The sequence below is a fragment of the Dendrobates tinctorius genome, unplaced genomic scaffold, assembly GCF_039654945.1.
Source record: "Dendrobates tinctorius isolate UK_male_01 unplaced genomic scaffold, ASM3965494v1 ptg000231l, whole genome shotgun sequence".
NCBI lineage: Eukaryota > Metazoa > Chordata > Amphibia > Anura > Dendrobatidae > Dendrobates > Dendrobates tinctorius.
In genome coordinates this window covers 24050824-24172719 of record NW_027361898.1, presented here as the reverse complement: position 1 = coordinate 24172719, position 121896 = coordinate 24050824, and the positions used below count along the sequence as shown (strand labels likewise).

The following is a 121896-nucleotide window of genomic DNA, read 5'->3' as shown; positions in this document are numbered from 1 at the left end:
CTACACTTTTTTCTTTCTATGCACTGTGGCACCTTGTATTTGACTTTGTCATACTCACATGGCACCTACCAACATAGGTTTATCAGTTACTGAAGCACCCATGTAGGGCCTAATTATGGGTCTGTGTTTTTGTATTGTTTTGTCTTCCCTGGGCTACTCCTGATTTTATATTAAGGAATCTTTCTATGCTGTTTAGATAGTGAAGTGCAGACCTTTTATCAAATTGAGAATCTGTGGTCAGACTTGAAGATTGATGTTCACCCTAGGAAACCATCTAACTTGAAGGAGTTGGTGCAGTTTTGCTGTCACGACTCGGTTGTTGGGTGTCATGTGATGAGGGACTCCTTCCTTGTCACTAACGCTAGGGACACCCTATCTCACCCCGTTCCCCGGGTAACTTCTGATGGTGAAGATGTCGGGGCCATGTACCTTGCCTTAGCGTCTGAATCCGCCCTCGGTCTGTACCCTTTCTCCACCCAGGGAAGAGAGGAGTATTAGTGTACCGTAATACACCAACCAGACTAATAAGGTAATACGAACAGGGGTAACGAAAAATACCAAACATACCGATATATATACACATACATATACTGTATATATATATATATATATATATATATATATATATATATATATATATATATATATATATATATATATATATATATACACACACACACATACACACACAGAACAGAGGTATCTACCGGGAATTGAAGGATGGGAGTTAACCCAGATTAGGAGAAAAAAAGGAATTTTCACATGCTCAAAACCAAGCAATAGTCACAGATAAATCCACCAACTGAAATAACCAACCACCTCCAGCCATGCAGCGAAAGCTTGCTCTGACAAGGAGTCCTAGCCAGGACCCAGTTTATATAGAAGAGGGGAGTGGCTAACAGTGCACAGCTGAGAGCCTTAACTCCAGGAGCTCTCAACAGAGCAGATTAACCCCTGCACTGCCCACAGAAATTTACACTGTTTATTATTAAGGTAAAGTGCTTCTAATTGGTGCAGGAGTACGAGAAATCAGACGCTGTGGTCTTGTGGCTCCTCTCTGTAGCAGTAGACCCATGACGTTTGCCTTGAGGAATGGGCAAAAATACCAGTGGCAAGATGTGGAAAGTTCATAGAGACGTATCCAAAAACAACTTGCAGTAAGGCTATTTGTCGGACAGGCCGAATGTTACTCGTGCTACTGTGAGCAGCTTGCATGACCTAATTGTGCTACCATACTCTGCAGCATTCCTGGACTTGTTTCACAACACACACATCTGGGATATCATTGGTTGTTAAATGTAAATGGAGTAGTTAGCATCGATCTTGATGATTTGCCCAAGTGAATTCAACATGGAAGAACATTCCTCAGTCAATCATTAATACACATTATCATACGATCAATGAGGTGAAATGCGCTGAATGAATAGATATTTTGAAAATACGGTTTCCAATATTCCATCATTTCTATATCATTTACATGTCTAGAGATTTCCATTATAACACAACTTTTCAAGGTTGAGGAGTGTACATTTGTCAGATGTCTACTATTTATAATTACTAGTATACCTGGGACATGGTATATCTTTTCATAGCACAGACAAGCAACTATACTATATTGAATAGTCCTTCATATAATATCACTGACATTCCACATCTTCTTGTTCCTTTCCGTTGAGGCCTATCGCCTCACCGCACTAATCTAAATATCCTTTTGCGGCTCATTTCAAAGTTTTTTTTTACCATATCCAGGTTCCTCGCATCATGTTCTCACGTTTTATGGAATTTAATAGCCCTCTGTTTCTGTACTGTTACATATTTAGACTGTTAACTGGTTCATGCAGCAACAGGAACACCCGATTCTTACTCTATGGCTGGTCCGAACTATGAAAGCAATTGTTTCCATCCACCTTTCGTGTCTCCCGTTTCCCTTATAGTTTGTAAGCTTGCGAGCAGGGCCCTCACTCCTATTGGTATCTGTTTTGTTACCATCCACCTTTCGTGTCTCCGCTTTTTCCCTTATAGATTGTAAGCTTGCGAGCAGGGCCCTCATTCCTCTTGGTATCTGTTTTGTTTCCATCCACCTTTCTTGTCTCCCCTTTTTCCCTTATAGACTGTAAGCTTGCGAGCAGCGCCCTCACTCCTATTGGTATCTGTTTTGATCTATGTGGTTAGTGGTATGCTGTAATGACTATTGTCTGTAGAAGTCCCCTCTATAATGTAAAGTGCTGTGGAATATGTTGGCGCTATAGAAATAAATGATTTATTAAAAATCTTTTTCAAGGGTTATGTGCATACAATTTCTGTTCCACCAGCAGAGCCACCAAATTTTTTATAGGTGAAGCAGCTTCAGGAAAATGTGGGTTGTCTTTTTGTGAGGGGGCTCTGGAAGCCAACAGAAGGATTAACATCTTATTTCTTAAAGAGTTATCAAACCCTGAAGCAGTGAAAAAAAAAAAAAAAAAAACATTTTCAGGACTGGTATTGGGGCCCTTTTACAGGCTAGTTCCACCTCAAAAGGACATGCATGTGTACGAATACCATGAATTATATCTGTACGTTTGTCTTTTCTAGCGTTTCCTTCAATTAAAAAAAAAAAAAAAAAAAAAAAAAAAATCAAAAACTTATTTTTGTATTACTCAGTTATTGTAGATTTTTAATTACTGGGGTATGTGAGAAGATAAATACTAAGAACAAGTGCAGCATCGGGTGTTTACATTTCATAAAGAAAATAAATGTTTAGAGCAGATTGACAGCACCACTAACAAGTCTCTTAGGTCTTATTCATATGTCCCTGTTGCATCCATTTCTTTTTTTTTTTTTTTCATTGATACAACCCTTAATCTATGGTGCTGTTTATATGTCTGTCTTTCAAGGACCGTCTCCATGCAAAACACAAAGACACGTCCGTTTTTGGGGGGGCAGCACAGATAAAAAGAGCCAATATAAGTCTAGGGTCCATGAAAAACGCGTGTAGCACACAGATGCAAAAAGCATACAGCCGGTGTGATTGAGGTTATGTGCACACGTAGTTTTAGGTGCTGCGGCTTTGGGAAAATTCTCAGGTCAAAAGACCTGCGGTTTAGCCCTGCGGTTTCACATCTCTACAATGGAGGTGTGAAACCGCTACGGATTCCGCACAAAGAGTTGACATGCTGCGGATTTGAACTCGCAGCAAATCCGCGCGGAAAAATCTGCAGCATGTGCACAGCGTTTTTCAGTTTACCATTGAAAACAATGGTACTGTACAACGCAGCTAAATCTGCTGTGGACCCGCAGGGCCAGAAACACTGCGAATCTGCAGCAGAATCCGCACCGTGTGCACATGGCCTAAAATTGCAGAGGATAGGAGAAGCTTTGTAATTTATATCTTTAGCCATCCATCCATGAAAAAAACTGTTGGTAAAAACAAGACACACCGATAACATACGGAGGCAAAACACTGATGACACTGGAACCATTTTTTCTTGTATGTGTTTAAACATGGATGTGTGAATGAGGCCTTAAATGGATGATCAATTTCTTAATGTGATGTAAGATAGGATTCGGAAGAGAGGGGCTCTGAATATAACAGGTTACTCAGCCAAAATCATTATTGTGCTTTTTAGGACAATGAATTACAAAACAATAGAATACGGTAAATTAAAAAAACTTTTATTGAAAATTGAAGATAAAACAGATCAAAAACCATTTTCCAGACCTTACTGTTAAGGCTTGTCCAATGTACGTGTGAAATGTATTTGTAGGGTACAGCCACAGGTTTCTTTTCTCCTCTTAGATGGTGGATACAATATATTTATCTTCACATCAAACAAAAGGATATGAAAATCTGATATAACTTTTATAATGAATGACCAAAATACTGATTATTAAATGTTTCTTTTAGATCAAGATGGAGTATGTGCATCAATGTATATAAACGAAAATAAGATATTAAAGAGTGTTCACCTAAAATATCTGCTAACGAAACTTATGTTCAATGGATCAAATTGGCAAGTCTGGGTCCTAGTCACCGATATTATTCAGTTTCCATGGTACGTCCACCCGATATATAAAGTGTGGGTAAAAGATCAGCAGGCAATATCTGGATAAATTACACTTCTAACGGACTAAAGGGATTGTCCACACTTCAAAAATACATCGTAAATTAGCCCAGAGTGGTGCAAAATAAATGAAAAAAATAATGTACTCTGCATGGTCTCCACTTCTGATATCCTGGCTTTGTCCATGTAGACGTGCAGCAGACAATCGACTGCCCTGATTGATTATGGCTCGCACAGAACGTGACATTTACAGCCACTCTCTTCCGGAATGTGAAGACAGCAGCCGAAGCTTGGGTGCAGTGATCTTTTGATACTGCCTCGATGTGGCACCGATCTGGTAGGTTGGTATCGATTTTTTCCTTTGGCCCATCTACCAAGTGTTTTAAAAGGGACTGTCAGCACAGGTTGACGTTCAAACCAAGTCTTGCCGCTCCATGGCGGGGCCAATCATTTCTATACACCTCCCACCTGCTTGTTTTCCCTCATTCTTTGTCAGCTCTGGTTTCATAGGGTCAGAGAACAGTAAAGATAGATGAAAACCAAGCAGGTGTGAAGGTGATGCCCTGCTCTGAAGCACAGAGTGTCTATACAGTCATTCTGTGCCAACAGTCCCCTTAAATTAGGGTACCACCCTGTAAGGCTTCAGCTTTCACCCTAATACTATACGAGGCAAGATGTGCAGTGAATAGCCTGCAGCAATTATTGACATGCTGCTAATTTAAAACCTGCACTACAGGTTCACTTCCATGCAGATTACTTATGTAACATACAGAAGAAATTTGGTAACATGTCATTCATTTGTCTGCTACTCCAATATGGTGCAGATTTTCCACCCCAGGGAATATGAGCAGAAAATCCACTTGTGGTTGGCCCCCTGTGAAAACACTCTAAAGTGGTTCTTTAGTTGTTGCAAAGTTTGTTTCACAAGAGTGTTGAAAATGTATTAAAAGACAGTCCATACAATTGTACAGCCAGTCTATAGCAGAGCTCATACTGCGATGTATGTGCCCCCTGACCATATACTCTACACCCATCTCAACGCTGACAATATGGAGACTTAGGCCATGTTGCTAACTGGTGTGGCACATCTTTCTGTTTCCCCTGAAAGAAAGCTACATCTGCTAATAAACGATTAGAAGAAACTGAAGGCAATAACATTTTTCCAAATCAGTTTACAAGTATTGTGCAACTTCTTGAATATGTCTTAAATTTCTAAACATATTTGTATGATTAAACTTCTAAGGCATCACCCAGTAGGGCAACAGTACAGCACAAGCCCAGCAGCTACAGATGCAATTGTGTGTACAGGTCAGGCACTCCTCATTTCTGGCTCTGAGAGTATCACGGGAATGTGTCACCACGTTTTCTCCAAATAAACTAAAAGCACAATTTTTAAAGGGACTGTCAGCACAGAATGACTGTTCAAACCAAGTACGGGCACTCGGTGCTTCATGGAGGGGTCAAACATTTATATACACCTTCCTAGCTGCTTGTGTTCCCATATCTTCCACCCCCCAAAGCCCTCTTTGATTGACAGCTCTGGCCTCAGAGTCAGAGAAGGGCAGCGATTGATGGGATCCAAGCAGGTGGGAAAGTGTATATAAGTGTTTGGCCTCACCATGAAGTACCGAGAGCATGTACTTGGTTCAAACAGTCATTCTGTGCAGACCGTCTCTAAGGCTATGTGCACACGGTGCAGAATTACCTGCGGGTTTTTCCACGCGGAACCGCAGGTAAAATGACCTGCGGTTTCACACCTCTACTATGTTAAAGGTGTGAAACCGCCCAAACAATTGACATGCTGCGGTTTGTAAACCGCAGCAAAACCGCACTGTGAGCACAGCGTTTTTGAAACCCCATAGGGTTTCATTGTACTGTACTATGTCAGCGGAACTGCTGCGTTTCCGCAGGGGCAAAACCGCTGCGGAAACGCAGCAGAATCCGCACCGTGTGCACATAGCCTTAGCCATCCAAATCATCACGCCAGCAGTCAGTGTATAAGCCTCCTGGCTCCTTCATCAAAAATATCTTATACTCCCACACCATTTACAAATCAGCATGGTTCAGACTGAAGGGTGTCCCTGGGCTGTGCTTGGCACCTCCTCTCTTCCCATAATCGCCAGCCCTACTGTCTTGATGGACATCATACACTCAGTGATGCAAATCTCAAGCCTGTGCCAGCGTCTGCCTCACTTCTGGGTCAGCAGCTCCCTCAAGATAAAGCAAGCCTGCTCAGGTATATGCTCCAATGCACAAGCTCAAGATCTGCAGCGCTAGTTGGATCACGTAAGAAACGCCATCCACAGCCATCAAGAACCGGTGGGACGGCGATTGCGGGGAGAGAGGAGGTGCCGAGGACAGACCAGAGACACCTATATAAAAAGATCACATCGAGGAATGTGATAAAAGGTATTTTCATGGATCTGCTTACACACAGATTGCTGGAATGATGTGTAGAAGGGTTTAGAGCTGGTGCTTTTAGTTTATTTGGAGAAATAGGTAGAAGCGATCCATTCACCACATGTGAAGGATCCGTGCAGAAGAAACATGCGGTGCCACATGAAGAAGTGATGGAGAAAACTTACAGCGTCCAGAATCTTCATAAATTCACTATTGAAAAAGTTAGGTCACAGTTTTGGTAACCAGGAATTACAGGCCAATGCATCTCAGACTACTCTATCAATTGTTTGCAAACCATCTGAAACAAGTTTGTCTTTAATTCCCGGCTACTGAACCTGTGACCTCTAGACTTTTTCAATTTTTCAGTGATTTTACAAAGATCCAGGATGCTGGAATTTTTCTCCATCACTTTTAGTTTTTTTGCGGAAAGACTATTGACAGGTTCCCTTTATCATTAAACTACATTCAATGCACTGTGCAATAAATACACCCAATATTCACATAAATCTCAGAAAGGCGACAAAGATGCCCCATTCATCCAGCAATTCAATAGTCTGATCTTCTACCCGTATCCCACTGCTAATTGATCTCACAATATAATGATATAATGCATAACAGAAAAGCCTTAGGTACAACCGGACTGATAAAAGATGGTATGGAATAAGTAGAAGTGTACATTGACAGCTCAAAGCCATGTATTACCGGAGAGTTGGAATTTCATTAGGTGATACATTTACTGGGTATTTTGCATAAATGATCGTCATACAAGACATTGGCATCGTCTCATATTTTTGAAGGTATCTTCTGATGAGAGTTGACCCTTTTTCATTCCTTTACATAAGATCAGCTGGTTAACGGCATCACCATCTAGTAAACGCCATGGTAGGTGACGAGCAGGAGGACCCATACACCTTTCTCCAGCACCAGCATTTATCAGTCAGCATAACCCCAGACCTCACCTCATTCATAGCTTGTGCTTCTAAAGTGAATCCACTCTATTTTTATTTTAACTAAATAGTTACCGTAGGTAGCCCCCTCCACCCCGCACAAAGTCAATAATCATAGTAAGAAAAGATCACTAAAAATAGGAAAGTTCATTTTATTATGAGGGAAAAATAAGGAAATCTCCTTGTAGCGAGCTTCAGGAGAGAGCTTTAGTTTTGAATCTTGGCAAAACACAAGATGAAACTCAATTTATTTCTTATGCTCTGCATTTACAACAGGGAGGGGGTCTTCTGTACCTTGAATAGGGTTTCACGGCATTTGACTAAGGCACTGCATCAGGTCTTTGGTTCACGGTTACCAAAAGTCTTAAACCAAAATCTCATTTATAACAAGTTCTCATATCTTAGATGCACAATCCAACGTATAGAATCCTCATGGGCAGGAGTCTCTAGAAGTAGTATGAACCTTTCCTGTGTCTTACCAACATCTTCAATATGATGGAACTATGTCTATGACATTAGAAAGCTAAAAAGAAAAAAAGACAAACAAACCATGAGTTTGTGTGTAACCACAACAGAGATGCTATGTGGCAAATTGTATGTCTACCTCTTCTGTCGTGTGATAGGGAAGCCTTATCCTTGTGTGAACATATATTGCAACTAGCTTCCCCACAGACATGCTTTCTGCAAGTTCCTGAACTATGTACAGACATAAGCTGAAAGCCACTGTCATACAAGTCCAAAGAGTTGCTCCCAGTGTCTTGTTGTCTGCAGTGCAGACGTCGTACCAACAGCACTGCAGACAATCTCTGCCCCGAAAGGCTCGTGCCGTCAACCGCTGAGCTCACAGTTTGCAGTGCTGTCAACATGCCGCTGCAGGCAATAACAGGCAGCAGTGGAGACTCTGTACTGGAGCCAGGGATGGCGAGTAAAGCAGTTTGTAATTAACACACACACACACATAAACTGAAGCATGGAAACATCGATTTTCAAAAATCAGAAAGCCTTTTTAAATCCCTTCACGACATATGACGTACATTTAAGTCATATGTCGTGTTCCAGACGCATCTTTCCCAGACATGATGGCTGATTTAAACAGTCATGTGCCTTCAATCTCTCACAGCGGGATTTAACATGCGCCAACAAGGAGGAAAGTCAATCTAAGCTCTTATCAGTACTCCCAAGACGTGGATCGCAGTGCACAGATGGGTTGTCATGGTAGCAGGGGGTCTGCTGATGACCCCATGCCTCCCATTACCATTTCCCTGTGATCGCCGGCCCGTGGTTCATAGGTGATGCACTGTTATGTAAAGTACAAGTGACTGGATGATTGCAGTGATTGGATGAGCACAGCTTCAAGTCGCCTAGGTTGACTATTAAACACAGTGAAAGGTTAAAAATAAAAAAGTTTTAAAAGATATATGAAAATATATCATTGTGTTCAGAAATGTGCAAACAAAATATCAAATTATAAGTTATTGCTCTTGGAAGAAGGTGAGGAAAAAAAAAAAACTGCGTGAAGGGCTTAAGTAGAACCTGTCACTCACCTCAAAAATTCTGAGTAAGATAACTAGTAAAAAAAAAAAAAAAAAATCCCTGTGTTCTCCCAATTCTCGCAAGTAATTCACTTTTTTTTTTTTCTTTCTTTGAGGTACAGTATGTGACATCTTTGCTTTCAGGTAAACTAAGCGTTTCCTCAGAATCTTTTCTGGGGGTGTGCACTTTCACCGTCCCATATGCGGCCAATCACAGCCCAGACAAGAAAGAAAATGCACACCCCTAGTGAATATGCTGAAGAGAAGTCCAGTTGCACTACAAGCAAAGATTCCACATACTTCAAAAAAGTGTCAAATTTGAATATCATTGCACTGGAGTAACGCAGTGCAAAACTTAAAACAATGACAGAATCATGGGAGCTCAGGGATTTTAACTCAATTCTTTCGGGTGAGTGACAGGTCCACAATTATTTGCAATTATATTAAAAGGCAGTATGTTCAATAGAAAGAGAACAAAAGGTGAACAGGGAAATAGAAAAAGTTAGACTATTAGTACTGTTGAGGAGTGCCTTGAGGTTAATTAAGTATTTGATCTTAAGACATAAGAGATTGAGAGGAACTACCCATAAAGTGTATTATTTCACCTTACATGAGCTTTTACAGATCAAAGTGTGACACTAAATATTGCTGCCATTTTCTGTTTTACCACACACCATGTGCTCCATTTGCTGTTATCCAAGATGACACCCACCCTGATGACCTCATGGATCCGCCCACGATGCCCACTCTGATGACCTCATGGATCGACCCATGGACTAGCTCACTGCCCAACCCACTAACCAATTTAATACATCTGATCACTCCCATTTTAGAGCTAACCGAGCCCCCTTACAGGGGATCTAGAAATCTATGTTCAAGTTAAATAAACTCTCGGAGCTGCGCCATAGAATGACATCCGACTGTCTCTGCTATGACTTCATTAGTGCACACTTGATCAATATCCATTGGGCCAGAAGCAGGGAACTAGTGAACATTTCTTATTGTTCAACCTAACATTTTATGCCAAAAGAATAGGTAAAGGCACTGTACGCAAATATATTGAGGAAAAAGATTGAGATGTTTATCACCGACTCAAGAAAACAAAAAATTATGATTAAAAAAAATAAAATAAAAAAAAAAATTACAATTGATAAAATGTAACAATTTACCTGTATGGGTATCCATGGTACTTGGATCTGAAGACAGAAAGCAGCCAGCTGAAGAATAGCACCACCAGCCCCAAGCCTGCCACACACATCACTATGAAAAGAAGATGGTTCACATTACTATATGGCAGAATGAAACTTTCTATACCTTCTCCCCAAACCATAAATTAGTAAATTGCAAGTAAAACAGTAGACAAAAACCTTGATAAAGTAAAAAACAAAAATATAGTTCTTTACAGAGATTGGTCACTTGGTAGGATTTTCTATCACAATCTATTAAGCCATTTAAAAAGGAGTCAGTCACCATGAGAATACTGAAAGTAATGGAATGGCTGTATTGATTTTCCCCCAAATACTTTTCTTTTTGGCAATTGCCAAATGTCATCACAATCTTACTGTTAGGTAACTACGGTAATATAAACCTACAGACAAGATGGACTTCAACGCACCAAAATAATGTAAAAAAACAATTCTAATATATTAGTATAATAAAAATGCCCGAGAATTCTTCCACTGATTGTTTGACAGTAAAGTGTACGCCTCACGATCCCTCAACTGACGATGCGTCTCCCTTTCATACATAACCGATGGCCAGATGACCACATCCCCCCCCCTCCTTGTCTGCTGGGTAAATGAGACTGCATAACGCATGGACCCGAGTTCTCTCAGTGCATTACGTTGTGCCCTTGTAAGGTTGTCCCTCTTTTTGTTCTTGAGGAGTACTCTAAAGTCTTACAACACTAATTTATTAAAGAGGTCTATTTGTGGGCAAATGGAGAAGGGGGTGAATGTGATGGTTCTAGGAACAAGGGAACATCTGCTTCCTGGATGGTTAGAAGTGACACGATAGCGGCCGTGCATCCGCCATGATTACAGCGTCCATATGATACACCTGGGTAGGTCCCAATATAAGACAATCTGATGTAGCTTAGTCCACACAGCCCCCCCTCCCTTCCGTCCAGGAAGCCCACCACATGAAATGCGTGTCGGGGCCACGGCATAGAGCACCAAGTATCCCACATAGGCAAGCACCTCTTGGCAGCACTATTCACGGCACTTTATATATTTTTGATAGTCCTGGTCTTTTTAAGCTGGATACAGGCATGAGGACCACAGTACACTGGATGTTCTCCCCATATTTCCTGGGAGAATATTACACTTGGACTTATTGACGCATTATAGACATTTTACTGTCCTGCTTTTGTCATCTGACTCCTGCCACAATTTATTACCTCTGTGCCTTGGCTTCACCATGTCCATTCATCCTTATCCTAAAAATAGGTTTCCATTATCTTGGAGTTGCCCTCCTGTTGTCCTTATTTACGATGGCATTTACTCTGCTATTGTCCTATCATACCAGAAAATGGTGTTTCTGGTATGATGACATTTCTTGTTACACTGTTAGGTAACTAATGTACAATCACTTCTTGTAGTCATGATATTGAGTGCGGTCAAGTTTTGGTTAATCTTTAAAAGGAACCAGTCATGTCCCCAAATGCAGATATCCGGTCAATTTGCAGATAGATAGCGTTAAAATGACAATTCCTCCATGGAACCAGTGAGATTCAGTGATAGAGGTGCGGCTTTGGTCACTGCTTATTACACCAAGTAATGGATGGAAGCAAACCATGGCACTGACCGACAGCTCGCGCTGCACCTTAAAGGTAATTTGTCACTAGGTTTTTGCTACCAAATCTGAGAACAGCATGATGTAGGACCCAGATTCAGCAATGTATCTCTTAAAAAGCTGCTTGTTCTTGTTGCAGGTTTTAGAAAATTCTCTGCTGCAAATCTTCCAGTTCTGTAATGCAGAGCGCTGTATAACCCCGCCTACACCACTGATTGGTGCCTATGAACAGTGTACATGGAAAGCAGCCAACTGTTCATAGGCAGAAAGCTGCCTATCAGTGGTGTGGCTGGGGTTATACAGCACTCATGAATATGGAGGACTACATGGCAGCAGGTCTAATAGTTCTACAGTATTAAAATTCATGTTTTATCACCAGGTGATTATCAAAACTACAACAAGCAGCCTAGTTAGTGATACATTGCTGTAATCAGGAACTCTGGCTCTACATTATGCTGCTCTAAGATTAAGCGGCAAAAACCTGGCGACAGTATCCCTTTTATATAAATCTTGTCCTGTACAAGAAATAGCCACAAGTACTATATGTAAAGTCACATGACTAAAACAAGTCATCATTTTCCAATCTGTGTGCGCAGAGATACAAATCAGTAGAAATAACAGGCCAATGCCTGTAGCTGCACTACTGATGCCGAACAGCATGTGTCCGTACAGTCACTGCCAGGCACAGAATGGTCTAGGAGATCCTGTGTGAACGCAGCCCTTGTCCATCAACATTCTCACAAACTCAATTTGCTATTATTCAGTCCAGTTCTGACATTGATGTAGATTAATCTGAACTCATGCATGCAAGATTCCCCTAATAACACTGCACCTGACAAATCTGAAGGGAGTATGTGGCCCCAAGTAACAAACTCATGTGGCCCCTAATAGAAGGCTTTTTACTGTAGTTCTACTTGAGATTTCACTTTTAGATTACTCACTCTTTCGTTTTCCTACATCCATTTCAGAAGTAGCAGCTTCATGTAGAAGGACCATTCCCAAAGTTACTCCACCATCTAAAAGTCAGATGTAAGGGAAAAGAAGCATATTCACACTAGGCCTTATATGATCTAGTGTAATATTAGCTTGTTTGTCTACTATACTCCTTGCAACTTACTGGAAGCATAGCAAAAACACCATGGTAATTCAATCGAGTTGAGAGAAAGACTCACAGGAGCCTGGTCCAGCAGCCACAGCGGCAGCCCTGTAACCTGCTACCTGATGTGATCCCCAGCACCGCTTCTGATTAGTAGGTCGGCCATGACATAACCATTGTGGTTTGACGCACGCAAGTCAGGCCTACTTATCAGAAGAGATGCCGGGGATCCCAGCAGGTAAGAGGTCCTAGGACTCCGGGCCCAGTGACCACAGACTAACGACGTACCTGCTTGACCCAGGTCCTGCAAAATGTTTTTCTAAACTCCTCTGAATAATAGTAATTCATGCTACTTAGCCTCGGTTTTAATAAAGCTTTCTTTGGTTTCAGAGAAATATCAAAAACTGTTAATTGAATTTTTTTCTAGTTTCCCTTTAAATGATGCTGTCACAGACTGACAGTGACCTCTCACTGGTTACACCGCCACCCACCCGCACCCAACGTATGACACAAATGTACGCCTCATGTCAGGAAGGGGTTAACCCAAACAAAGGATACTGAACAGGAGAACGATGTGAGTTTCTGCCACAAACTGAGCTTGGCTGCTTCCGTGTATATAATTCTGCAAGAAACATGAGAAAAAAAAAAATTAATAGTGTTTAGCATAGATATAGTAGGAGGTAGTATAAAAAGGTCTGATATTACCATTCAGTAGGGTCAGCTACGATGCAAATAATGTATTCTCATTCTCTACAATTAGTAACGCTCTCCAGAATCTGCATTTTTCTTACTATGAAAAATGTAAACTTCTGACACTATGGCTATTATCTTAAAAGGGAACCAAACATGTAAAAAAAAAAAAAAATTGCTATTAACCTGCAGATATAGGGTTAATCTGCAGGATATTTGTGTTCTGAAGCTGTGCGACCACCACACTGAAAGCCCCGCTGTTGGAGAGAAATGCGTTTTCTTCCTCCCAGCAGTCTCCGGCTTTCAGTCATAGACTTAGTCAATGCTTAGTCCATAGTGAGCGGCGGCTGTAACCACGCATGGCACTGACTGACAACTGGCTCTGTATGGATACACTGGTGACCAGCCTGTCAGTGTTGGGGCACAGTTACAGCTGCTACTCTATCCACTGAGCAGTGATAGAAGAACACCGGCTGTGCCTCTATGACCGAAAGCCAGAGACTGCCGGGACAAATAAAGTTAATTTCCTCCAGAGCCACTTATTCAGTGCGGCATCCGCATGGCTTTAGAACGATATTAACCTGCAGATTAACAGCGTTTGGGAACATGACAAATACCCTTTAATTCCTGAGACACTACTAAAATTGAACTTCCTCCTACTAAACTCTTTCCAATCTATCCTGGATGCACAGTTTAGTTCATTTCTGTCCAGCCACTACACAGATGCTTCCACCTTTTGCCAGTCATTGCAGTGGTTGCCCATCTACATCATAATGAAACGTTATCAAATCTCCTTCCCCATCTTCCTATACCACCATACCGGTGTTCTCCATATAGCGCCAACATTTTCCATAATCCCAACCTCCCACTCCAGTCTCAAATAATTCCGTAGTTCTGCGCCACTTCTCTGGATTTAATAACTTCAGACAATAAAAGCTGTAAAGTGGTAGTCTAGGATTAGAAAAACCTGTATATATTTTTTCCAGAAACAGAGCAACCGCTGATCACAGGTTGTGAGACTGATATTGAAGCTTAGCTCTAGTCACTTCCATGGTTCTGAGTTGCCCAATAGTCAGTGGTGATACAGTTTCTGAATGAAAGCAGACAATTCTTTTTCATCCCTACACAACTATAAACATGCCCAAAAGTCAAGCCATTTTAGACAAATTTATCACATCACCTTACTAATCTAAGTCTTCTCGGTTCACCCTTCCAACATTTTTCCTGAGATACCATCCAGCTCCTGAATGGACCAGAAGAGAACAGTATGGTGGATTGTCTGTGCAAAGAGGAGTTTGAGAAGTTGGCATCCATTGAGAATTAAGACGTCTGGAAAATCAGAGGAACCATGCCAAAAAGGAGGAATTTTAACCAAGCATAATGCATTTATTGTGAGCTCGGGGGTCTCCTTAATGGCCACAGAGGAGTCTTCAGTTTGTCAACCCATTATTAATTAGTGCATCTTTAGCCACTGTTTTCTTGGCTTTGCTAGCCTGAAGAAAAGGATCAATCCTCTAAAAATAAGGGATAAGAAAAAAATAATTTACCACTTGACCGGTATGGGGGTTCTTGTGAGCATATGGGGGTCCACGGATGTGATTCCACATTTGTCCAGATGTCATTGCTAGCACAAAACACTGAGACATGAAGGAAGAGCATTAGAAGAGAGGAATGTCAAGTAAAAAGTTAAGCTATTTAAAAGCAGCTTATTCAACATCCCCCATGAGTGAATTTAATAAACCGGGAGTGTTGAGATTTCAGCTTGCGAGGACGATAGTATAAAAGCAAGAAAATGTTATAAAATAAGAAACAAGAAAAATAAAACAAACAAACAAACCTTGCAACAGTGTCAAAATCCCTCTTAGGCTATGTTCACACATGGCGATTTTTTCCGCGTGATTTTGCCACGAAAACTAAGCATCCTATGGGATTCCGCAATGCTGTTCTAATGCTGCGGTTTTTACAGCGGCGGAAACGCTTCACGGTAAAAAACGCAGCATGCTCATTAATTTAGCGGAATCCCGGCGATCCCGCACCCATAGGAATGCATTGTTCTGCTTACTTTCCGCATGTGGCTGTGCACACCATGCGAAAAGTAAGCAGAACATTTGCGGATGGTACCCACGGCCCGCAGGAGAGGAGACTGTCCTCCGGGCTTTGGGTACCATATCCCTGCAAAAAATAGAATTTAAAATAAAAAATATTGTTATTCTCACCTTCCGGCGTCCCGCGCAGCCTTCCCGCCTCTCCACGCTCCCGGTCCCAGTACACCTTTGCGAGAATGACCGCGATGACGTCCGTTCTTGCGGTCATCGCGAATGAACGCGAGACGTCGCGATCCCGCGAGAACAGATGTCATCGCTCGCAAAAGTATGACCGGGAGCGTGGAGAGAGGCAGGAAGGCTGCGCGGGACGCCGGAATTCGAAAATAATATTTTTTTTTATTATTTTTTACATCCTATCTTTTACCATTGATGCCGCATAGGCAGCTTCAATAGTAAAAAGTTTGTCACGCTCGTCAAACTATGTTTGACGAGCGTGACCAACCTGTCAATCAGTTCTCCAAGCGATGCTACAGATCGCTTGGAAAACGCTAGCATTCTGCAAGCTAATTACGCTTGCCAAATGCTAGTTTTCCTGCGGGAAAATCGCGGGAATTTAAAATGCGATTTTCCCGCGGAATGGAATTCGGAATGAGTATTTTTTTTTTATGTTTGGAGCACTATGTGGTGCCCACGACACTGCACGGAGCACTATGTGGTGCCCACGACACTGCACGGAGCACTATGTGGTGCCCACGACACTGCACGGAGCACTATACCATCCGGTTTCTGAACTATTGTAGAAATTATCTGTGGCATTGTACTACACCTACAGCAGGGATAATGTCACATGCATCATTCATGTGACCGCTGCAGATAATCACTTGTCATGTAAATTATTCATGTGACCACTGAGACATCACTGCAAAAAAAACCAAAAAAAAACAAAAACCAAAAGGATATTTGTGATAACTCACCGTAAAATCCTTTTCTTCGAGACGCTCATTGGGGGGCACAGGAACTGTGGGTGTATGCTACCGCCATCTGGAGGCTGACACTAAGTAAACACAAGGTTAGCTCCTCCCCCGCCGTATACACCCTCGCCCTGCTTGCGGGCGGAAACTAGTTTAGTGTAAAAGCAGTAGGAGAACAACGACAATCAGCCTTAATGCAAAAAAAAAAATAAGTCTGGAAAAGAACCACCCTGACACCCACAAAAAAAAAAAAAACTGCACATTAATTAAAACAAGAGCCAACTGGCTAATAGGGTGGGTGCTGTGTCCCCCAATGAGCGTCTAGGAGAAAAGGATTTTACGATGAGTTATCACAAAAATCCATGTTTCTCCTTCGTCTCATTTTGGGACACAGGAACTGTGGGACGTCCTAAAGCAGTCCCTGGGTGGGAGAATGACGCACCGATTCAAGCTACATGCACCTCTGGCTTAAAAGGTGCGCCACTGCTGCTTGGAGAAACCTTCTACCCAGGTTCGCATCTGCCGAAGCCTGAGTATGGACATTGTAATGTTTAGTAAACGTGTGCAGGCTAGACCAGGTTGCTGCTTTGCACACCTGCTCCGCCGAAGCCTGATGCCGAAGAGCCCAAAAGGCTCCAACTGCCCGAGTAGAGTGTGCCTTGATCCCTGATGGAACCGGCGCACTCCTGATGCGATAGGCCTCCTGAATAGTTAAACTGATCCATCTGGCTATGGTCGATTTTGAGGCTGCGAGTCCCTTCCTGCGCCCTTCAGGCATCATGAACAGCGTGTCCGTCTGGCGAAAAGGTGCCGTCCGCGACACGTACCTCCTGAGTGCTCTCACCAGGTCTAACGTGTGAAGAGCTTTTTCCACGCAATGTACCGGTGCAGGACAGAACGAAGGCAAGACAATATCCTCATTAATGTGGAATGAGGACACAACCTTCGGCAGAAAGGGGGGAGCTGGTCTAAGCACCACTTTATCCTTCTAGAAGGTGAGAAATGGTGCTCGGCAAGACAGAGTGGCCAACTCAGAGTCTCGCCTAACAGAGGTAATGGCTACCAAAAATACCACCTTCCAGGAAAGGAACAAAAATATCCTGTAGCAGCTCAAAAGGAGCTTCCTGCAGGACACTCAGGACCAGGTTAAGGTCCCAGGCGTCCATCGGTGCCTTATAGGGTGGTACCAAATGAGCGACTCCCAGGATAAAAGTCTTCACCTGCATATTGGTAGCAATTTTTCGCTGGAAAAGGACGGACAACGCCGATATCTGTCTCCTAAGGGAGCTCGGGGCCAGACCTGAGTCTAGGCCTGACTGGAGAAAAGCCAAGATGTTGGGAATAGAGAATGTCAGGGGAGAAAGCCCATGCTCTCGACACCAAGCGAAGAAGACCTTCCAGGTGTGATGGTAAATTCTCGCCGAGGAAGCCTTCCGGGTGTTAACCATTGTATCGACCACCTCGCGCCCAAACCCTGCTTGAGTTAGAATCCAAGATTCAACGGCCATGCCGTCAAACACGGGGCCCCTGAGTTCGGGTGGAAGATCGGTCCCTGGGACAGTAGATCTGGGCGCTCTGGCAGTCACCATGGGACGTCGGTGAGCAGTCTGGGGCCAGCAGAATTGCTGGAACCTCTTCTGTTTTGATCTTTTTGACACCCCTCGGAAGTAGTGGCAGCGGGGGAAAACAAGTATGGAAGGCAAAACTGGTTCCATGGTAGAACCAACGCATCCACGGCGACCGGACCAAGCGACGATCACGGCCACCTTGGAGTTCACTCTAGATGCCATCAGGTCCACATCCAGTGTTCCCCACCGTTGGCAAATTTCCTGGAAGACCTCGGGGTGCAGAGACCATTCCCCAGCTGTGACCTCCTGCCGTCTGAGGAAGTCTGCTGCCTAATTTTCCACGCCTGGGATGTGGACTGCTGATAATACCGACTGGTTCCTCTCGGCCTAGAGAAGCACGTGTGCCACCTCGCGCATGATAGCCCTGCTGCGCGTGCCCCCTTGAAGATTTACATAAGCAGCTGCCGCGGCGTTGTCTGACTGAATTCGAATGGGACGTCCTGCTAGGAAGTGCTGAAAATGCTGCAGCGCCCACCGGACCGCTCATATTTCCAACAAATTGATCGGGAGGCATGCCTCCTGTTGTGACTAGAGTCGTGTGGTGGCGAAAAACTGCTCCCCAGCCGAGGAGGCTGGCGTCGGTTGTGATCACTAGCCAGTGATCCGAGGGAATCGGTTTTCCCTGAAGGGAGGACCTGTTCGTCCACCACTCTAGTGACTGCTTGACCTGAGAGGACAGCCGGCACTGCTGATCGAGCGTGAACGGGTTCTTGTCCCAAGATGACAAGAGGCCGTGCTGCAAGGGGCGAAGATGAAATTGGGCAAACGGAATCGCTTCCATTGCTGCCACCATCTTCCCTAGTACCCTCATCCCAAAACGAATGGTGTGAGGGACTGGCAGCTGAAGCCTCTGGACCCCTTGCCGGAGCACTAGGGCTTTGTCTTGAGGGAGAATTACCAACCCTCGGGAGGTGTCGAAGATCATCCCTAGGAAGGAAATCCTCTGGGCTGGGACAAGGGATGATTTCTTCCTGTGACCAACCACCCTAAGCGGGAGAGGGTATCCAGCGTAATGCTGACATTCTCCTCGCATGCCCGAAACGAGGGACCTTTCACCAGGAGGTCGTCTAAGTATGGCAAGATGACTATGCCCCGAGTGTGTAAGATGGCCATCACGACTGCCATTACCTTCGTGAACACTCTGGGGGTAGTGGCTAGCCCGAAGGGCAGTGCTGCAAACTGGAAATGTTGGCCATAGATGGCGAACCGTAGAAACCTTTGATGCTGAGGAAAAATGGGGACATGCAGGAAGGCATCCTGGATGTCGACAGAGGCCAAGTACTCTCCCTGCCCCATGGCAGATATAACTGAACTGAGAGATTCCATTCTGAAATGTTTGATCCTGATGAACCTGTTCAGGAGCTTTAGATCCAAAACCAGCCTGACTGTCCCGTCCTTTTTGGGGACTGCGAACAGATTGGAATAAAACCCCTGAGCCTTCTCGTGCTCTGGTACGGGAACAATGACTCCGTTGTATTGGAGTGAATTGATGGCCCCTAGCAACGCCTTTGCCCGGGGCTCGACTTTGGGAAGTCGGGACAGAAAAAACCATCTTGGGGGGTACCTGATAAACTCTCTCTTGTACCCCAAAGACACCACTTCCGCCACCCATGCGTTGTGCGCTACCTTGACCCAGACATGGCGAAAAAAAAAGAGCAGGCGGCCACCTACCCTGCTGATGTCGCCTAAAAAGTGCTCCGAGTCATTTAGCTGAGGATCTCTGGGCCCTGGTTCCCCTTGACCTGGGCTGGCGAGCGCACATCCTCCCCATTGGCATGGCTCTATATGATACCTGTCGCTCCCTATCCTGGTTGGAGCGACTTGGTGTGGCCGAGCTGGCTGCTGCGGTCCACCCGGGGTTGCGAAAGGCCCGAAAACATGCCGGAGCCTGGCGAAACGGCTGTTTAATCTTTTGCTGCGGGAGGAAGCTGATTTTTTCCCCTGTAGCATCAGAGATGAGTTGATCCAACTTTTCCTCGAACAGGTGGCCTTCCTGATAAGGGAGGGAAGTCAAGGACTTCTTGGAAATAGAACCGGCTCGCCAAGTTCTTAACCATAGGGCTCTCCTAATGGCTACTGCGTTTGCGGCTGCAAGTGCCGCACAATTGGCCGCATCCAAGGAAGCATTGATTAAATAATCTCCAGCCATAGCAATCTTACCCGCGACCTCCGATACCTCTGCAGGCAGGTCTATCCTGCAAGGCCTTGTTCAACAACTCTGACCATGACATCATGGTCTTGGTTACACACGTTGCCACGAACGAGGGAGAGAGAGCTGAACCTGACGCCTCAAAAACTGAGCGAGCGAAACTCTATGAGCCGATCAGTGGGGTCCTTAATGGACGAGCCACTAGGTACACACAACAAGGTCTTCGAGGCCAAGCGTGACACTGGTGGATCCACCACTGGGGATTCCGCCCATTTCTTACGGAGTTCCGGGGCAAAAGGATATCTTGCCTCTATTGTCTTCTGGCCCGAGAAACGCCTATCCGGCCGTTCTCTGTGACGCTGCACTATGTCTTCAAACTCTGGATGAGTGCCAAACACACTATGCGGTCGCCTAGCCCGCTTAAAGGATACCTTATGGCTTGAGGCCAGGGTGACATCATCCTCCAGCCCCAGGGTCTGATTAACAGCATCAATGAGGCTGTCCACTGTTTCCCGACACCCCGGGGTATCTAAGTCCAGTGGCTCGTTTGACTCACAATCTGAACTCTGCCCGCTCCCGACCACTGGTGAAGGAGAGCGTGATGCTGAACTCACGAATGCCGAGGCACCGGACGGGCCGGGAGATACCAAGTGGGTTTCGCTTCCTTCGCACCTGCCTGGCATGAGAGCGGCCCCTGCAGGCCGGAGGCTCTTGTGAGGTGGAGGACCCTTCCCAGATAAGTGAGCCACCATCCCTGCCCCTATCTGGAGCGCGAAGAGACTCGATCGCCTTTGTAAGCGATGCCATAGACAGCGATAGTGAGAGCCCATTCCGGAGGATTTGGATCATTGGACTCTGTCACAGGGAAGGGCTCCTGAGCGCGTTCGGAGTCGCAGGCTTCGCACAATTTGCTGCTCTGCGCCTTTGGAAACGAAGCCCTACAGCGTAGAGGAACGTGTGCGCCTTCCCTTTCCCAGCCATATTGTCTCTGCCAGGTCTGTACTGCCCTACTGGAGACTTGCGGGGGGGGGGGGGGGGGGAGCACCCCTTGAGAGTCTATAGCGTGCTTCCTACAGACAGACCGCACTTACCCAGTCCTGCATCCCCTGCACGCACCACCGATCCCGGGTCATGCTCACTAACGCTGTGGGGCAGGCCGACCTCTCTTCCCGGTCGCGGCCTACCCCGACATGAAGCCGGGGGCTCAATTTATCCGGTGCCCGCCCAGGCTCCGGAGGGCGGGCCGCCGGAAGTGACATCGCATGGGGAGGGCGGGACTTCCGCCGCAGCCTACCCCCGGCCGAAGCCGCAGGCTAAATTTTGAGCATCTGCCCGCCAGGGGCGGTGGTCGATAGGCTGCCAGCACGCGGATGGCGCTGGGTCACTACCCCCGCCTCCACCCGTCGCTATGGGAAAAAAGGACGGGGGAGAGGAGCGCGCCTTTCCCGGAGCACACCGCTGTCCCTGCAGTCCAAGACTTCTGCTACCCCGACTGCATGCAGAGCTCCACTGGCGCTACCTCCAGAGCCCTCCCCACTGTCTGTACCTCCATCCAGGACGTCTTCTCTGACAGGTAGAGGGAAATAGGGGTGCGGGGAAATCCAGGACAGTGCAGGCCCCCTAACTCCGTCCAGCTTCCAGGGCCGAGGAGAGGGACCGTCCGCCGCCTTGCAGCACCGCCGTCTAGCGTTGGTGGAGCAGTGGGGGCCACTCGGACGATCTTGTGCCTCTGTGCAGCCCATGGTTTCAATACCTAGGGGTGGACAGGGCTAGGTCCGGCATCATGTCCCACATCGCGGGAGAGGATACGTGGAAGGCCACTCGCACGTGCTCGCCCGTTGATTGTTTGGGGAAATCGGACCCTTTCAATAGGATCCGTTGCCCCTGTCTAATCTTCATAAAAAAAAGTCAAAGAAGGTCTGTAGAAAAAAAAAAAAAAAAAAAAGCCCAGACGTGTGCCTCCATAGACACTAAGAAAAAAAAAAACAAAAAAAACTAGTTTCCGCCCGCAAACAGGGCAAGGGTGTATACGGCGGGAGAGGAGCTAACCTTGTGTTGTTTACTTTAGTGTCAGCCTCCAGATGGCAGTAGCATACACCCACAGTTCCTGTGTCCCCCAATGAGACGAAGGAGAAAAGCCGGATTACTTACCGGTAATGCTCTTTTAATGAGTCCACGACAGCACCCACTGGACTGGAGGTATCGGATCCGCCCATTTGGAACAGGAAACCCTACAGGAAAGATAAAAGGGGCGGTCTGCCTTTCCTCCTCAGTTTTACGTTTCAGAGTACCAGAAGGACCGCCAAGGATTAGGCAATGTTCTCTTATTTTAACATCTTTCTTATCCATTATTTGGTAATACTTTAACTATTGATATCTTTAGGGGGGGAAGTGAACGGGTGCTGTCGTGGACTCATTAAAAGAGCATTACCGGTAAGTAATCCGGCTTTTTACTCTTCGCCACGACAGCACCCACTGGAGAGATTCCAGAGACCATCACCTGGGTGGGACCACCGTGCCAAGGATAGTCCTGCCAAAGCTTAAGTCAGAGGTTGATGAAAGATCAAGTCTGTAGTGCTTATAGAAGGTAGAAGGGGATGACCAAACTGCCGCCTTACATATAGTTTCAATCGGAACATCTCCCTTTTCCGCCCAAGAGGTTGCCATTGCCCTGGTGGAATGCGCCCTGATGTTCCCTGGAGGATCTTCGTTTTTTGCGGAGTAGGCTAAACGAATGGCCTCTCTGATCCACCGGGAAATGGTGCTCTTCGTGACTCCATACCCCTTCTTACAGCCCTGAAATGAAACAAATAGGGCCCTGCTCTGCCTCCAACTGTTGGACCTCTCAATATATCTTAGGACAGTTCTTTTGACGTCCAGAGTATGGAACCTCTGCTCTTCCGGAGTAGAGGGATTTTTATAGAAGGTTGGGAGGAGTATCTCCTGAGATCTATGGTATTTTGTTGCCACTTTTGGCAGGTAGGCAGGGTCTGGTTTTAATACCAATCTGTCTTGGTATTCTTGGAAAAAAGGTGGATCTATTGATAAGGCCTGAATATCACCCACTCTTCTAGCTGAGGTCAGTGATACTAAGAGGGCCATTTTAAGTGCTAAGTATTTGAAGGGTATTGTGTCGATCGGCTCAAAGGAGTCTACCGTTAGGGCGTCTAAGACCAGATTTAGATCCCATGTAGGGACGTAGGGTATCTGGATTGGAGTTATTCGTTCACATGCTGTAATAAAACGAGTTATCCACTTGTTGCCTGCTATATTATGGCCATATAGTGCTCCTAATGCCGATATTTGTACTCTCAGTGTATTTACTGCTAAGCCCAAGTCTTTCCCCTTCTGCAGAAATTCCAAGATTGGGATTATCGGAACTTCTGTTGTATGAGGTACTGTATGGAATTGAAGAAATTTTTTCCATATTCTAGCGTAAATTTGGGTCGTGGACTGTTTTCTACTTTGTAGTAGTGTAGCAATTAAGGACTCCGAGAATCCTCTTGTCCTCAATAACTGCCTCTCAAATTCCACGCCGTCAAGTGCAAGCTGAGCACTTGAGGGTGGAAAAAGGGGCCTTGGGAGAGTAGATTGGCAGTCGGAAGGACCCAAGGATCTGTTATCGACATAATCTGCAGCCACGAAAACCACGGTCTTTTTGGCCAGAACGGTGCTATTAAGATTATTCTTGCTTTGTCGTCTCTGATCTTCCGAATTACTTGAGGTAGGAGGATCAATGGAGGGAACGCATACGCTAGGTTGAAATTCCATGGAACTAGAAAGGCGTCCAGTATGTTTGGGTGATCTGACGGAGATAGGGAGGCAAAGGTTTTTATCTGCCTGTTCTCCCTTGTGGCGAAAAGATCCACCTCGGGTTGTCCCCATGCGGCTACTATGTCCCTGAAGACCTTCCGATTGAGGCACCACTCTCCTTGTCGTAGAGTGTGACGGCTTAGGAAGTCTGCCTTTTGATTGCTCTCGCCTCTTATATGAAGGGCCGAGAGGGACAAAAAATAGTTTTCTGCTAGGTTTAAAATTTTTGCCGCTGAAGACATCAGAGTCTCTGATCGAGTTCCTCCTTGTCTGTTTATATATGCCACTGTGGTGGTATTGTCCGACAGGATCCTTACATGCTTCTGTTGGAGCTGCGGAAGGAAGTTGTATAGAGCATAGAACACTGCAGTCAGTTCTTTTAAATTAGATGAGTAATCACATTCCTCTTTACTCCACCTTCCCTGATAAAACCCGTTCTCCATGTGGGCTCCCCAGCCCTGGGGACTGGCATCGGTGGTTACAATACAGGATGGAACTATAACCCATGGGACTCCTGAACATAAATGGTCATCGTCTAACCACCACTCTAGGGAAGTCAAGACTTCTTGTGACAGGGTTATTTTGCTCTGTAAATGACCACTATGTCGCTTATCCTCCTGGAGGATCTGGTGTTGTAGTGTACGGACATGGTACTGGGCCCACCGGACTGCGAGAATTTAGTGATCCTAATAGTGACATTGCTCCTCTTAAGGATACACGTGGTTTATCTATAGCTGCTTGTATTTTTTGTTTTGTGAGGATGATTTTTACCTGGGGTAGTAGACATCTCTGGGTCAAGGAATCTAGTTGAAATCCTAGAAATGTCTGGAGAGATTGCGGATCGAGTCTGGACTTTTGGATATTGATGATCCAGCCAAGGCTCTGAAAAGAGGAGACTGCGTCAGTCACGCGTTCAGTACATTGTTTGACTGAATTCCCAATTACTAGGAAGTCGTCTAGATATGGTACAATTAGTGTGTCCTTTTGGCGAAGGTAGGCCATCACTTCTGCCATCACCTTGGTAAATATTCTTGGTGCCGTGGAAAGCCCGAAGGGCATTGCCGCGTATTGGAAATGATGAATCCTTCCCTCGACTTCCACTGCGACTCTTAGGTATTTCTGGAATCTGTTGTGTATAGGGAGATGATAATAAGCATCTTTTAAATCAATCCCTGCCATTACGCAATTTGGGAAAAGAAGCTTTATAGTGGATCTGATCGATTCCATTTTGAACTTATAATTTTTTATAAATGAATTTAGCTTCTTTAAATTAATAATGGTTCTAAATGTACCGTCTGGTTTAGACACCAAAAACAGGGGAGAGTAAAAGCCTCTACCCTGTTGTTCCTCAGGGACGTCAACTAAAACTTTTTTAGCTAGCAGGACTCGAATCTCGTCTTCGAGAGCCTTTTGCTGAAGTGAGGAATTAAGGAGAGTTATAACAAAGAACTCATAGGGGATTCGAAGGAATTCAATCTTTATTCCTTCCTTGATTATATTCAAAATCCATGGGTTTAACGTAATTTGTTCCCATTTGGTAAAAAAAAAATTTTAATCTGCCCCCAACTGGTGGGTCTAAACTTTTAATTTTTTTCTCTCCTATATGTTGGCCCTCTGAAGATGGTACCCTTCTGCTTTTCGTCTTTCGTGGCCCATCTCGTTCTGTCCGATTGTCTTCTTCTCCCGAATGGCCGTCTTTTAAAGGTTTTCCTATAAAACGGAATGGGAGAATCACTGAAGGCCTTTTTTCTTTCTTTTGCCTTGGCGAGAATTTCGTCTAAGGCTTTTCCGAAGAGGAACTCACCCTCGCATGGGGTTGCACCAATTTTGGATTTTGACTGTGCATCCCCTTTCCAGCTTTTTATCCAAAGCGCGCGTCTGGCGTTATTCACCAGGGCTGCCGACCTTGCTGCCAGTCTTAGGGTGTCCGCTGAAGCGTCTGCCATAAAGGCAGCTGCCCCTCTTATCAACGGGATGGCTGCACGCAGTTTCTCCCTTGACACTCTTTGCTCAATCTGCTGGTCTAATTGATCTAGCCATACCAGCATTGACCTAGCAGTACATGTGCTGGCTATTGCGGGTTTGAATACCCCGGTGGTGGACTCCCAGGACCTTTTGAGCGAAGATTCAGCCTTTCGGTCCAATGGGTCTGCTAACAATCCTGCGTCCTCGACCGGGATCGAGGTTTGTTTGGAAGTGGAGGATATGACAGCGTCCACCTTTGGTATTTTAGACCATTTTAGTAGATCTTCATCAGTGAACGGGTACTTCCGTTTTGAAGCGGATGGGAGAAAACCCCTCTGGTCGTGTTTTTCCCACTCCCTTTTGATGAGATCTTTAATTGCCGGTATTACTGGAAATGATCTCCTCTTTTTCTCTGCCAATCCCGCAAACATAATGTCCTGCGCGGTCTGGGCTCCCCTTTCCTCTTCACACCCCATAGTATTTCTAACCGCTTTTACCAGGTTATCTACGCTGTCCAGAGGAAAACATGCGCGTCCTTCCGCCTCCGAGGATGATGATGAGGACGTGGATGCGGAGCCTGAGTTTAACTCCTGTTCTTCCTCTGACTCTGAACTAACAATGACCTGTTTTCTATGACTGGACTCTGCGGGAGTGCTGGCGCGGTTGATGGCTTGTATTTCCTCCCTAATTATGGCTCGGATATCCTGAGAAGATATCGTCGACCCCTGCCTGGTCTCTTTAATGCATTGTTTGCAGAGTTTTTTGGGGTAGGAATCAGGGAGAGGCTCTGAACATAATGCGCATTCTTTATGTTTTGTTTTTCCTTTTTTCTTTGACTGAAACGGGAGGTCAAAGGTAAAGAGAGGGGGGAGGGGGGGGGGGGGAGGAGAGGAGGTTAGCTTAATAGGTAGAGCATATGCTTTGCACACTCACCCAGTGAAGCTTAATACCGGTTCAGATGGCTGAGACGGTTTGGATCGGGTTTCTGCTGCCTCGCTCCTGCGGGCAGTCTCTGTCCTGGCGCTGCGGTCCCTGGTGGAGTTGCCCCCAGCTGAATCCCCTGCTGGGGTCTGCGACTCTGCGGGGGACGACATGTTCCAATGTTGCAGCGCTGCAGCGCTGTTTTATCTGTATCCTTATCGTAGCCCCGGAAGTCGCCCTGTCACAGGGCGCATGCGCCGCGTCATCGCCATCTTACCCCGGAAGTTCAACCATTACTTCCGGGGTATAGGAGCGTCGGGCGCCGGCCTGCTCCCGCGCCACCGCTATTAACACACGCGGCTCGCGCGCACATGGCCTCACCATCCACGCTATACCCCCACCGATGGGGATGGGGGGGGGGGGGAATCTCCCGGATGCCAGACCGGCGCGCTCCCTGGTAAGACCGGGCGGCCCTCCCCGGACCCGGCCATTACCACTATGCCACCAGACGAGGGGGGAGCCGTCAAACGGAGTCTCCCCCGACGCTGCTTCCGGACCGCAGCCCCTGCCGTTCCCGAAGAGACCGCACAGGCGGATGCATGGCCCAGGTAAGATCCTGCAGGATCCTGCTCCATTTGGAACAGGAAACCAAAAAACTGAGGAGGAAAGGCGGACCGCCCCTTTTATCTTTCCTGTAGGGTTTCCTGTTCCAAATGGGCGGATCCGATACCTCCAGTCCAGTGGGTGCTGTCGTGGCGAAGAGTAAAAAAGCAGTTGTAACCACATGAGCTGCAGAGCTTAAACTGCAGCGAATTTTACCAGTTAATAGATTTTAGTTCATAACATTTCTTAGGTCACGCTCCAAAAATAGTTTAATAGATCAACATCATTTCCACGCCATTTTAAATCCACATGCAGATACAAGCAGCAGATTCAAAAGATTGTGGTTTTGAGATCGGTAGCACATTCTGATCTGCTACACCATCATCCCTGTGTGTGAATGAACCCTATAATTCCACATATTTTTCTTTAACTCCTTTATTGTGAATTAAGAAAACCCCAAATCATATAAAAACATGGCGTAAAAAGAGTTTGTTGCAAAATAAACATTCATTTACCAGGGCAGCCAGTGACCATCCCGTTTTGTTGTACAAGAAATCAAGGCTGCTTCTCCTCAAATACACCAATCCTCCGATCACAGCTATGAGCAAACCGAGCATTAAAGGGCCAGCGTAATTAGGAGGCCTCATCACTCGGATCTGTAAAGACATTAGACAACACATAATAACAGTTTCCATTACTTTGTTTCATATAGTGCAAAACAATGAAAACCCTGCCGTAAAAGCACAACACTCTTACATTGACATCGGTCCTATCTGCAATCCAGCGAGCAATTTGTTCTGCAGCAAATCCCCGCACTTGTAGCTCATACGTGTCACCTCTCCTGGGCTTCCCCTTAGGGGGGAAGTGAATGAAGGTCGGTGCAGAGTTCATATTCAGCTGGAAGAACAGGATGCAAGGTAAACAGTCTATATAAAAATATGACGGTTTTCATATGTTTTAAACGGTTATTCTCAAAATATGAAATTATACCATATCCATGCGATATGCGATAACTTACAGCTGCTGGCATCCAACCGCTGAGACCCCCACTGATCCTGAGATTGGGACTGTGAAGCCCGGTCCTGAATGAAGTGGAGGTGCACATGCGAGGCCTGCAAACATGTCAGCAGGACTGTTGGAAATATCCAAACACAGAACTAGGCAGAGCATGAACAGCTCCGCTCCATTCAAAGGGAGCTTAAGAGACTCTTTCTCTTATATATTATCCCCATCTTACAGACAGACAAAAAAAAAAAAAAAAAAGATTCTCTCACCCAAAACACAACTCCTAGCAATCCTGAGTCCCATCTTGAACATACTGGGAATGCGAATGCTTGACCTCCACTACATTCATTGCCTATAGGACTATTGGAAATAGCCAATGTATTATGCTTTTTCCATCAGTCCAAAAGGCAATGAATGGAGGAGGAGCATGTTCACTTAAGCTCCAATAAAGATGGGGCTCTGGAAAGCTCCATAAGACATCCAGAGACCAGCAAGTTCTCCCCTATCCATACAGTGGCATGTAAAAGTCTGAGCACTGCTGGTCAAAATTACTGTTATTGTGAACAGTTGAGCAAGCTGAAGATGAAATGATCTCTAAAAGTTCTTAGGTTAAAGAGATGACACATTTCCTTTGTATTTTAGGCAAAAAAAAAACCAACCTATCTATACACACATATACATACACTTCACCATTGTTAGGAAAGGTGATGCAAAATTCACATCTTTATACAATAAAAACCCAGCCTCCTTTAACCTTGTGCCAAAAAACTGTAGCCACAGGCTCTAAGAAACTGCCTAAGACTCTGAAAATGAAAATGGGGGAGGCTCAAAAGCAGGAGAAGGCTATAAGATAGCAAAGCGTTTATAGGTTGCCCTTTCCTCAGTCAGAAATGTAATTAAGAAATGGCAGTTAATAGGAACAGTGGTGGTCAAAATAAGGTCTAGAAGACAAAGCAAATTTTCAGTGAGCTATTCATAGGATTGCTAGAGAGGCAAATCAGAACCCCAGCTTGCCTACAAAAGACCTTTCAGAGTGACTTAGGCTAGTTTCACACTAGCGTATGTGTTGTGAGTTCATTTTCTCGTTCACCTTTGATGTCCGATGAACTCCCTCTACTGGTGAAAGGAGGTGGTGAAACTGATTTGGATGGGAGAGACCTGTCACCTGAACAGGTGGATTGCGATTGGACATCCGGAATCTGAATGGATATAAGGCAGCCGACGCCCTGTAGGGTTGCTGGTGATTTCTCTGCTCTGAGCTCTAGCCTCCAGTTCAGTTCCTGTCTTCTAAAGCTAAGTTTTGCTCTGTTATTGTTCCATGAGATTTTGTCTGATTTGCTTAGTTTTGTGTTCAGCCAGCCCCGGCTGGGGCTCTGCTAAATTTCCATTTTTGTCCCTGATCGGTTAAATCTCTTTTGCTCTGTCTTCAGAATATATCAGAGTGCTGATATAGGGATTTTAAAGTCTAGTGACTATAGGGCCGTTTTTCCTATCAGACGTGTTGGGACATTTTTGGTAGGGTTTTTGCGGATTGCAGCCAGCATCTTTTCTGTCCTTTCTTATCTAGTTAGTTGGGCCCCATCGTTTGCTCTGCCTGTCTTTCTGTCTGTGTTTATGTTTTCATCTGTTTTCACCGACAATACATGTTGGGGGCTGTCTATTGCTTTGGGGTCTGCTCTGGGGCAGTTTAGATTTCCCCTTTCCTTCTTTAGGCTTATGTAGTTCTCCGGCTGTGAAGAGGCGTCTAGGACCACCGTAGGAACGCTCCACGGCTACTGTTAGTTGTTGTGAATAGGATCAGGGGTCTGCAATCCGCTAGCTACCAACCTCTCCGGTTTTCTGGACTTAGCTTGCATTTTTGTTTTTTCCTCCTCCGGTGACTCATTCATAATACGTATGGCTGAGGTGCGGAGGGCTGCAGACTTCCTCTGTGAAGCTTCGCCCCCGGCCGCACCTCCTCCCGCCAGCTCCGCCTACCTCGGCATGGGACCCCTATCTTTAGCATTGGGTACGCAGGCCGTGCCGATGTATGCGGATGCCTCCGCATGCGTCGTTTTGACGGTGCGGCGACCACACCAAAATGCAACACGCTGCATTCGGCAAAGGTTGCCGCATTGTCGAAACGACGCATGCGGAGGCATTTGCATACATCAGCATGGCCTGCGTATCTAATGCTAAAGATAGGGTACGCACGCCACATGCCGATAGGTGGAGCTGATGGGAGGAGGTGCGGTCGCGGGCAGAGCTTCACAGAGGAAGTCTGCAGCCCTCCAAACCTCGGCCATACGCTAGTGTGAAACTAGCCTTAGACTCTGGAGTTGTGGTCCATTGTTCTACTATTCAGAGACACCTGCACAAATATGGTCTTCATGGAAGAGACATCAAAAGAAAACTTCTCCCGTGTCCTCACCATAACATTCAGCATCAGAAATATGCGAAAGAACATCTAAACAAGCCTGATGCATTTTGGAAGCAAGTCCTGTGGATAAAAATCCCTCAAACAAGAACTGAAAGACTCTTGACTGTCTCCAAAAAAGGCGTTTGCAAGTGTAATTTTGACAGGTGAGGCCTAAACTTTTACATGCCACTGTAGAGAGGATAAAACTTAATGCCAAAATAGTACATTAACACGTGTGAGAGATACAGCCTCAAATAAGGTAGCCTCCTAGACATTACAAGCAAGTACCAATGAAAACTTCCTTCAATCCCAACTCCCTCCGAACAAATGATGGTTGATTAATATCACTTAATGAATAAAAAAAACAAAACACCAATCACCTGAAAAGCCCTGCTGAATAACAGTGTGTGGTGTCAGTCTTTCACACGGACCGAAAATACACACAACATATATTTTTTTTAAATATACTTTTGCAAATTGGAAAGCAGAAACGTACATTTTTTTTTTTTTTTTTTAGAGCTGGTTGAATAGTAACAGTCAGCTGGTTGCTTTGATAGTTAACACCCACTGAACCATCTTTCATACTTTACCATTTGGAAGACGTCTGATCCTTCATCAAAATCCACCATAGCAAAGAAAATCCTATTGGTGAAGGCACTGGAGTAACGCCAGGAATTGGCTAGAATCTGGTATTCCTCGTCAGCTTGCCTGCACAGAAACACTGCATGAGAACAAGGCCATCTTCCAGCTTATTGTCCTTTTACAATGAGGGCTGCATGTGCATTATGTCGCATCAATAGTTATGTTCACTTACAACAAACCCAAAATAATACGAATGATGGTGAAGATTCAGAACTATACAGAACAAACCAGTCATACCATGATTAAGTCTACCGGCCATAAGGTGTATGTTTCCTACTTTACTATTTGGTGTTTTAATAGGGTGCCAATGAAGGTGAAGAAGTTTTATGCAGGCTCAGGATATACGTACCTTACTTGCTGGATCACTACCTCTGCTATGCATGGCCCTACAAGACCGATATCCGTAAATAAATGACAGAATAAGAGAGAAAAAGCTACTGACCAAAAATTGGGATCACCACAATAATTAACTAAATACACAATTTTTATTAGACAATCAGACCAAAAACACAGTTTAAGGCCGGTTTCACATTTGCGCTTTATAGCGCAGCGACGGCCTGCGCACGGCCGCCGCTAAGCCCCGCCCCCTCCCGGCTCCCTGCCCGCCCCATCCGGTCATCGCCGCCTACTAGCGCACATGGACGCTTGCGATCTGCGCACCCTATCTTTAGCATGGGTGCGCAGATTGTGCGCTGGCAGGATTATGGCGTGCGCTGCGCACTTTTGAAGGTGCGCCGTGCGCGCCGAAATGCAACATGCTGCATTTGGCGCACACGGGCGCACCTTCAAAAGTGCGCAGCGCACGCCAAAATCCTGCTAGCGCACGGCCAGCACATGATCTGCGCACCCTATGCTAAAGATAGGGTGCGCAGATCGCAAGCGTCCATGTGCGCTAGTAGGCGGCGATGACCGGATGGGGCGGGCAGGGAGCCAGGAGGGGGCGGGGCTTAGCGGTGGCAGTGCGCAGGCAGTCGCTGCGCTATAAAGCGCAAATGTGAAACAGACCTAAAAACATTAAAATGTCACTTAATGACAATTACAATGAACCCTTTGGGGTTAATACTATAACCCTGAAAGACTCCCCTGTCATCTTAGTACAATATTGATGTGAACTAACAACTGGTCCAAGTATTAAATAACAACCATGTTATGTCGTCAAGCATATCATATACACGTACAGGTATTAGAAAGCCCCAATTGGAACACTATGAAACCAGAAATTAAGCTAACTGAGAAATCCGAAAATTATTGAAAAGAGGAGAAGAAAAGGGACCGGCAAATCTACCTAGCGAGATCTCATTCAAAAGGTTTTCACTTGCCACCTGTGGGTGCAACCTTATAGAAGGGAGAACAATTGAACAGCCAACACCCTCAAACAGCGGTATGTAAAACCCTTCTGAAAAACCAAACAATAATTTGCTAATCTCCTTGTTTGAATAAATGCTTAGCCAATAGCGCATGTTTTCCACCTTCACCGGAGTCCAGGCCTTTTGTGTTAGCGTCCTTAGCAGTTGACTGCTTTTTGAAACACTTTGAGGCGGGATGGGAATTCCCACAAAAAGAGCATTCATGTTTGAATTTACAGTTGTGACTCCACTTACAAAAGGAGTCACTGAATCCAAAGCAAAATCCTTTTTTAACACCGGGGGTGGAAAATTGTCTGGAAAAATCTTGTCTTTGGGGAAGCATCAAATTAATCCACAATCCGACATCCTTAGTCCCCCAGTGAACTTCAGGGTGAACGGCCAGTTTCTGTCTAAATGCGTCATCGTAATGAAGCCAAGCTAATCCACCAAAATGTCAATATGCCTCAAGGATTATGTCCAAATGTTGAAAAAGACTACTACATAAATTTGGGTATTTCTCGCCAATGACAGCAGAATAAATGGAAAATGCTTGGATCCAATTATTGAAGGACTTGACTGAGCCCTTCCTGGAGTCGTCTGACTCAAATTTGTAGTCTTTTTTTTCCAATTTATTTGGCTGTTCTCTGCGAGGAATAAGAGAGAATGAATCGACGTACTGTCCATCCCAAATAAGTTCCTTAATAGCGGAAATTAAATGGAATCCAAGTGGTGATAATTCACAAACTAAAGCTTCTTTAAACGTATTCTTATTTGCATTACCTCTCAAAAGGAGAGGATTATTAATGAAATCAATACTAGCTGGCGGCTGAGGAATTGGAGCGATAGCTCCGCCTAAAGCCTCTGCCAGAACAGCTCTAATCATTTTTTTTTTTTTTTTTTTTTAAGTTCACTCTGACTAGAAAATAAAGACAAGTTCAAGTCCTCACCCTTTCCATGGTTTAAGGATGCTGTGGACTGTTCTGCTGTACAGCCTGCGCTTGAGCCCTCCATGTTGGGCGAGCGCAGCTGAGTGGTGCCTGCAGGTGAATCGTCCCCTTCTTCCTCAGATGATGTCGCTTGCTGCGCTGGGGGCAGTGTGGTAGCCGGCGCCGAGGCAATCTGCTTAGTGGCCGCCGCGGTGCTTTTACGACCGCAGCACCCGTCTGCCCTGCCGGCGGAATCAGCTGACATACCCGGCCTTTGAGGATGACGACCGGTGTCCCGCGTTGGGCTGCGGGATTTCGTGGTAGGACGGCGAGACTTCCTGGTTTGCTCCCTGACAGGAAGTCTGGAGCGCCGCGGTGAAGTAGTAGAATAGGCTGCCGGGGGTCTCCTACTTCTCCCTACAGATGGGGGTGCCGAGGTTAAGGCTGGAGGCTGACCCGGAGTCTGGAGCTGGGTACATGGAGCTGAGGTAGGAGAGGCAGCGTCAGGCCCTGCGGATGAAGGTCTAGTTGCCAGGCAGTATTTTAGCCATTCCAGACCTCACTCCTCGCTGGCTTTTGCTAAAAGTTGCTGAAGAAGAGCTTCCATCTTTATAAGGAATCTTCTTTCTTCAGGAAAAATGTTGTCTGAGGTAAAAACTACCAGTGCAGGGCTTTTTATAAACACAGAAAAACCGCCAAATTTCTCCAGCCAATCCTGGCCCGTTAAAACGTTGCCAAGGAAACCAGATATGCCCTTCTCCACAAACCATACTGAGGGCGCCCAGCCCACTTTTAACCCATTTTTTTTTTAATTAAAATAAATATTATTACGGCCCGTATGGCCATGGGACCCCCCCCTTTATGTATTCCTTCATTGCGGGGGCTGACAGAACAAAAGTGCAGGAACGGGGCTGGTGTTAATCAGCTCTGCGCTGTATGCTTAGCGGATCTTCAGGGCACATAGAAAAGCCACAGATATCCTGGGACAAACCTTTTTAAGTAACTGCACATTAGCGAGTCCCAACACTGTGCATTACACACTGTCAGGATCCCACTTAATTTATATAATTAATTTAGGTCGAAAAGGCAGACTGCACACTGGTGGTCACATGACAGCCTGCATAATCTGCAACTGAAGTGAATCCTGACAGTGTGAGTGATGAATACTTGGGATTCACCCATCTGCGGTCACTTTCGAAACTACAGGAATTTACACAAAACCTGGTGAAACCCTTTAACCCCTTCATGACCAAGCCTATTTTGACCTTAATGCCCAGGCCATTTTTTGCAATTCTGACCAGTGTCCCTTTATGAGGTAATAACTCAGGAACGCTTCAACGGATCCTAGCGATTCTGAGACTGTTTCTTCGTGACATATTTGGCTTCATGTTAGTGGTAAATTTAGGTCGATAATTATTGCGTTTATTTGTGAAAAAATCAGAAATTTGGCGAAAATTTAGAAAAATTTAGCAATTTTAAAATTTTGAATTTTTATTCTGTTAAACCAGAGAGTTATGTGACACAAAATAGTTACTAAATAACATTTCCCACATGTCTACTTTACATCAGCACAATTTTGGAAACAAAATATTTTTTTGTTAGGAAGTTATAAGGTTAAAAGTTGACCAGCGATTTCTCATTTTTTTCAACAAAATTTACAAAACCATTTTTTTTTTTTTTTTTTTTTAGGGACCACCTCACATTTGAAGTCACTTTGAGGGGTCTATATGGCAGAAAATACCCAAAAGTGATACCATTCTAAAAACTGCACCCCTCAAGCTACTCAAAACTACATTCAAGAAGATTATTAACCCTTCAGGTATTTCACAGGAACTAAAGCAACGTGGGAAGAAAAAATGGGCATTTTAATTTTTCCCAACCAAAATTTTCTTTTAGCATCAATTTTTTCACTTTCACATGGGCAACAGGATAAAATGGATCCTAAAATTTGTTGATCAATTTCTCCTGAGTACACAGATACCTCATATGTGGTCATAAACCACTGTTTGGGCGCACGGCAGGGCTCAGAAGGGAAGGAGCGCCATTTGACTTTTTGAATGGAAAATATGCTGGAATATTTAGCGGTTGCCATGTCGCGTTTGGAGAGCCCCTGTGTGCCTAAACATTGGAGCTCCCCCACAAGTGACCCCATTTTGGAAACTAGACCCCTTATGGAACTTATCTAGATGTGTAGTGAGCACTTTGAACCCCCAAGTGCTTCACAAAAGTTTATAACAGAGCAGTGAAAATAAAAAATTGTTTTCCTCAAAAATGATTTTTTAGCACACTATTTTTAATTTTCACAAGGCTAACAGGAGAAATTGGACCACAAAAGTTGTTGTCCAGTTTGTCCTGAGTACGCTGGTACCCCATATGTGGGGGGGAACCACTGTTTGGGCACACGGCAGGGCTCAGAAGGGAACTTTTTATCTTTTTGAAATGCAAATTACTTCTAATCGTTAGCGGACACCACGTCGTGTTTGGAGAGCTCCTGTGTACCTAAACATTGGAGCTCCCCCACAAATGACCCCATTTTGGAAACTAGACCCCCTAAGGAACTTAATAAAAAAAATAAAAAACAAATCTGAACTGAGAAAAGTAAGTTAATGTGTATGCACAATGTAAGTGCATATTAACACATGACCATTAACCAGAGAAAACAAAAAGCAAAAAACACAAATATCCTGAACTAAAAAGTAAAAAATATACTGCAAATAATGCATGAAGGTAATAATAATAATAAGGGTATTTAGTAAACATAATTTTGATTAAAATAATGTAAAAGCCATCCCACCACGTCACGGCAACCCTTGTGGGTTGCCGTGACGTGGCGGGATGGCTTGTACATTATTTTGATCAAAATTATGTTTACTAAATACTATTATTATTATTATTATTATTATTATTATTACCACCTTTATGCATTATTTGCAGTATATTTTTTACTTTTTAGTTCAGGATATTTGTGTTTTCTGTTTTTTGTTTCCCCTAAGGAGCTTATCTAGATGCATAGTGAGCACTTTGAACCCCCAATTGCTTCACAAAAGTTTATAACGCAGAGCCGTGAAAATAAATTTTTTTTTCCCCTCAAAAAATTTTTTAGTGCTTAATTTTTTATTTTCACAAGGGTACCAGGATAAATTGGACTCCAAAAGTTGTTGTCCAGTTTGTCTTGAGTACGCTGATACCCCATATGTGGGTGGGGACCACTGTATGGGTACACGTCGGGGCTCGGAAGGGAAGTAGTGACATTATGAAATGCTGACTTTGATGGAATGGTCTGCGGGCATCATGTTACATTTGCAGATCCCCTGATGTACCTAAACTGTGAAAGCCCCCACAAGTGACCCCATTTTGGAAACTAGACCCCCCAAGGAACTTATCTAGATGTGTGGTGAGCACCTTGAACCCCCAAGTGCTTCACAGAAGTTTATAACGCAGAGCCGTGAAAATAAAAAATAATTTTTTTTCCTAAAAAAATTTTTTAAGCCAGCAATTATTATTTTCCCAAGGGTACCAGGATAAATGAGACCCCCAAAGTTGTTGTACAATTTTATTGGGGGGGGGGGGGGGGGGGAGAAACCATTGCTTGGGCACACGTAAGGGCTCAGAATGGAAGTAGTGACATTTTGAAGTGTAGACTTTGATGGAATGGTCTGCGGTCGTCGTTACATTTGCAGAGCCCCTGATGTGCCTAAACAATAGAAACCCCCCACAAGTGACCCCATTTTGGAAACTAGACCCCCCAAGGAACTTATCTAGATGCCTGGTGAGCACTTTGAACCCCCATGTGTTTCACAGAAGTTTATAACGCAGAGACGTGAAAATTAAAAAAAAAAAAAAAAAAATAAAAAATTTCCACAAAAATATTTTAGCCCCCAATTTTTGATTTTCCCAAGGGTACCAGGAGAAATTAGACCCCCAAAGTTGTTGTGCAATTTTTCCTGAGTATGCTGATACCCTATATGTTGGGGTAAACCACTGTTTGAGCACACGTCGGGGCATGGAAGGGGGTGAGCACCGTTTGACTTTTTGATCGCAAAATTGGCTGGAATCAATGGTTGCACCATGTCGCGTTTGGAGACTCCCGTGATGTGCCTAAACAGTGGAAACCCCTCAATTCTAACTTCAACCCTAACCCCAACACATCCCTAACCACAGCCCTAACCCCAACACACCCCTAACCATAACCCCAACACACCCCTAACCCTAATCCCAACCCTAACCCTATACCTAATTCCAACCCTAACCCTCTTTCCAACTATGGGATGGAGGATAATTATAATTTGTTATAACTAACCACAGTTAGTTACTATGCCCGGGCACTGGGATGGACTATGGGATGGAGGATATGTATGACGGGTATATGGGCACGGGACTATGGGATGGCAAAATATGTATGATGGGTATATGGGCATGGGACTATGGGATGGAGGATGTGTGATGGGTATATGGGCATGGGACTATGGGATGGAGGATGTGTGATAGGTATATGGGCACTCGACTATGGGATGGAGGATATGTATGATGGGTATATTGGCACGGGCCTATGGGATGGAGGATGTGTGATGGGTATATGGGCACGGGACTATGGGATGGAGGATAATTATAATTTGCTATAACTAACCACAGTTAGTTACTATGCCCGGGCAGCATATGATGTCATAATGCCCCTATCTACATAATGGGGAAACAGTGTGTGCGTATCAAGCCCCGCCGCTCATTATGATGTCATAACGGTTGACTATGGGATGGAGGATGTGTGATGGGTATATGGGCACTCGACTATGGGATGGAGGATATGTATGACGGGTATATGGGCACGGGACTATGGGATGGAGGATAGGTATGATGGGTATATGGGCACTCGACTATGGGATGGAGGATATGTATGACGGGTATATGGGCACGGGACTATGGGATGGAGGATAGGTATGATGGGTATATGGGCACGGGACTATGGGATGGAGGATAATTATAATTTGTTTTAACTAACCACAGTTAGTTACTATGCCCGGGCAGCGCCGGGCTCTTTAGCTAGTTTAATATAAAGTTACTATTCTACTCTCTCAGTTCTTGGTTATATCACTTGACAAAATGAGTCATTTCAACTCAAAATTACCTATGGCTAAAACTACAGGTGTCTCTAGAGGACAAAAGCAAAATAAAGAAACCAAGTCTCCTCGTGGTTCTTCCAGGGACACGATTAATCTATTGAGTCCGCTTAAGTCCCATTGACAGACTGTTCTCAGCTTTCTACCAACAATGTGTCTCTCTCGTTGTCCACACATGGTGCTTGTTTGACAACGTTAAGTGGAGATCTTCCTTTCTCATACTGAGACAATGGATCTTTCTTCCTCTTCAAAGAGGAAGGGTCCCTCGGGTGGGGATTGTAGTTCTTCCCCCAACCCTACTCCAAAAAAAAAAATCCAGGCCGAAACCTGAGGAGTTGTCCGGGGCCTTCCCTGGTGCTACAACCCATGAGGCATATATGAACACATTAGTTGAAAAACTTCGTGCCAGGATGTGTATCAACATGGCTAACCAAACAAAGCTTTTTCAAGACACTCTTGAACACTTTACTGCTCGGTTGGATAACCATGAGTCTAGATTGGGGGAATTGGAAAAAAAAAAAAATCACAAACGGCATCTCTAAAACACCATTCGGAGTCCAGGCCTGAGATACACCAGTTGCGACTTAAATTGGCGGATCTGGAGGACCGCTCCCGCTGAAACAATATTAAAATCAGGGGTATATCGGAAGATATTTCACCCGTCAAGCTTTCTGACTATGTTAAGGGAGTTTTTAGGAGGATGATTCCCAATCTTTCGGAAACGGATCTTATCATTGATCGTATCCATCGTCTTCCTAAGCCTCCTTCCATCCTTAAAGACCTACCCAGGGATGTAATTATGAAAATTCATTTCTACCACATAAAAGAGAAAATTCAGAATATGGTCAGAATTAAGGGAGGCTTCCCGGAACCATATCACCATCTAAAGTTGTTTTCTGATCTATCTAAAGCAATTATTGAAGGTTGGAAACACTTTCGATCACTGACCTCCATGTTTATGGAGCGAGGCCTTCCTTATAAGTGGGGCTTTCCTCTACACCTCTTTTTTAATTACAAAAGGGAAGAATGCAACTTTTATTTCACCTGAAGAGGTTGTCTTGTCCTCGGTTCCTACAGTTTCTTCTGCTGGTCCAGGACATGTCACCTGAGCCTATTGTGATGTGTGTCTATGGGTTATCTGATATTATATGATTTAACATTGTGCTTAGCTTGTATATTTGTCTATTTGATATAGGTGTTAATGAGGGTTTCCTTAGCCTTGCAATGCACGGACTTTTCCCCCGGCGCAAGTAGGAGAACCATTTTCTGTGGTTTCCCTCTTAGGGTTCTAAACTGTACAATTTTAAGTTTGTACCTATTCTTTGGTCATTTAGTTTTGTAGTGGTTTTTTTTTTTTTTCACACTTTCCAGCTGGTGATTGTTTTTTAATGCCAATTTTGCTCTTTTTTTATGGCACTTACGGTACATAACGTTAAGGGGCTTAATAGTCCAAATAGGCATTTTTCCTTTCAGAAAGAAATTTAAAAAATCTGCAGCAGATGTCGTGTGCCTCCAGGAGACTAAATTTAAAATTAATAATCATCCCACGTTTTCCCTAAAAAATTACCCTCATGTTTTTGAGGCCTCGGGTCCCACTAAAAAGGCAGGTGTCATGACCCTAGTCAGGGACTCCTTGTCGTTCGAACTGCTGGAGGAATTGGTTGGTGTGAACGGTCATTTTCATGTCCTTGTCTGTTCTATAGACTCCCAAATTTATACCATTGTCAATATCTACGCTCCTACTAAAGGTCAAATTAGGTTTTTGAACAAATTACTAAAAAAACTTGAACCGCTAAAGAGAGGCACTCTTTTACTCTTAGGTGATTTTAACTTGGTACCCAATATTACACTTGATGCCTCTTCTTCCAGTAGACTTAATTTCCCTTCTTTAAATAATTGGCTTTTCAAGTTGATGACCCAAAGAAATAAACCAAAGGGTGTGCTGGGTAAGCTTTATCAAATGCTCTTGACCCACTCTACCTCAGCTAAAAGAGCGTTCATATTAAAGTGGGAAAGAGACCTAGAGGTTGAGTTGCAAGAATGGGAGGTTGACAAGATATATAAAAATTCGCATGGTCCTTCTGGCTGTGTAAAGGTCCAGGAAAACTCCTATAAAGTCCTTACTGGGTGGTATGCCACCCCTGACACAAAAAAGAAATGGCAACCTGAGGCATCCTCTAATTGTTGGAGATGCCTTGGAGAGATTGGATCGTATATGCACATTTGGCGGCAATGTGATAAAATTCAGCCATTTTGGAGACAATTGCTTAAAATTTCGACAAAACTTTGTCAACTCCCAAACCCCCCCCATCCTTGAAATTGATCTTTTTGAATTGGTCTGGTGAACTGACACAATTTAAACACAAAAAATTTCTTTTGTACTTATTAGCAGCAGCTAAAATGCTAATTCCTCTATATTGGCTATCACAGAACCGTCCTTCTCTAGCAGAACGGCTACATAAAGTCAAATATACCATATTGAAGAAATAATAGCTAGCACGACCTTTGGGACAAGTAAGTTCAACTTGATCTGGGCGCCATGGATACGCTTTAGAGAAACAGATTAGTACTTAAAACTACTAGACACTCAGTAAAATATCTTCAATTTATCTTAAGGTCAAATTAACAGAAAGTAGTATTGGTTGATCTTTCGAGCGAATAATGTAAATTCGCGGCTGACTGGACATTATTCCCCACTTATCCCCCCACCCTACCCCCAAACTTTTCCTTTCTAGAATCTGCACTTTCCCTTACTTCTATCCTGTCTGTCTGTTTAGTTAAAAGTTCATATTTTATTGCGACGGCAATAGACATATTTATTCGAAATTTGTGTCAATGATCTTGTAATGGACTTATTCACAGAAGTTTCTGAAGCATTGCAACTACTTGTTCTATCAATAGCAAATTGTAATAAGTAGTAATGAGAAAATTGCTGATAATTGTTCAACGAGATCGTACATATTAGCTATGACTCTGATGGATATGAACCTTGCTTGTCGCATGTAATGCAATTTCTTGTTTAAAATCAATAAAAAGTTAAAAACAAATAATTGGCTTGTCACTAATGAATTTTTTGACGTTTTTCGTTGTCTCAATTCCACCTCAAAGGAATATACATTTTTTTCTGACTCATTTATTTGCCTCTCATATTGACCTCATTTTGTCAGACGTACTTTCTCTCCCTAGATTTTCCTCAGTTTCAATTGGAAATAAATCTATTTCAGATCATGCTCCTGTTATTGCCAAGTTGGTTGAGGGGCACTCTGTTAATAATCAGCAGTTATGGAAGTGTAATGCTTCTATTTTTAAAAATCCTACTTACCATGAGGAAATATATAAATCTCTCAATTTTTATTATTCAGAAAATATATTTGATCCTTCCAAACCATTCCTCCAGTGGAATTCTCACAAGGCGGTTATACGAGGCACTCTTGTTCGTATTTCCTCCCGTATAAAAAATGTTAACCATGAAAAAATTAAAAAATTTGCAGGCTTTGATTAAGGAGAAAGTTGGAATTGTCCTTATCCAAGAATCCTCCCTCTAGCTCCACATCTCTAGCTGATTTATCCCGTCTTCGAAATGAATTAAGGGCCACAATTTTTTCGTTCTGTGATTCAGCAGTAAAGCAATCAAAATTTCATCATTATATGTCCCTTAATAAACCCAGCCGTTTTATGCTTAATCGAATAAAGATGCTTAGAGTACGCAACCGCATTGACAAAATTACTTCTCCTAAGGGATTATCCCTCACCCACCCACCGGAAATTGCAAATGAACTTGCGAAATATTTCAATCAACTGTATAATTTGAGGTCCGATCCCTCTCTTCCGCTCCAGATGCGGACTCTTAATTTTTTATCTTCGGTTAACCTTCCAAATCTCAACTCTGTGGAAGCAGATTTTTTTTATCTGCTCCTTTTACTGCTGAAGAGATTGGTGACACCATTAGTCAATTAAAGTCATATAAAGCCCCTGGTCCCGATGGTTATAGTAACAATTATTATAAGTCTTTCCGCGACATTCTTGTCCCCCATTTAACTAAACTTTTTAATGCCGCTGCGTCCATTGGTTCCTTCCCTAGAGAAAATTTAGATGCTACAATCGTACTAATTCCCAAACCCAATACTAATCCTGATCAAATTCTTAATTATCGTCCCATTTCATTAATACTGACCTCAAAATTTATTCTAAAGTTTTAGCTAACCGTCTTAATATTATACTGTCTAAATTAATTTCCACGGACCAAATTAGCTTTATCAAATATCAGCAATCCATTGAAGGGACCAGATGGCTGATAAATATTATAAAGTTAATCAATTCCCAAAAACTTCCTTCTGCTCTAATTTCTTTAGATGCAGAAAAAGCGTTTGATCGCTTGAATTAGACCTTTCTCCGATGCTCCCTACTAAAATTTGGATTCAGTTTAGACTTTATCACCAAAATTATGGCCTTATATTCTGACCCTCAAGCAAAAATTTACATTAATAATCACTTTTCCTCCCCATTTCCAATTTCTAATGGTACCCGGCAGGGTTGTCCCCTCTCTCCATTGCTTTTTGCCCTTACAATAGAACCGCTAGCCCAATTAATCAGAGATCATTCCTCCATAGAGGGTGTTCGAACAGATCGTCAGGAGTTTAGGATCAGTCTATATGCTGATGATGTCCTCCTGTCTCTCACTAATCCCTGCTCCTCTATTCCACATTTACAATCCCTTCTTCAAAAATTTTCCTCCCTTTCCTATTTTAAGATTAATGAGTCCAAATCCAAAATTTTCCAATTTAATCTCACCAATTCTCAAATCAGGAGTATAAAGGCTGTCTCTTCTTGGGGTTGGGCGGAGAGGGAAATTGTTTATTTAGGTCTGCGGTTTTCTAGAAACCTTGGATCTCTGATTTCCACCAACCTAGATTCCCTAATTGCCTACATTTCTAAAGGCCTTAATTTTTACGCGGACAAAGAATTATCCTGGTGGGGAAAATGTCTAGTAGCCAAATCAATATTCCTTCCCAAAATCCACTATGTTTTCAGATCCCTTCCCCTGCTTGTTTCCACTTCTTATTTAACCAGTCTGCAGACACGCCTTAGTTTATTTGGGGAAATAAAAAGGCACGTATTGCTTCGAACCAGTTATACAAACATAAGTTACGTGGAGGTATGGGACTGCCTAACATCTCAGCTTATTACTCTAATCTTATTAAGCAAAGTCTATGTTGGTGGTCAACTGGCCATATACCTTCATGGGGGGACTTGGAATTTTATTTTAATAAAAAATTCCCCTCCTTGTTCTCTTATTTTGAATCTATTGACATCTAAGCATTTATCTCAGTCTAATCATCCAATTTTTATGGCTGCTATTGTGGCTTGGAGGAAGTTTTTTTTTAAATTTAAGAGTGTTTTTTCTAGGATTCAACTCCTGTTGAGGCTTCCTCTCTCTTTTCTGGCCTCTGTTTATTCATTCGATTTGCATTCTACTTGGGCTGACTGGGGTATTTCTAAATTAAATGACATCTTTGATGGTCATAAATATGTATCTTTTTCTCATCTTAAGAATAGGTTTGTGGTTCCCTCCTCTGCTTTTCTATACTTTACTATGTTGAAAGAATTTTTGACTCCACTGGTGACACGTTGCCCTCCGCTATCGGAGCCAGCGATCAATATTTTATGCAACTCAGGCCATAATATTTTTTGGTCCACTCGTTCTATCCACCAGTGGTTCAACAACGATTCTGCATTTATAAAATCCCCATATATGAAAAAATGGGAATCGGTTTTGAATTTTTCTGTTACCCCAGATGTTTGGGAACTGACCATGTCTCTAACCTATTCTGCTACCATGTTTAGGGCTCTCCATGAGTCCTACTTTAAAATCATATCGAGATGGTACTATTCGCTATCTCGTCTAGCTTTTATCAACACTTCCACCTCCCCTCTCTGTTGGAGGGATTGCGGGCATCATGGTAGCCTTTCCCATTTATTTTGGTTTTTCCACGTCTTCGGCATTTTTGGGATGACATCTCCTCTCATTTCTCATATTTTAAATCAATCAGATTTTTCACTGACTCCTCAGTTCGCCCTGCTCTCGTTGGATGCAAGTCGTTTGAATCCTTCTGTTAGGAAATTGGTTATTCATTTACTTTTGGTTTCTAAAAATGAAATTGCGTTTTATTGGAAATCCACTCGAGTGGCCTCTTCACTCGATATTATTGCAAAGATGACTTTACATAAGTCATATGAGCAAAAATTGGCGTTGCTGAATGGCTGTCTTCCTTCCTTTATAAAGAAATGGTCTCGCTGGCTGGAAATGTTTCCATGAGTTCTTCTTATTATTATTTATAGTCTGGAAGTGTTTTTTTTATTTTTTCTTTCATGTGTCATGAATGCCTCATGATATTGCATTTACAGTGGGGAAAAAAAGTATTTAGTCAGTCAGCAATAGTGCAAGTTCCACCACTTAAAAAGATGAGAGGCGTCTGTAATTTACATCATAGGTAGACCTCAACTATGGGAGACAAACTGAGAAAAAAAAATCCAGAAAATCACATTGTCTGTTTTTTTTTCATTTTATTTGCATATTATGGTGGAAAATAAGTATTTGGTCAGAAACAAAATTTCATCTCAATACTTTGTGATATATCCTTTGTTGGCAATGACAGAGGTCAAACGTTTTCTGTAAGTCTTCACAAGGTTGCCACACACTGTTGTTGGTATGTTGGCCCATTCCTCCATGCAGATCTCCTCTAGAGCAGTGATGTTTTTGGCTTTTCGCTTGGCAACACGGACTTTCAACTCCCTCCAAAGGTTTTCTATAGGGTTGAGATCTGGAGACTGGCTAGGCCACTCCAGGACCTTGAAATGCTTCTTACGAAGCCACTCCTTCGTTGCCCTGGCGGTGTGCTTTGGATCATTGTCATGTTGAAAGACCCAGCCACGTTTCATCTTCAATGCCCTTGCTGATGGAAGGAGGTTTGCACTCAAAATCTCACGATACATGGCCCCATTCATTCTTTCATGTACCCGGATCAGTCGTCCTGGCCCCTTTGCAGAGAAACAGCCCCAAAGCATGATGTTTCCACCACCATGCTTTACAGTAGGTATGGTGTTTGATGGATGCAACTCAGTATTCTTTTTCCTCCAAACACGACAAGTTGTGTTTCTACCAAACAGTTCCAGTTTGGTTTCATCAGACCATAGGACATTCTCCCAAAACTCCTCTGGATCATCCAAATGCTCTCTAGCAAACTTCAGACGGGCCCGGACATGTACAGGCTTAAGCAGTGGGACACGTCTGGCACTGCAGGATCTGAGTCCATGGTGGCGTAGTGTGTTACTTATGGTAGGCCTTGTTACATTGGTCCCAGCTCTCTGCAGTTCATTCACTAGGTCCCCCCGCGTGGTTCTGGGATTTTTGCTCACCGTTCTTGTGATCATTCTGACCCCACGGGGTGGGATTTTGCGTGGAGCACCAGATCGAGGGAGATTATCAGTGGTCTTGTATGTCTTCCATTTTCTAATTATTGCTCCCACAGTTGATTTCTTCACTCCAAGCTGGTTGGCTATTGCAGATTCAGTCTTCCCAGCCTGGTGCAGGGCTACAATTTTGTTTCTGGTGTCCTTTGACAGCTCTTTGGTCTTCACCATAGTGGAGTTTGGAGTCAGACTGTTTGAGGGTGTGCACAGGTGTCTTTTTATACTGATAAGTTTAAACAGGTGCCATTACTACAGGTAATGAGTGGAGGAAAGAGGAGACTCTTAAAGAAGAAGTTACAGGTCTGTGAGAGCCAGAAATCTTGATTGTTTGTTTCTGACCAAATACTTATTTTCCACCATAATATGCAAATGAAATGAAAAAAAAAACAGACAATGATTTTCTGGATTTTTTTTTCTCAGTTTGTCTCCCATAGTTGAGGTCTACCTATGATGTAAATTACAGACGCCTCTCATCTTTTTAAGTGGTGGAACTTGCACTATTGCTGACTGACTAAATACTTTTTTTCCCCACTGTATGTATGCTCTGTTATAAAATGTTAATAAAATTGTTTGGAAAAGAAACCCTTTAATAATTATGTAATAGGAAGTAATATGGTGTTCATTATCTGCAGTAGAAAAAAAATTCCAATGTGGGAGGGGAAACACACTGCTGTGGCAATTCTGTATATGTAATGCATACACATACAGAAAGAGGCAGTATTTTATATTGTGCCATGGGGAAATGGTGGAATTTTGAACATCTCCATATAAATAGGAAAATAAACATTAAAATCCTGCAGCAGTCATATACTATGATAAAATAATCTGCCCATCTGTAAATACGTAAAACATTTCTATATCCTTACTTGCAGACGACGCATTGCCTGTGTGACTGCAGCGCTGTGAACATGACGATCACAGAATAGTTTCTCGGTGGAGCCTTGATTAATCGCCGGAACTTATCTCCATTCATACGAATGACGGGTCTTTTGCTGGCCCAGTCCATGAGCTGCCCCACCTTCTCCGATAACACCATCTGCACAGAAAAGAAGCAGAAATGGGGGCAGCTGAGTAACATGCAGGCTCCATGTATTAAAAGCCATTAAGGTTTTTTTGTTTCATGTCAAAATTCTGCTTCTCTATTCCCCCCCCCCCCCCACTGTTGGGATCTACCAGTAGTGGCACTTCACAGAAGTCTGCAGTCATGTAGAAAGGCTGTAGACTTGTAGCCCAAGGCCAAACAACCCCTTAAAGTCATAAAAATGTCACACGTGATTTAGGAGTATTGCACAAATTCTAAAATGCTCTGTCGTCTTCACCAATTTGAGACTCTTTAGAGCAAAAAGTCGCATATTCTGCTGTAATGAGGAAAAATTTCAGCAACATATTTTAGACAAATTCATAAAATTACGTCGGGGAGGAAACTGAAGCCCCCGAAGGTGCCAGAACAGCAGGACCCCCCATAAGTTACCCCATTTTACAAACTACATCTTCTCAATGAATTCTTCTAGGGGTGCAGTGATCATATTGACACCACAGGTGTGTCACTGACTTTTATTCCACTGGGCATTCAAGAAAAAAATTACGGTAATTTACATTTTTATTACAATATTGCGTGTTAGCCCCAAGTTTTACATTTTCATACTGGGAAATGGGTAAAAATGGCACCAAAACTTGTCCCACAATTTCTGTTGAATGTAGAGATACCCCATATGTGGCTGTACAGTACTGCTTAGCCATACGGAGAGACTCTGGAGTGACGGAGCGCTATTTGTCACCTAGAAAGCATATTTTCCTAGACTAGCTTGCGGATTCCATATACAGAGCCCCTAAGTGCTTGAACAGCAGAATCCCTCATCAAGTGACCCCATTTTTGAAAGTCTAACCTTTTGGGAACTTATCTACGTGTAGTGACGATTTTGACTCCATGGATGTTTTCCAGAAACAAGCAGAAGGATGCTGCTGAGTGAAAATTGCAAACTGCCGTTGTAGTGGCCAGTACATTATGCCCAGCTCATGCTTCTGGAGACACGCACCTGTAAATTAGGCAGGCTCTCATCACTGCAGAAATGCCAAACATGTGGGCGCTAAATGTTTTAGGCACAGTGGGGCTCAGAAGGAAGGGGGGGGGGGGGCAATAGGATTTGGGAGTACAGAATTTGCCGAATTTCTTTTGGTGGGTGAGGAGCCATTTCGCTTTTCCAGTGCCTTTGTGCTACCAGTATCATGGAAGCCCCTTATATTTCCGTTAGCAGATGACGGACCTGAGTGGGGACTTGCTTTTTTGTGGATTGAGTGGAAGCTTTTATTGGGAACATTTTACATAACATGTGGTATCACATTTATCCAGCGCTCTACGCTGAACACTTACTTTGGGGTTTCCATCTAAATCTCTGAGTGATGTGATTCAGATGCAGTGGTGTCCTTTTCAGAAGTGCATAAAACTGTGGCCGACGGCACTTTTATGCAATCCTAAAAAGACGGACACAGCCAGATCACAGGTCCTATGGCGTCCACAGTGCCTCCATCTGCCTCACAAGAGGCAGAGGCTCCGTTTGGATCACGTATTTCAAAGATTTACACAGAAACCCCGGTGTAAAAGCTCAACACAGAGCGCAAAATAAAAGTGTGACGAGTCTTACTGCGATCTTTGGGAGGCAGTATGAACAAATCCACAGCATGTGAACAACTGGTTTTATTTATTTTTTTTGCCATTCTTCGTGTGGTATAAGTGATTAGAAGACTTTATTCTTATATAGATTTATATCAAGTTTTTATGTTTTGCTGCTGTCACACACTAAAATATGCTTTTTATTGCAAAAACTAGTTTTTTCATCCACATATTTAGACAGCTATAATTTTTCCGAATTTCAGCTGACAGTCATGTGACAGCTTTTTTGCGAAACGAGTTTATGTTTTCATTGGCACCATTTTCAGGTACAAGACATTTTTTTTTGATCGCTTACTATTTCGATTTTTAGGAGGAAGAATGAACAAAAACAGCAATTCAGGAATTTTTTTTTATACTGTGCTGCAGTGTGGTAAAATGGATAAGGAACCTTTATCCTTCTCAGTACGATTACAGCAATACCACTTTATGTTTTGGCACCTTTACACAAAAACTTTTATAGAAAACATTCTGAGAAGTAACACTTACGGTATTTTTCTGCTGATGGCACTTTATATTGGCTTATTTTTTCCAGGACAAGATGATGTTTTCAGCAGTACCATTTTTATTTACATTCGTCTTTATCACATTTTATTGCACCTTTTGTTTTGTTCCTTAAAAACATAACTGTAATAATGCTCAAAAAGCATTTTATATACGGTAGTTATATCGTACTTTCTCATTTAGTCATAAGGGTGTGTTTTATTTTCTGTTCAGTCACTGGCGTTGCCGCCCACTTAATTTGATTGATTTCCCTGGTTGCGCCAACATCACCAAAATCCCATGATTGTGCAGAGTGGAGCATACAGCCGCACATCAGCCAGATCAACACAGCACAAGCACGTCCAGCTCCATGCTACACACTGCTGAAGCGCAGCTGCCCACTCGACACTGTGCAAGCGTAATTCCAAGCGCCACACTGTAAGGGTGTGTGCACACGCTGCGGATCCGCAGCGGTTTTGGCCCTGCGAGTCCGCAGCAGTTTCTGCTGCTGTGTACAGTACCTTTATATTCTATGGAAAACAAAAACCACAGTGCAGATTTTTCTGCGCGGATTTGCTGCGGTTTCAAAACCGCAGCATATCACTTCTTTGTGCGGAATCCGCAGCGGTTTCACACCTGCTCCATTGTAGAGGTGTCAAACCGCAGGTCTTTTGACCTGCGGAGTTTGCAAAATCCGCAGCAGAATCCGCAGCGTGTGCACACACCCTTAAGCGTAGGATTCCAGTGACGGCACAACCGGGGAAATCAAATTTAGTGGGCGGCGATGCAGTGACTGAACAGAAAAATTAAGCATATTGCTATGTCTATTGAGCAGGTAATATATAACTAAATAAAGTGCTTTTTGGACAATACAGCGCCATTTTTATCTTAAAAAAAACAAGTTTGTGATGCACATTGCATCACTAAACGCACTATTGACAGTTTAGATGCTTGTAACTACATGACAGGTTCCCTTTAAGGAAACATGGAAGCTTCATTCTGCCCGAACCACAGGCAGCATGAATCAGTCTGTATGTACAATTACAGTCATGTAAGGCCTCTTTCACACATCTGTCACAATCCGTCGTTTTGTGAAAAAATGGATCCAGCAACTAATGCTGCTGGATCCGTTTTTTTCTCATAGACTTGTATTAGTGATGGATGGCCGCACGTTTCATCAGTCCTTCGACGGATCCGTCGGAAACTCTTTGTCCGTTGGGCGGATACAACTGACATAGGAACGTTTGTCTACGTTAAAAAGTCGGACAGCGACGGATCCAGCGCCATCTGTCGTTGGCTATAATGGAAGCCTATGGGCGCAGGATCCGTCGCTGTCTGTCAAAAGACTGAATCCGACGACGGATTCCGTTTTTACATCTGAGCATGCCTGGAATAATTTCTTTTCTTTTAGTTTAACCCCCAGAGCTGTTTTTTTCCATTCTGGCACAGAAAAAAATCTCTCTCTCTCTCTCTCTCTCTCTCTCCAGAAGCACAAGGGACAAAGATTACCTCAAGCTAGAGCTGCTGCAACAGATCCATCAAAAAAAAAAAAAAAAAAAAAAAAAAAAAAAAAACTGATCCGTCGCATCAGTATTTCCCAATCTGCGCAGGATCCGTATTTTTTCACACTTTGACGGATTGCGAGTTGCAACTGATTGGAAAAAACTGATGTGTGAAAGAGGCCTAAGCTTGAACTGCATCACTTCAGAGACAAACAGATTGAAGAGCCTATTCGAGAACTATAAGGCTAAGTGCACACGTAGCAGAAAATTTCTGCTTAAAAACCTGACTCCCTTCCCAGAAACCGCGTGTTTTTTTTCTGCACGTTTTCTAAACGCATAGAACCAGCCAGAAACGGAAAAATCCGCAAAATTAATGAGCATGCTGTGGTTTTTACCGCGATGCGTTTTTTTTCGCGGTAAAAAACGCATCAATGTGCACAAAAAGCCGGATTACTTACCGGTAATGCTCTTTTAATGAGTCCACGACAGCACCCACTGGAGGCATCGGATCCGCCCCATTTGGAACAGGAAACCCTACAGGAAAGATAAAAGGGGCGGTCCGCCTTTCCTCCTCAGTTTTGCATTTCAGAGTACCAGGAGGACCGCCAAGGATTAGGCAATGTTTTTGTATATCTAAATTTTACTTATCCATCTTTAGCAGATATACTTTATTATCGATATCTTTAGCAGGGAGGGAAGTGAGCGGGTGCTGTCGTGGACTCATTAAAAGAGCATTACCGGTAAGTAATCCGGCTTTTTACCCTTCGCCACGACAGCACCCACTGGAGAGATTCCAGAGACCATCACCTGGGTGGGACCACCGTGCCAAGGACCGTCCTGCCAAAGCTTAGGTCAGAAGTTGATGAAAGGTCAAGTCTATAGTGATTATAGAAGGTGGAAGGGGATGACCAAATTGCCGCCTTACATATGGTTTCAATTGGAACGTCTCCCCTCTCGGCCCAGAAGGTCGCCATTGCTCTAGTGGAATGCGCTCTGATGCCTTCCGGAGGATTTTCATTTTTTGCGGAGTAGGCTAAACGAATGGCATCCCTGATCCATCGGGAAATGGTGCTCTTCGTGACTCCGTACCCTTTTTTTATAGCCCTGAAAAGAAACAAAGAGCCCTACACTGCCTCCAGCTTCTAGACCTCTCAATATACTTTAGGACAGTTCTTCTGACGACTAAAGTGTGGAATTTCTGCTCCTCTGGAGTGGAGGGATCTTCAAAGAAGGTTGGGAGGAGTATCTCTTGAGATCTATGGTATTTTGTTGATACCTTAGGCAGGTACGAGGGTCTGGCTTTAATATTAATCTATCTTGGTTTACTTGAAAAAAGGGTGGATCTATGGACAGGGCCTGGATATCACCCACTCTCCTAGCAGATGTCAGCGCTACCAAGAGGGCAGTCTTGAGTGACAAGTATTTGAGGGATATCGTGTCTATCGGCTCAAAGGGTTCCTCCGTCAGGGCGTCTAAGACCAGATTTAAGTCCCATGCGGGGATTGTAGGTATGTGGACTGGAGTTGTTCGTTCGCAGGCTGTGATGAATCGTGATATCCACTTATTTCCTGCTATATTATGGCCGTACAGTGCCCCTAACGCGGACACCTGTACTTTCAGTGTGTTTACTGCCAGGCCCAAGTCCTTCCCTCTCTGTAGAAATTCTAAGATAGGAACCATCGGAACTTCTGCTGTATGGGGTGCTATATGAAACTGTAGGAATTTTTTCCATATTCTTGTATAAATCTGGGTCGTGGACTACTTCCTGCTCTGTAGGAGTGTAGCAATCAGTGTTTCAGAAAACCCTCTTGATCTTAGTAGCTGCCTTTCAAATTCCACGCCGTCAAGTGTAAGCTGTCCACTTGGGGATGGATGAAAGGGCCTTGGGAGAGTAGGTTGGGAATCGAAGGGAGGACCCAAGGATTTGTCACTGACATAATTCGTAGCCACGAGAACCACGGCCTCTTGGGCCAGAATGGTGCTATCAGGATTACTCTCACCCTGTCCTCTCTGATCTTCCGAATCACTTGTGGCAGGAGAATCAATGGAGGGAAGGCATATGCCAGCTTGAACTTCCATGAGGCTTGGAGGGCATCCACTATGTCTGGGTGATCTGATGGAGACAGGGAAGCAAACGTTTTTATCTGTCTGCTCTCCCTCGTGGCAAAGAGGTCCACCTGATGTTGTCCCCATAAAGTTTCTATATCCTTGAAGATTCGGCGGTTGAGGCACCACTCCCCTTGCCGAAGTGTGTGTCGGCTTAAGAAGTCCGCCTCTTGGTTGTTCTCTCCCCTGATATGAAGAGCCGAGAGGGACAACAAACAGCTTTCGGCTAAGCTTAAGATTCTTGCCGCAGAAGACATCAGAGTCTCTGATCGAGTACCTCCCTGTCTGTTTATGTAGGCCACTGTAGTGGTGTTGTCCGATAGGATCCTGACATGTTTCTGTTGGAGCTGTGGAAGGAAATGGTATAGAGCATAGTATACCGCTGTCAGCTCTTTTAAATTAGACGAGTATTCCCCTTCCTCTCTATTCCACCTTCCTTGACAAAAGCTATTCCCCATATGGGCTCCCCAGCCATGGAGGCTAGCATCGGTGGTTAGGATGCAGGATGGTACTATGACCCATGGGACTCCTGAGGATAGATGGTCATCATCTAGCCACCACTTTAGAGAAGTCAAGACCTCCTGAGTTAAGGTTATCTTGCTCTCGAGGTGACCACCATGTCGCCTGTCCTCTTGGAGGATCTGATGCTGAAGTGTGCGGACATGATAATGGGCCCACCGGACTGCTGGGGCACAGGAATTTAGCGACCCCAATAGCGACATTGCCCCTCTCAGAGACATGCGTGGTCCATCTATGGCTGCCTCTACTTTCTCTTTTGTGAGTGCAATCTTTACCTGAGGAAGTAGACATCTCTGGGTTGTGGAGTCTAACTGGAACCCTAAAAACATCTGGAGGGATTGCGGAACGAGTCTGGACTTCTGTATATTGATGATCCAACCTAGATCCTGCAAAGAGGAGATTGCGTCAGCCACACGTTTGGTACATTGGGTGACCGAGTTCCCAATTATTAGGAAGTCGTCTAGGTAAGGTACGATTAGAGTGTCTTTTTGGCGAAGATAGGCCATCACCTCTGCCATTACCTTGGTGAAGATTCTTGGCGCTGTAGAGAGGCCGAAAGGCATGGCTGTATACTGAAAATGACAGATCTTGTCTTCGAACACCACTGCGACCCTTAGGTATTTTTGGCATCTATCATGGATAGGAAGATGATAGTAAGCATCCCTCAAGTCAATTCCCGCCATTACACAGTTTGGAAAGAGAAGCTTTATGGTGGATCTGATTGATTCCATCTTAAACTTATAACTTCTTATAAACGTATTAAGCTTCCTTAAATTGATAATCGTTCTAAACGTACCATCTGGTTTGGAAATTAAAAATAAAGGAGAGTAGAATCCTCTACCTTCCTGTCCCACTGGGACCTCCACTAAAACCCCCTTAGATAGTAGGCTCCGAATTTCTTCTTCGAGGGCCTTTTGTTGAACTAAAGAGTTAAGGCGGGTTATGATAAAGAAATCATAAGGTGTTTGAAGGAATTCTATTTTCATTCCCTCTTTAATTATACCTAAGATCCATGGGCTCGAAGTTATTTTTTGCCATTTTGAAAAAAAAAAATTTTTAATCTACCCCCTACTGGTGGGTCTGATTTTTTAATTTTTATTTTCCCTCCGGAATGTTGAACCCCTGAACATGCTACCCTTTTGTTTTTCTTCCTTTGCGGGCCATCTATTTGATCTATCCGTTTGCCTCCTTCTTCCAAACGGTCGTCTTTTAAAGGTTCTCCTATAGAAAGGGATAGAAGAGTCAGGGAACGCCTTCTTCCTCTCCTTTGCTTTGGCGAGTATGTCGTCTAGGGCTTTCCCGAAGAGAAACTCACCCTCACACGGGGTTGCACAAATCTTAGATTTTGATTGCGCGTCCCCCTTCCAGCTCTTCATCCACAGTGCCCGCCTGGCGTTGTTCACAAGAGCTGCCGATCTTGCTGCCAGCCGCAGTGTGTCCGCCGAAGCATCAGCCATAAAGGCAGCTGCCCCTCTGATTAATGGAATAGCGGCCCGTAGCTTTTCTCTTGACACCGTCTGCTCGATTTGTTGATCCAATTGGTCCAACCATACGAGCATAGATCTGGCGGTGCACGTGCTGGCTACTGCTGGCTTAAAAATACCCGTGGCAGATTCCCAAGACCTTTTCAATGATGACTCTGCCTTACGGTCTAGCGGGTCTGCCAATAAGCCTGCGTCCTCTACCGGAATAGTAGATTGTTTTGAGGTAGAGGCTACAACGGCATCAACCTTTGGCACCTTGGACCATTTTAATAGCTCGTCATCGCTAAAAGGATATTTCCTCTTTGAGGCCGATGGGAGAAAACTTCTTTGATCATGTTTTTCCCATTCTCTTTTTATTAGGGCCTTAACTGCCGGTATCACTGGAAACGCTCTCCTTTTCTTTTCCGCCAACATTATTTCTTGCGCGGTTTGGGCACCCCTTGGTTCCTCACACCCCATAGTGCGCCTCACAGATTTGACCAGGTTATCCACACTATCCAGGGGAAAACATGACCCTCCCTCCATGTCTGATGATGATGACGAGGATGTGAGTGAGGAATCGGAGATTAACCCCGGTTCTTCCTCTGACTCTGAGCTGAGGGTCACCTGTTTTTTGCTTCTTGTCTCTGAGGGAGTACTGGCACGGTTGATAGCCTGTATTTCCTCCCTGATTATGGCTCGAATGTCTTTTGACGACACTGCGGACCCCGCCTAGTCTCTCTGGTGCACTGCTTGCAGAGCTTTTTGGGGTAGGAGTCAGGGAGAGGTTCAGAGCATAATGCGCATTCCTTATGCTTAGATTTTTCTTTTTTCTTTGTCTGGAAAGTGGAGCCGAAAGGAGGGGGGGAGGGTAGGAAGAGGTCAGCTTAATAGGTAGAGTATATACTTTGCACACTCACCCAGTGAAGCATTATATTACCGGATCGCATGGCTGAGATCCCGTCCTAGGTCTTGACTCTCCTGTCTCGCTCCTGCGGCCGGTGTCTGTCCTAGCGTTGCGGTCCCTAGTGGAGTTGCTCCCCGCAGAGTCTCCTGCTGGAGCGTGCGCTTCCGTTGGGGACGACATGGCTCACCACCGCACAGCTGCGGCGCTGTTTAAATAGATTGCTCGTCTTTTTTTTTTTTTTCTCTGCCCCCGGAAGTCGCTCCTCCTCCCCGGGATCACTGCGCATGCGCCGTCACGCTCTCAGCCACCCTGCCCCGGAAGTTCAATCATTACTTCCGGGGGTCAGGAGCCTCTGCGCCGGCCGGCTACCGCGCCCCCGCTTCTGTATGCGGCCCGCGCTCTCCATGCCACCGCCGGTTTTCCTTTTTTTTTTTCCCTTCGCGCCACTGGCGCACTTACCGCTCCTAGCAGCAGCGGTCTGCGCATCTTGGTGCCACCCGACGCGCTCCTGGGTGAGACCGGGCGGCCCACCCCGGACCCGGCCATCACCCTCCATACACCAGACGAGGGGGGAGCCGTCTAACGGAGTCTCCCCCGACGCTGCCTCCGGCCCGCAGCCCCTGCCGTTCGCGTGGAGACCGCACAGGCGGCATGCATGGCCCAGGTATGCTTTCCTGAAGGAACGTGGCTCCATTTGGAACAGAAAACCAAAACTGAGGAGGAAAGGCCTCCTTTTATCTTTCCTGTAGGGTTTCCTGTTCCAAATGGGGCGGATCCGATACCTCCAGTGGGTGCTGTCGTGGCGAAGGGTAAAAAGTGCAAAATGCATAGAAATTAATGGGAAGCTTATTTTTAGCGGTTTTATTGGCAAAACCGCTAAAAATACCGCTAAAAATACCGCTAAAAAAACGCTGTGTGAACACAGCCTAAGGGGGAGACCCAGCTAGTCCAGCTTCTCCCTGCACCGCTCAAGATAATAAACAGTTTAACTAACTGCAATCAAACAACTAGGATCTGATTCATGTTACCTGCAGATCACGCAGCATGTATCAGGTGACTGGTTCCATGAACCCCTTCACTACCTTTGACGTACCTGCACGCCAATGGTTATGTCCCTGCCTTTGATGTGTACTCTGTGTGCGAGCCAGCATCTTTACCCGCACTTGATGGCTGATTTAATCAGCCATCAAGTGGCTCTAAGAGGGTCGGGAGGAGCAGTGCTCCGCCCGCACCCATTAATACCTTAAAACCAGATGTCAATCACTGTCAGCGGGATTTAACAGGAACTAGCCAAAAGCGCGTCACAAATCCCGCCCCTATCATGTGATAACAGTATTGATGAGATGTCATCACAGCCAGGGGTCTGCAGAAGATCCCTCGTGCCTGTCATTACGATATCCCTGTGAACACCGGATGGTGACTGGCGTTCACGGGGGATTGTGATTTCTGGCATACATAGCCCTGCTACATATAGTACAGATGATCAGACAATCGTAGCTTCAAGTCTCCTAAGGGGAATATTAAAGTAAAAAAAAAAATAAATAAAAAAAAAAAAAAACAAGTTCTAATCTCCCCCCTTTTGCCCCAATGAAAATAAAAATACACATCTGGTATTGTTGCATTCAGAACAGTCCGATCTATAAAAATATAACAAACTAATCTGATCTGTGAATGGCGTACCAAGGGGAAAAAAAAAAAAAAAAAACAACCTATAAATGTTTGGTATTCGCGTACTCACTGACCTGGGCAATCATATTGCCAGGTTAGTTTTATCATATAGTGAATATGGTAAATAGAATAAAATAAATAGTTAAAGAAAAAAAATTGGGGAATTACATTTTTTTTTTTTTGCTGCTAGTTCAATACACTTTGAATTTTTTTCCCCAGTTTTCCAGTACACACTATGGTAAAATGAATGGTGACATTCAAAATCACAAGTCATCCTGCAAAACAAAGCCCTCATATGGCCATACTGATGGAAAGGTGGTAATAAAAAAAAAAAAAAAAAGTTATAGCTCTTGGAAGAGGGGTGACCAGCCAGAAAATTGTTGGGTAGTGAAGGGGTTAAATAAGCTAGGTGACCTAAGTTAATAAAAACAAAAGACCTCCTTGATGGGAGAGGAAGAACCATGGGCAATTGTTGGCGCTCTTTTGACACCACTGTTAAAGGTTACTTTGTTGTTCATGACCCTATAGCACAATCATTTATATTACTTCATTGACTTATATCATAAAGGTTATATATAGAACGCCTTCTCTTTAGTCAAGTCAACCAATTATTACTCTATTTCCTTTGTTTGTACATGTTATGTGTTTCTGTAAGCTGAAAAATGTTAATAAAAACCATTTAACAAAAAAACCCCACACATATGCAAAACAATACATTATCAAGTTGTTTAATTGGTTCAATTAGACATGAAAAGAAGCAAGTTTGACAGCAGATGGAAAAAAGCAACTCCATTGCATTCTCCTGGAGTTTTTATCCTACATAGTGTACAGCTGGTTTCCAAGCAGCTCAGCTACTAGTGCCTGCCTAGACCCTGACCTAGTGTGCACAGTAGTGACATTCCAGGGGATGAGTGACCTCTTAACATGCCAACCTCCTCTCTCCAGCCCATTGATGTCTATACAGCAGTTATCTGCTCACTTACCTCCCTCCCATCTCCTGATGAGCTACTCTTATCAGTCCTGTAGAATCACAATCCCCAGGATTACAGCTCACACTTTCCTGAGCCAGGTGCTTCTACAAGTACCCTATAATCTATATGTAACATAGTAACCTAGTTAGCAAGGCAGAAAAAAAAGACATTTGTCCATCCAGTTCAGTCTGTAATCCATCAGAATAAATCCCCAGATCTACGTCCTTCTAAAGAACCGAACAACCGTAAGATACAATATTGTTGCGCTCCAGGAAGACATCCAGGCCTCTAACTCCTCGACTGAGTTCACCATCACCACCTCCTCAGGCAAGGAATTCCAGATTCTCACTGCCCTACCAGGAAAGAATCCTCTTCTATGTTGGTGGAAAAACCTTTTCTCCTCCAGACGCAGAGAATGCCCCCTTGTGACCATCACCTTCCTTGGTATAAACAGATCCTCGGAGAGATTTGTATTGTCCGCTTATATACTTATACATGGTTATTAGATCGCCCCCCAGTCATCTTTTTTCCCCAGACTAAATTATCCTAATTTTGCTAATCTCTCTGGATATTGTAGTTCCCCCATCCCCTTTATTAATTTTGTTGCCCTCCTTTGTACTCGCTCTAGTTCTATTATATCCTTCTTGAGCACCGGTGCCCAAAACTGGACACAGTACTCAGTGTGCGGTCTAACCAGGGATTTGTACAGAGACAGTATAATGCTCTCATCATGTGTATCCAGACCTCTGTTAATGCACCCCATGATCCTGTTTGCCTTGGCAGCTGCTGCCTGGCACTGGCTGCTCCAGGAAAGTTTATCATTAACTAGGATCCCCAAGTCCTTCTCCATGTCATATTTACCCAGTGGTTCCCCGTTCAGTGTTTAATGGTGATATTGATTCCTTCTTCCCATGTGTATAACCTTACATTTATCAATGTTAAACTGCATCTGCCACCTTTCAGCCCAAGTTTCCAACCTATCCAGATCCACCTGTAGCAGAATACTATCTTCTCTAGTATTGACTGCTTTACATAGTTTTGTATCATCTACAAATATAGATATTTTACTGTGTAAATATTCTACCAGATCAACATTTATTAACGAAGAGAATAGGTCCCAACACCGACCCCTGCAGTATCCCACTGATCACAGCGACCCAGTTAGAGAATATACCATTTATAACCACCCTCTGCTTTCTATCACGAAGCCAGTTACTTACCCATTGACACACATTTTCCCCCAAACCCAGCATGCTTAAATATAATGATCGCCGTCACTGCAGGACAAACCACAGCAGAACTTGTGCTGAGTTTATAGTTCTACTAAAGCCACGTTCACACATTCCGTATCTGGTCAGTATTTTACATCAGTGTTTGTAAGACAAAATCAGGAGTGGGTGAAAAATACATAAGTGGTCACCAGACATGTCACTCACGTAAAGAGCTTGAAAATAACCCATACAGTTCCCTACTAAATACAATCGTCATCTATCGACAAGAAAAGTGACACCACACGGATTCTGAAAATGGGGGTCCCAAGTCCTGTGTAAATGGAGAAGTGGTGTTCTGCACAACATCATAAATTCACTCGCTGTCTACAGGATGGATAGACATAACATTCTCCATCAGCAAATTAATGGAGTAGTGGTAACATGTGTCTAATGCTCCAAACACAGGAGACTTTGGGTCCTTGCTCACGCATACATTACCTACATCGTTCGTTATCGTTTTAAGTGTTTCTGTATTGTTTGACCAGCGATTACTCATTTATCCAACAAAATTTACAAAACCAATATTATTTTAGGGACCACCTCACATTTGAAGTGACTTTGAGGGGCCTATATGGCAGAAAATACCCAAAAAGTGAAACCATTACAAAATCTGCACCCCTCAAAGTGATCAAAACCACTTTCAAGAAGTTTATTAACCCTTCAATTGCTTAACAAGAACTGAAGGAAAAAAAAAAAAAGAACTTTTTTTCATTTTGTGAAAAAAGAGAGATATATATATATATATATATATATATATATATATATATATATATATATATAAAGTTTGGCTCTAAAGTAATTTTAGATATTTTCACCAGGGTACCAGGAGAAAACGAACCACAAAAATTTGTTGTGCAATTTCTCCCGAGTATGCGGATACCCGATTTGTGGGTGGAATCTGTAAGGGCGCATGGCAGAGCTCGGAAGGGAAGAAGCACTGTTTGACTTCAACGCAAAATTAGCTGGAATCGAGTGGACGCCATGTCACGTTTGGCGAGCCCCTGATGTGCCTAAACAGTGGAAACCCCCCACAAATGACACCATTTTGGAGATCACACTCCTCAATGATTTTATCCAGGGGTAAATTGAGCATTTTGAACCCAGGTACGACACAGAATTTGATAACATTAGGTTGTCATATTGAGAATGAATATAACATTTTACAACAAGACCACTAACCCCTTAGTGACCAGGCAAATTTTTACAATTCTGACCACTGTCCCTTTATGAGGTTATGGAACGCGTCAACGTATCCTATTCATTCTGAGTTTGGTTTTTTTCATGACATACTGTATTTCATGTTAGTGGTAAAATTTATTCGATATAACTTGCGTTTATTTCTGAAAAAAAAAAAAAAACACGGAAATTTGGAATAAATTTTGAAAATTTTGCAATTTTCAAACTTAATTTTTGTACCCTTAAATCAGAGATATATGGCACAGAATAGTTAATAAATAACACTTCCCACATGTCTACTTTACATCAACAATTTTAAAAAATTTTTGTTAGGAAGTTATAAGGGTTAAAAGTTGACGAGTGATTTCTCATTTTTACAACAAAATTTACAAAACCATCTTTTTTAGGGACCATATCACATTTGAAGTGAGTTTGGGGGTCGATAACAGAAAATACCAAAAAGTCACACCATTCTAAAAACTGCACCCCCCAAGGGGCTCAATACCACATTCAAGAAGTTTAGTAACCCTTCAGGTGTTTCACGAGAACTAAAACATGTGGAAGGAAAAAAAAAAAGAACAACTTACCTTTTTCACAAAAAAATTACTTCGGAACCAAATTTTTTTATTTTCACAGGGGTATCAATAGAAAATGGACTATAAAATTTGTTGCACAATTTCTCCTGAGTACGCTGATACCCCATATGTGGGGAAAAGTCACTGTTTGGGTGCATGGCAGAGCTCAGAAGGGAGGGTGCACCGTTTGACTCATTGAACGCAAAATTGGCTGGAATCAATGGTGGCGCCATGTTGCATTTGGAGAGCCCCTGATGTGCCTAAACAGTGGAAACCCCTTCATTCTAACTCCAACCCTAATCCCAACTCTAACCCTAATGGGAAAATGGAAGTAAATACTTCTTTTATTTTATTATTCTTCCCTAATTATGGGGGTGATAAAGGGGGGGTTGATTTACTTTTTTCCTTTTTTATCACTGTGATAAGGGTCTATCACAGTGATCAAAGTGAACCAATAGGAAAAATTTCCTATTGCTGCCGGCAGATCTCGGCGGGCGCACTGCTGGAAGACGACACCGGTGGCCAGGGGACTGGCAGGGAATCGGGGGACCCTACTTCTCTCCCCTCTGATGTGTGATCACCTCAGAGGAGAGAGAAATTAAATGGAAAATCTGACTTTTTTTTGTGGTCGCCGTTATACCGTTAATAATGGCAATCGCAACATCGGGGTCAGTAAAAACCAACCCGAATCATGGTCGGTAGCCAAGACCCTGGAGAAATTCCGACTCCGGGGGGAGCTATACACTTATTCCTCAGTGCCGTTAAAAAGCAGCGCTGTGGTTTAAGTACCCTCAACTGCCGCCATTAAAAGGCGTATCGGCGGTCGTTAAGGGGTTAGTTTGAGGCATACAAGTAGGACTAGTTGAACATTTCTATTACCTGTATACCCATATTAATAATAGGTCATATACATCCCGGAAAATGACAGATTCCCTTTAAACGACAACCACAAGACGGATTTCATCAACCAAGGTTATCATTTTAATCAGTATAACAGCGCCATCCTGACACTGCAAGTAGGTTATGGAGCAAAATTCTGTTGACATGTTCCCTTTAAACAACAACCACAAGACAGATTTCATAAACCAAGGTTATCATTGTAATCAGTATAATGGTGCTGACTTGACACTGTGTGTAGGTTACTAAGCACAATCCTGCTAACAGGTTCTCTTTAGGCCATGTACACATGGCGTCCTTTTCAGGCAAATACTGCCTAAGAATGTGCCCCATGAAATTAACAGTGTGCAGGACTATTAAAGCAACATTACTGTACACATGTTCTGTCTTATTGTCTTCTACTAACCGCTTCAGGGTTTGGAAACAGAAGCGGTAAAGCGACGCGCCAACATATTTGTTTATTCCAGCGCTGGAGTGGTGCTACTTATCCAACTTCCCTGACCCTAATCTTTTGCTCACCAGCTGCCACGCCTGTCCACCACCTTGTGACTGCAGCTCCTGACTGACCACAAGTCAGCGGTAACAGTCACAAGCTCTTAGTGTAAGGGTATGTGCACACGTAGTTTTTAGTCTCTGCGGATTTTGTAGAGAAAACCGCAGGAAATCCGCAGGACAAAGTGCTGCGGTTTATCTGCGGATTATCTGCGTTTTTCCTGCGGTTTTACACCTCATAATGGATGAGGTGTAAAACCGCAGCGTTTCTGCACCAAACAATTGACGTGCTGCGGATTGTAAACCGCAGCAAAACCGCGCGGAAAAAAACACAGCATGTGCACAGCTTTTTTTTTATTTCCATAGGAAATAAAGGTACTGTACAACGCAGCAGAATCTGCTGCGTTTCTGCAGAGCCGGAAACGCAGCAGAATCAGCAGCGTGTGCACATACCCTAAGTCTATGAGAGCTGCGTTCTCGCCACGTTCTGCCTTTCATAGACTTACACTGAGAAGTCACCTCCAGCTCACCACATAAACACTGGAGCCATCCGGCAGGTCACGACCTGTAGAAGACGACTGGAGCGGCGCTGAGAATAGAAGACTTCGGCTGGTAAGTATAATACTAGAGGCAAGGAACTTAGATTAGCGACACCACTCCAGCAGGAAAATTAAAAAAAAAAAAAAAAAAAAAAACCAAAACACTGGAGTGGTGCTTTAAAGGACGTGACCTGCTTATTCTTCACGGCATAGAGGCAAAGCAGGATCACCCCAAACCCCCACGAAGGAATCGACTAGAGGCCGCACCCAGGCGCCTGCACCCCAGACTTCCACGGAGTCTAGAGCAGCCCTCCCCACCAGTCACTGGTCCCTCTGGATGACATCTTGCTAATAAATAGGTGCAGTGAGGAGACACATTGGCTCAGATGAGGCACTAAGTGTAGTGGACGGTGTAGCCGCTGCTGTCTGAGCGCCATTACTGGAAGCATCCTTACACTTACCAGGCTCCCCGGGGGTCATAGGGTCAGCCATTTCTGCCCATACATTGGGGAGGTTTCCCAGATCTTACCCTCTTGTTGGTACAATATGGGAGCTAAGAATTCCGGGAACTGTTGAGCAGGACTGTGGGCAGGGTGGGCACCGCCAGGCAGTAGAGTGAGACCTGGCGCTTCTGGGGGCATACACAATAGGTGGTCGTCCGCTTCCACTGATAATGGCAGTATTATGCCTCTGCCTGTGGGAGATGAACATGTGACACCTGCAGCCAATCACACGGCAGAATGGTGACTGCTGTGAGCGGTGACTGGCTGCAGTGGTCACAAGTCTGCACAGCCCATGATGCGAGGAGGCAGCCGGACCCCCGATGTGAGACGTGCCCAGTGTGCAGCTCTAGTCTCAGGTGTGCCGACCCCGAGGGCTCCCGGCTATGAGCCGCACACTGTGCAGTCAGGAGCCAGTAATGGCTGAAGTCCCCCCCGGACTAGCTCTGCACCATGAGGCAGTGCGCTCTCCGCCGTCTACCAGACCCACCTCTTTCTTCTTCTGGCCATCAGAGAGACCCCCGCACAGGGCGAGCAGGACCACCGCGGCCAGCAGCACTCGTACTGCCGCCATCTCTCCGGCTAAACTTTTCTCCGACCAGGAAGACCGATAGGAGGCGTCACCGCGTCAGAACGTCCACAGGGAGGGGGCGGGATCATTGAGTGGCTGTCCATGATTGGCTGCGCCCGGCAGTCTCACCCAATCAGCCAGCAGCTAGCTGTTCCAGTCTTATTCGTCAGCAGTGCTTTGGGAGGAGCCAGTGTGACAGCTTCATTCATGTGCCGCGGAGCTCCGAGCTGTGGGGTTTGCGTCCGCTTCCGTGTGTGACGTGCGGCCGAGTGCCAGTACGCGACTATGGGAAACTTACTAGGTTTTCTAAGCATTTTGTGCAAGCGTTAGGTATGTAGGTGTAGGGTTCGAGCAGGAACGCGGGATGCATGATGGAAGGGAGACAGCAAGGGTTAACAGGGAAATACGCTACGCAGGGTTGCAATGGGTTAAACAGTGAATTACATCAGTTTTTTGCCATCAGTCACAATCCACGAGGCTGAAGTTGGTTTCTTATTCGGCAATTTTTTCTTTTCTTGTTTTTACAGGTTTAACAACAAAAAATAAGCAACACAATAATAAAAAAACAATGCACTGAGGTGCCCTGATGTGAATACACTTAAAATCAGCGTCAAAAATTGTAAAACTGGCACAAAAATGGCCATCAAAGTGGGCACCAAAGGGCATTAATGAAAGGGTTAAATGACTTTAGGCCACTGATGTCACACTAAGAATACTCAGACAGTGATGCCATGCATCAAATCCAGGTCCCTTCAGCCTGGCCCAAATGGGTTATTGGCACCAGAACTGGCATCAAAGTGGGCAAACACCCAATTTTCACAGGTTTGAATAAGTAACTGATGTTTTTAAGGGGTTAAATGACTTTGGGCCACTGATGTCACACTAAGAATACTCAGATAGTGATGCCCTGCATCAAATCCAGGTCCCTCCAGCCTGGCTCAATTGGGTTATTGGCATCAAAGTGGGCAAACAGCCAATTTTCACAGATTTTACTAAGTAACTGATGTTTTTAAGGGGTTAAATGACTTTGGGTGTAATGTAAAATGTCTCTAAGGTAGAACTTTCTAGAATCCTCAATTCTTTCCAGAAAATCGGCTTGTCACACAGCAGCATCCCACCTCTCCTTATCAGCTGTGTGCCCGCACTGGTAGTAGGACACTTCCTCTATAACATTTGGCCCCTCTCCACAGAAGGGAATGCTAATTAGTTAAGGGAAAGCATTTCCTTTGTTCTCAGATCTGTGGCTGAATGAAACTATGGGTGATATTAAAGAGACTGTACCGCCAAAACCATACACCGTAGAGATATAATAATCATATCACTGTGTAGGCAATGAAGCCAGCTTTCTAAACCCCTATGTTTCACGATTCTCGGACTTCCAGAAACTGAGATATGGATTGCTCCCAAATGGAGGGTCTTAATTATGGCATGCTTGGTGTCTTTGGATTCAATTCGGTAAATCACAAACAATGATGCCCTATGTGTGTTGGTACGGGCGTTTCTCCTTTAGATATAGTTATTCTAAGTTTTGTAGCCAATTCATAACTTGGAGAGAGGGAGGTTGGACCTCTCCAGACCGCCCACTTCGTGAGGTCACAGACCCTAGGCTATAGGTATTCCCTACCAAATTCCAGGCAGTTCAGCTGGAGTCCTCCTGCCAGAGACGTCCCGATGAGTGGGGACGTTTGGTTAAGCGCCCCTCCCCCAGCCACATGGTCTGTCTAATACCAACTACGCACATGTGAGTGTTACTTTCTGTTCTTTCATCCACTTTGTTTTATATTTGTACATATGTAATGTCTCAATTTATTACAACTTTTGTATTTGTAATCACTGCCCGACTTTGGGGAATAAATCGTAAAATTATCAGTTTGACTCCATGCTCTAAGAAACGAACTATGCGCCATTTTTAGATAATCGCTACTAATTGCAGGGGTTTGCCGCGGACCCTCTTAATTAACTCTTTGATTAAGTAAAGCGTGGCTGGTGGCAGCTTGGTATGTGCGGCTGGTTAGGCTAGCTGGCAGTACAGACGGGTCTAACATGCTGAATGAGGGGCTGCGGCCACAGCATTGATAATTCCCTTACTGCAGTAGTCTAGCGGCCCGTGCACAACAAGCAGCCCGTCCGGCGACTAATTATCCTAGGTGCAGTTCCCTGACTGACCTGAGGGTAAGGGGGCGCTGGAGAGCTGCGAGTTCCAAAGTGGAACTGAGAAAGTGGGATATACATAAATCCCCGCAGTTCGTGGAAGGTTGTTAGCAGTGGTGGGGCATCCAAAATACCCCCCTGCGGTAAATTGTTAGAGCAAGATTAGCTTGCTGTATTTTTGTCACGTGGTGCCAGTGGTGGGATAACTAAGATAAGCCCCCACTGTGCCTGTGATAGCCGTGTGCCGGCAGTGCGTCACGTCCTCCGTCCGCTGACAAACCCGTGTCGGTGGTGGGATCGTGACCTATTGGTGGCACAGGGACCGCTGTCTGTCGCAATTTGGCGACAGCGGTCCGCCGTTCATCACAATTTGGTGGCAGCGGTGGGATCGTGACATTGGTGTCATGGTTTGAACAGGGTTCTTGCCCTGCACTCACAGGGTTAAGTGTTCGTGGCCTCTTTCTGGATCTGGGAGGGGTATTTATACTCACTCTTTACCAGGGATCTCTGTCAGGTATACTGTTGTTCTGGTGTGTCTGACCCCTGGTATGTGTTTTCTGCGTTGCTTGTTTGCTTCCCGTGTATGACCCGTTCTGTTCCCTCACTCTGTACTCCGTCTCTCGCTTTGGTACTATTGTCTTCTCCGGTTCTGACCTCCTGGCTTGGCTATCGTTACTCCGTTACAGTTTGTCCCTATTGTACCGTCTTGTCACGATACTAGTGGATACAACTGGACACCAGTGGCTAGGTAAAAGAGACTACAGACACAGTGGGTTGCGCAAGCAATATTGTATTAATGATCTGAATGCAATATAGCATATAAGTCCAGATAAATGTTCAGTCAATATGATAAATGGTAATAGCAGAGCTGATACTCTGCGACACAGCATGCAAAGTCACTGAGCAATGCGGGCACAAGACACAGACTCTTGCAGAGCGGAGGAACACACTAGCTGGCTGGAGTTCTTACTTCACCGCAGGTGTAGTCAGGCAGAGGTTCCTGAAGTCAAGTGTTCAGCAATCACTCGGTCAGCAGGCAGGGATCCAGACGTGCAGGTTGGCAGAGGACTCCGCCGTTAAGAGAGGACCAACAGGGATAGTAAGTCCAGGCTTGGGACTGCAGAGGCACAAGGTCCAATACACAATACACAAGCAATGAATCAGAGCAGGTGCTGGCTTTATATACAGCTTTGGCAGGAAGCAAGATGGCCGACGTGGAAACATCAAGATCCATGTTAACTAAGGGCAAGAGAAACAGATTCCAGGACTAGATACTCCCACCTCAAGAACGGCCTCCGGACGACCCTAAACCATGCTTGCCAGGGTACCTTTGATGGAACTGCTCAATCAGTCGGGAGGCGTTAATATTATCCACGGGTTCCCAGGAATTCTCCTCTGAGGAATAGCCTTGCCATTTAATCAAATACTGCAGTCGATTTCTGTAGATTTCTTGAATCCAGAATCCTCTCAACGATGAACTGCTCTTGACCATCCACAAGAACGGGATCGGGAGGAGGAGATGAACGTCCTGGAAAAGGATTTGGTACTACAGTCTTTAGTAGGGAAGTATGAAAGACAGGATGTATCTTCAGTGTCCTTGGGAGTTTTAAGCGACATGCAACAGCACCTACCAGACCACTGATCCTATAAGGACCAATGTACTTCTGTCCCAACTTAGGGGAAGGGATCTTCATCTTTAAATTCTTCGTAGATAACCAGACTAAATCTCCTACCTTAAATGTTGGTGTTGGTTTGCAAAATCTGTCAGCTGCATTCTTGTACCTCTCTTGTGCGGAACCCAAAGTCTCTTTCAGAAGTTCAAGGTTCTGTTGAAGTGAAGAGATCCTGTCGGCAACTGCTGGTAAAGATGTATCTACCGGTAATCTGGGAAGAATGCTAGGGTGATATCCCAGGTTAGCGTAGAATGGAGACTGTTTGGTGGAGGCACTCTGGGAGTTGTTATAAGAGAATTCGGCCAAGGGGAGTAGCCTTACCCAATCATCTTGCAAATGGCAAACATAGCAGCGAACGTATTGCTCTAGTGTTTGGTTGGTACGTTCTGTCTGCCCGTTGGACTGTGGGTGGAAAGCAGAAGATAAGTTAACTTCTATGCCTAATGCTGAACAAAAGCTTCGCCAAAACTTTGAAGTAAATTGAACTCCACGGTCAGAAACAACTTCATCCGGAACCCCGTGCAGGCGAAAGATGTTCTGGATAATTAGGTCAGCAGTGTCCTTCGCAGAGGGTAAACCAGAACAAGGGATGAAATGGGCCGCCTTGGTCAGGCGATCGACCACCACCAAAATCGTACTCTTTCCCTCAGAAAGGGGCAGTTCTACAATAAAGTCCATAGAAATGGATCCCCACGGGCGAGACGGCACCGGCAAAGGCTGTAACAGACCAGTAGGGGAGGCACGTGGAACCTTGAATTTGGCACATACCTCACAAGATGAAACGTACTTCTGGACATCCTTCCGAAAACCTGGTCACCAGAAGAAGCGAGATAAGAGTTCTTGAGTCTTCTGAATTCCTCTGTGCCCTGCAACCTTGGAATCATGAACCAATCTCAACACTCTTAACCTCACGGCTTCAGGAATGTAGAGGCGCCGTTCCCGGGTCCAAACTCCATTCCTAAAAAGAAGGCTTACCTCATCAGATGACTGAGACAGGAAAAGATCAGAGTTGTAAGCTTCTTTGATGACCTGCAGCAAATCTTGATTCTGAATGACTCCTACAAAATTGCAATCAGAAAGTATGGTCTTAGGTGGAGCATCTGGAACAGCGTCAGTGGAGAACATCCGGGATAGAGCATCTGCTTTTCCATTGCGAGAACCTGGTCTATAAGAGATTGTAAAATTGAATTGATTAAGGAAAAGACTCTAGCGGGCCTGCCGTGGGGTCAGGCATCTTGCTGACCTGATGAACTCAAGGTTGCGGTGATCCGTGAGGACCACGATCGGCTGTGAGGCTCCTTGCAGAAGATGTCTCCACTCCTTGAAGGCGGCGATGATAGCCAGTAATTCTTTATTTCCTACATCGTAGTTCTTTTCGGCAGGAGACAGTCACTTGGAAAGAAAAGCACAAGGATGAAGTAAATTCTTCTCACCTGTTCTTTGGGACAGTATAGCCCCGGTGGCACAGTTTGAGGCATCCACTTCAATAATGAAGGAGAGTTCCGGGTCAGGGTGGATCAGTACTGGTGCTGACGTGAACTTTGTCTTGAGCCGAGAGAATGCTTCTTGGGCTTGAAGGGACCAAATAAATGCTGTCTTCTTCTGTGTCAACCGGGTGATGGGCGAGACGATGTCAGAGAAGTTCTTGATGAAACGTCTGTAGAAGTTAGCAAACCCGATGAAACGTTGGACCTCCTTGACGTTCTTGGGGATTGGCCACTCCTGAATCGCCTTGATCTTGCTGTTATCCATACTCAGACCCTGTGGAGAAATTACATAACCTAAGAATTGAATCTCCGACTTGTGAAATTCGCATTTCCCCAGCTTGATGTACAGCTGGTGTTCCCTCAACCGCTGCAAGACAGTCTTGACATGTTGCTGATGTTCCTCCATGGAGCTAGAAAAAATCAAAATGTCATCCAAATAGATTACGACAAAAATATCAAGAATGTCTCTGAAAATATCATTTACGAGATGTTGGAACGTTGCTGGGGCATTGCAAAGTCCAAATGGCATGACCAAGTACTCAAAGTGTCCATATCGAGACCTAAATGCTGTTTTCCATTCGTCTCCAGGTCTTATACGGACTAGATTGTATGCCCCGCGTAGGTCCAATTTTGAAAAGACCTTGGCCTGACAAACTCTCTCGAGAAGCTCCGGAATTAATGGCAGGGGGTAGCAGTTCTTGATGGTTACCTTGTTAATTTCCCGGTAATCAACACAGGGTCTGAGGGATCCATCCTTCTTTTTAACGAAAAAGATGGGTGCACCGGCTGGAGAGGATGAGGGGCGTATAAACCCCTTAGACAGGTTCTCGTCGATATATTCTTTGAGAGTCTTGACCTCAGGACCGGACAATGGATAAATATTACCAAAAGGAATGGTAGCAGCAGGCAGAAGCTCGATTGGGCAGTCATAAGAGCGGTGTGGTGGTAATTTATCTGCATTCTTTTTATCGCACACGTCCGAAAATTCTTTATAAACTGCCGGTAACTCTAGGTCCGATGATGGGTTGGCCGGAGATGGATCAGTCGATTTTTCAGAAGTTACCTCTTTAGCTGGGAAGCGCAATCTCTTAGTCTCCCAGTCAATGATGGGATTTTGAGCCTGCAACCAGGGTAAACCCAAGATAATAGGGAAATGTGGAGAAATCAGAAGGAAGGGCAATTTCTCCTGGTGATAATCTCCCATGAGGACCTTCAGTGGTTCAGTCTGCTGGTCTACGGGCCCCGAGGTCAAAGGGGACCCATCCACAGTTTCCATCAGAATTGAAGACACTCTTCTCTGCGATCGGATTCCATATTCCTTAGCAAAAGAAGTGTCCATGAAGTTACCGCTAGCCCCAGAGTCTATCATGGCGGAACTGTTCACCCAACGGGAGTCAATCCAGATCTTGATAGGAAGGTAACAATGTGAATCTTTTTTCTTATTGCAAGGGTATGAAACTGCAGAAGATAGAATAACAGCATTAATGGGTAGTATCGTTTCGGATGTAACAGAGTTCATATCTGAAAAGTCATAATCAGGAGCGGTTGCTGCAATTTCGGGTGGCCCTGATTCGGAAGTCATGGAGTATGATTCAGAGAAGTCGCGTTCTACCATGGCTGCGGTTGTTCTGCGAGAACGATTGGGGCAGTTGATAATAAAATGTCCTGACTTCCCACAGTAAAAACATAAATTCTCCTTGAAGCGAAATTCCTTCCGTTCGTCACTTACTCGACTTCGTAGGGAATTTACCTGCATCGGCTCAGGTGTGGACTCCTGAGGACTTGGGTCCGGAATCTCCTTAGGAAGGAAAGGAAGAAGCGATTTATTGCTGCGGTTCATCTCAGACCACCTTTCTAGTTTTCGTTCGGAGATGCGAGCGTCTAGGCGAATACAGTGATTGATGAAATCACCTAGAGCAGTGGGAGACTCCGCACGTGCAAGCTCGTCCTTGATAGAACAGGACAACCCCTTCTTAAATATAGAGTACTTCGCTGCACTATTCCAGGTGGTGTCCTGAGCCCACCTTCTAAAATCCATAGCATACTCAGTCACTGGGCGTTTACCTTGACGCAAATTCAGCAGGGCCGTCTCAGCTGTAAGGCCACGGTTCAAATCGTCAAACATCTGCCCCATGGCGGCGATAAACATATTGATGTCATTCAGACATGCATCCTGTGATTCTATCAGAGGGTTTGCCCAGGCAAGGGCCTTATTAGTCAGCAACATGATGATAGTCAATACTTTGGATCGGTCTGTAGGAAACTGTGTGACATGTGCAGCAAAGTATAAACGACACTGGTTCAGAAACCCACGTTACTTGTCTCGGTCGCCACCAAACCTAAATGGCGGTAGTTTGGGGATGGTAGGAACAGAAGCCTGAGATTGTACCTCCAGAGCCGCAACTCGGCCACGCAATTCCTGAAGGGTCTGACTGAGCACTTGCATATCATATTTAGTCTGCCCCTCTAGGCCTTCTATTCTGCTCTTCCATGTCTGCACTTCAGCGTGTACAGTGGCAGTGATATTATTTAGCTTCTTAACACGCACTTCTAAAGTCTCTGACCCAGCGGCATCCATTTTTAAGGCTTGTGTATCCTGTCACGATACTAGTGGATACAACTGGACACCAGTGGCTAGGTAAAAGAGACTACAGACACAGTGGGTTGCGCAAGCAATATTGTATTAATGATCTGAATGCAATATAGCATATAAGTCCAGATAAATGTTCAGTCAATATGATAAATGGTAATAGCAGAGCTGATACTCTGCGACACAGCATGCAAAGTCACTGAGCAATGCGGGCACAAGACACAGACTCTTGCAGAGCGGAGGAACACACTAGCTGGCTGGAGTTCTTACTTCACCGCAGGTGTAGTCAGGCAGAGGTTCCTGAAGTCAAGTGTTCAGCAATCACTCGGTCAGCAGGCAGGGATCCAGACGTGCAGGTTGGCAGAGGACTCCGCCATTAAGAGAGGACCAACAGGGATAGTAAGTCCAGGCTTGGGACTGCAGAGGCACAAAGTCCAATACATAATACACAAGCAATGAATCAGAGCAGGTGCTGGCTTTATATACAGCTTTGGCAGGAAGCAAGATGGCCGACGTGGAAACATCAAGATCCATGTTAACTAAGGGCAAGTCTAAGGGCAAGAGAAACAGATTCCAGGACTAGATACTGACACGTCTATTGCCCGTTCTGGTTTTCTGACCTATTGCTACGTCCTGACTATTCGCTCTGTCTAACCCTTTGGTACTGTATTGCTATCTTGTGCTTTGACCCTGGCTTCATCTGGGTTCTGTCTCTGTCTATGCCCCTTGGTAACATTGTCCTGTAGTTACCTTTCTAGGAGTTTCCCTGCAGCTCCTAGATCTGTGGAGCTTAGGCCACGCCCCCAGCAGTCATGTACTTCAGGTCCTGATATTCTGAAGCACGCATCGTCACTGCTGCTGCCCTGCTCCACAGGTATCTTTGAGCACTGTTTTTGTACTCAGGATACGTGCACTGGCTCAGTGAGCGAGTGTAGTGCGGGACTCCTGACATTTGGTGGCCAGGGTCCGCTGTCCGTCGCAATTTGGCGACAGCGGTCCGCAGTTCATCACATGGAGGGACTTGGGATTGATGCGGGGCATCACTATTTGTGTATTCTTAGTGTGATATCAGTGGCCCAAAGTCATTTAACCCCTTAAAAACATCAGTTACTTATTCAAACTTGTTAAAATCGAATGTGTGCCCACTTTGATGCCAGTTCTGATGCCAATAACCCATTTGGGCCAGGCTGGAAGGAGTTGGGTTTGATGCGGGGAATCACTATCTGTGTATTCTTAGCGTGACATCAGTGGCCCAAAGTCATTTAACCCCTTAAAACATCAGTTACTTACTCAAATCTGTGAAAATTGTCTGTTTGCCAAACTTGATGCCAGTTCTGGTGCCAATAACCCATTTGGGCCAGGCTGGAGGGACCTGGGTTTGATGCGGGGCATCACTATCTGTGTATTCTTAGTGTGACATGAGTGGGCCAAAGTCATTTAACCCTTTAAAAAAATCAGTTACTTATTCAAACCTGTGAAAATCGACTGTGTGCCCACTTTGATGCCAGTTCTGGTGCCAATAACCCATTTGGGCCAGGCTGTAAGAACCTGGGTTTGATGCGTGGCATCACTATCTGTGTATTCTTAGGGTGACATCAGTGGCCCAAAGTCATTTAACCCCTTAAAACCATCAGTTACTTATTCAAACCTGTGAAAATTGAGTGTGTGCCCACTTTGATGCCAGTTCTGGTGCCAATATCCCAATTCGGCCAAGCTATAAGAACCTGGGTTTGATGCAGGGCATCACTATCTGTGTATTCACAGTGTGACATCAGTGGCCCAAAGTCATTTAACCCCTTAAAAACATCAGTTACTTATTAAAATCTGTGAAAATTGACTGTGTGGCCACTTTGATGCCAGTTCTGGTGCCAATAACCCAATTGGGACAGGCTGAAGGGACCTGGGTTTGATGCAGGGGATCACTATCTGTGTATTCTTGGTGTGACATCAGTGGCCCAAAGTCATTTAACCCCTTAAAAACATCAGTTACTTATTCAAATCTGTGAAAATTGACTGTGTGCCCACTTTGATGCCAGTTCTGGTGCTAAAAACCTATTTGGGCCAGGCTGGAGGGAGTTGGGTTTGATGCGGGGCATCACTATCTGTGTATTCTTGGTGTGACATGAGTGGCCCAAAGTCATTTAACCCCTTAAAAACATCAGTTACTTATTCAAACCTGTGAAAATCGATTGTGTGCCCACTTTGATGCCAGTTCTGGTGCCAATAACCCATTTGGGCAAGGTTAGAAGAACCTGGGTTTGATGCGGGGCATCACTATCTGTGTATTCATAGTGTGACATCAGTGGCCCAAAGTCATTTAAACCCTTAAAAACATCAGTTACTTATTCAAACCTGTGAAAATCGACTGTGTGCCCACTTTGATGCCAGTTCTGGTGCCAATAATCCATTTGGGCCAGGCTGGAGGGACCTGGGTTTGATTCAGGGGATCACTAACTGTGTATTCATAGTGTGACATCAGTGGCCCAAAGTCATTTAACCCCTTAAAAACATCAGTTACTTATTCAAACCTGTGAAAATCGACTGTGTGCCCACTTTGATGCCAGTTCTGGTGCCAATAACCCATTTGGGCAAGGCTATAAGAACCTGGGTTTGATGCGGGGCATCACTATCTGTGTATTCATAGTGTGACATCAGTGGCCCAAAGTCATTTAACCCCTTAAAAACATCAGTTACTTATTCAAACCTGTGAAAATCGACTGTGTGCCCACTTTGATGCCAGTTCTGGTGCCAATAATCCATTTGGGCCAGGCTGGAGGGAGTTGGGTTTGATGCGGGGCATCACTATCTGTGTGTTCTTAGTGTGACATGAGTGGCCCAAAGTCATTTAACCCCTTAAAAACATCAGTTACTTATTCAAATCTGTGAAAATTGACTGTGTGGCCACTTTGATGCCAGTTCTGGTGCCAATAACCCAATTGGGCCAGGCTGAAGGGACCTGGGTTTGATGCAGGGGATCACTATCTGTGTATTCTTGGTGTGACATCAGTGGCCCAAAGTCATTTAACCCCTTAAAAACATCAGTTACTTATTCAAATCTGTGAAAATTGACTGTGTGCCCACTTTGATGCCAGTTCTGGTGCCAAAAACCTATTTGGGCCAGGCTGGAGGGAGTTGGGTTCGATGCGGGGCATCACTATCTGTGTATTCTTAGTGTGACATGAGTGGCCCAAAGTCATTTAACCCCTTAAAAACATCAGTTACTTATTCAAATCTGTGAAAATTGATTGTGTGCCCACTTTGATGCCAGTTCTGGTGCCAATAACCCAATTGAGCCAGGCTGGAGGGACCTGGGTTTGATGCAGGGGATCACTATCTGTGTATTCTTGGTTTGACATCAGTGGCCCAAAGTCATTTAACCCCTTAAAAACATCAGTTACTTATTCAAATCTGTGAAAATTGACTGTGTGCCCACTTTGATGCCAGTTCTGGTGCCAATAACCCAATTGAGCCAGGCTGGAGGGACCTGGGTTTGATGCAGGGGATCACTATCTGTGTATTTTTGGTGTGACATCAGTGGCCCAAAATCATTTAACCCCTTAAAAACATCAGTTACTTATTCTAACCTGTGAAAATCGACTGTGTGCCCAATTTGATGCCAGTTCTGGTGCCAATAACCCAATTGGGCCAGGCTGAAGGGACCTGGGTTTGATGCAGGGGATCACTATCTGTGTATTCTTGGTGTGACATCAGTGGCCCAAAGTCATTTAACCCCTTAAAAACATCAGTTACTTATTCTAACCTGTGAAAATCGACTGTGTGCCCACTTTGATGCCAGTTCTGGTGCCAATAATCCATTTGGGCCAGGCTGGAGGGACCTGGGTTTGATGCAGGGCATCACTATCTTTGTATTCTTAGTGTGTCATCAGTGGCCCAAAGTCATTTAACACCTTAAAAACATCAGTTAGGCTGGTTTCACACTAGCGTTCGATCGCGCAGCACATCGTGCGCTATCGGGCGCATGCGCAATGTCCCCCTATCTTTAACATGGTGATCGCAGGCTCTTGCGAATGTACGTGCTCTAAAGCGTTTAGCGTGCCCTGCGCATATTACATGTGTGTGCCCAGACGCGCCGTGCGCTGCATGTTGCATTTTTTTTTCTGGCGGCATCATAAAAAAAAATCGCGCGCGCACTTGTGCGCTCGTTGTGCGCCCAAAAATAGCATTACAGTCTATGTGGTCGCTGACGAGCGCTTTGCACCTCGCACGTCAGCGCCTTGTGCGCGCACGCAATTTGAGTAAATAATGTCTATACACTTGTCTAGAACTCCCCCTAAACAAGCAACATTGATTGGGAGGAGTGTACATAAAAGAAGGTGTCTTCAGGGTCAGACAATTACTCTACAGACAGCCTTGCAGAGACAAGATAAGCACCTCCAAGAGCTTTCCTACTGTGGATTCTTTCTTCAGCAGCCAAAACGTGAGTATTCTTCAACATAATGTCTGTGTGTCCTGTACAATTTTATAATGTACTAATGTATTTTTTCTTTTCTTTTCAGCATGTCTTCTTCCGGATCGGTCTATTCGCCATCTCGGCAAGAACTGGCCCAAGCTGATCGTGAGGTGAGAATCTTGCTGCCTTTTGATAAGTATAGCTGCCTCTAGGAATGTCTTTTAATTTGTTCTTTCTTTACAGACATCATCGGACACGGCCAGTGAAGATGGAGTGCGGGAGCGTTCTGAGCGGCAGCGTTCTGAGCGGGAGCGGTCTGAGCGGGAGCAGTGTGAGCCTGAGCAGTCTGAGGATTCTGAGCGGGAGCAGCGTAGTCAAGTCGTGGTGAGGAGACGCAATGTGAGTATATATATATATATATTTTTTTTTTCTGTCTTTATTTCTTTTGCTTCTTTTCTGTTTCTTTTTGTATCTTTTCCAAACTTCTAAACATTCTATATTTTTTTTCTAGGTTCCACAGCGGGATGACGAAGACGTGTACATTGACAACGAGCACCTCATCCGCCTCGTTGAGGAGCGCATCCCGTTGTGGGACAGCCGTGACCAGCAGTACAAAGACACAGTGGTGACCCGGCAGCTCTGGAATGAGGTGGCCGCAGCGCTGATGGATGGCTGGGACAGCGCCTCTGCAGCTTCAAAAAGGGCGCTCAGTAAGTATAAAGATGCTCTGTGATACTGCATTGATTATTGGACCTGACGGTGGTGGTACTTTTTTGGCAAGATATATTCTTGCATGAAAAGCACCAACGCCTTGTTGAGAACTGTGCTTGATTTGTGTATTGAACTGCTGCATTGATTATTGGACCTGACGGTGGTGGTGCTTTTTTGGCAAGATATATTCTTGCATGAAAAGCACCAACGCCTTGTTGAGAACTGTGCTTGATTTGTGTATTGAACTGCTGCATTGATTATTGGACCTGACGGTGGTGGCGCATTTTTGGCAAGATATATTCTTGCATGAAAAGCACCAACGCCTTGTTGAGAACTGTGCTTGATGTGTGTATTGAACTGCTGCATTGATTATTGGACCTGACGGTGGTTGTGCTTTTTTGGCAAGATATATTCTTGCATGAAAAGCACCAACGCCTTGTTGAGAACTGTGTTTGATGTGTGTATTGAACTGCTGCATTGATTATTGGACCTGACGGTGGTGGTTCTTTTTTTGGCAAGATATATTCTTGCATGAAAAGCACCAACGCCTTGTTGAGAACTGTGCTTGATTTGTGTATTGAACTGCTGTATTGATTATTGGACCTGACGGTGGTTGTGCTTTTTTGGCAAGATATATTCTTGCATGAAAAGCACCAACGCCATGTTGAAAACTGATTGATTTTTCAACTGCTATCTTGATCCTGTTTTCACTCTAGTTTCTGAAGATACTGTTGTTTTGGCTGATACATATGTTGTAGCAGGAAACATAACAGTGTCCTCCGTCTCAACAGTGACTGCATTGTGTCTATATTTTTAGTGTTGCTGCAGCATTATTTTTTTTGTTTTTTCCTTTTTTTTAACCACAGTGAAAAAAATCTGCACACGTTGGCGCTCGATGAAGGACCGCTTCAACGCTGATGTTTGTGCTGAGGGACAGGTTCGGAGTGGTTCTGCGGCAAGGCGCAGAAGAAGGTACCGCTACCATCGCGAGTTGGCTTTCCTGAGACCGGTCCTTGCCAGCAGAGCGTAAGTGTTTTTGTGTTTGCTTTGTTATTACTATGTGTTTTTCTATTCCACAGGTGATGCTTCTTGTAAATGCATGATAGTAATGATTTCCCTTTCTTTCCACAGCACTTGGAGCAGCACCCTGCAACCTAACCCTGTCCCGGGAGCGGTTCTTCTTCGATCGACCTCGGACCCGTCCCAGCCATCCGACAGCCAGGAAGCATATTGCAGGTCAGAAACACAGACAGCTGGTGACCAGGAAGCTGGTCCATCAGGTGTTCCCCTGTCCCAGGTCTCTGTCACTGGTTATGCGGGCACTACCCGCCAGCGGCAGAGGGCCTTGGACAGGAATGTCCTGCCCGAGTTCATGCACTTGAGCGAGGCCTTTAAGGCCAGCCTCAAGGCGCTGGCCGCCAGAACGGAAAGCGGTTTTGCACTGATGGAGCGTGGTTTTAACCACATGGAACGTGGTTTTCAACACATGGACCACCGCTTCCACTCTGTCGACCAGCGCCTTGACCGTCTGGAGGCAGACCTCAACAGACCAGCGCACCATTTTTTCAGTAAAATTGAACAGGGCATGGCGGAACACCTTAGTCCTGAGCAACAGCTGAGTGTGTTACAGGCCTGCAACACTGCTTACTTGCAGGCTATACAGCAGAATCGGTATGTTCAGCAGTCAGTGGTGTCCTTTCCAACAGTTCCACCGCTGACTCGCTTAACCACACCACCAATTTCTGCTGCACATCACTGCATGGCCACCTGCATTCCCAGCGAAGCCGGTCATCACTACACCACCTCAAGTCTGAGTGCTGCTGGACACTCCTCCGCCACCACCACTATGGCAAGCGCTGCTCCTGTATGGAGCACCACCACCGCCACAGCACCACAGCACCACCAGCTTGGAGCCAAACCTCCACGGAAGCTGCTTGGGCCACCGACACCAGCAGTCAACAACAATGTACCACCGCCGGCACTCCTCAGCAACGTACTACCACCAGCACTCCTCATCAAAGGAGCACCGCCAGCACTCCTCATCAAAGGAGCACCGCCAGCACTCCTCATCAAAGGAGCACCGCCAGCACTCCTCATCTTCAGAGCACCACCACCACTCCTCCTCGTAGTCCCACAAGAACTTTGGCAGAGATACCTGAGACGCAGACTCCTTCCCCTAGCACCGACTCTACATGCTCCCCTTCTAGGAGCACCGCCACTGCCACTTTGAGCAGCACCGCCACCGCCACCACAGAGCAGCAAAGGGGTGATCCGCATTCCCTATTTTACAGGGCAACGCCAAAGTCCACCATCACCAGGCGTTCTACAAAAGAAAGGCGGTCACAGGCTGCAAGTAGGTCGGGGCCGGATATGCCTGGGCCAAAAAAGAAGAAAAAAAAAACCTTGTTTGTCCATCCACCGTCTCCTCCTAATGTGTCTCAACCTGCCTCAATGTCTATTCCAGAGCTCCCTTCCCCGAGTACTTTTGTCACCCCTTCTCCTCGAACCCCTTCCTCTACCTCCAGTCGTTCCTCGTCTCTCCACACCCCCAAAGTATCCCAATCTGCCTCCAAACGTCATTCCTAATTTTTTTTTTTTTTGGTTTCTAAATAAATGTGCACTTGTGCTTTCAAAAAATTGGTATTGGTTTACTGTGTCTATCGCCGACTACACACACTGCGCCATACACTCAGGGTGTTTTAAAACATATATCTCCATTACTGTTTCTTGTGTGAGACATGTTTCTTGTGTCAGTCTTGGAGATATGTGTTGTCAACAAACCAAATCTACATGACTTTTCTTTTCCAGAACAGTCTCTACATTCTAGGAATATTGCACATAGTGGATCCAGCAGGGTTCCCCAACTCCAGTCATCAAGGTCCAACAAAAGATCATGTTGTATGGAATCCTCTGTGTGAAAAAGTTTTAGCAAATGAGCTATGGATTTCATTACAACATGATCTGTTGGTGGCCCTTGTGGAGTGGAGTTGGGGAAGCCTGCTCGATCCACTCTGTGCAATATTACAAGAATGTAGAGACTGCTGTGGAAAAGAAAAGTCATATTGGTATAATCTACATGAATTTCCTTTTCCAGAACAGTCTCTACATTCTAGGAATATTGCTCAGAGTGGATCCAGCAGGGTTCCCCAACTCCAGTTCTCAAGGTCCAACAAAAGATCATGTTGTATGGGATCCTCTTTTTTGGTGCTCTTGTGAAACCGTTTTAGCTACGGAGCTATGGATTTCATTACAACATGATCTGTTGTTGAACCTTGTGGAGTTGGTGAAAATGTAGATTGGTTTCATTGACAAAACATATCTCCAAGACATACACAGGACACGTCAGTAATCGAGATATCTGGTGTATGGCAAAATGAATAGAGTCGGTTTCCCTAAATACAGTGTTCAAACCTAACCAACATAGCATGCTTTTAGTAATTACATTTGAGTTTAAAAAAAAAATTAAACATGATATGTTGGTTGACATTTAGGAGTAACATTTCACAACCATTGCTATAGAGGATGGTGTTGAGCGCAAGGTATATCTATTGTTCGCATTTAAAATAATGCAAGGAACTATAGATATACCTTGTAAATAACCACATAATCTATCTATTCACCAACTCAGGAGTATAAGTGAATTCATGATGAACAAAACACAGCATCATAAATTCACTGATACACCTGTCTACTTGGTTATGGTATTGGGAGTGTAAAAACACAGAATGCACTCAGTACAGGTATCAAAACTTTTTTTTTTTTATTAATAGGAACAATATGAAAGAAAATTTATTTAAACCATTTGCTCTTGCCACTCCACCCGTCCTACATCTGAGTTGAAGTATGCTGCAAATTGATCCCTCATGTGCCCAACTTCAACAGATGACCTGAGAGGGTGCTGAGTAAATTCTGGCAGTGGATTAGGATCCACATCATCAAGATCAAAGTTCGGGTGCTCTCGAGAAAGTACAAAGTTATGTAGAACAACACAGGCTTTGACCACCTCATCCACTGTTTCCAGTTTCAGATTAATAGCTGTGCCAAGAATGCGCCATCTAGATACAAGTATACCGAAGGCACACTCTACTGTTCTCCTGGCCCGGGTGAGCCTGTAATTGAAAATTCTTTTTTGGAGGTCAAAGTCCCGGCTGGAGTAGGGTTTGAGGAGGTTTTGGCACATCTGGAACGCTTCATCACCAACCAGTACAAATGGCTGTGGCGGACCTTCGGTGTTGGGAAGAGGCCGTGGCATGGGGAAATTGAAGTTGTTGCCATACAACCTCCTGCCCATGTCCGATGTCTTAAAAGCCTGGGAGTCATTACCACGGCCAAATGCCCCAATGTCCACAGCAATAAACGTACAGTCTGCATCCGCAATGGCCATCAGTACAGTAGAAAAGTACTTTTTGTAGTTAAAGAACTCAGAGCCAGTTCTTTTGGGCTTGATAATCCTGATGTGTTTCCCATCCACCGCTCCCAAACAGTTAGGGAAATTGCAGACAGTCCAGAATCTTTCAGCGATGTCCAAACACTTTTCTGCGGTTGGCATGGGCATTAATTCGGGACAAAGAACGTTCCACAAAGCCTGGCAGGTGTCCGCTACAATTCCAGACAACGTGGAGATTCCAATCCGATACTGGAAGTGCAGTGACGACAGGGTCTCTCCAGTAGCCAGGAATCTGTGACACAAAGAAAACAATAATTAATAATTTTTGTATACGTATTTTTTTTACACACGTTACATTAAAAAAAAAAAAAAATTCTGCAGCCTTTGTTTCAATACATGCCATCCAACAATTACCGCAGCTTGTAGTTACCGACATGGCAGAACTGTAATTCTGCCAGATTTGGAAGAGTACATGTCACAAGCAAGAAAATTCAGCAGACATTGGTTTACCAAAACTACGTACCTTAATGTGACCAGGAGCCGTTCCTCAGGAGTAATCGCACGACGGAGCTGCGTGTCCTGTCTCCGGATGACTTCTTTTACCCGACCAAGCAAATAGTGAAATGTTTCTTGGGTCATCCTGGTATAATTCGTAAATTTCTCCGGGTTTGCCTGGAGCTCGCTGTAGAGGGTGTGGTACGCTCCACGGCTCTCCCGGAGTTCTATAATGGGATGTATCCACATACGCCGCCGCTGCCGTCTTCGCTGCCTCTCTCTCTCCCTCTGTTCATGGCAAGCTACGGCATAAGCCTGAGACGTCCTCATGTCCAGATCCAAGTCAAAGTAAAAGCTCTTCCAGCGCAGATCCATGTTTCTCAAGTCAAATGCAAGCAAATGTGAAGAATTCAGGTGTAAACAGGGTCTATATAAAGAATTTCCATAGACACGCCCACTGGTGTCCCATTGGTGGAGTGTGTTGCAAGAATTTTTCAAGGATTTTTTCTCCAGTTTATTGCGCACAAAAAAAGCAAACGCATGAAAAACGCTTACAAACGCATAAAAACGCTGCGATTTTTTGTTGTAATGCGCACAATAATGCTACAAAATAACGCAGCGTTAATCAGCGTTTACATGCGCTTTTGACATGCGTCTCATGTGCGCTCCAAACGAAGCGCAAAAAAACGCTAGTGTGAAAGTAGCCTTACTTATTCAAATCTGTGAAAATTGACTGTGTTCCCACTTTGATGCCAGTTCTGGTGCCAATAACCCAATTAGGCCAGGCTGGAGGGACCTGGGTTTGATGCAGAGCATCACTATCTGTGTATTCTTAGTGTGACGTGAGTGGCCCAAAGTGATTTAGCCCCTTAAAAGCATCAGTTACTTATTCAAACCTCTGAAAATCGACTGTGTGCCCTCTTTGATGCCAGTTCTGGTGCCAATAACCCATTTGGGCCAGGCTGGAGGGAGTTGGGTTTGATGCGGGGCATCACTATCTGTGTATTCTTAGTGTGACATGAGTGGCCCAAAGTCATTTAACCTTTTAAAAACATCAGTTACTTATTCAAACCTGTGAAAATCGATTGTGTGCCCACTTTGATGCCATGCCAGTTCTGGTGCCAATAACCCATTTGGGCCAGGCTGGAGGGACTTGCATTTGATGCGGGGCATCACTGTCTGTGTATTCATAGTGTGATATCAGTGGCCCAAAGTCGTTTAACCCCTTAAAAACATCAGTTACTTATTCAAATCTGTGAAAATTGGCTGTTTGCCCACTTTGATGCCAGTTCTGGTGCCAATAACCCATTTGGGCCAGGCTGTAAGAACCTGGGTTTGATGCGGGGCACCTCTATCTGTGTATTTATAGTGTGACATCAGTGGCCCACAGTCATTTAACCCCTTAAAAACATCAGTTACTTATTCAAATCAGTGAAAATTGGGTGTTTGCCCACTTTGATGCCAGTTCTGGTGCCAATAACCCATTTGGGCCAGGCTGGAGGGACCTGGTTTTGATGCAGGGCATCACTATCTGTGTATTTATAGTGTGACATCAGTGGCCCAAAGTCATTTAACCCCTTAAAAACATCAGTTACTTATTCAAACCTGTGAAATTCGACTGTGTGGCCACTTTGATGCCAGTTCTGGTGCCATTAACCCACTTGGGCCAGGCTGTAAGAACCTGGGTTTGATGTGGGGCACCACTATCTGTGTATTTATAGTGTGACATCAGTGGCCCAAAGTTATTTAACCCCTTAAAAACATCAGTTACTTATTCAAATCTGTGAAAATTGGGTGTTTGCCCACTTTGATGCCAGTTCTGGTGCCAATAACCCATTTGTGCCAGGCTGGAGAGACCTGGGTTTGATGCGGGGCATCACTGTCTGTGTATTCTTGGTGTGACATCAGTGGCCCAAAGTCATTTAACCCTTTCATTAATGCCCTTTGGTGCCCACTTTGATGGCCATTTTTGTGCCAGTTTTATAATTTTTGACGCTGATTTTAAGTGTATTCACATCAGGGCACCTCAGTGCATTGTTTTTTTATTATTGTGTTGCTTTTTTTTGTTGTTAAATCTGTAAAAACAGGAGAAGAAAAAATTGCCGAATAAGAAACCAACTTCAGCCCCGAATAAGAAACTGGACGAATAAGAAACCAACTTCAGCCTCGTTCACAATCCACTGTTTTTTGAAAAAAAAAAAAACGGATCCGGCAACTGATGCCGCTGGATCCGTTTTTTTCTCATAGATGTATTAGGGATGGATGGCCTCACGTTTCGTCCATCGTTCTCCGGATCCGTCGGAAATGCTTTGTCCAGTGGCCGGAGCAACGTTTTTTACTTCCGTCGAAAAATCGGACAGCAACGGCTCCATCGCTGTCCGTCCTTTGCTATAATGGAAGTCTATGGGCGCAGGATCTGTCGCTGTCCGACAAATGACAGAATCCAGCGACAGATTCTGTTTTTTAAACTGCGCATGCACCCACACTGTATGCGTGTATGGTGTGTGCGGGCTGTGTGTGCGTGTGTGGGGGGGTATGCAGCAGAGACATAGCTAGGGTTTTGGTTCAGGGGGGGCGAAACTTCTGAGTGGGCCCCTAACCAGATGACCGCGCTATTGCCAAAAATAATCTATATATAAAAACACCAATATTGATATTACGTCCCCGCTGTGTGCCGGTCTGACTGCAGCGCAGCTCCTGACATCGGAGCAGAGTCGCCGCCGAAATCAGCGTGGTAGCGAGGAGGAGATGTGAGTATAGTTTTTTTTCTTTTTCATTTATATAGTGAGTTCAGGTTGCATGATTATGATACCTCTTATGGGGGGGCGACAGCATGATACCCGTATGAGAGGGCAGCATGATACCCCATATAAGGGAGGGCAGCATGATACCCCATATAAGGGAGGGTGGTATGATACCCCATATAAGGGAGGGCAGCGTGATACCCCATATAAGGGGGGGCAGCATGATACCCTATGAGGGGGGGCTGCATTATATTCTGAAGGGGCTGCTTAATATTCTTTGGGGGGGCTGTATTATAAAATATGAAGGGGGCTACATTATAGAGAAAGAAAGAACAGAGAGAGTGAGAAAGAACAGAGAGAAAGAAAGAACAGAGAGAAAGAGAGGAAAGAAAACAGAGAAAGAAAGAATAGAGAGAAAGAACAGAAAAAGAGATTAGAGAGGGGAAAGAAAGAAAGAACAGAGCGAAAAAATGAACAGAGAAAGAAAGAGGGGAAAGAAAGAAGAGAGAAAGAAAGATTAGAGAGAGACAGAAAAGAAAGATTAGAGAGAGAAAGATTAGAGAGAGAAAGAAATTAAAGATTAAAGAGAGAAACAAAAGAGAGAGAGAAAGAAACAGAGAGAGAAAGAAAGATTCTATAAAGATACTATAGCAGCTCGGATCCCATTGTAGTGCCCACCTGAGCCTCCCAGTGCAGGACATATCATGATCCGCTCACATGACCGACATCCCCGAGTCCAAGGTGATCCCGCTGTCCGCGCTGGAGGAGGAGGACACGATGATGGATCTGAAGCTTTCCCTGAAGTGACTCCATGGTTCCGTCACAATCTCCTCCCAAAATTACCTCCTTTCCGGTCAGCTTCTAGAGCACGTCACTTCTGGTGGAACGTCACGTGCGAATTTTAAAGTGCTCTGCCTTGTACTCCTGTGTCCGCGGGAAAAGTAAGCTCCCAGCCGGGGCAGTCTCTCTCAAAATCGGGACTGTCCCACTGGATCCGGGACGGTTGGGAGGTATGAATGCTCCCCACCATACACCTTGTACGTGCATGGCTCCACACACCTCATACACACACGGTTCCGCTTTCTATGCCTCGTAGACACACGGCTCCGCTCCATACACCTCGCACACACGGCTCCACTCAGTACACACATGGATTCACTCCATAAACCTCGTACACATGCGGCTTTGCTCCTTACACCTTGTACACACGCAGCCACGCTCTCTACACCTTGTACACACATAGATCCACTCCGTAAACCTTGTACACATGTGACTTTGCTCCATACACCTCGTACACATGCGATTCCGCTCTGTACACCTCATACACACGCGGCTCCACTCCGTACACCCATGGCTCTGCTCCGCTCTGTACACACACGGCTCAGCTGCATACACTTCGTACATACAGGGCTCCGTTTCGTATGCCCCGTACACACGCGGCTCCGCTCCTTACACCCCGTACACACACGGCTCCGCTCCATACACATGTGGCTCCACTCCGTACACCCCGTACACACAGGGCTCCGTTCCGTACACCCTGTACGCTCATGGCTCCGCTCCATACACCTTGTACACACGGCCCTGATCCTGATCTCATACACACATGGCTCCGCTCTGTACACTTCGTACACACACGGCTCCGCTCTGTACACCTCGCTTATACACACACGGGTCCGCTACATACACACGGCTCCGTACACCTCGTACACACACGGCTCTGCTCCGTACACCTCATACACACATGGCTCCGCACACCTCATACACACACGGTTCCGCTCCTACACCTCGTACACACATGGTTCAGCTCCGTACACCTCGTACACACACTGCTCCGCTACGTACACTTCGTACACACACGGCTCCGCTCCATACACTTCGTACACACACGGCTCCGCTCAGTACACCTTGTACACACGGCTCCGCTCCGTACACCTCGTACACACACGGCTCCGCTCCGTACACCTCATACACACACGGTTCCGCTCCGTACACTTCGTACACACACGGCTCTGCTCCATACACTTCGTACACACACAGCTTCGCTCAGTACACCTTGTACACACGGCTGCGCTCCGTACACCTCGTACACACACGGCTCCCCTCCGCACACTTCGTACACGCGGCTCCGCTCCGTACACCTCGTACATACACGGCTCCGCTCCTTACACCTCATACACACGCGGCTCCGCTCGTACACCTCGTACATACACGGCTCCGCTCCATACAACTCATACACACACGGCTCTGCTTCATCCACCCTGTAAACCCCTCCTGACCCCACACAAAAACTTCCCCACATCCAGCACGATGACAACCACGATGATCGTGAACATGTGACCCCTGACTACTCCCCTCCCGTGACCTCATCACAGGTCCTGTGCACACATAAGAGAACATAGCAGAGCAGGGAGATGATCGATTCTCCCTGCTCTGTTGCAGCGTAGCTCCGGTGGGTGGGCCCCCTCAGGGCACAGGGCCCGGGGCCACAGCCCCCTCTGCCCCGCAGGTAGCTATGCTACTGGTATCCGGGGCTGTACGGGGGTATGCGGGGCTGTGCGGGAGTCTGTACCGGGCTGTGCGAGGGGCTGTGCAGGCGTCCGTGAGGGGGGCCTGTGTGTATGTGTTTGTGTATGCAGGCATCGTCCCTTGGGACGACAAGTCCCATCGGGCTATGCCTGCTACAGTGACAGTGATTGACAAATTAGCCAATGATGGGACAGTAGTAGTCCCATCATCTGGCTAATGTGTTGAATGTAAAAATAAACATACACACATATATATAGTTCATACTCACCATATACAGCTAATCCCCGAAGTCCTCGATCACCTGAAAAAAATTAAAATAATACTATACTCCCTGGCTTACATAATCCAATTAATATGATTGACCCATGACTATCTCCCGTGGAGAGCTGTCACATCAGCTGATCCGACCGCTCTCTAGGGGTGCCGACAGGTCACCTGAGTTCACCTGTCACTGCAGCATGAGGCTTATCTCCAATGACACACTGCTGGAGGGTTATCTCCGGTCAGTGTGTCATCGGAGGCCTTTAGAAAGGTCACATCTGCTGATGTGACAGCTCTATAGGGGAGATTGTCGTGGGACAATCGCTATTAATAGGATTACGTCGGACAGGGAGTATATTGTTGGCTTGTTTTTATAATTTTTTGCAGGTGATCGAGTGCTTTGACTGGATAGACGTGTAATAAAAATTTTGAAAAAATGTGTCGTGTTTTATTTCATTAAAATAATTTATTCTTATGTGTGTGTGTTTTTCTAACCCTTTATTAATATAAGATTAATAATGGATAGGCGTAATTATTAACCAGGCTTAATGTCACCTTCCAATAGCAAGGCGACATTAACGCCTTATTACCCCATATCCCACAGCTACATGGGAGTGGGAAGAGAGGGGCTAAGTGCCACAATTGGCGCATGTTATAGATGCGCTATTTCTGAAGCGGCTGCAGGTTGGTATTTGTAGCCAGGGGGGGCCAATATCCATGGCCCCTTCCTAGGCTATGAATATCAGCCCGCAGCTGTCTGCGTAGCCTTTCTGGCTATAAAATATAGGGGGACCCCATGTCATTTTTTTTGGGGGGGTCCCCCTATTTTAATAGCCAGTAAAGGCTAGGCAGACAGCTGCGGGCTGATATTCATAGCCTGGGAAGGGGCCATGGGTATTACCCCCTTCCCAGGCTACAAATATTGGCCCCCGGCCGTTGGCTTTCCCCCTCTGGCGCAGAAAATTGAGCGGGAGCCCACGTCATTTTTTTTTCCTTTTTATATTTTTTAAATATATATGGCTATATATAGATATATCTATGGATATATCTATATATATATCTATAGATATATAGCCATATATATAACCACATATGAAAAAACTGAAGGCAGCACTCCTTTTCAAAGAGTAAAAAATGTCGTTTTATTTCAGACCCACATGGTTGGCGACGTTTCGTCTCATGCAGACCCTTAAAGGCTCTGCATGAGCCGAAACATCGCCAACGATGTTGGTTTGAAATAAAACCACATTTTTTACTCTTTGAAAAGGAGTGCTGCCTTCAGTTTTTTCATATGTGAATTTTGGCTTTTGGGATAATTGCTTGGGAGGCCTGTGCACCTGAAGATTTTGGATTGTGCTGTTCCATTTTCTCTTGTCATATATATAGCCATATCTATCTATCTAGACAAAAAAAAAAAACGACCAGCACCTCCTAGTGTGAACACGTGCAAGCTGTAAAAACTGCACAATACAGACAAAAAGAATACAGCAGCACATGTGCATGAATCTAGGCCATGTGAAAACGCAGAAAAACATTCAAACCATTCAATTTTTTTTCTTTTCTATTTAGTTGATGGATGCTAGCTGCCTCCAGTCTGATCTTGCACCCCTCCCATTGGCCTTGCAGCTCTACCTGCCCATAAATTGTAGGGTTAGCCCGGTAGTGATATGTTTGTCCAAAATTGTAGGCTGGTCGCCCAGAAGTGGCTTATGTACGGTAGCGCAGGGACCCTTCAGGGGGAGGTCTCCTTGCCGTGGTTGATGGGCTTACATGAATTGGCCAATTTTTGCACTAAGAACCTTCATTTTCATCTTACTGTAAGTTAAAAAAATTTTTTTTGAAAAAAATATTTTTGAGGATTATTATCTAAATTGAATGGTTTTAATGTTTTTCTGTATTTTCACATGGCCTAGATTCATGCAGATGTGCTGCTGTATTCTTTTTGTCTATATCTATCTATCTATCTATCTATTGTCATGCCGCTCTCACCACATTCCCCCAGAGCTGGGGCTCATCGCCCGACGTCATCACTTCCGGTATCAAGGCCAGTCCGGGGCTGTCGTTGAGTGCGCACGCGCACTTCCTGTGCTTGACTGTGGCTGTTCACTCTACTCCGGCCTTCGTCGAGCGCACATACACTCACCCTCCAGTCCTGACTGCGGCCGCACCATCTCTGACGTCTCTATGGTCCTGGAGCTGCTGACCCGGAAGTCCCAGCACACATGCCCTATATCAGGCTGCCTCTTCCTGTAGGCGGCACCTGATTATTGTTCTGGCTTCCTTGCTAGACCTGCTTGGTCCCTGCTTGGCTGCTCTCTGTTCTCAGGTCCTTTGCTCTGTACTCTGGTGTGCTTCCCAGCACACGCTCTGCTTTGCCTTGTACCCCGGTGTACTTACCAGCACGCGCACTGCTTTGCCTTGTACCCAGACATGCTTCACAGCACGCGCTCTGCTTTGCCTTGTACCCCGGTGTACTTACCAGCACGCGCACTGCTTTGCCTTGTACCCAGACATGCTTCACAGCACGCGCTCTGCTTTGCCTTGTACCCAGGTGTGCTTCCCTGCATGCGCTCTGTTTTGCCTCATACCCAGGCGTGCTTGTCAGCAGGGCTGTGGAGTCGGTAAGCCAAACCTCCGACTCCGACTCCTCAATTTCCCTTACACCGACTCCAACTCCACGACTCCGACTCCGACTCCCACACATATTGCTTATATTTAAGTGAAAAATTTATTGTAGTACAATGTGAACCTCAGACATTTAATCATTTTTATGATCCAATAATCAAGATATTTAGATAGAACAGAATATATATTGGTGTACTACCCGGTTTTCATTCTTTTTGGTACAGATACGATATGGATAGACAAATATGGATAAATGGATAGATAGAGCAGATTTCTAATCTGCTTTTGCTATTGAAAACATTATCTATGAGCTCAAAAACCTTTCAGGTGATGCGGTTTTTTAAAAAGATGATCAGCTTTTGCAGCTGAAAAACGCATCCTCAAAAAACACAGGAAAAACGCTGTGTGTGAATATAGCCTTAGATCAGGAATAGAACAGCCATTTATAGGACATTTCATAACTTTCCCAAACTCCTATGAAAAAATATTCAGCACATCCTGCATTGAATTACTGTACCCAATTTATTATATATTTTAGGAGTCGGAGTCGGTCCATTTTATACCGACTCCAACTCCGACTCCGACTCCACCAAAATGAGCACCGACTCCACGACTCCGACTCCACAGCCCTGCTTGTCAGTGCACACTATACGCTCTCCTGTACCCAGCGTGCCCACCCGTGTATATGCTTAGCACTATCCTGTACCCTGCATGCACCTGTGTCCACGCTTTACACACTCCTGTACCTAGCGTGACCCTGTGTCCACGCTTTGCACACTCCTGTATCCTGCGTGTCCCTGCCTGCACTTTACTAAACACGCTCTCTCGCGTCTTCTGTGAGCCGGCCACCTGGTTCCAGCAGTCGTGGTACTTTACCCCCCTGGGTCTGCCCCTGACGCTCCCTGTATAGGGGGTGGTCCTAACTAGGTCAGCTCGCCCTGGGTGGGTTGGTAACACGACCCAGAGGGTCCACTCCAGGAGTCGTCACATCTGTTTATCTATAGATCTGTCTATCTGTCTGTGGGCCTTTTAAAAATGGATCCGTCAAAAAACGGATGAAAAAACAAATGCGTTTTTTCAACGGATCCGCTATTTGGATCCGTTGAAAAAATGGATCCGTCGCATCAGTTTTTCACAATCTGAGACAGATCTGTCGATCTGATGGATTGTGACAGACGCCAAAAAACTGATATGTGAAAGCAGCCTAAAAGGCAAATGATATGGTGAAGTGTAGAGCAATGTTTCAGATAACGGCAGTTCGTTAGCCCTTGTGTCAGGTAGACCTTAAACTGTAGCACCTGCTGCGGACTCAATAGCACCGTCAACGGCTGGCACGGTGTCCTTTCCAGGAAAACACTGTAGCACGATGGTCCATCTTCTGGCGGCAGTGGTCGGTCTCCGGTACCTCCCACTGTCCCTAGTCCATATACTGCAGATGCCTACAAGAGTACGAGCCACGGTACTGTCTAAGCCCGACGTGACTCCTGCACAACTCTCCTCACAGTTTCAGTCACGCGAGCCCAAAGTGACTGATGGTAGTACTGGTCACAATCCTGTACGAGCCCAACGTGGCTCATCAAATGTTTACTGGCACGGTCAGGGTGCAAGTGTCTCTCCTGTCGCCGGTCACTCTTATGGGGCTTGTATATTGTACTCACAGACACGGAACATTCTGCACCTTGCTTTCTGGTAGTCACCGGCACACTGCACCTCTCTCTGTAGTCACCAACACACAGTAACGTAGCTACTGGGGGGCAGAGGGGGCCGTCGCCCTGGGCCCCGTCACACGTAGGGGCCCACCGGGAACCGGAGCCACTGCTGTGATGAGGCAGAACACTGCACAAGGCTGGAATTGGTTTCTTATTCGTCCAGTTTCCTATTCGGAGCTGCAGCTGGTTTCTTATTCATCAGTTCCTTATTCAGCAATTTTTTCTTTTCTGTTTTTTATAGGTCTAACAACAAAAAAATAATCATCATAATAATAAAAAACAATGCAGCGAGGTGCCCTGATGTGAATACACTTAACAGCTACAAAAATTATAAAACTGGCACAAAAATGGGCATCAAAGTGGGCACCGAAGGGCGATAATGAAAGGGTGAAATGACTTTGGGCCACTGATATCACACTGCAGGTGTATACAACAGGGAGCCCCACATCAAAAACAGGTACCTCTAGCCTGGCCCAAATGGGTTCTAGGCATCAGAATTGGCATCAAAGTGGGCAAACAGCCAATTTTCACAGATTTGAATAAGTAACTCATGTTTTTAAGGGGTTAAACACCTTTGGGCCACTGATCTCACACCACCATTACCTACACAGTAAGGCCAGAGACACACTAGTGATTTAAAATTCAATCCAATTTTGATGCATGAGATTGGTACGAGTGTAATGCAATTGTCATGCGAGTGTCATGCATTTTTTATGCGAGTACAATATGATTTTTCATACCTAGCATCTGATTTACATCACACTATGAATGCACAGATAGTGATGCCCTGCATCAAACCCAGGTCCCTCCAGCCTGGCCCAAATGGGTTCTGGGCATCAGAACTGGCATCAAAGTGGGAAAACAGACAATTTTCACAGATTTGAATAAGTAACTGATGTTTTAAGGGGTTAAATGACTTTGGGCCACTGATGTCACACTATGAATACATGGAAAGTGGTGCCCCGCATCAAATCCAGGTCCCTCCAGCCTGGCCCAAATGGGTTCTGGGCATCAGAATTGGCATCATGGTGGGCAAACAGCCAATTTTCACAGATTTGAATAAGTAACTGATGTTTTTAAGGGGCTAAATGACCTTGGATCACTGATGTCACACCACCATTACATACACAGTAAGGCTGGAGACACATTAGCGATTTAAAAATCGGTCCGATTTTGATGCAGGAGAGTTGGATGAGTGTAATGCAATTGTCATGCGAGTGTCATGTGTTTTTTAAGCGAGTACAATCTGATTTTTCACATCCGAATGCAGTGCGATTTTATCATGAGCTTTTTCATAGAGAAATGATCTAAATCAGTTATACATAGTTTTAAAACAAAATATTCTTCATAACATATATACAGTATATATATATATTTTAGATAGATAGATAAATTTAAAGCTGGCAAATGATCTGCCGCATACATTTTAACCACAGAATGACAGGTTAGATTACAATAGATAGAACTGAGATATACACATAGAATACATGTGTGTGTGTATATACATATATATATATATATATATATATATATATATATATATTGTATGCAGTGCTTTGCGAAAGTATTCGGCCCCCTGGAACTTTTCAACCTTATCCCACATATCATGCTTAAACATAAAGATACCAAATGTAAATTTTTGGTGCTGAATCAACAACAAGTGGAACACAACTCTGAAGTTGAATGAAATTTATTGGTTATTTTACATTTTTGTGGAAATTCAAAAACTGATAAGTGGGGCGTGCAATATTATTTGGCCCATTTAACTTAATACTTTGTTGCGCCACCTTTTGCTGCGATTACAGCCGCAAGTCGCTTGGGGTATGTCTCTATCAGTTTTGTACATTGAGAGACTGAAATTCTTGCCCATTCTTCCTTGGCAAACAGCTCGAGCTCAGTGAGGTTTCATGGAGATTGTTTGTGAACAGCAGTTTTCAGCTCTTTCCACAGATTCTCGATTGGATTCAGGTCTGGACTTTGACTTGGCCATTCTAACACCTGGATATGTTTATTTGTTTACCATTCCATTGTAGATTTTGCTTTATGATTGGGATCATTGTCTTGTTGGAAGACAAATTTCCGTCCCAGTCTCAGGTCTTTTGCAGACTCCAACAGGTTTTCTTCAAGAATGGTCCTGTATTTGGCTCCATCCATCTTCCCATCAATTTTAACCAGCTTCCCTGTCCCAGCTGAAGAAAAGCAGCCCCAAACCATGATGCTGCCACCACCAAGTTTGACAGTGGGGATGGTGTGTTCAGGGTGATGAGCTGTGTTGCCTTTACGCCAAACTTATCGTTTGGCATTGTTGCCAAAAAGTTTGATTTTGGTTTCATCTGACCAGAGCACCTTCTTCCACAAGTTTGGTGTGTCTCCCAGGTGGCTTGTTGCAAACTTTAAACAACACTTTCTATGGATATCTTTGAGAAATGGCTTTCTTCTTGCCACTCTTCCATAAAGGCCAGATTTGTGCAGTGCATGACTGATTGTTGTCCTACGGACAGACTGTCCCAGCTTAGCTGTACATCTATGCAGTTCATCTAGAGTGATCATGGACCTCTTGGCTGCATCTCTGATCAGTCTTCTCCTTGTTTGAGATGAAAGGTTAGAGGGAAGGCTGGGTCTTGGTAGATTTGTAGTGGTATGATACTCCTTCCATTTCAATATGATCACTTGCACAGTGCTTCTTGGGATGTTTAAAGTTTTGGAAATCATTTTGTATCCAAATCTGGCTTTAAACTTCTCCACAACAGTATCACGGACCTGCCTCTTGTGTTCCTTGGTCTTCATGATGCTCTCTGTGCTTCAAACAGAACCCTGACACTATCACAGAGCAAGTGCATTTATACGGAGACTTAATTACACACAGGTGGATTATATTTATCATCAATAGTCATTTAGTACAACATTGGATCATTCAGAAATCCACAATGAACTTCTGGAGTGAGTTTTCTGCACTGAAATTAAAGGGGCCGAATAATACTGCACGTCCCACTTTTCAGTTTTTGTATTTCCACAAAAATTTAAAATAACCAATAATGTTGTGAATTCTCTTGCTCGGAGTTCTGAGCCGAAGCTCCCTCTGCTCCCTCTGGTGGTTGCTGAGAGTAATGGAGCTGGCCAGGTGGATGGAAGTTCCCCACCTGATGACGATAATTGGAAACCTGGGATTACTGGCTGAGAGCATATAATTGAGCTGGCTGCTCTTGGAGGTGGCTGGTGATTTTTCCCTGTGCATTTGGAGTTCCTTTGTCCCCTGCCTGATAAGCATTGTTCAGCTAAGTGATTCCTTTGCTAATCCTTTGCATCTAATCTGGTTTTGCCTTTTTTTTCTGCTTTCTGCTTTGTTGCTAGGGTTCAGCGTGCTTCCTGCTGGGGGCAGCACTGGGCCCAGCTTCATATGTTGCAGCTTGTTCAGTCCCCTGTTATATTAGTATCTTTTTGCTTTGCTTCCAGTTAATACCAGAGTGCTGATCTAGCGGGGGTGAAATCTTGTGACCTCAGGTTTTTTGTATATCAGAAGTGTTGGACTTTTTTAGGGTTTTGTGCGTGATTGCAGACAGTATCTTTTCTGTCCTGTCCTGTCTAGACAGCTTGGGCCCCACCGTTTGCTCAGTCTGATCTCTGCCTGTGTTTGTGTCTCATCTTGTCTCACTGACAATATATGTTTGGGGGCTGTCTATGTATTTGGGGATCTGCTCCGGGGCAGTTTAGATTTCACCTGTCTTTAGGCTTAGTTAGTTCTCCGGCTGTGACGAAGCGTCTAGGGCATCGTAGGAATGATCCACGGCTACTGCTAGTTGTGTGGATAGGATCAGGGGTCTGCAATCCGCTTAGTTACCAATCTCTCTGGTCTTCTGGTGACTTAGCCTGTTCCTGCTATCCTCAGTGACCCATTCATAACAGAATCACCAGCCTAACCACAGACTCTAGGGTACTCAAAAGAAGGAAAGAATTGTAAAAAAAAAAAAAGGCATCAGAATGTTTTTATATATTTTTTCCTCTTTTTCTCTGGGGCCGTAGGAGGATTTTTTCCTTAATGGAGATTAAGCAATTGTATGATCGTGTGGAGCAGCTCGCTGCTGAAGTACAGGGAATTTCCGCCTATCTCGCTCAATCACATGCTGATGAACCCAAAATCCCTACTCCTGATGTGTTTTCTGGGGATCGGTCTAAATTTTTGAATTTTAAGAATAATTGTAAATTATTTCTTGCCTTGAAGCCTAACTCATCGGGAAGCTCTGCGCAGCATGTTAAAATTGTCATCTCCTTACTGCGCGGCAAATCCTATTCTGACTAATGTGGATGCATTTTTTCAGGCCTTGGGGTTGTATGATGAACCTAATTCCGTTGATCAAGCTGAGAGAACCCTGTTGGCATTAAACCAGGGTCAGGATCCTGCAGTTATATTGTCAAAAATTCCAAAAGTGGGCGGTCCTTACTACATGGAATGATAGTGCATTGGCAGCCCTCTTTCGGAAAGGTTTATCAGAGACCGTAAAAGATGTTATGGTGGGATTTCCTGCTCCCTCTGGTCTGGATGGCTCTATGGCATTAGCCATTCAAGTTGATCGGCGTTTACGTGAACGTAAAAATACACGGGAGGCGCTGCCACCTTTGAACAAATGTCTGAACCTATGCAATGTGATGGGGTATTGTCTAGGGTGCAACGTCGGGAGTTTAGAAGGCGTAAAAAGCTGTGTTTTTTCTGTGGAGACGCCTCTCATACTATTTCTGTCTGCCCTAAACGAGAGAAACATTTTGCACACGCCTATTCCTTTGAGGGATATTGATGCCACTCCTTTGGCGGAGAATAAACCTCAGTTTTGGACCCAGGCGATAATGCGAGTTGCCCCAGACCACCAGGAGAATTGTAAATTTTTGGTGCTGCATAATTTGCATGATACTATTGTTCTGGGGTTCCCCTGGTTGCAAACTCATAACCCAGTTTTGGATTGGAAATCTGTGTCTGTGGTGAGTTGGGGTTGTCACTGTGTTCTTAGGGACTGTGATAAAACACTCCGGGATCGCCTTTGCTGGGGTCAAAGGTCACGTGCGTTCAGCATGAAACTCAGGCACACAGCCGGGGTCCGGGTATAACTGACACTGGGTCAGGTTTATTAAAGGTGAAAGCAATGCATAAAGAAAAAAAAACATAAAACAAATACTTGCCTGTCTGGCACTAACTAAACAAGGTACAACCTAACTACCAACTGGCGGGCTTCTCCCGTCCAGCCAAACCACAGTTGCAGTGGGCACTGCTTCCACTCATGTGTGTCTCTCACACAGACAGGCTCTCTGTGTTCCCAGGCTGAGACATTCACACAACGACCTGGCATCCTTTTATATCCGCCTCCCATTATTCATTAGTAACCAGGTGATATACTGACCAGACTAGGCCACATAGGAAAGGTATCTGGGTGAGATATACCTACCCTCATCCACTATTCCCACATGATTCTCACATATCCCCCCCCCTCTGCTCAGACCACTCCGGTCGAGCAATGACACCCGCCAAACTGTGCACTCTGGACAGGGCATCTGCATTCCCCATCTGTACCCCTGGGCGGTGCTCCACCGTAAAAGTGTAGGCCTGCAGGGCAAGGAACCACCGGGTCACCTGGCTATTCCGTTCCTTGTTCAAGTGCATCCACTTGAGAGGGGCATGGTCAGTGATCAGCCTGAACTTTCGGCCCACCAGGTAATATTTGAGGGCCTCTTGAGCCCACTTAATGGCTAGGCACTCTTTTTCTATGACTGCATACTTTTGCTCATGTTTGTTCAGCTTCCTGCTGAGATAGAGGACTGGGTGTTCCACTCCGTCCCTCACTTGTGACAGTACGGCCCCGATACCGGTATCAGAGGCATCCGTTTGTACCACAAACTCGCTGCAGAAGTCCGGAGTCACCAGTACTGGTTGAGAGCAAAGTGCCCGTTTTATGCTATGGAAGGCTTCTTCAGCCGCTAAACTCCATTTAATCATGATGGAGTCTTTCCCTTTTGTAAGATCCGTCAGGGGGGTAGCGATGGCTGCAAAATTGGGTATGAACCGGCGATAATAGCCGGCGATCCCCAGAAAGGCTTGCACCTGCTTCTTGTTGACAGGTTGCGGCCAGTCCTGAACCGCCTGAATCTTATCGAGCTGGGGTTTAACAATACCCCTCCCAATTACATACCCCAAATACCGGGCTTCTTCTAGCCCGATGTGACATTTCTTGGGGTTCGCGGTTAGACCAGCCTCCCACAGGTCGTCAATCACAGCTTGTACTTTCTGGAGATGAGTCTCCCAGTCCAAGCTGTAAATGACAATGTCATCCAAATAGGCCGAAGCGTACTGCCTATGTGGCCTCAGGACTCGATCCATCAGTCTCTGGAAGGTCATCGGTGCCCCGTGCAGTCCAAACGGCATATACACATGCTGAAATAAACCTTCCGGCGTAGCAAATGCCGTCTTTTCTCTGGCAGCCTCCGCCAGAGGGATCTGCCAATACCCCTTTGTTAGGTCTAGGGTCGTAATATACCGGGCTTTTCCTAACCGATCTATTAACTCGTCGACCCGGGACATAGGGTAGGCATCACATTTTGAGACTGCATTCAGTTTCCTGAAGTCATTGCAGAACCGGATGGTGCCGTCCGGTTTAGGAATTAGCACAATCGGGCTGGACCAAGCACTGTGCGATTCCTCAATGACTCCTAACTCTAACATTGCCTTCACTTCTCAGGAAACGGCTTCACGGCGTGCTTCCGGGATTCGGTAGGGTTTTACGTGAACTGTGACACCAGGTTCCGTTACGATGTCATGTTTCATTAGTGTAGTCTGCCCGGGTTTTTCTGAGAAAAACTTTTGGTTGTGAAGTAGAAACTGCCTGACCTCAGTCTTTTGCCGCTCCGAGAGAGTCTCTGCAACCCGTACCTCTGGTACGGTATGCGAGCAGACGGGACGGGCCAGCTCCGCTGACAAGGCAGACCGATCTTTCCAGGGTTTTATCAGATTTACATGATAAATCTGTTCAGGTTTCCGTTTACCTGCCTGGTATACTTTGTAGTTTACTTCACCAACTCTTTCCTTGATCTCAAAGGGGCCCTGCCACTTTGCCAGGAACTTACTGTCCACCGTGGGGACCAGGATCAACACCCTATCTCCGGGTGCAAACGTACGGATCTTGGCGCCCCTATCATAGATTCTTTTTTGGGCTCCTTGAGCCTGCATCATGTGTTCTTTGACGATAGGCATAACAGCCGCAATACGGTCCTGCATTTGTGTGACGTGATCTATCACCGTTTTAAACGGAGTGACCTGACCCTCCCAGGTTTCTTTTGCAACGTCTAACAGTCCGCGAGGACGTCGGGCGTACAATAACTCGAAAGGCGAGAATCCCGTGGAAGACTGGGGAACTTCCCTGATGGCAAAAAGCAAATACGGAAGTAAATAGTCCCAGTTCTTCCCATCCTTGTCTATCACCTTTCTCAGCATCTGCTTCAGAGTGTTATTGAACTGTTTGACCAACCCGTCTGTTTGAGGGTGATACACGGATGTGCGTAACGGTTCGATTTGTAACAATCGGCAGAGCTCCTTCATTACCCTGGACATAAAGGGGGTCCCCTGGTCGGTATCTGTTTTGGTATACCGACCCGACTAAACACATGCATCAGTTCCTTGGCAATCGTCTTGGTGGCCGTGTTACGCAAAGGGATGGCCTCCGGGTAACGCGTGGCATAATCCAAGATGACCAGGATATGTTGGTGTCCACGTGCAGACCGTGGAAGGGGCCCAACTAAATCCATCCCAATCCTCTCAAATGGGACTTCAATAATAGGTAGGGGTACCAAAGGGCTACAGAACCGGGGCTTAGGTGCAGAGGCTTGGCAGTCAGGACAAGACTCACAATATACACGAATATCGTGATGCATGCCTGGCCAAACAAAACAGTGTAATATCCTTTCGGTGGTTTTCTGGACTCCCAGGTGACCTCCCATCACTTGTCTATGGGCCAGGTCCAGCACCTGCCGCCGGTAGGGTTTTGGCATGACTAACAGTTGCATCGTGTCTTCCCCCTTTTTCTCTATCTGATAGAGTAAATCATTCTCCAGAACCATGTAAGGATATGCCAGCCTAGAGCCAGGTTCTACGGGTACCCCATTTATCACTTTTACATTTGTCCTAGCCTGAGAAAGGGTAGGATCCTTTATTTGCTCGCTTTGGAAGTCATCTTTCTGAACTTCTAAATCCGGCAAACGGGGAGGTGGACGGCTGTCGGCCTCCTCCTCTTCCCCGGTCTCCTCCGTATCACCCACCATGACTGAAAACGGGAACTGCAGGTCATTTCCAGCAGACTCTTCCCCCCGAGTCTTCCGGGGAGACCTCTTCCAGGGGTTCGGGACCCACACGCGCCCTGGGAGAAGAATCATGTACACTATTACCCTGGGGTATCAACTGATTCTCCCACAATTGCCAGAAGTGGGGAAAATCCCAGCCTAAGATAACATCATGCAATCACGCAGGGACGAGTCCCACTTTATGTTGCACAGACCCATAGGAAGTAGTAATGCATATGACCGTGGTGAGGTACGAACAGGTGTCTCCATGCACACACGTTACAGAAAATTTGATGGTCCAGTCGGGGCTGACACCAGACTGGCCTTCACCAGAGTCACCACACTTCCCGAGTCTAACAATGCCACCACATTTTTTCCATCAACAGTTAAATCACACAAGTGTTTTTCCACATCCTTTTGACCAGCATTCACACTCACTACCCGTGCAACCATAGACATGCGGTTTTTAGAGTCTGTGACGTCGCACTGCATGGGTTCAGTAGTGAGCGGACAGTTCGCAACAATGTGTCCCATCTCTTGGTAGCGGAAACACCTAACGGGCCCCTTGCTTAGACCATAGTTCGTTACTCTCGGCCTCGCATTGCGGGCAGTCCCGTTTTCCTCCCCCACTGTCTTAGGGATTTTTCCTTCTCCCCTACTCCCTGGAACAGTCTTACTGGTTCCACGTGGAGACGATGAAGAACGAGGTGGGGTAGCGTCGTCTCTGAGTCCTTCCGCCACGGAGTAACGTTCAACCAGATCCACCAGTTGATCTGCCGTCGTAGGATTTCCATGGCTTACCCACTTCCTCAGGGCTGGCGGTAGAGCTCTCAGGTACTTGTCCATAACGACTCTCTGGATTATCTCTGGCGCTGTCAACACCTCGGGTTGTAGCCACTTCTTCATCACGTGGATCAGGTCGAACATTTGTGACCGCGATGGTTTATCCGGCTGATAAGTCCATTGATGCACTCTCTGTGCACGGACAGCGGTCGTCACTCCCAGCCGGGCCAAGATCTCGGCTTTCAGTTTGTCAAAGTCCTGTGCAGCTTCAGGCTCTAAGTCATAATAAGCCTTTTGGGCCTCACCGGAAAGAAACGGGGCAATCAGGCCGGCCCATCGTGCCTTCGGCCACTTTTCTCGCACCGCCGTCCGTTCAAACGTGGTCAGGTATGCCTCGACTTCATCTTCGGTCGTCATCTTCTGCCAGTACCAACTCCCATGAATCACTCTCGACTCTGCTTCCAGGTTAAACTCAGGTAAGCTTGCCAGGCGCTGCGCCACCTGCTGAGAAGCGAACAATCGGTAGTTGTCATGTCCACCAACTCCTTCAGCTGGGCCGTCATCACCCGATTAGCTTCTTGCTGGACGGCGGTGGACTGTACCAGCACTTTCACCACGTCCTCAATGCTCATGCTTCCAACGTGATGCCCGCGTTCTCCACCACAATGTGATAAAAAACTCCGGGATCGCCTTTGCTGGGGTCAAAGGTCACGTGCGTTCAGCATGAAACTTAGGCGCACAGCCAGGGTCCGGGTATAACTGACACTGGGTCAGGTTTATTAAAGGTGAAAGCAATGCATAAAGAAAAAAAAACATAAAACAAATCCTTGCCTGTCCGGCACTAACTAAACAAGGTACAACCTAACTACCAACTGGCGGGCTTCTCCCGTCCAGCCAAACCACAGTTGCAGTGGGCACTGCTTCCACTCACGTGTGTCTCTCACACAAACAGACTCTCTGTGTTCCCAAGCTGAGACACTCACACAACGACCTGGCATCCTTTTATATCCGCCTCCCATTATTCATTAGTAACCAGGTGATATACTGACCAGACTAGGCCACATAGGAAAGGTATCTAGGTGAGATATACCTGCCCTCATCCACTATTCCCACATGATTCTCACAGGACGCTCCTGTTTTCTCCACCTCTCCTCAGTCTCATGATATTCCTGATTATCTGGCTGAATTCTCTGATGTATTTAGTGAGAGTAAGTCTGCGTCTTTGCCCCCTCATAGGAGTTATGACTGTGCAATTGAGTTGATGCCTGGGTGTAAATTTCCCAAGGGTCGGCTTTTTAACTTATCTGTACCCGAACATGATGTTATGCGATCCTACATTAAGGAGTCGTTGGAGAGGGGTCATAGTAGACTATCCACGTCACCTTTAGGTGCTGGGTTTTTTTTGTGGCCAAGAAAGATGGTTCATTAAGACCGTGTATTGATTATTGTTCCCTAAACAAGATGACGGTTAAATATCAATACCCGTTACCTCTGATGTCTGATTTATTCTCCAGAGTTAAGAGTGCCTGCTGGTTTACTAAGCTTGACCTCAGGGGGGCGTATAATCTTATTTGCATCATGCACGGGGATGAATGGAAGACAGCGTTTAATACTCCGGAGGGACATTTTGAGTACCTGGTGATGCCTTTTGGGCTCTCCAATGCCCCTTCTGTCTTCCAGTCCTTTATGAATGATATTTTGCGAGACTTTGTGGATAGGTTTTTGATCATCTATCTGGATGATATTTTGATCTTTTCTAATGATTGGGATTCCCATGTGGAACATGTCCGGACTGTGTTTCGGATTTTGAGGGAGAATTCCCTGTTTGTTAAGGGATCGAAATGTCTCTTTGGTGTACAGAGGATTTCATTTTTGGGATTTATCTTATCTCCATCGACTATTGAAATGGACCCGGCCAAGGTACAGGCCATGTATGACTGGGTTCAGCCTACTTCTTTGAAGGCTCTTCAGAAGTTTTTGGGTTTTGCTAATTTCTATCGTAAATTTATAGGTAATTTTTCTAGTATTGTCAAACCACTGACTGACCTGACCAAGAAGGGAGCTGATGTGCTGAATTGGTCTCCTGAAGCTGTCTCAGCATTTCAGGAGCTTAAGCGGAGGTTTACTTCAGCTCCAGTTTTACGGCAACCTAATGTCTCACTTCCATTTCAAGTGGAGGTAGACGCTTCTGAGATTGGTGCAGGAGCTGTTTTGTCCCCAAAAGACCCTGTGACTTCTAAGATGAATCCCTGTGCCTTCTTTTCTCGAAAGTTCTCCCCATCTGAACGCAACTATGACGTGGGGAATCGGAAATTGTTGGCCATGAAATGGGCATTTGAGGAGTGGAGACATTGGTTGGAGGGAGCTAGACATCAATTTGTGGTCCTCACCGATCACAAGAATCTGACTTATCTGGAGTCGGCCAAACGCTTGAATCCTAGACAGGCTAGATGGGCCTTGTTTTTCATGCATTTTAATTTTGTGGTCTCTTTTCTTCCGGGCACTAAGAATGTTAAGGCAGACGCCCTTTCTAGGAGTTTCTTTGCTGATTCTCTTAATGTGACCGAGCCTACTACTATCCTAGGTGAGGGGGTAGTTCTTTCTGCCATTTCGCCCAATTTGAGACGTGCCCTGGAGGAATTTCAGGAGGATAAACCTGAGCGTTGCCCTATGGGAAGATTGTATGTTCCGGACCAGTGGAGAAAGAGAGTGATGTCTGAAGTCCATTGCTCCGCATTGGCTGGTCATCCAGGTATTTTTGGTAGCAGAGATTTGGTAAGTCGGTTGTTTTGGTGGCCTGCCTTATCTCGTGATGTCAGGAATTTTGTACAGTCCTGTGGGACTTGTTCTCGGTCTAAACCCTGTTCTCGTTCTAGTGGGTTGCTGATGCCCCTGCCGGTGCCCAAGAGGCCATGGACCCATATCTCAATGGATTTTATTTCTGATCTTCCTGTCACTCAGAGAATGACTTATCTGGGTAATTTGTGATAGATTTTCGAAGATGGTCCATCTTGTACCACTCTCAAAGTTGCCATCTTCCGCTGAGTTGGTACCCTTGTTTTTACAACAGGTGGTTCGGTTACATGGGATTCCTGAGAACATTGTGTCCGATAGAGGGGTCCAGTTTGTTTCCAGATTTTGGAAAGCCTTTTGTTCCAGTCTGGGAATTCAGTTATCCTTCTCCTCCGCGTTTCATCCCCAGACCAATGGGCCGACTGAGAGAACAAACCAGACCTTGGAGTCTGATTTAAGATGTTTTATATCTGCTGATCAAGATGATTGGGTCTCATTTTTGCCCTTGGCCGAATTTGCGCTGAACAATAGAGCTAGTTCTGCCACCTTGATGTCACCCTATTTCTGTAATTTTGGGTTTCATCCTAGATTCTCTTCAGGGCAAGTAGAATCTTCGTCCTGCCCAGGTGTGGACACTGTGGTTGTGAGAATGCAGCAGATATAAGTGGCTGATAAATTGTCACTCTCTCAGGAAAAGGACCAGCGTTATTCCAACCGACATAGGACCATTGGTCCCCGGTTTAAAGTGGGTGATATGGTTTGGTTGTCGTCTAAGAATATTCCTATGAAGGTTGCATCTCCAAAATTTAAGCCAAGATTTATTGGACCTTATAGGATTTTGGAGATTCTTAATCCTGTTTCTTTTCGATTGTCTCTTCCAGTTACGTTCAAAATCCATAACGTATTTCACAAATCACTGTTAAAGTTGTTTGTTGAGCCAGTAGTTCCTGTGGCGGCACCTCCTGACCCTGTGTTGGTTAAAGGCAATATGGAATATGAGGTAGAGAAAATATTGGATTCTCGTTTGGTTAGACGGAGACTCCAGTATTTGGTCAAATGGAAGGGTTATGGCCAGGAGGATAATTCTTGGGTCTCTGCCTCTGATATTCATGCCAATAAATTGGTTCGTGCTTTTCACCGGGCCCATCCTGATCGGCCTGGTGGCATGGATGAGGGTTCGGTGACCCCTCCTCAAGGGGGGGTACTGTTATGAGCTCATTTTCTGCTCCACCAGTTGAGAGTTCCCCTTCCGTTCTCCCTCTGACACCACGAGATAAGGCAGGCCACCAAAACGACCGACTCACCAAATCTCTGGTACCAAAAATACCTGGATGACCAGCCAATGCGGAGCAATGGACTTCAGACATCTGGTGGTGACTCCTACTCCTGAGTCCTGGCTCTCTTTCCAAACTGCTGTTGTGCCCCCAAGCCTTAGATGGGAGTAATGCATTTACAGCCCACTACTCCACCGGTGTCTGCTGCAGAACCATTAGTGTCCATACACCCTCGGGGACTGGGCCTTGCGCTTAGAACTTCTATGCAGGGTTCTTCCTCTAACCCACGTCCTCTGTGTTCCTTTTCACTCCTACATTCCGTACTTGTCTTTCCCTCCTATGGAAGCTCAGGCTTCGGTTCAATGTCTTTCTCCTTCTTTCCCGTGCCAGCTGGCTCAGATCACTGAGGCAGCTGCAGCACTCCTTCCTCCATCCCTCTTCCAGGGATCCCCACTCCTCTCCGAGTGGCTTCGTCTCTCAGACTCCCCGACAGGCTGACCTCAATCCTAAAACCTTCCCGCTCTTTTATGTGTATTCTCAACTCCACCCACCTTCCAGTACGTTTAGTGTTCCAAGCAGGGAACCACCAAAGGTGCTCTGCTTCTCTCTAAGCAAGGAGCCACAATGTGGTTTTGCTGAACTACTCTGTTGTGTGGGGTGCGAGTGTTGGAGCGTGGTCAGGAGTTCCCAACTTACCTGGATGGTGGGGCACCACACCTTAGGAGAAGGTGCAGTACCTCTGTGGCGACTGAGCCTCAGGGGAGCCACATATTTATTGAGAGTAAGTCCGTGTCTTTGCCTCCTCATAGGAGTTATGACTGCGCAATTGAGTTAATGCCCAGTTGTAAATTTCCCAAGGGTCGGCTTTTCAACTTATCGGTACCTGAACATGATGCTATGCGATCTTATATCAAGGAATCATTGGAGAAGGGTTATATCAAACCATCCTCTTCGCCTTTGGGTGCTGGTTTTTTCTTTGTGGCCAAAAAAGATGGCTCATTAAGGCCATGTATTGACTATCGTTCCCTTAACAAAATCACTGCTACATATCAGTACCTGTTACGCCTGACTTCTGATTTATTTTTCAGAGTTAAAAGTACTTGTTGGTTTACCAAACTTGACCTCAGGGGGCGTATAATCTTATTCGCATCAAGCACGGGAATGAATGGAAGACAGCATTTAATACACCGGAGGGACATTTTGAGTACCTGGTGATGCCTTTTGGGCTCACTTATGCCCCTTCCATCTTTCAATCTTTTATGAACGATATTTTCCGGGAACTTGTGGATAAGTTTTTGATCATTTATCTGGATGATATTTTGATTTTTTCCAGTGATTGGGATTCTCATGTGGAACATGTGCGGACTGTGTTCCAGATTTTGAGGGGAAATACTCTGTATGTTAAGGGATTGAAATGTCTTTTTGGTGTACAGAGGATTTCGTGTTTGGGATTCATTTTGTCCCCGTCTGCTAGTGAAATGGACCCGGCCAAGGTACAGGCCATTTATGATTGGGTTCTCTGAAGGTTCTTCAGAAGTTTTTGGGTTTTGCTAATTTCTACCGTAAATTTATAAGTAATTTTTCTGGTATTGTTAAACCTCTGACGGATTTGACCAAAAAGGGCGCTGATGTGGTGAATTGGTCTGCAAAGGCAGTCTCGGCATTTCAGGAGCTAAAGCAGAGATTCACTTCTGCTCCGGTTCTACGGCAACCTGATGTTTCACTCCCATTTCAGGTGGAGATAGATGCTTCTGAGATTGGTGCAGGAGCCGTTTTGTCTCAAAGAGATCTAGTAATCTCTAAGATGAATCCCTGTGCCTTATTTTCTCGAAAAATTTCTCCATCTGAACGTAACTATGACGTGGGGAACTGGAAATTATTGGCCATGAAGTGGGCATTTGAAGAGTAGAGACATTGGTTGGAGGGAGCTAGACATCAAGTTGTGGTCCTTACCGATCACAAGAATTTGACTTATCTTGAATCAGCCAAGCGCTTGAATCCTAGACAGGCTAGGTGTGCCTTGTTTTTCACGCGCTTTAATTTTGTGGTCTCCTTTCTTCTGGGCTCCTTTCTCGGAGTTTCTTTGCGGATGCCCTTGACGTGACCGAGCCTACGACCATTCTAAATGAGGATGTAGTTCTTTCCGCCATCTCTCCTGATTTGAGATGTGCCCTGGAGGAATTTCAGGAGGATAAACCTGAACGATGCCCTATGGGAAAATTGTAGGTTCCTGAGCAGTGGAGGAAAAGTGTAATGTCTGAAATTAATTGCTCCGTGTTGGCTGGTCATCCAGGTATCTTTGGTACCAGAGATTGGGTGAGTCGGTCTTTTTGGTGGCTTGCCTTATCTCGTGATGTCAGGAATTTTGTGCAGTCCTGTGGGACTTGTTCTCGGTCTAAGCCCTGTTCCCGTGCTAGTGGTTTGTTGATGCCTCTGCCGGTGCCCAGGAGGCCATGGAGCCATATCTCAATGGATTTTATCTCTGACCTCCCTGTCTCAGAGAATGACTGTTATTTGGGTGATCTGTGATAGATTTTCTAAGATGGTCCATCATGTACCACTCCCAAAGTTGCTATCTTCTTCTCAGTTGGTGCCCTTGATTTTACAACAAGTGGTTCATTTGCACAGGATTCCTGAGAACATTGTGTCGGACAGAGGGGTCCAGTTTGTTTTCAGAATTTGGAGGGTTTTTGTTCCAAACTGGGAATTCAGTTCTTTCTCCTCTGCATTTCATCCTCAGACCAATGGGCAGACTGAGAGAACAAACCAGATGTTGGAGTCCTATTTGAGAGGTTTCATATCTGCTGATCAGGATGATTGGGTCTCATTTTCGCCCTTGGCCGAATTTGCGCTAAACAATAGGGCTAGCTCTGCCACTTTGATGTCTCCTTTCCTTTGTAACTTTGGGTTTCATCCTCGATTTTCTTTGGGGCAGGTAGAAGTTTCGGCCTGCCCAGGTGTGGATTCTGTGGTAGAGAGAATGCAGCAGATTTGGGACCAAGCAGTGGATAAGTTGTCCCACTCTTAGGAAAAGGCCCAACGGTTTTCCAACCGGCATAGGACCATTGGTCCCCAGTTTAAAGTGGGTGATATGGTTTGGTTGTCCTCAAAAAATATTCCCATGAAGGTTGCATCTCCAAAATTTAAGCCAAGGTTTATTGGACCTTATAAGATTTTGGAAATCCTTAACCCCGTTTCTTTTCGTTTGGCTCTTCCAGTTACGTTTAAGATTCATAACGTCTTTCATAAATCTTTGTTGAAAAGGTTTGTGGAGCCAGTGGTTCCCATGGCAGCGCCCCCTGACCCTGTACTGGTTAAGGGTAATTTGGAGTATGAGGTAGAGAAGATATTGGATTCTCATCTGGCTAGACGGAGACTTCAGTACTTGGTCAAGTGGAAGGGTTATTGCCAGGAGGATAATTCTTGGGTCTCTGCTTCTGACATCCATGCCAAGAGATTGATTCGTGCCTTTCACCAGGCCCATCCTGATCGGCCTGGTGGCATGGATGAGGGTTCGGTGACCCCTCCTGAAGGGGGGATACTGTTGTGAATTCTCTTGCTCGGAGTTCTGAGCCGAAGCTCCCTCTGCTCCCTCTGGTGGTTGTTGAGAGTAGTGGAGCTGGCCAGGTGGATGGAAGTTCCCCACCTGATAACGATAATTGGAAACCTGGGATTACTGGCTGGGAGCATATAATTGAGCTGGCTGCTCTTGGTGGTGGCTGGTGATTTCTCCCTGTGCATTTGGAGTTCCTTTGTCCCCTGCCTGATCTGCATTGTTCAGCTAAGTGATTCCTTTGCTAATCCTTTGCATCTAATCTGGTTTTGCCTTTTTTTTCTGCTTTCTGCTTTGTTGCTAGGGTTCAGCGTGCTTCCTGCTGGGGGCAGCGCTGGGCCCTGCTTCATATGTTGCAGCTTGTTCAATCCCCTGTCATGTTAGTATCCTTTTGCTATGCTTCCAGTTAATACCAGAGTGCTGAACTAGCGGGGGTGAGATCGTGTGACCTCAGGTTTTTGTATATCAGAAGTGTTGGACTTTTTTAGGGTTTTGTGCATGATTGCAGACAGTATCTTTTCAGTGACACACACACATATATATATATATTGCAGAGAGAGATAGATAGAAGATTAGCCGGTAATTAATTTGTCAGCTTCTGTAAAATCACTGCAGGAGCCGACAGGATAGGAGACATTGTTTGCATACAGTAAATAGATGCAGAATAGCTAGATATGTATATGTCAATGCACAATTAGTATTGTGTGTGCAAATTAGGGGACATGTATGTAATTAATAAAAGATTCTTTTGGTGGCAAAAAATGGGTTGGGCTCCCACACAATTTTCCAATCCAGAGAGGGGAAGCCAGCGACTGTGGGCCGATATTTATAGCCTAGGAAAAGGTTAATACCCATGGATCTCCCCAGGCTATGAATATCAGCCTGCAGCTGTATATTTAGCCTTTACTGGCTATTAAAGTAGGGGTGCCCAAAAAATAACGTGGGTTTCCTTATAATTAATACCCAGAAAATGCTATGCAGACAGCTGCGGGCTGATATTCATAGCCTAGAAAGGGGCCATGGATATTGACCCTCCCCGGCTACAAACACCAGTTCTCAGCCCCCCAGAAATGGCGCATCTGTAAGATGCGTCAATTCCAGCACTTAGCCTCTCTTCCCACTGCTCTGTAGCGGTGGCAAGTGGGGTAATAGTTTGGGGGTTGATATGACCTTTGTTTTGTAAGGTCACATCAAGCCCATCTTAGTAATGGAGAGGTCAATAAAACACCTATCCATTACTAATCCTATAGTTGTTACAGGTTCAATAAAGACACAGCCAGAATAAAGTATTTTAATGAAACAAAACACTAAACACATTTTGCCATCTTTATTATCCAGCTAATCCATGGGACATCCTTGTTCTCCTGTAATTAATAAATTAAAAAAAACAACAATATACCTTACCTGTCCAGCGTTCTGTCCCACAAAGTAATCCATATCTGGGGAAAATACAGTTTGCAGCCAGGAGTGGTGCTAAGATGCGTTGCCCGGGCATAGTAGCTAACTGTGGTTAGTTATAACAAATTATAATGATTATCCTCCATCCCATAGTCCAGTATCTATATACCCATCATACATATCCTACATCCCATAGTCCAGTGCCCATATACCCATCACACATCCTCCATCCCAATAGTCCAGTGCCCATATACCCGTCACACAGCCTCCATCCCATAGTCCAGTGCCCATATACCCATCATACATATCCTCCATCCCATAGTCCAGTGCCCATATACCCATCACACATCCTCCATCCCATAGTCCAGTGCCCATATACCATCACACATCCTCCATCCCATAGTCCCGTGCCCATATACCCATCACACATCCTTCATCCCATAGTCTAGTGCCCATATACCCAACACACTTTCTCCATACCATAGTCCAGTACCCATATACCCATCATATATATCCTACATCCCATGCCCATATACCCATCACACATGTGCCATCCCATAGTCCCGTGCCCATATACCCATCACACATGCCCCATCCCATAGTCCCGTGCCCACATACCCATCACACATCCTTCATCCCATAGTTCCGAGCTAGGTGGTGCTGAGCAGGGAGTTCCTGGAGATGTGCTGTTATGTCACCTGGCAGTGCGGCTATGTGTGCGGCCTCTGATAATGCGATTTTCTACGCCGGTAACAATAGAGCGCAGCAGTAATAGATGTGGGGTGATTCATTTCTGTCCTGTGCTCTCTGCTCCTTTCTTGGGGACAGACAATGGCTGGGAGCTTATGTTCCCGGGGATGCTAGACTTCTCCCACCCAGTCAGTGTCTGCTGAGGTGTTGTGGATAGGGATGAGCGAGTAGTGAAGTATTCGGACTCGCTATACTGGTACCGAGTATACCGTAATACTTGGGTATTCTGTACGAGTAGAGAGTCCAATGATAGTCAATGGAAAATGCGAGTAATTGTCTGCTGGACCCTACAAAGCGGTCTGGGGGCTGAGGAAAAGGCTAAAAAAATGTGTAAATGTTAAAAAAATGTATGCTGTAAACAAATGTATATAACATGGGGGCACCTGGTCACGGGCTGCTCGAGTGGTTTTACACCACAATTCACTAGTATGTACAAACACTATTTGAAGTCCTGTCATTTTTGCCGGCAGAGCGGGACTCGTACGCCACTTACGCAGTGCCAGTGATATCTCAGAAGTGTCATAAGAGCGAGTGATGATGGAGGCGATCTTCTGAGAGCTAAGTGTGTAAGTGGTGTAAGGAGAGCGATCTGCCCTAGGGGCTGTGTGATGGTTAACGCAGGAAGAAGTCACCCATCATCATCATCACAAGGGATTCACAATTATAAAGCTTGGACTACTGTCCTTGTTGTTCCACTGCAACTGCCCAATGTGCAGGCATAGACATAGTTTCTTCAAAACATTATCCCTAGGGGTTGTCTCATGGTTGACGCAGGAAGGAGGCCTCAAGAGCCAGACAATTGCAAAAAAATAACGTTTTGGGTGACTTTAGGTTGGGATACTGTCATCTGGAGGGCTTAAATACTGTTGCGAAATCCAGTCCTTGTTAAATTTTATCAGCCCGTCTGCATTCTCTGTAGTCAACCGTGTGCGTGTATCTGTGATGATTGCCCCAGCGGCACTGAAAACACGCTCTGACATAACATTAGCAGCAGGGCAGGCCAGCACCTCCAAGGCATATAAAGAGAGGTCTGGCCAACTATGCAGCTTAAATACCCAGTAATTCAATGGAACAGAAGTGTCAGGAAGGACGCAGGTATGGTCACTTAGATAGTCTTTGACCATCTTGTTCAACTTCTCCCTCCTTGACATTGTTACTGTTCCAGATAGTCCTTGTTGATGAGCTGGTTTATTGAAGATGGCCCAGTTTGTGGACTTTTTACCACCACCTCTTTTGGACCTGCTTGGCATATCTCTCCCCATTAATGCATGCTGTTGCACAGAGCTGGTACCTCTGCTAGCAGCGGTGTCTGAGGGTGCTGTTGCCATCAAATGATCGACAACGGCCCTCTTGAAGGATTCCATTGTGAAACCCCTTGGTGACTGCAACAGTAGCGAAGGAAATTTGTCCTTGCACCGTGGGTCTAGAAAGGTGGCCAACCAGTATAGGTTGCTATTGAAAATGTGGATTACGCGAGGGTCTTGGCACAGACAGTCAGATATGAAGTGTGCCATGTGTGCCAAGTTGCAAAGAGGCAAATCTTCTGTGACTCCAGAAGGAGGAACAATACTCATCCTCGCCTCACACTGACTCTCCTCCTCCACTCCAGCCCACCCATTATGGACAGACATGAAGCTGGGGTTGGGATTCCCCTCTGTAGCATGAGGTGTCCCCTCGTTACCACTGAAAAAGAAGTCCTCTCCCTCCTCGTTTTTATCATCATCTTCATCCCCCAATCTTTCCTGATGATATTGGCTGGGCTGTGTAGGATCACCCATTGTGAAATCTTGCTCCATACCCAGCTGCTGGGCACCCAAAGATTCCATTTTTTGATACTGCAGCAATTTTCTACAGCAGACATAGCATAGGGATGGTTACGCTGATAATAGCTTGATCACTGCTGACAAGCTTGGTGCAGTACTCAAAGTTATCAAGCACCTCACAAATATCAGCGATCCACACCCACTCGACGGTTGTTATGTGTCTTGGCTGAGTCTCAGTGTGACGGGCATGTTTAAGCTGGTATTCAGCCCTCTGCTGCTCTCTTATCCTTGCCAACATATGATATGTTGAGTTCCACCGTGTTGGCAGGTCGCAAAAGAATCAGTGGTTTGGCAAATTAAATTGCTTTTGAAGTGCTGCAAGACCAGCAACAGTGGTTGAGGAATGGCGGAAATGGGTGCAAATACGGCGCACCTTCTCAAGTAGGTACGGCTAGTCAGTGGATGTTTTTATAAATTTCTGCACCACTAGGTTCAGCACTTGAGCCATGCATGGCACGTGTAGCAGCTTCCCGAGCTTTAAAGTCGCCACCAGGTTACGCCCATGTCGCAGACAACCAGACCGGGTTGGAGTTGCAGTGAGGAGAGCCACTGATCAGTCTGTTGTTTTAGTCCTTGCCACAGCTCTGCTGCAGTGTGTGGTGTTTCACCTAAGCAGATCAGCTTCAGCAGAGCATGTTGCCGCTTTGCCGATGCGCTGCTGCACAGCTCCCAACTTGGGAGTGATGTGGAGGGCAATTCAACATAGGATGAAGAGGCGGAGGAGGAGGAGGAAGAGGGGAGACAGGACGTATATGATGAGGCGGAAACCCTGATTGAGGTTGGGCCTGCTATTCGTGGCGTGGGTAGGATATGTGATGGTCCAGTTTGAAACTTGGTCTCACCCTCCACCAGGTTGAGCCAGTGTGCCGTGACAGAGATGTATTGTCCCTGGCCACAAGTACTTGTCCACGTATCTGTTGTAAGGTAGACCTTCCCAGTTACGGCGTTGGTGAGAGCACGCTTTAGATTGTTTAAGACGTGCTGGTGTAATGCGGGGACAGCACACCGGGAAAAATAGTGCCGGCTGGGAACCGAGTATCGTGGGGCAGCCACAGCCAACAGATCACGGAAAGACTGTGTCCCCACAAGCCTAAACGGCAATATCTCCATGGCTAGCAATGTGCGCGTTCAGTATTTGTGCTTGTGGGGAGCGTGGCTTAGTATTTACGCCTCCTTACATACATCTAGGGCACGGACAATTGGGAAGGACATATCACAGGCGACATGGCAGTGGTTTGACCCACAGACACGATTTGGTACCCTGTTGTTCAGCCCACCGACTAGGGTGCTTGGCTGCCATGTGTTTCTGCATACTGGTGGTGCTTTGGTTGCCTTTGCCCTGGTCTCTGCTCAGCTTCGTATGGCAGATGCTACAGATGACAACATTCAGAAGGACTATCGGAAAAAAATTTCCAGACAGCGGTGAACGCACCCTTGGGGCACAGAGGAATTGCTATTGGGAACAGTTGACACACTTCACACTCTGCTCAAACCAGGAGCCCTTCATGCCTTTGTTGGTGCTACGTATCCACCTTCTTCCTCTGTGCTGGCTATGTGTGCCAATGTGTTAGGCTCCTGCAGCTGCACAGCAGGAATCCGGAGCCATACATCCAGCGGTCTCCCATTCCTTTCTGACCTCTCAGGGACCTGCACAGCAATCTCAGCGATCCAGGCGCCCTGCTCAGACCAGCTCTCTGGGTCTGGATGTTGCTGCCACCTCTGGACCAGCAATGGTAGCGCAACCTGCTTTGCAGGAAACCACTCCAGAGGCTAAGTCCTCTTGCCACGCTACTGGGCATGCCCACGAGACGATCTCCCAGTGGAGATCGGGGGTCACGTGCTCAGGTCCTTCTCCTGATCTGATTGGCCCATCTCAGAGGTCTGGAAGGTCCCCGAAGCGCATGGCTATAAAAGGCCCGCATGGCCACTCGGCCATGCGCTAGTATAGACTATACTTGCTATGTGTGAATGGTGACGGATATATGATTCTGGTGACTGACTCATTTGAAACCCCTTCCCTCTGATATTACGTATGTGGTTAGAGAATTAGAGTTATAGTCAGCGCCAGTCAGTGGCAAGCCATACGCCACAGTGCATACCGCACTGCTACACTAGCGTCCGATAGTGTTATGCCTCACGGCACTGTCGTACAGCGGCAGTAGTTACTGCCGCGCTGCAGTTAGCAGCACTTACCGGCGTCCGCGGTAGCGATGCCGCACGCACGGTAGGTCAAGACGGACAATGACCTCTGCCTTGGGCCGTGTCCTGTGACCATATACCGTGTGTGCAAGCCAGCTGAGACCTGTGAAGCTAACAGGCTCGGCGTTTATGCTTTATTTATACTAAAGCGCCTCTGTGAGTCTAACAGAGTCCGTTCTGCGCTCCTCGGGTGACATTTAACCCGAGCGCAGTATACCGCCATATAGCGAGTCTGCCATTACTCAGCAGCGGTTGTTACACCTACTGCATGGTAGACCCCAGGCGGCGAACGCACTTCCTATTATTTATATTTAGTGCGTTCCGCCGTCCCTAACATTATACTAGCGCCAGGGTCTGGCTAGTAAAGGCGGACCTGCAGCAGTTGCAGTGGTACATTCGGCAGCTGGAGAGCAGGTTGGCGGCTATCTAGAGCTCCACCTCAGCTGCAAATGCTACGGTAGCCGCTGCTCAGGCAGTCGCAGAAGCTGTCTCACGCATGCCCACACTCGCCTATGCCGACAATATCTCGCCTCCTGCTCCCCACAAGTTTTCGGGTGACAGCGCCACCTGTAGGGAATTCGTGAGTCAGTGCTCTATCCAGCTTGAGTTACTGGCTGCACGGTTCCCTACAGAGCGGGCTAAGGTTGGGTTTATTGTTTTTCTTATCTGGCAGGCCATTAGAGTGGGCTACTGTTATGAGCTCATTTTCTGCTCCACCAGTTGAGAGTTCCCCTTCCGTTCTCCCTCTGGTGGTGACGGGAGGTGGTGAGGTTGGTTTGAGGGGTAGTGATCTGCCACCTGGTGAGGAAGATAGTGATTGGATCTCTGGAGTATCAGACTGGATATAAGACAGCCGACGCCCTATCCTGTTGCTGGTGATTCAGTCTGTTTCTCCGGTCTAGGACTCAGCTCTGTTCCAGTCTTCTAAAGATAAGTTTGTTTTTTGGTAATGTTCACACTTGCTCTTGTTGGTCTTTTCAGTTTCTTGTGTGGTCAGCCAGCCCGGCTGGGCTGTGCTGAATTTCCACTCTTATTTGCCAAATTGCCTTTTTTTTGTCCCTTATTAGATTGGCCTCTTTTTGCTGTCTCAGAATATTTCAGAGTGCTGATATAGTGGGAGAAGTCTAGTGACGTCAGGGTTAATTTTGCTATCAGTTGTGTTGGACATTTTGTAGGGTTTTTTGGCAGACTGCAGACAGTGTCTTTCCTTTCCTATCCTTTCTAGTTAGTTTGGCCCCATCGTTTGCTCAGCCTATTTTTCTGCCTTTGTTTGTGTTTTCATCTTTTTTCACCGTCAATACATGTGGGGGGCTGTCTCTCCTTTGGGGTCTGCTCTGGGGCAGTTAGTTTTCCCCTTTTCCTGCTTTAGGCTTATTTAGTTTCTCCGGTTGTGATGAGGCGTCTAGGACCACCGTAGGAACACTCCACGACTGCTGCTAGTTGCGTGTTAGGATCAGGGGTCTGCAGTCTGCATAGTTACCAACCTCTTTGGTTTTCTGAGACTTAACTTGTGTTGTTTTTTATTTACTCCTCGGCTACCCGTTCATAACAGGCTACGCCATTGTGGGAGCATGATGATCCCGTGGTTCAGGGCGCTGCTCAGTTCCTCGCGGCTCTGAAGCAGGTATTTTTGGGACCACGGATCACGCACGACACCTCTCTCCAATTATTGGCCCTAACACAGGGATCTCTCTCGGTCAGCCATTATGCCGTCCGATTCCGGACATTGGCTTCCGAACTAGAGTGGCCTGATAAGGCACTCATCCCTGTGTTTTGGAGAGGGTTAGCATAGCATGTCAAAGATGCCCTAGCAACCAGAGAGGCCCCCACAAGTCTGGAGGAAGTGATTGCCATCTCCACCCGCATTGATCTCCGGTTTACGGAGCGTGGGCTGGAATGTGCGCAATCCAGACGAAGGATTAACTTGGCTCCCACCTTCACCGAGCCGCTAAGATCTCCCGCTCAGGAGCTTACATCCTCCGGACCTATGGAGGTGTCTCGCGCCGGCCCCAAGCCACGCCCGGTGCGAAGCTCCGCACGTTGTTACCAGTGCCAGCAGTTTGGTCACTCGGCTAGCACATGTCCTCTGCGGTTGGAAAAACGATCACGTCCAGTGGTCGTAGGTGGTGGTCAGACAAATATGAAACCCTTTTCTCCCAAACCGTTATTCCGAGGGACCTTAGATAGCGGGGCCTCCACCTGGGAGGTAGAGGTTACCGTGGATTCCGGGGCTGAGGGGAACTTTATGTCCTCGACCTTCGCCCAGAAGCACGCTATTCCACTGGTGTTACTGCCCCAACCTCTGACCATCAGGGTGGTTAATGGTGCACCTTTACCATCTCAGGTGACCCACCAGACAGCCCCACTCGGGCTCTCAATCTCACACTCTCATCGTGAGATTCTGTCCTTGTTCATTTTGCCAGATGGCATCGACCAGGTGCTTCTCGGAGTTCCCTGGCTCCGTTGTCACTCCCCTCATATTGATTGGGCTTCGGGGAATATACTGGGTTGGAGCAAGGACTGTGAGGGAAGGTGCCTGAGGGGCAGTGTTTAGGTAGCTTCCACTGAAGTGCCCGCGGATCTCTCCGCGCTTCCTAAACCTTACCACCAGTACGCGAACGTCTTCTCTAAAAAATCTGTCCTTACGATTGCCCGATAGATCTTCTGCCAGGCACGGAACCTCCTAGAGGCTGTGTGCATCCGCTGTCACTCCCTGTCTCAATATATCCGGGAGAACCTGGCTAGAGGTTTTATCAGAAAGTCGGTGTCGCCGGCTGGTGCAGGGTTCTTCTTTGTGCAGAAGAAGAGCGGAGAGTTACGTCCCTGCATTGACTACAGAGGTCTCAACGCCATAACAGTTAAAAACAAATACCCTCTCCCGTTGATCTCTGAGCTATTTGACAGGTTGCGAGGGGCCCGGATCTTTACGAAATTAGATCTAGGGGGGGCGTACAACCTGATCCGCATTCACGAAGGAGACGAGTGGAAGACAGCCATTAATACCAGGGATGGCCACTACGAACATCTGGTCATACCCTTCGGCCTTTGTAATGCGCCTGCTGTCTTCCAGGATTTCGTCAACGACGTCTTCCGCGATATGCTCTCCACCTCGGTGGTGGTCGGTCTGGATGGCATCCTCATCTTCTCACCAGATTTGACCTCCCATCGGAGCGACGTCTGCAGGGTCTTCGACCGTCTGCGGGCGAACTCTCTTTTCGCCAAGCTGGAGAAGTGCCAGTTTGAGCAGGAGTCCTTGCCGTTGCTGGGCTACATCATCTCGGCCCAGGGGTTGGCTATGGATCCGGCCAAACTGCAAGCGGTAATGGACTGGCAGGAACCACACTCACTCAAAGCGGTGCAGCGCTTCCTAGGGTTCATCAACTATTACCGCCAGTTCATACCTCACTTCTCCACACTGGTAGCTCCTTTGGTTGCTCTCACAAAGAAAGGAGCTAATCCTAACGCTTCGTCAGAATAGGTCTCCAAGGCCTTCTCGTCTCTAAAATCTTACACCGTCCTGATGTGGATAAACCATTTATCCTGGAGGCAGATGCCTCTTCCGTCGGTGCAGGAGCAGTCCTTTTCCAGAAGGATGCTCAAGGTCGGAAGCATCCCTGCTTCTTCTTCTCTAAGACCTTCTCACCGGCAGAGAAGAATTACTCCATCGGGGACAGGGAGCTGCTAGCAATGAAGTTGGCCTTCTCCGAGAGGAGACATCTCCTAGAAGGAGCTCGGTTTCCCTTCCAGGTGTATATGGACCATAAAAATCTGGTCTATTTACAAACGGCCCAGCTCTTGAACTCTTGTCAAGCTAGGTGGTCGCTCTTCTTCTCCTGCTTCCGCTTCACTTTGCACTATCTCTCTGGAGAGAAGAACGTCCGTGCGGATGCTCTCTCGTGCTCAGTGGTCTCAGCGGAGGAAGGGGAGGCTGAGCCACGGCTATTTCTCCCTTCGGAGAGCTTTATGACCGTGGCTCCAGTTGCTCTCAAGTCAGTGCCATCAGGCAAGACCTCTGTGCCTCCTCAGCTACGGCCTGAGGTTCTCGCCTGGGCACACGCGTCCAGGGTGGGTGGTCACTTTGGCAATAAGCGGACCACAGAACTCCTGGCAAGGTCGTATTGGTGGCCGCACATGGCTCGAGACCTAGGGAATACATACAAGCATGTGTCTCGTGTGCACGGAACAGGTCCTCTAGACAGAGGCTGGCTGGGTTATTGTATCCTCTGCCGGTGACGGATAGACCTTGGAAGATGGTTGGCATGGATTTCGTGGTTGGCATGCCCAAGTATGGTGGCAGGACGGTCATCTGGGTGGTCACCGACCATTTTTCTAAAATGGTGCATCTGGTGCCACTTGCACGGTTGCCTTCCGCTCGTGGTCTTGCCACACTGTTCATAAAACATGTATTCCGTCTGCATGGCATGCCGGACAAAATTGTTAGTGATCGAGGTCTCCAGTTCGCGTCCCGGTTTTGGAGGGAGCTCTGCAGCCTACTCAGCATTGAGCTAAACCTGTCCTCCGCTTACCATCCCGAGACAAACGGCTTGGTTGAGAGAGCCAACCAAACCTTGGTCAAGTCCCTGCAGCATTTCGTCTCTGCCAGGCATGATGACTGGGCATCCTTGCTACCATGGGCTGAATTTGCCCTGAATAATGCAGTGGCTGATTCCACTGGTCAGACGCCGTTCCTTCTAAATTACGGCCAACATCTGCACGTCCCTGTCCCGATGCCAGTGTCCTCCGCTGACTCCAGGGTGGCAGACTGGGCAGTGGAGGCTCGCGACATTTGGGATCGTACTCAGGATGCTATTCGTGCCTCTAAAGAAAGAATGAGGGAATCTGCCGACACACATCGGCGACCCGCTCCAACCTTTTCCCCCGGCGACTTGGTGTGGCTCTCTGCTTGAAACATCAAGCTGCGGGCCGAGTCCACCAAGTTCGCGCTGCGATACATCGGACCTTTTAAGGTTCTCGAGCGAATCAGCTCTGTGGTCTACCGCCTGGCTCTTCCTCCACATTTAGCCATTTCTGACGTTTTCCACATGTCCCTTCTCAAACCTGTTCACATGGCCTGGTTCTCTGAGTCATCTGCCGGGTCATCAGACTTGTCTTCGGATGAGTTTGAGGTTAACGCCATTGTGGGACGCAGGATTGTGCGTGGCAAAAAGTTTTATTTGGTGGACTGGAAGGGTCATGGTCCAGAGGCCTGGACCTGGGAGCCAGTGGAGAACATCCATGCTCCGCTCCTGATCGCGGCCTTTGAGCGTAGCCAGGCTCAGAGGGGGGGGTAATGTTAGGCGTCGGGTTCCTGCAGCTGCACAGCAGGAATCCGGAGCCATACATCCAGCGGTCTCCCATTCCTTTCCGACCGCTCAGGGACCTGCACAGCAATCTTGGCGATCCAGGCGCCCTGCTCAGACCAGCTCTCTGGGTCTGGATGTTGCAGCCACCTCTGGACCAACAATGGTAGTGCAACCTGCTTTGCAGGAAACCACTCCAGAGGCTAAGTCCTCTCACCGCACTACTGGGCATGCCCACGAGACGATCTTCCAGTGGAGATCGGGGGTCACGTGCTCAAGTCCTTCTCCTGATCTGATTGGCCCATCTCAGAGGTCTGGAAGGTCCCGGAAGCGCATGGCTATAAAAGGCCCGCATGGCCGCTCGGCCATGCGCTAGTATAGACTATACTTGCTATGTGTGAATGGTGACGGATATACGAGATTACGCTCCCCAGTAGCCACACAAGACAGCGGTGCTGCCAATTAAAAATTGCCCTGAGGTTTAAGGCGAGATTACGCACCCCAGTCACCACACAAGACAGCGTTGCTGCCATTAAAAAAATTGCCCTGAGGTTTAAGGCGAGATTACGCACCCCAGTCACCACAAAAGACAGCGGTGCTGCCACTAAAAAAGTGCCCTGAGGTTTAAGGCGAGATTACTCACCCCAGTAACCACACAAGACAGCGATGCTCCCACTAAAAAATTGCCCTGAGGTTTAAGGCGAGATTACGCACCCCAGTAACCACACAAGAGAGTGGTGCTGCCAATTAAAAATTGCCCTGAGGTTTAAGGCGATATTACGCACCCCAGTAATCACACAAGACAGCGGTGCTGCCAATAAAAAAATTGCACTGAAGTTTAAGGCGAGATTACGCGCCCCAGTCACCACACAAGACAGCGGTACTGGCTGCGTGTCAGTAGTGCAGTACCGTGCGTGCGTCCTATTCGCTGTGAACACAGCACCGCAACAGCACAAAAAACTGCCCTGCAGGGGTAAATGAGACCCCAAAAATAGCTGGGAAAATTGTCACAACTCTGTCCCTGACCTTATACTTTCAGCTCTGAAAAGAGCTTTTGGGTTTTACAGAGGATTTCTGGACGATTTGCACAAACAAACACAACTCTCCCTAGCAGCTGCTCACACTCTCCCTACACTAG

The 121896-nt window shown here is 45.7% G+C and overlaps 1 protein-coding gene across 1 annotated transcript; it reads right to left on the bottom strand.

Moving 5' to 3' along the window:
- Positions 1–7523: 7523 nt before the first annotated feature.
- Positions 7524–64921, bottom strand: MAGT1 (magnesium transporter 1). The gene is made up of 10 exons (XM_073556200.1): positions 64722–64921; positions 47361–47530; positions 31587–31704; positions 28350–28490; positions 28109–28249; positions 15046–15135; positions 13367–13430; positions 12654–12728; positions 10089–10179; positions 7524–7910 (listed from the first exon to the last, which is right to left on the bottom strand). The coding sequence occupies exons 1-10, from the start codon at positions 64803–64805 to the stop codon at positions 7895–7897; spliced, it is 990 nt and encodes a 329-aa protein (XP_073412301.1). The 5' UTR covers positions 64806–64921; the 3' UTR covers positions 7524–7894.
- Between the last annotated feature and the right edge of the window lie 56975 nt (positions 64922–121896).

What these genes read in the sequence shown, in the direction of transcription:
- MAGT1 (XM_073556200.1), bottom strand. Translation starts at nt 64,805, where the DNA reads ATGGCGGCAGTACGAGTGCTGCTGGCCGCGGTGGTCCTGCTCGCCCTG. An exon ending in ATGGCCAGAAGAAGAAAGAG is followed by an intron (nt 47,531 to 64,721) that starts GTGGGTCTGGTA and finishes TTTTCTGTGCAG; the next exon opens with ATGGTGTTATCGGAGAAGGT. An exon ending in GATCAGACGTCTTCCAAATG is followed by an intron (nt 28,491 to 31,586) that starts GTAAAGTATGAA and finishes CTGTTCTTCCAG; the next exon opens with CTGAATATGAACTCTGCACC.